Source organism: Scomber scombrus, chromosome 5, assembly GCF_963691925.1.
Source record: "Scomber scombrus chromosome 5, fScoSco1.1, whole genome shotgun sequence".
Classification (NCBI taxonomy): domain Eukaryota; kingdom Metazoa; phylum Chordata; class Actinopteri; order Scombriformes; family Scombridae; genus Scomber; species Scomber scombrus.
In genome coordinates, this window is record NC_084974.1 from 16,378,230 (window position 1) to 16,519,255 (window position 141,026).

Here is a 141,026-nt window from a genome sequence, read left to right on the forward strand (position 1 = left end):
CCCAAGTCATCTATAAAGACTTAAGAATTAAACAATTTTAAGAAAATTAAGCTCTTCACCAAATTTTCTTTCCATTGTTTTTCCCTTCATCCTATGAGAGTGTGGGAATACAGACATACTTTTGCCATGGCAACGGCATTGCCAGTCCTAACACCCAATATTTTTGATGCCCAGCAGTGTGACATGAATACACAGAGGAAACACATGCATAGGTGTTCCCATTCCTTATTAACTACCTTTTAGTTTTGAACAAATGTTTTTTCCTCTTCAGTTTTGAAGAGCTCTTCAGAGTAATGTGCAGCAGGCTGAATGGGCCAAAACTAAAACATAACATTGTTTGTGGAAACAGTGGGTGTTGATTAGGACATCTACTTGGTAGTATAGTTAATGGATTTTAATCTGTGATACTCAAAATAACCATAACTCACAATTTAAAGAGATACTATACATATTAAGCTTTTGACAGGACAGACAAATATTCATATCAAAGGACACTTCACAGATAAACATCATTACCACTGGACCATGGCAGAGGACAATCCTGTGTTCACTATTTTATCAGCATTTTAAGTTGTCTGCCAAAAAGCTGCCAGTGTGCATCTAATAGACAATTAATATCAAAATACAAATAGGATCTTTTATTCCCATGTGCCATGGAAGGTGAACTTCATTTCTGCGATTAATTCAGTTTCTTCCTCGAACACCTCTCTTCTGCCAAAGAAGAAAAAATCAAAATACATTAATAGAACAAACATGCAAGCTAATAGTTGGACTGACTGATGAGTAATTAAAAGAAAAATTACCAAAAAAGAAAACATTCGGATAACTTACTACACACCTACTATTTTGTGCATACATTTATACAGTACATACTATATACTTTATGAAGGAATCATGTACCCAAGCATAAATGAAGACAAAGTAGATGACTGCTGTGCAGCTGACAATCCATCCAACCATCAGCAGAACAGAAAAGAGTTTGTGGGACGAAGCAGTTGGCCCCACAACTAGGGACAAAAATAGAAACAGACAAAGTATCGGGATGGTGTGAAAAGATTTATTGAATTTAACTCTTGATCATTTTTTGGCCAATGCCTCTTGGCTAGTGTCTGAGTTTCTTACCTCTCTTGGACATGGCACCTCTCTCCACTCTGATAATCTTGTTGTGATAAGTGCAATGCCAGGCGCTGTGCTGTGAAGAGTTGACGTTGGCATCCGGCAAGGTGGAGTGGAACAAATCTGGTGGACTAGGAATTAAATCCATCCTTAGCTCTCCAGCAGTTGCATCTACAATAACTTTAGCCTGTCCTCTTCACCCAAACGCTTAAATTTGTCTGTCATCTTTTGGAGGTGAGACCATTCCCATTGCATTCTTTTCTCTGTGGACCTCGTCCCATGTGTTAGGCCCTTGGCGCCGCTTTATGTCTGCCTCTGGAGGATGTGCTACAGCTGGGGCTAGCAACTTTGTCTCTGGAGGGTACTGGGTTTTCTCCAGTTAGGTCAATACTATGGGTTAGTATCATAAATAAAACTAGTTTTAGTGAGTAGATTCTGATTGAAAGTACATTTCATGAATGCATGGCTAATAAGTGTTATGTGAATTCACAGTTATGTGAATTTTGATCTGTTTCGAGGAAGGCCTTTTGAAGTAGCTAGGTGCACAAGGAAACCATTTACAAGCTTTAAAGGTATATTTCTACATTTAGGGAAATACACATATTTACTTGCTGACAATAAGATGAGAAGAGCAGTCATTGGTGGCTCATTAGTTCTGCATGAAAAATGGGGCAGTGCATTGATACAGCGGGGGTGCGTCAATACACAGTCACAGAGTCATCCGTCAAAAAAGTCGAACTTGGTTCAAGTTTTGCTGCAACAACACAGTGTCATCTGGCACAGAGCTGTGTCCAATCACATACAGATGTTGCACACGTGGACACAAAGAGACTTCCAGGCGTGCATAAGTTTTAAATAATTTCTTTACTTCTGGGCCAAACAGGAAATATAGAAACACAGGCACATTAGCCTAGCGCTGCTACATACTGCACATTGTCTCTGTTTACTGAATGAGATGTCCCCAAGTGTCTTGCCTGTGCAAGCTTTACTCATTAACCCTGAATTAACCTACTTAAATATTAAATAAACCAAAACAATAAAAGATAATACATGAGAGTGCCCAATGTCCATTGATATGTCCAACTTCACTGCAGCTCCCACAAATACAAGCACACATTTCTGGTGGATGGCTTTACATGAACACAGACTTTCTACTATTTACCTTGAGATCATTGCTCTAAAAAATGTAATTGTTGCTGCTACTACAACTTTCCAGAGAACTAAAATCCTGTTTTGGCATCTGATAAGCCTTTAAACACATCCATCTGTATGTCATGGATCATATTTCATTGTCTCATCTGTATGTAGACTATAAACAAAATATGGATGTAGTGCCTGTGACATGAACCATTGGTTTGTGGCTGCTGTTTTGAAGCCTCGAGTTCAGCAATTTGACCATTGCCATCTCAAATTTGACTGTTGCTGTTGCTATTGTTGATTTTTGGAGTCAGAAGTGACCATATTTGAATGAGAGGTTGGAGCTGACCCTAGCACTAGCTGTTTGATTAGCATGGTTAGCACAGTGCATGGTTAACTGGGATAATACTAATGCTTTTTGTCTATTGTACTCTCAATGGGACCATAATTTACAAAATGAACATCATAGTGTACTGGAGAAGACTTGAAACTAGCAATTAAGACAATAAAGTAATTACAAAAGTGTTGACTGAGGTAATAAATCAAGTAGAAGAGTCAGGTCATTTTCTAATAGACTTCTTTTTGCAACCAGTGGAATCGCCCCTGCTGGCAATTATAGAGAATGCAGGTTTAAGACACTTTCATGAATTGGCTTCACTTTTCAGACAAGGACATATTTGCTTGCATCTGTACCTGTACAAAATGCCACTTGCATTGTTTTAATGCATGGCTGTTTTCAATCTGAATGCAGCCTTAACAGGGTGGGAGAGGTGGAGGTTATTGTGTCTGATTATTTTTTGGCAGGGAGCAGTGACTTCTGGGAGTAGAGTCTTTGAGGGCAATGTATCATTTTTCATTTTCTGTGCAAATTAAACAAACAAGAGGTTATATTTTAATTAGTGAGTATCAGAGGTGCTGAAAGGCTAAGTATGTTACCTCCACACTGAGCCAGTGTATCCAGTCTTAATGCTAAGCTAAGATAACCAGCTGCTAGCTCCAGCTTTATATTAGACACATACAGTATATGAGAGTGATATTGACCTTCTTTAAATGTTAAGAGAGTGCAGACAGGAGAAGGGAGAGGTGAGGAGGTGTCATTACTTGAAACCCTTTAAGAGGCAACAAAGAGTGAGGGGATAAAGGGCAGAGGAAGAGAGAGATCAGGTGGTCTGGAAAGTGGACTACACAGCAAGAATGAAAGGAAAGCAAGAAAGAAAAGAGAGGACATTTGTCTTGTAATTGGATGAACACTTGTCTCTGACAGGGCCTGCTCCTTAAAATGACAGTTCTCCCCTTCTCCATCTAACCCCTCTCATCTTTAATAGGCCACTCTAATCTATTCCTCCTGCTAATTGTACATCTACACAAGCACCCTCACATGTCCACATATAGCCCACCATCAGTATAGTCAGATTTGAGAGACATGAGGTCAAAGCGATTGCATGATTACATATAATTATCAAATCCCTGCTATCACTGAAGAGTGTGTTTGTTGAGGCCCATCAACCATCCAAAATGTACCCAGGTGTTTTGTATGGTCTTACATAATAAGTGCAACAATGAGAGAGAAAAAACAAAAAACATTTGCTTATACCATTACTTACAGCACCCCAGATTAAGATAAGCAAATTACAGTTGCATCATGTGTTTTGAAGCTACTTTCCCTGGAAATCAGAATGAACACACCTGGGTTTTGCCCCATTAACTCCAATTTATCTGCACTGTATTCTCTACCTTCAATAACAAGGTGAGTGTCCCCCCTGCTTAGCTAGAATCTCCCTCTCCTCGCACGTGATTTTTTGTATATCAGATGCTTATTCTTCCTATTCTTTCCTTTGGTGTGGCAAGAAATGACCGCCACCACTGGTGCTCAAAGTAAGTATCCATCCCTGTGACTGAGTTGAGTTATGGGTTTGTATATTATGAACAAATTAATAGAGTACTTAATTTGCAAAACATGTTGGATGGAATGTCACAAATTTTTCTCCACAGCATTTAATAGCTTCCTGTCTCCCACATCACTCATCATCTTTATCTTGTGTATTTACATATTATGTCTTATGTGTTAACTAATCAATGCTGTTTATACTTTATACTTTATAATTGGGATTTCTCTTGTTGAGCTTTTATCTTCCAAATGATGCATATCAATGCTCCGCTCCTCTGCTGGCTTGCTGGGATGATCCGGGGGGTATTTGGAGGAGAACCATGCCAGTTGATGGTAAAGTCTATTCCTGCTAGTGTTTATCAGGCAGGAAATGTAGTCATTGGAGGACTGTTCCCTGTTCATGTGAAGGCACCACAGCCTGAGTTGGAGTTTCGGATGGAGAAGCTTAATGATTCCTGTGAAATGTAAGATTTTGAGGAATAACTTTTTGAATTTTACCTGATTTAAGATGAAGGTTTAATACATTCTTTTATCATACTGTATGTCTTGATTTTTCATGTCTTTCTGTGCTGCTGATGCCTTCCTTTCTCACCTGCTGCAGTTTTAACCAGCGAGCTTATCGCTGGCTTCAGACAATGATCTTTGCAGTGGAAGAAATTAACAATAACCCCAACCTTCTGCCCAATGTCACCCTTGGCTATCTGGCAGCTGACACTTGCCTAGCAGAGAGCACCACTCTGTTAGCAGCCATGGCTATGGTAACTGGACATGAAGTTAATTTAGCAAATTCAGAATGTGGATCTGTGCCGATGGTGCCAGTTATTGTTGGTGATGCAAGCACTTCAGCCTCCATTGTTGTGGCAGACACCCTTGGGGTGTTTGATATACCCATGGTGAGAATAACTGATGTGTTGCAAACATAATGATGAATCATGTACGTGTTAGTTTAGTTGCAAAGTATTTTCTAATACTATCACTGTTCCATATGTTTCATTGCTATTCTTGCTTTGTCATAATTGGTCATAATTTGGCCGCAGTGTTACATTGCTGCTTTACAAAAACTGACAAGTAGAAAACTTTAAATGTGCGATGGATGATTTATGTGTTCACAAGTTCTCTAATGCAAAGTGGCTGGTGACTGCTTTTAAATAGTTAGGATGTGACAAACACAGAGTTGGCTACCTTCTGAGATTACTAAACTGTAACTTACTGTATGTGTTTATTTTTGTACTTCATCCTCACTGTCACTCGCTTTTTAAAAATCCTTTTTCTTCCTCCCTGTCAATCTCTTTTTTAAAAAATCTTATTTTACACAGGTAAGCTACTTGGCCTCCTGTATGTGCTTGAGTGATAACAGCAGGTACCCTAGTTTCTTCCGCACAATGCCCAGTGATGCGGCACAGGCGTGGGCCATGGCTGAGCTGTTGCGCCTGATGGGGTGGACATGGGTGGGGCTGGTGTCTGCGGATGATGATTTTGGTCGATTTGGGATTCAGATGTTAGTGGATGCGCTTAGGGGAACTGAAGTGTGTGTTGCCTACCATGAAGTAATCCCAAAGGTACTGTAATGCCCCCCCCCCCCCCGAACACACACACACACACCATTTCCTCTCTTTCTTGCCATTTTTTGATTATTAAAATGTCTCTTTTTCATTCCAAGGATTATCCAAAGATGACAATGCAAAGGATTGTTAAAAACATCCAAAAATCCACTGCCAGAGCTGTGGTAACATTTCTTATAGGTCAGGATGCAAAGGTAATTAATTTGTTCATGTACTGATATAAGACTATATTCACTCAGGCAGGTTATGATGCCCTCCTATTCTTCTTTATGGCAGGCTTTGTTTGAGGAAGTGGTCCATCAGAACGTAACAGAAAAGCAGTGGATTGCTAATGATGCTTGGGTTACTTATGGTACTGTCTCCGTCCCTCATAATATCCCTTCGTTGGCTGGGACAATAGGATTTGCGCTGCGGAAGGCTGATATCCCAGGCCTGGGAGCCTTTCTGGCTCACATTAAATCCAGGATGAGTTCACCCAACTTTGATCCTTTCATGAAAGAACTCTGGGAAGAATTGTTTGGATGCTCCCCAAGTGCCGACCTGAGAGGGGCATTGTGTTCAGGCTCAGAGGTCATAGGTGAACAAACATGATGAAAAAAGACATACAATCCTTTATATCATTTGAAATATCTTTCACTTCTGGTTTCTTTTTTGTTTTTGTTTCACTGGCAGACACAAATATTTGTCTCTTTTAATTGAATATTTATATATTTATTTTTTCATCTGTTCTCCATGATAAATCACTTATAGGAATTGGAGAGAGTTTGTACACAGATGTGTCCCAGCTAAGAATTACATATAATGTCTACAAGGCTGTATATGCTATTGCTCATGCCATAAATGATATGCTGGCCTGTGAACCTGGAAAAGGTTTCTTCCTTAAAGGCCAGTGTCCAGATGTCCAGAGGCTTCAGCCTTTACAAGTAAATTGAATTCAGCTGTTTTTAGATGCCACAAAGTTATCATTTTCAGAAGTGACATGAACAAAACCTTTTCTCTCGCAGATAGCCCACTACCTGAGAGAGGTGAACTTCACCACACCTTTAGAGGAATGGATAAACTTTGATGAGAACGGCGACCCGCCTGCTTCTTACGATATCATCAACTGGCATGTGACTGCAGAGCGGACAATAGAGTTTGTCACTGTTGGCCATTTTGTGTCCTCTCAAGGGTCAAATGGCCAGTTTCACATTGACATGGACAGAGTGGTATGGGGAGGAGGAAGCAGACAAGAGGTATGTTCTTTTGCTGCTTTTTATTTTTTTAATTTTTTTTCTAGTTTCCATCCCTTTTGAGTGTTTCTACCTCTGAATTCTTAATAATGATGGAATATTACAATAATAGCACCATATTTTACAGGTGCCTGTGTCTGTGTGTAGCAGTCCTTGTCCTCTTGGTACAAGGACAGCTGTGCAGAAAGGAAGACCTGTTTGCTGCTTTGACTGCCTGCCTTGTGCCGAGGGAAAAATTAGTAACCAGACAGGTACTTTGGAGATATCATTTACTTGTTTGAGCAAATATGTATTAGTCAGTTGAAACAGCTACTGTATCTAAGCGCTTAAAAACAGTACCATTTAAGTTAGCATTTCTTGACATTCAATAAGAAGCTGAAAATTGTTATTATACCTTAAACCCTCTTATATTAATCATATTAGGATTAAGGTAGAATGCGAATCCAACAAGTAACTTTATGGGGTAAAACTAGAACAGACATAGAGCCCAAAATATTGCTGCTCAGTCAAGAGCATGCAATGCATAACAGAAAAAAAAAGATTAAAACACCATGAACATCAATCAGTCAATAGGTAAGTGTTTTTAAATCTTAAGGAAAAAGCCCCAAGCTAAATTGCAGATTATAAGAAATGTTTGGGTTTGTCATTTGTTTACCAACTAAGGAACAGTTGTTGTCAGTAATGCATAATACATTTGTTCAGGACACAAACAGATCTATTTCTGCTTGAATTAAAAAAAAAAGATATCTAAAATTCCTATGTATTTGCTTTTAAATGACTTTTGTCTTTGTTTAACATGAGATTTCATATATAGTTTTTCACTCCAAATGTATAGCTTTGCTTTTTTGTTTCCTTTTTGGTGTCAACACCTAAATGACATTTTAAAAGGTCAGACTGTGCTAGTGGCAGGTTTGTCCACTTCTTTCTATATTTTATGAGCAATGAGTCATGAAGTTAAAACTTCTGTGATGGGTTTTAACTCTAGTGCACAGTATTTAATATTAGTAAAATAATATAACAACACTTCAAGATTTATCTGTAAAATCTCTCTGAAAATCTCTGTTTTAGGATCACTGGAGTGTATTCAGTGTCCTGAGCGGTTCTGGTCCAACTCAAACCATACAGTCTGCATTCCACAGCAGGTGGATTTCCTTTCTTACACTGACACAATGGGGATTGTTCTCTCCATTACCTCTGCTGTTGGAGCAACACTGACAGCTGCCACATTTGCAACTTTCTTTTACTACCGACACACACCTTTGGTAATGTGTAGTACCATCTCAGATGATGCCAAGTCACAAGTCAGAGAATATTACTTTGTAGTTTTATCCTACAGAGTGAGAAAAAAAAGTAATGTTATGAAATCATCTTCTGTTTAAAGGTGAGAGCCAACAACTCAGAGGTGATCTTTATGCTCCTGCTGTCACTCAAGTTGTGCTTTCTATGTGCCCTGGCTTTCATTGGACAGCCAGTGGTTTGGTCGTGTCTGCTAAGACATACGCTGTTTGGAATCAGCTTTGTGCTGTGAATCTCCTGCCTGCTGAGCCGCACTTTGGTGGTCTTGGTGGCCTTCCGTTCCACACTGCCAGGGGAAAACCTGATACGTTATGTTGGCCCTGTTCAGCAGAGGTTAGGCATCTCCATCTGCACCCTAGTACAGGTGATTCTGAGTTTACATTCATGTCATAATGTTATTATTTTCTGTACGGATGCATGCACGCCATGTTATCCTGACTTTACCCCTTTTATATAAGAACAGAGTCTGTTATAAGATAGAAAGTCAGTATCTTGTTTAAGGTCCTGCAGGTTCAGAACTATTTAAATTGAATCTGTTCATGATTTGGATTTCTTTGCCATTTTCTGATCCAATCTTATTTTATCAGGTGCTGATCTGTGTGCTGTGGCTGACCTTTGCTCCTCCCCAGCCTGCAGAAAGAGACATCATGGACAACTGGGGACCCAAGATCGTTCTTGAATGTGCTAATGGCTCTGTTGTGGGCTTCTCACTTGTTCTGGGCTACATTGGCCTGCTGGCCTTTGTCTGCCTCCTCCTGGCCTTCCTAGCGAGGAAACTTCCTGATAACTTTAATGAAGCCAAACTGATCACCTTCAGCATGCTGATCTTCTGTAATGTCTGGGTGGCCTTTGTACCTGCCTATATTAGTTCTCCTGGGAAGTACACTGTCGCAGTGGAGATTTTTGCCATCCTTGCCTCAAGTTATGGACTTTTGTTGTGCATATTTGCTCCAAAGTGTTTCATTATCCTCCTGAGGCCTGAGAAAAACACAAAAAAACACATAATGACCAGATAGTGTCAGATACCAAAACATTCTCATCAGTATGGCATAAAAAACTTCATATGAAAATAAAAAAATTGGTTTTATTCATTGTTTTGGGTGATTTGTATTGACTTGAGAACTATGTACCATGAAGCATACAACCAAAAATTAATTAGTAAATTAATCTTTTAACAAACATACAGTCACAAACTAAATAAAAAACAGGATAAACATTATCATTATTATTATTATTATTATTATTATTATTATTATTATTATTATTATTATTATTATTATTATTATTATTATTATTATTATTATTATTATTATTATTATTATTAATGTTGTTATGTAACTAATTAATCACTTACTCTGGCCACAACCCACATGGGATGTTTTTTGCTGGGGTTTTCTTTCCCTGTAATGCAGACGTTCTGATGTAATGTAAAGTTGATATACTATTGTCTGCAAAAACTGAATAAAAAGATTTGTAGAAAAAAAGAAATAATAATATTAGTATATAAATATATATATTAAAAATTGCCCAACTTGTTCTATACTTTACATACACAATCTAATCTATGAACGGTTGCCGTTGAATTTACTGTGGCGAAATTTCTGCATATGCATGTCTGCATTAATTTAAATAAATATGTAATCATATTATAAGCTTATGAGTTAGTCTGGTGTCACCCCAACAGCCCATTATAAACATTCACTCATGAATCAGTGAATGTGTGAGTGTTTGTGTTGCACATTGTGCTCTCGCACATATTATTTATTCAGCGTGAGAAACTGCATTGCTGTCTCTCTGTTGCATTCAGTCATCACATTTCTTATCTGTCCTCCCATTAACACCCAAACATGGATCTGGCATCTAATTAGATTAACATAGTGACTCATGCCTAAAAAACCCATCATCACTACTGCTACTTCAATTTCAGGGGATTTTTTTGAGAACTTCTAATAAGTTGCTGTCCTATTTAATGTAGTCAACCACATGGACCTCAGTGAATGGTGCTATTATGGCAGAGACTATTACGTTCATGCTGTGGTTATTTATGGTGCCCATCACCACTGTGGCACTGGCTCTCACTACATAATAGGTGAAAGAAAGTTGGAGAAAAAACTACCAGAAAATAATTGTTTTCAAGAAGGAAAAATGACAGACAACCAGGATTATAGTGAAAGAGAGATTTAAGGTCACAATATAAATCTGAGCAAGACATGTCATTATTTCAACTCTGTACCTTCACATAATGATTACAAAAAGTCACAGATATACTGCACACCTACCTCTTCTAAAAACCTTTATATCATGCTACATCAGATCCTCTAATACTGTTACTTAGTGCATTTAGAAAAGGAGGAGAAAGTATCAGAAATTCAGTATCTCAAAAATAAGATAAAAATATAATGTGATAGCACAGCAGCTGCAATAAATGGCTCTTGATATTCAACTGTTTCCTTCCTGATGCAGGTGTTGACTCAACTCAATGATAGTGTATTTTACCCAGTGTTGGTAAGTACTGAGTTGTGTGCCCAGTTCACTTGTATTTTACATATATTATCATAATTGTTGAGTCCTTCCCCTTACATAATTCTCAAGGATCTGTGACAGATGCATCCACAGTTCAGAGGCTTTATTCACTCTCTATTTTCCTCTGCTGTAGTTTCCTTGTTTCCTTGAAAACTCAACAAAAAACAAATAGTGCTTGCCAGACTGAAACTAACAAATGCTGCTAATTGGTATTCAATTACTCAGTTGCAAACACCTTAAAATAAGGCAGGAGGAAAGACTAATTTAGTAGTCAAGCTGAGGTCACAAGTGTATGGTCAACAGCACTGACTGAAAGGCATTTAGCTGTATAACAGGCTATCAAGTTGAAGCAACCCCTTTGTCATTGTCAAAACATTAAAGGCTTCACTAAACTGATATTTGTAGGTATTTCTGTTATTTGAAATTTGTAATGCAAGACAGAGGACAAAGACGAGATAAAAATGCAAAGGACAAGAACAGAGAAATTTGGAATTAAATTGATCAGTGCAATGCCAATAAAATCCTGCTGTCCATCTGTCCACCCACCACCTTTCCCTTCTGCCTGTCTCTGATAAACCTCTCAGACCCGACGCCTCTCTATCTTCCAATTTACTCCTCCACCTTGGGAAAAACAACAGATCAATCAGTGCTGCTTAATCAATGTTAGCTCAAGAGCAGCTGTGGAAAGCCAGAAAAATGTCTGACATTTTAGTTTGTTATTGTACGGAACAGCCAGGCGTGATGTTTATATGTAAAGGCCTCTGGAGTATGAGGATTTAATTAACCAATGACAGCTGGGATTTCCACAGAGTATACCTCAGAGACCCTGGGCCTCATCACTCTATCTCAGGTCAAATCAGCATGGACGCTGCTGCCAAATCCCTTTCAGATCTAGCACTGAACTGTCCTTCAAATTTCCAATGACGACTGTCAAGGGAGTCTCATGTTGCTTGAAAAGAAAAACAAAACAAAAGCAGTTTGGTTTTTGGCTATATAACCATCATTTGTCTTGAATTGAGGGGTGAAAGGGATCACATTCTGGATGATGATGTGCTGTTTTTGCACTGTTTCTATGGTTGACACTACTAACCAAATGAATAATATAAATTGAAGTAGATTTCTAACTACAGCATAAGATAAAACATTACAGTAGTGTAAGAGTGGAACAGGGTATCCAGTTTATGATATGACATTATATTATATGATTGTGTATAATAGTATGGTTGTATTTGCTCTGATGGGATATGATGAATGACAGGCATTACAGGAACAGCACACTGCTACCACCTGGTGGTAAAATGTATAGTAACTCTTCATAATCATAGTAAAAAAGCCTGACACCCTTGTTTCCCCTGTTTACAATATGTTTACATAATTATACATTTTATGTGAAGTGTGATCACATGAAATTTATTCATTTGAGAAAAGTTGATAAGAAAATAATACATATTTTGAAGGGGTGCATACAATATGCTTGTATTAAAGATAATTTCCTAAAATTGGTCAGTGACAGCTTTGGACAGTAAATGTTTCTTTGTGTTCTTTTCAGGCCTTAGCAGAATTATGTAACACTTTGGGGCAAATATACAGCCCAGCAGTCCATAACTGGAGGCCAGTATAGCAAACACCTCAGTGACTGTGGAGTACTTTCCTGGAGAGCTGATGTAGGCAGGGATAAAAGCTACCCACACTGCACAGAAAATGAGCATGCTGAAGGTGATGAGCCTGGCCTCGTTGAAATTATCTGGGAGTTTCCTTGCCAGGAAGGCCAAGAGGAGGCAGAGGCAGGCCAGCAGACCAATGTAGCCCAGGACCAGAGCAAATGCTATGCGGGAACCTTCATCACACAAGAGAATTACGATGGCGCTCTCACGCGGCATCAATTGGCGTGGAGTGGGAGGAGCAACAACCAGCCACACTATGCAGATGATTATCTGTGTAAGGGAGATATATTTCATTTTTAAAAAAGTTGAAATAATGTTCATTTAACTGCTTAAAGTACACAAGGAGTCCGTTATCCTCACCTGGACCAGTGTGCAAAAAGTAATGATTGTTTTTTGTTGCACAGGTCCAAACCATCTCATTACATTACTGCCTGGAAGTTTAGCCTTGAAGGCCATTAACACCACTATTGTTTTCCCCAAAATACACGAGATACAGAGTACAAAAGTGATTCCAAATGCTGTGTGGCGCAGCATGCAGGACCACTCAGAGGGCTGACTTATGAAGGTCAGAGAACACAGGAAACACAAAGTCAAAGAGAAGAGCAGCAGGAAGCTTAGCTCAGAGTTGTTGGCTCTCACGATAGGGGTGGTTCTGTGATAAGAGAATATGAAGACCACAACACACGTGCAGAAAGAGCCGATGAGGGATATAGCCATCAGGGTGATTCCCATGGTGTCGCTAAATGAGAGGAACTCAACCTGTTTGGGGACACAGGCTGTCCTCTCAGCATTGGACCAGAACTCTGGTAAGCAGCGAAAACAGTCTATGGCATCTAGAGAAAAAACAGCAAGGTTATAGCTGCTACTCTGAAACTTGGGTCAGATTTAAAAACATATTGTAGTATAAAAAGACAGTCTTTTCTCACCAGTCTGATTGCTAATCTCTCCAGCTGTACAGACCACACAATCATGGCAGCAGATAGGGAAGTTAGGTCTGATTGCCTTCCGGGTGCCTGGGGGACAAATACTGCTGCATACTGACAAGGGGACCTAAGCAACAAAGGAAACACACACTACACTGGTCACAACACAGTAACATCATGAACATATTAATGCATTCAATGAAGTACACATTATTGTTTTTTTTTTAGATCCCTACATTTGTCCTGTTGCCATTCCAAACAATATTCTGTTCCTGGATCTGGAGCTTTTGCTTTCCAACTGTGGTCTCATCAAACTTGCCAATAGTGACAAACTCAATTTCTCCATTTGGTCTCAGCTGCCAGTTAATGAGGTCATACATTGCTGCAGGGTCGCCATTCTCGTCAAACTTGATTTCATCACCAAACGAGTTCAAGTATTTCACCTGTTTTATATAATGAAGCAGCTAAGGAAAGGAAGCATAGGTAATCTTAGATTACTGAAATTAATAAAATCATGAAAACTTCAGTCAATCTAGACTGAATTATTGGAGAAAATGTTGAACAATACCTGCCATGGCTGTATATTGTCTGCATCTGGACAGGCCTGCAGAGGAAATGGACCTTTCCCTTTCTCACAGCTTCTCATAGCCTTGAGTGCATATACAATGGCATACACAGCCTTATAAACATTGTAGGAAATCCTTAGCTGTGACACATCTGAAAAGATATTTTCCACACTCCCCAGCTCTTCTGCTCCAGTGCATGGAGGTTTTCCCCCAACACTGTGTTCCTGATGTTGAGCCTGCACATCCACGCTGCACTGAAAAACCTCCTCCCAGAATGGTATCAAGAAGGGATCTTCAAGGGTATCTGGGCTTGCCGGATGCAGGCGAAGCAGAAAGTCTTGCAGTGCAGGTATGTGCGCTCGCCGAATGGCAAATCCCATAGACCCCTGGAGGATGCGGTGGTACTTTTTGGGGGTTGAGAGGACAGGAGCTGTGATCCAAGCCTCACTGGCCAGCCACTGTATCCCAGTGAGCCCGACTCTGAAATTAAGAGACATGCAAGTGGGATTTTTGCAATGAAAATGGCATCAGAATTTCTAATTCAGTAAACTAGTAAAATGTTAACAAACCCAAAGTTGAACCTGAGTTTTATCTTATTATAAATATTACAGTGGTGTGGAAGATTACAGTACAAACAAAAGTGTCATGCCTGAGTGCTTCATCAAACAATGCAGCTGTGTCTTGTTCCACAGCAAACACCAGAATAACCCGAGCCCCAGAGGAGTGGATCATGGAAACAATAGATGAAATTGCAGTCTGTGCTCGGTTCTTAGGGATGATTTCATGGAAGGCAATGCAAGCACCGAACTTTATTACCTAAAAGGACAATAAGGAATATACATGACAATTCATTGTATGTTCACAGTATATTCAAAAAGTTAAACAATGAAACATACAAAAATTTAAATTATAAGTAAATTATGTAAGTCTGTCACCCACCTCATCAGCAAAGATGTTTGCCCCGCCACGGCCATATGCATCATCCCCTGCAATCACACCCACCCAAGTCCAGCCAAAATGCTTGACAAGTTGTACAAGTGCATCTACCTAGAAATGGACAAGCAAAAGAGAGAGCGAGAGAGAGAGAGAGAGAGTGAGAGAGAGAGAGAGAGAGAGAGAGAGAGAGAGAGAGAGAGAGAGAGAGAGAGAGAGAGAGAGAGAGAGAGAGAGAGAGAGAGAGAGAGAGAGAGAGAGAGCAAACAGACTTTATATTGTTTCAGAAATGGCAATTTAGACTTTATGTTTTTGTGTTTACAGATGGCATTATAAGCGAATTGAGTCTCCAGTGCCTCTAACCTGGAAGAAGTCACTGGGCATGGTCCTTAAGAATGCAGGGTACTCATTTTTGTCGCTGAGACAGGCACAGCTAGAAAAATAACTAACCTAGAAGAAGGAAAGCACATGTTATTCTATTTTTTAAACATTGTTTTCTTTTCTTTTTTCTTTTGCATTCTTGACAGCATAGAGAGAGACAGGGAGCATGGGGAGAGAGAGGGTTATTACAGGCAACAACTTGAATTGGGGCTTTAACCATATACTAGTCCCAGTATTTATACCGTATACTGCCCAAGTTAGTCTACATTCAAACCTGATTAATACTCAGACACTGAGGGTCAAGAAGCAACAATCGCATATCCTATAAACACAAGACTTTTAACACACAGTTAAAAAAAAAAGATATGCTAAAATATGCAGTTGTTTAGTGGGTATGAAGGTCTCACCTGTGGCACATGGAAGACTCCCAGAAAACGAGCAACTACCAGAGACTGAGTAGAGCCTCCATCCCCTATCACTACTGGTACAGTGCCACGGCAGCTGCCTTTTCCTTGCATATCCCCTTCAGCCACTGAACCGTTCACACTTCCCATTAACTCCATAGCAGCTTTCAGGGCCTGATGGGGAGTACTGCATGAATCATAGATCTTATAGCCCAGTGTGATGTTGGGAAGTAGGCTGCCATCTCTGTTGATCTCCTCAATAGCAAATATCATGGTCTGCATCCAGCGGAATGTCCGAAAGTTAAATCTGACAGAAGAGAGAAGATTTCTTGAGGCAAAGACTGAAGCACTTTTAATTCTCAACAAAATCTCATGTTTAAAAACATTTCACACGTTGTGGTTTACAAAACATAGAAGGAAAAAAATATAGTATATTTGAACCATGTCTGCCATTAAACTGCCGAATACACAAGTTTGCATGCACAGCTGATTGAGATCTATCTTAAAAGATTACCTGGTGCACTGTGTAGGTGTAGGTGTGGAGGTGAAGGACAGACTGGGCTCCACCACTGTGTCATGAAGGGAGAAGAGCCCCCCCAAGATGATGTCTCCATTTTTCTCCAACACAGGCAGGGAAACCAAACCCCGGATTACTTCACATTGTTGGGTCTGGTCTTGGTGGGATTTGTGGGTGAAAATACCCCACCATACAACACTCAAAAGAAAAAGCTTTGTCCTTTGCCATGAAAGACTGGGCTCTACTGATTTCATCCAAAACTGGCACATCCTTTCTATAAGCTAAGTCACTATACACACTTGATAACAAATGTATGTCTTTAGCAGTTCAAGTAATTAATGTTTGGATAATCCATACAAACAATAAATAATAAGCACCATGCAAGCTGACAAAGCAGTAAACAATTTGCCAGAGTCAGTAAAAAACAAGAGCTAGTCCAAAGAAAATAATATGAGCCCATTGAGACAAATACATCTAAAATCAGTTAAGGTAATTTATCTGCAGCTTAAACTGATGGCTAAAAAAAAGCATCTCATCATTAAAGCTAAGGCCCTCTTTTCAAGCCAAGTTCATCAAACACTTTCCAGAGTGTTGCATCTTCATTGCGTTTAACTGCACAGACAAGTTATCCTGTCTTAAGTGTCAAGTGAGAGATGCTACCCTGAAGCCTATATATGCTACCTGCCTCATGTCACAACTGTAAAATTGAACTCATTTCCCCCGAGCCTCTGATCAATGGAAAAAGAGCCCCCAGTTTCATACCAAGTAACAACAATAACAAGGAACTGGAATGAGCATTTGATCATAATGGAGAAAGACGTGAGCAGTGTCATGTCACAATGTCATGCTTGACTAGGCCTAACTTATCCTTCAGTGATTTGAAGAAACACACACACACAAACAAACAAGCTTGAAACACACATTGAACTACTGAGTGAGGCGAGAGGAAATCTGGAAGGAAACCATATGGAAACATTTTAATATTGTTCATGTGATAAAAAGAGAGAAGGTCAAAATGTGTAATACTGTATTGCTTTAAATATGCATTAATGTGTGTTAAGTATTTGTTCTCCAAATCAAGGTAGCCTCACCAGAATCAAAAAAATGTGTCTTAAACCCTCTCCTTTAAGCGTTTTTTTTTCTTTTTTTGTTCTTTTTTAAAACTAATTATCTCTTGTTTTTCTTTCTTTTTTTCATCTGGAGTAAGAATTCCTTTTTTTGGAGGGGGGAGGGGGGGAAGGGGGGTTAAACAGGTTTAATATATTGAAATTAATGACTCATTAGGGTGTTGTGCATGTCATTATCAGGACCATGCCTGCAGGCTACAAAACAGACCACCACCAGAGTGTGAAGCAAAGAGAATTTCACATGCTGCATGTTGTGCTGCCTCAGGTCATATAGGTTTGCTTATTCACTTAATATGTCCCTGTGTGACGCTCAGAAGAAGAAGAAGGACATAGGTGTCCTAATACAGAATGCTCAGGCATATGCGATTCCAGATAATTGAAGCCCCTGAGTGTTAGCTGTTCCACTTTATTTTACTGAGCGCTAGAATCTGCAGATGAACCAAATGGCAAAAGACATAAACACAGACAGAAAGAAGAGAAACAGGCAGGCAGGCAGGCAGGCAGACATACAGACAGATAGACAGACAGACAGACAGACAGACAGACAGACAGACAGACAGACAGACAGACAGACAGACAGACAGACAGACAGACAGACAGACAGACAGACAGACAGACAGACAGACAGACAGACAGACAGAATGATGATAATAATATATACTAACAGACAGACCTAAACAGTTGTGAGAAAGTCAACAGGAGAGATGATGAGTATGTTGAGTTAAAGCATATGTTAATTAGCTATGCAGTCATGCAGACAGACAGCAAGACAGACAAATGCCTGTGAATGAACAGAAAATGAATGGAACAAAAAATACAGACTGACAGACAGACAGAGCTGAAAAGAAGAAGAGAATGAGCAATGGGGATAAGTACAGACTAAGAGAGGGGAAGAAGTATAAAACATCACTAACTTTAATCACTTTTGTGTAATGAAGTATTTAGGGGTTCATTTTTGGAAGAAGTCATTGTCAGTTTGCTCAAATTTGATGTCCACAGTTCTCCTCTGTTTCAGTGTTTTTGAGAAAGTGTACACACACACACACACACACACACACACACACACACACACACACACACACACACACACACACACACACACACACACACACACACACACACACACACAGACACAATTTATATTAGAGCCAGCCGCTAACTGCTCAAATTACATCTTAAACTCTAGATCCAAAAGTGGGAGGAGAGGAATGGAGTGGAGAAGAGAGGAGAGGAGAGGAGAGGAGAGGAGAGGAGAGGAGAGGAGAGGAGAGGAGAGGAGAGGAGAGGAGAGGAGAGGAGAGGAGAGGAGGAAATAAGAAATAGGGGGTTAGGAGGAGGGGAGAGGAGGCAGGAGAGGAGAGTAAAGATATCCAAATATGAGTTAGGCTATATTGAGATGTCTTAATAAAGTTTTAATTTCACAGCGGTGACAAACAATGCTGGGGCTTAGGACAAACACTATTGTTACATGCTGATCCACAGGGTGCTCAATTTACTATTAACATTAACTGTGGTGGCTGTGAAAAGGAAAGTCGAAGATGGAGGGGAAGGGGTTTCTGTGGTCTTGTCATGGGCCAAATTCATAAACTAAAATATCAAATTTAAAAAAAATAAATGGCAGGTGCTTGAGCACCACCTGGGGGTCTATCTGTGAGCAGCAGAAAGGTAAAGGGAAGCCAGAGAACTGCAGAGAACTGTGATCACAGACACAAAAAGTCTAGTTTGGGAAGAGTTTGAGGAGACTGTGGAGAAGTAGGCCTCTTCTGTGGCACATGGGGGTCAGTTCATGATTTTCATGAATAGCATCTCTAAAAACAGCCGAATTGCATACCCCATATAACAGCCTCGGAGTAAGTAAATGCCCCAAGTGAAGGAGTTCAAGTACACTGTGGTCCTGTTCACAAGAAAGAGTAAGATAAAGCATAAGATCTACAGACGGATTGATGCTGTGCCAGCAGAAATTTCAATCTACATTTAAATCTTCACCTATGGTCATGGTCTTTTGGAGGATGACCAAGATTATAAGATCATACCACAAGCTATCAAAATTAGTTTCCTTTACAGGGTGACTATGATAGGTTAAGGATCTCAGACCTAGCAGTAAAATGCATCTGAATTGGATGCTACCTGGATGGCTCCTTGTGGAAGTATTCCAGGCACGTCCAACCAGAGAACATGGGGCAGGCTCAGAACATGATGGATGAATCACATCTGGCCTAAGAATACCATGGGATTATAGTTTTAATGGAGTTCACAATGGTTTAAGATAAAAGTTGCATTATTGGTGTACAGTCATATGATGGATTTGGGCAGACCCCTACTGAAAAATAAATGGGCTGTAAGATATGGTATAAGGGAACTAGCTGGGGTCAACTATCCTGCTCAATCAGTTCAATGTAGTCTTTTTGCACAACTTTCATTACACAGAACCCTGATGCTTAAGGTGAAAGCAATTTTCTCATACTATGTTGGCACTGGTGAGAGACCTGTGTTCAGTCATTCTTTCATCCTGAAACTCTTCCTGTAAGGAGTGAGGGGCCAAAAGCAGGTTCTGCACTGATCAGTCCCCAAATAGGAGTTTCCCATGTTCTCTCATGGGAACTCATAAGCTCTCATAGGTGAGTGAATTGTTTATCCTTCAAAGGGACCAAACAGGACTTAGGAAAAGTATTTTCTACAAAACATTTGTTCTTTTTTTCTAAGACACATCCCACTCCCTGCCCAACCTTTACATTGAATATATGAAGCCATAAGAGTATGATTGGTTTTATGGGTCTGTTGTACTTTAATAGATATCTCTGTGTTGGCATCTCAGACTTCATCTTGCCTTTTTGTTTATTTGCTACCTGAAGTTATGTATCTCTCTGTATGTGGGTCTATGGTGGTGGCAGAACAGAGTAGAAGCTGCGATAGTGTCACCCTCCTCCTGTCTTTGGTTCTGCCAAAATAATAAGCCAACTGAACAGAGTGCCAGACACATGTATTAGAGAGAGAGGTGATGTATCTTACAGAGCACTGCAGTATGATCAGTCTTCTCCATCTGCTTCCTTATTAACATGATTGGTGGAAAGTGGCAGGTGATGACTATTCCAGGATTGATATATTTTCCAAGTGTGTGACAGACCATATTTGATTGTTCTCCATTATGACGCCCTCAGAACAATCTTTTAATAGCATCATATTTTCTCCTACAAAATTACCTTAACAATTGTGTCTTGGGACTTTACGTCAAACCCCTATCTCTACATGTTTTCTGTCTATAGTGTCACTATAAAATAAACAATTAAATTCAAAAAATCCCCAAATAAATGTATAAATTGCCTTTATATACACTCAAGTCATTCTTCATCAGACCACTGAAGGAGGGCTGCACAGTGCAAGGGAGGGGGCTGTCAGGACAGGATTTCAGAGAGGATATTCAAATTAAAAATTAATAGTTGAAGCTTCAATGTATTTTACTCTCCTCTGTTGACTATAGCTCTTCCCGACCCTTACATCCTTTACGATAGTGATTTCTTTTGTTAATGAGTGACACATGCTGAAAATGGCATGCATGTCCTAATGTCATTTAATGCTGGCTGTTATACGTAATACGTAATAAGTGCCATGTTATAACACGAAGTCTCATTATAATGTGATAACATGAAATGTATCACATTATAATGTGATAACTTATTATGTTATAACATGAAACTCATATTTGAATGAGGAAAAGGTGTGCGGAGAATGGATAGGAATATGGTTCATTTACAATATTTGATTAGGTGTACATCACAGGGACTGTTAAATCTTTTGGCCTACACCATTTAACCTTAATAACTTGTGTTGTTTAGGGTTATTATTTATTTAGTTCAACACAGAGGAATCGAGTGAAATTTGGAGAAAGTGAGGAGTAACAAGGACAACTCTGTCCTTGTGATAATCTAGACAAGCAGCAGTTCATAAAACCGAATCGCACAAGTGAACATTTATGGCCAAAACCATCACTCAAAGGGGCCTATTTCACATTTATTTAGAAAATAGGTATCTTTTAGATTATGACTGTTTGCACATAGGCCTAATTTTATTAAAACGTTAGGTACAGACAAAAAGGACAAATAAACTTAATTAAATGTTAAGAAGTCCCATGTGTGTGTTGGGTGGTGACTTGTTTGTGAACTTGTATATCAGGAAAACAACCTATGAGCCATGTTGTTTTAATTTCAGTCATGAGTCATGAATAACAATATGCACTGGAGCGTAACACACACCTGGGAAGCACTTAAACTTGTTATTGTGTATATTCTGGAAGTAGGATGGCGTCATGGCATCATCCTAAACCTGCCAATTTACCTTTTACCCAGGGGGCTGGTGGGGGGAACAAGGGGCCAGCTGGGCAAGCAAAGACAAGTAAGTGTTTCCGACAAGACTGATGACATCTGGGCCTGAGGCTGTGAAATGAGAGCTCAGGTGTTGGGTTGGAAATTAATTAATTTTGAGGTTTAATAGAAGGTCAAAACAAAAAACAAGCTAATTAGCCAGCTGAATAATTATCAAGTAGTAGCATGCAAAATAAAATTGATATTGTAGAGAATAAAATAAAATCATAAGGTTAATTGTGACAATCAGTCTGACATGTGCCTGTTAAACACACACACTTCAATAAAATGTACAGTAGACTGAGTGCAATACATGGTTCTGGTCTTTACAGGAAAGGGTTTCTTATTTAAATCCTTATTAATATTTACATATATGATTCTTAATGCAATCAAATGGTGCTTATTGCAAACACAGGGTTCCTCAGAGACATTTAAAAAATGTCTTTCATTATTTAGCCAAAAACCTCACTCTTTTCTATCCTAATTTCTAAGAATAATAATAATAATTAAGGTAATGAACAAATTTAAATGTTATGAATTTAGAATTTGTGATTGTCATAATTGTCAGGATGACACAAACTAAGCATGTTTGTATCAAAAAGTGAATTACATAAATTACAGTTCATTGGCTGAGCAAAGTTTAAACATCATATTTTACGACTCCCCTGATGCTTTATTATAACTTTAATATTTATGTTTCCTCTGGCATATGAAGTTTCAACTTTGTTTAAACTGTAACTCTATCCACTGATTGATAACATTAGTCAGATTTATATCTGCACATCTGGCTGATCATGTTAGGATCTGGATGTTACTCCATTCAAACTTTGACTAATCTGGCTGTGTGTCATATAGCATTGTCCTACTATACACCCGGTCATCAGAGTTTGGATATACAGTCTGAAAAGATTTTATTTTTCCTCTATATGTCACCTTTATATGTTGTTACAGTCTTGTATCCTTCAAAGAGATGAATCAGCCTCGTTAGACCTTTGCAAAAGCATCTCCAAATCATGAAAAGCCAGATTGACATTTTGCAAGGGACATTCAGGTGTGTAATTATCACACAGCAAGGTACTGGACAAAATGAAAATACTTATTACAAAAGATAACTTTACTGAAGTCCTGGTCTTTGGCCAACAGAAGTACACAAAACTTGTGTGATTTTCCTTCTTCGGGGAGTCTATTGTGGTACTCTTCACTTCAAATGATCTTTCGATTTCTGAAGGTTATGTAATTCTTAAAATGTTTAATGCGATTTTAAAACTGTCCACAGAGCTGAACCTAAATCATGGCAGAGGTCATGATGGGTTAGCATCTAGGTCAAAGTTTCACAGTATATTGGCACTTCAAAATGGTAATCTAATGGGTTTTTGTCAGATTTTAGAAAAGATTCAGGTCATAAGGGCATATAAAAGTGTTGCTTAAAGATTTTCTCTGTTCTGAATAAAAAAATAACATTATGATTTTTTTTCTCTCTAATGGTTTTAACAGAGAACATAAGAATAAGAATAAGAATAGTCTTTATTGTCATTGTACATGTGCAACACAATTGAAACCATAAGTAAAAAAGAAAGAAAGAAGGTGCTTGTAAAGAATAAAATAAATGAGTAATTAGTACTAAAACTAATTAAGTACTAAACTAACTGTAACACACACACACACACACACACACACACACACACACACACACACACACACACACACACACACACACACACACACTGATAAGACATTCCATTCACTGCCATCAGTATTGCACACTTCCCCTAAATATTACAAATTAGCTGTTGCAGTTAAAACAGGATCAGGTTTTATGAGCATTTAGAGCAGTTATTGCTCTAGGATAAAAAATATTTTTTAACCTGCTTTTCCGTGTTTTAAGTGTCCTGTAACGTCAGTTCAAACAGAGTGGGACCTAGGGTGGGATGGGTCTTTGAGGATCACATTATCCCAAATATACCTTGTATTCACTGGTAGCCATTAAAACTCCAAAATGATTTTAGGATTATTAATTACAGTTAATTACAGAATAATTACGGTAATGTTATGTTTATTTCCAATTCCAATCTATATGATAACATATTAACACTTTATGAACTTGTGTGCATCCTTAGCTCTGGTTTGGACTTTGTGGCTGTTCTAGTTTATCTACGTTTTCCCATTTCAGACATTCTTATGTCTTTTTTGTCTCTTTTTTGATATAATGCCTGTTTGTTTTATTGCCTTGATTTATTCTTTTGAGTATTGTGTCTTAAATTTTAAAACACAATATATTACATTGCATACATCCATTAGTTGCAGTTATTACCATTGTTATCACAGTTATCATCGTCATCATCATCATTATTATTACAGTTTTTCAGGTGTTGCACAATTTTGCCAGGAGATGGCATCATAGTCCGTTGTATAGCTGTTCATAGTTTTCACACGAAAGGCTGGTAAATTTGTGAGGACTGTTGTAATCTATCACACAGTCATAATGTGAGGACTTATGTTTCTTTTAAGGACAAAACCCACACATGATAAATCATTGGATTTTAGGGTTAAGATATAGCCTTTGGCTAAAGTAAGGGTCATGGTTTAAGTTAGGAATATATTTTAAAAATCCACACAATTATAGTAATACAAATGTGTGCATTTCTAACATAAAATGTCCCATATTTTGTCTGGGTGGTAACTAAATGCAATAAACGTAGTTTTGTGTACCAGCCCAAAACACATCTGTTTCCATACAGTAATTGTATTTTAGATTAAGTTACAACTGTTACATTTGTTATATTTCAGACATTCGTACGCTTTAAACTTTGTGACAGTTTGATGAAGGCCTTTTCTTGTTGTAACATGACAATTACCCTGTGCACAGAATAAGGGTCCTTTAAGTTTAGTCCTATTTTGGTATAGAACAATTTGACTGGCCTGCACAGAGTCCTGAGCTCAACCCCATACATTAGCTTTGCCTTATCACCCAATTTCAGTGCCCAACCTCAATAATGGTTTTGTGGCTGAGTGGGAGCAAATCCCTACAGCCAAGTTTCAAAATCTTATGAAGGGCCTTCCCAGAAGAGCGGGGTTATTATAGTAGTAAATAAATGTCCATGGATTTGGAATGAGATGCCCAGGTAACATTATAATTCAGGCAATGTTCTAAAAATGGACAGATCATCACAAATATGCCAATAGCCTGTGACATGGAAACTAAGATAGAACGTAGGGAGAACATGCAAACACCATACCGAAAGGCTACAAGTGTTGGTCCTTTCTTCGTTTGTGATCATAGATTATTTTTGTTGTAAGGTGACTGTACTAACCTTTGAACCAATATGCTGACCAATGTGATAAACTGTTATGTTTGTATTATAAGTAATAAGAATTAATTAATACATTACTAATAATTACCAGAAAACCTGGTTTGCGGAGTTTTTGTGTTTAAATGTATAATTAAATCTATAATAAAATTTGAGAATTTGTGTGGAACTGTATGGGTCCAGAAAATATCTTATTAGTATAGTCACCTATTCTGATAACTTGGGTTAAATTATACTACTTGCATAGTCTATGTACAAAAAGGCCTAATTTACTCAATGTCTTCAAGCTCCTCACATTAAGATTTTATTGTCCTTCCCACATTATAAACAAAAGCATATGAACTGACTTTTATGTTTTATTTCCTTCTTTATTGAAGTTTGCTGAGTTCAAAAGGCAAAATCACGGTCAAATAAAAGTTACACAGCTTGACAAAGGCCTCAGGGTACCCAGTAGAGACCTTGCGGACATCATGATGCAACAGCCCTGAAGGGAGGTTCCTGAAGTAAGCAGAGAGGAGAGGTGTGGAGGCAGACGAGAGACACTGTGAACTCTAGGGGGAGTTTCTTAGCTTGTTAGCGTGGTTGTGAGTATGAAGAGCCTAAGGCGTAAGTCATGGTCAGGCCTGAGGCATCTGCACTTCATCACAAGTGTTCCTACAAAATCAGCTCCCAGATGGCAGACCCTCTGGAGAGCTCTAAAGTGTTTCATAAAGTGACAAGCATCTCTACAAACAGACAAACAACAATTCCTTTTTAATTACATAGGGCCTAAGAGGCACATCAGCTGACTATTAAACACCCCTTTGCCTGGAAAATAACAATAACACCAAATTAAATATCACATGGCTCGGTGCCTTGCTAAATCAGGTGTGCTGATTGTTTGTTTTGATCAGTTGTCATAAGTGTAACTTTAATTCCCTCATCCAGATGCAAAGATACCTACAGTCACGTGACACTAATAGTAAAATAATGGAATATTATTTAACATATAAGAATATCAAAATAATTTAAAACAAAATTGTGGATGGGAATGATCATCTTATTTTACAAACACAGCCTTTATAATTTAAACAGTAACATTTTAATAGCTAGTACAATTAATCTTTGGAAAATAACTTTTAAAAAGTAAAGAGCAGAATGAAAGGAAGAAACTAAAGAAAAATCAGCCCTTTTAGTATTAAAATGGCTAATCACTATTATCAGTTACAACAATAAATATTGCACATATCTACTTATTACATCAAAAGTGTAATGGAATCTGAATAGTTACAGACTTGTAAACCAGTTTCTTATTGTATATTTAACAAATTGCAAATCATTTTTAGGTTGATTCTTCCTCTCAGGTGAGGAAGTCTATGGTAATCCACATATATAGTGTGTGTTCAGTTAACACAGTTAGTTTCATGACTGAACTCTGGTATACGTTTACAGTAGATCTTAGTATGTCTAGTAGGCAAACTTTTTAGGAAATGTTATTTGAATAGTTTTGGAGGGGGGGTGTTAATCATTAATTTAAAAAAACGAACAAACATACAATATACTTTAAAAAAAAATGACGGAGAAGGAGAAGTTAAATGTCAAGTCTGAACTGAGTTTCTGGCTCAAAGTATAAGAAAGTTTCCACATGTTGCAACCTAAAAAGGATGCAGGGCCCAACTGGCTGGGGTTTGACTTAACAGTCTATACATGACCTGAAATTACTTTTGATGTCTAACACTGCATAAAAAGTAAGTGAGTTTAATTTTCTGTGAACAAAAATAATATGAATTTGTGAAATACACAGTTTTTATGAGCACAAGCATCAATCATTTATTCTATGTTATTGTACAAAAGTAAGTACACCTGACATTATGCAAAAACTTACAACATACACAATAATTAAATGGCACGACCCAAGCGAGACTGTCCTGTCTCACTGATTGGTTAGTGAGAGGTCATTGAGTGCTGCCGTCATCTAAGATTATAAAATGTGGCATTTAAGACTGCTTTAACCTGACCCTCAGTCCTATTAAGATCAGTATAAAATGTCTCATGTGATTACGGGTCTGTTTATCGTGGGGCTCCTGTGGGCATTTGGAGCAGCGGAAGAGGAAGCTCCTGTCTGTCAGATACTGGGCAGACCAGAGTTTCCTCTGTTGTCTAAAGAGGGAGATGTCACAATTGGGGGAGCGTTTTCCATTCACAGCAAAATCACTCAACCCTCTCTTTCCTTTACAGATGAGCCAACACATCTCACATGTTCCAGGTAATTTGTTCAATGCATGCCAACACTCTTGTGATTTCTTGTCATTTTCTGTCAGAGTAAATACAAGTTTGTATGTTGCTCCTCTTTTTCAGTGTCAACCTCAGGGAGTTTCGATTTGCCCAGACCATGATCTTTGCTATTGAAGAGATCAACAAAAGTGATTTTCTTCTTCCAAATGTTTCTATCGGATATCGTATTTATGACAACTGTGGCTCAACATTATCCTCAATGCGTGCAGTGATGGCACTGATAAATGGTGGTGAGGAGACTGTGAGGAAGAGCTGCTCTGGTCAATCAGCTGTTCATGCCATTATCGGGGAGTCTGAATCCTCTTCAACTATTGTGCTGTCACGCACTACTGGACCATTCAACATACCAGTGGTAAGAGGGATATGAGTTTGTATAAATATGTTTATTATATGCAAACTCTCCTTATTCTGTCTCTCTTTCTCAGATTAGTCATTCAGCAACATGTGAGTGTTTGAGTAGCAGAAAGGAGCATCCATCTTTCTTTCGAACCATTGCCAGCGACCTTTACCAAAGTCAAGCCCTTGCCCAACTGGTGAAGCACTTTGGCTGGACCTGGGTGGGGGCAGTCAACAGTGACAGTGACTATGGCAACAGTGGCATGGCTATTTTTCTTGCTGCAGCCCAGGAGGAAGGAGTGTGTGTGGAGTATACAGAGAAATTCCACAGAGCAGAGCCTGAAAAATTGATGAAAGTGGTAGAAGTGATCCGTAAGAGCTCAGCCCGGGTCATTGTTGGTTTTCTGGCTCATGTGGAGATGAACAATCTTCTAGAGCAGCTGAGTCTGCACAACATCACAGGCCGGCAGTTCATTGGTGTGGAGGCCTGGATCACTGCTGACAGCCTTGTGACTCCCACTAGCTTTAGTGTGCTTGGAGGTTCTCTGGGATTTGCTGTGCAAAAGGCCAATATCAGCGGCCTTGATGATTTTTTAATCAAACATTTCTGGGAGAAAGGGTTTAAGTGCAAGGAGGCAAACAGGGGAATTGTGACATACACAGCAGCTTGCAAAAAAAATCAGGATATAATTAAGTTTAAAGATTATGTTGATGATGTACAAGAGCTGAGATACTCCACTAACATATACAAAGCCATCTATGCTGTGGCCCATTCTCTTCACAGCATCTTTAAGTGTTCAGACCTGGGGTGTGACAAACATGTCAAAGTTACACCCTTGCAGGTAAATTGAGCTTTAAATTGTTTATTTCTTAGTTATACAAGGAAATACAGTATACTGACATATCTTCACTGACTTTTAGGTAGTAATGTCTCTAAAGAAGGTAAATTTTACCATTAAGAATGGAGACCAAGTGTGGTTTGACAGCACTGGAGCAGCGGTGGCCCGGTATGAGGTAGTGAATTGGCAGCGTGGATCAGACAGCTCAGTTCAGTTTAAACCTGTCGGCTACTATGATGCCTCCCTACCTCCTGGACAGAAGTTTGTCCTCAAGACTGAAGAGATAATGTGGCCTGGAGGAAACACAGAGGCAAATATTACGAGTTACATTAAAAGATGAATTTACTTTGGCAACATTTAATCTTAAATGAATGTTTAAATGAATGAACATCTGTCTCTCTTTTTTATTCAAAGTTACCTGTATCAGTGTGCACGGAGAGCTGTCTTCCAGGAACTCATAAAGTTCTACAGAAAGGAAAGCCTGTCTGCTGCTACGACTGTAAAACATGTGCAGAGGGAGAAATCAGCAACACCACAGGTATCATAGACCTGAAATACAGCAAAGTGCATACAATGTTTTCTTTCCAAACTTTGGGCATAATGTTAAAGTTTGCTATTGTACAGACTCTTATTTGTGTTTTTATGGTGTAACTGATTAATTCACAATAAAAGTAACAATATTTCTGTTACAGATTCTAATGACTGCACAAAATGTCCGGAAGAGTATTGGTCCAATCAAAACAGAGATTCATGCATACAGAAAAATGTTGAGTTTCTTTCGTTTACTGAGATTATGGGCAAAATACTTGTGTTTTTCACTTTGTTAGGGGTAGTTCTTACTTTACTTGTGGCCCTTATATTCTTTATCAATGACGACACTCCCTTAGTGAAAGCCAACAACTCTGAACTGAGCTTCCTGTTGCTCTTCTCATTGACTCTGTGTTTCCTGTGTTCTCTAACCTTCATAGGCCGGCCTACTGTATGGTCCTGCATGCTGCGTCACACAGCATTTGGGATCACATTTGTTCTCTGTATTTCATGTATTCTTGGGAAAACAATAGTAGTGTTAATGGCCTTTAAAGCTACACTTCCAAGTAGTAGTGTGATGAAATGGTTTGGGCCAGCACAGCAGAGACTCAGTGTTCTGGCTTTCACTCTTATACAGGTTTTAATTTGCATACTTTGGTTAACAATCAATCCTCCCTTTCCTTTTAAAAACATGAATCACTATAAGGAAAAGATTATTCTCGAATGTGCCTTGGGATCACCCATAGGTTTCTGGGCTGTGTTAGGCTACATAGGACTCTTAGCTATCTTGTGTTTTGTGCTTGCTTTTTTGGCTCGGAAGTTACCGGATCATTTTAATGAAGCTAAATTTATCACCCTCAGCATGCTGATATTTTGTGCAGTCTGGATCACCTTTATCCCAGCTTATGTCAGCTCTCCTGGAAAGTTTACTGTGGCAGTGGAGATATTTGCTATTCTGTCATCCAGTTATGGGATACTTTTCTGTATTTTTGTACCAAAATGTTTTATTATTGTACTTAAACCCGAATTGAACACAAAGAAATATCTGATGAGGAAAACATGATTAAAGAAGATCTTTCACTTTTTTTCTTTTACTTTACACCAATATTGTGTCAAAGTGAAAATTGTGCTTTTTGTTGTGGTACTTGAGTTCTAATCCTCGCAGGAACTACATTGTTTATATTAATAAAAGAAAGACTTCTTGATTTTATGTCTGTTAAAAGTTTAATTTCCACATTTCAGTAGTTAGACACAAAAGCACAGCACATTGTTGTCACACAAGCATAAAATGCACACATGTGGGGCAAAGTGCTCTGTCATCATAATTATATATTTGAAAAGAGCTTAACTAACATTAACCTTTCCCACACAAATTGTTCTGTTGTCAGAACTAACCCTAACCCTAACCCCCAAGCTTTTCTAAGAAAGTAATGAATAGATCTTTTAACTTTTGAGCCAAACAGGAACGCTTTGGTCATACTCACACAGTTAAAAATGACCCCTATGTATTTCACCCATAGCAGCTACACTGGAGCAGATTAGAAGTTTTCAAGGCCTCGCTCAATTAGCAAATCTCAGATTGATGTTGTCTAGCTTTGCTTTACTTGGCTCAATTTTACTAATAATTTACTTGACAGTCCCAACTGTGTTTTAGGCAACATCCGGTGTAACCTCAGATCTACTAGGCTCAGCCATGCCTTTATATCGGCCTATTGTTAGCATGTTCATAGTAGCATGCTTACATGGTAACAGGCAAATTAGCAATCATTGTGTCCTAACATGGTGGTGTTTAGCATAACATTTAACATGTTCACCAACAGTTTGACATTTGATATACAGTATATTGTAATTGGAATTCATTAAAATCCTTCCCCAATTATTGAGTATGGTTTTTGGCTTCTTTTTTTTTTTTACAACATATTTGAAAAAAAAAAAAAATCTTCCGCCTTACAGACAGCAACACAAATATTGCTAAGCAAGTAATGTTATGTATGTGTATATATTTCCCTTTATTGCATCTTCCTACTGTTTTATTTACAACTTACAGTAACAAAGACATACTGGTGTGAAAAAATAGTAAATATCATCTTACATGAGGAACAACATGGTAATCTGACGTCATCACACTGTGATTTGATAAGAGGATTTCAATCATCATCATCTGCAGTTTTATAAAGCTCTGCTCAAAGGAGGCACACGTTTTGGTCAGTGGTAGGAGAACTCATCACAGAGTACAGTTTTGTATGTACCTGTTTGCACCAGATGTGTAATTGTGTCGATGTAATGTTACTGTTTGTGCTTTTCATGGGAGCTGTTGGAGCAGAGGAAGACACTGGGCACTGTAAGATGCTAGGGAGCCCAGAGTTTCCTCTGTTATCTAAGGAGGGAGACATCACTATTGGAGCAGTTTTCTCCATCCATAAACAAGTCTCAAACCCTCCGCTTTTCTTCACAGATGCTCCAGAACGTATCATATGCTCCAGGTACAGTTTGTTGTTGTTTTGTCTTACCTATGTTGGTTTTCTTAACTTAAAAAAGTCACTTAAACTGTGAAAATCTTACTTTTTTACCAGGATGAATTTCAAAGAATTTCATTTTGCTCAAACAATGATTTTTGCCATTGAAGAGATCAACAATAGCAAATCTTTGCTGCCTAATGTCTCAATTGGCTATAAGGTGTTTGACAGCTGTAGTTCAACACTGCCTTCAACACGTGCAGTGATGGGTGTAATAAATGGAGAAGGGAAGACCTGCTCCAGCCGGTCATCTGTTCATGCTATTATTGGTGCCTCAGAGTCCTCATTAACCATTGTGATGTTACAAATTTCAGGGGTTTTCCAAATACCAATGGTAAATATGTGCTCCTACTTGACTCTTCTCACCATGTCCTTTTTTATCAAATCACATTTTATTTGGACATTCAGAGCTGAAATCTAACTTAGACTACATTTTGGTAATATTGTGGTGGATTTTAGGGCTATGTCAGGTTTAAGGTAGCCAAGGTTCATACAGATGCAGCAGCAGATTGAGTCAAAAGTCAGATGTTGTATCATACAACATTTATTCATCACATTATGTAATACTTGATGGCCAGTCTTGGAACACTACAGTGTTATTAATGTGTTTTCCCCTCTTATTCGTTTCTATTAGATCAGCCACTTTGCCACTTGTGCTTGTCTTAGTAACAGAAATGAGTACCCCTCCTTCTTCAGAACCATTCCCAGTGACTACTACCAGAGTAGAGCCTTAGCAAAACTGGTAAAGCACTTTGGCTGGACCTGGATTGGGGCAGTTAGAAGTGACAATGACTATGGTAACAGTGGCATGGCAACATTTATCACAGCTGCTCAGCAGCAGGGGATCTGTATTGAGTACTCAGAGGTCATCTCAAGGACTGATGCGAGTGAGTACATTGCCAGGATTGTCAGAGTGATCCGTAGTGGCAGTGCTCGGGTTATAGTTGCCTTCATCTCCCAGGGTGAAATGGACATTCTACTTGAGGAGGCTCTGAACCAGAACTTGACTGGGCTGCAGTGGGTGGGCAGTGAGTCCTGGATCACAGGAGGATATATGGATGTCAAGAGGTACTCTAGCATCCTCACAGGGTCTCTTGGCTTCACTATCAGAAAGGGAAAGATCCCAGGCCTGAGAGATTTTCTTCTTCAGGTTAACCCAAGTCAAAATCCTCAGAATAGCCTGCTGAAAGAGTTCTGGGAAGCCACGTTTGGCTGCAGTTTTCAATCCAGTATGCATGGTCAACCACAGTGCTCTGGCTCTGAGAAACTAGAGAATATTAATAATCCTTACACTGATGTGTCAGAGCTAAGAATATCTTACAATGTGTATAAGGCTGTGTATACTGTGGCTCATGCCATGCATAACATGTTAAAATGCACACAAAGGGTTGAAAATGTGAACCAATCCTGTATATGGAGAGAAAATTTAGAGCCAAAACAGGTCAGATGTCATCTTCATAAGTAATGTAATTAATATGACTTCTTAAACAACCCCATGTAATTTAAGTTATTCACCACTATTCTCTTTTGGCAGGTTGTGAAATACCTACAAAGGGTGGATTTCACCCTTCCATCAGGAGAAAGCATATACTTTGATGAGAATGGAGACCCTGTAGCAACTTATGAGCTGGTGAACTGGCAGAAAAACCAGGCAGGAAACATTGTGTTTGTGGCTGTTGGGAGCTATGATGCTTCACTACCAAACAGAAAGCAGTTTACCACAAATGAAATAAACATAACATGGGCTGCTGAATCCCCAACGGTATCAGACCTGTTAAAATACTCATTTCTAGAATATTTAAATACTAGAGGTTGATTCGTGTTTTTCTTTTGTTCTGAGTAGATTCAGACACAGATGTGTACATTGCTTAAACTTCAATTGGCTGACAACAACACTATCATGAACATAAATTTAAAAAAATCTCTTAGTTTTAATTTCAAATTACTTGCTGTACATAATATCAATAATTTTATAGTGATAATTATTCCACAAACCATATTCAGCATTACAAATCGGCAAGTCAATATTGTTTATGAAATCATATGAAACTTGACAAGATTTCAAATTAGATCTTCAAAATGAAAAGTGGTTTAATGATCAAGCCCTCTCACACTTTCTATGACATTATATTGTATAAGACGCACCCCACTTTTAAATGAAAAAATATTGCGTTAAAGTTACAACTTATACACCGGTTTTTACGGTACTATGATGATGGAAAATGTTATCAATTGAAGTAAGATTTGGATTGGAGGAGAAACAGACTGTGAGTACTGATGAGCTGTGATTTTGTTACAGAGGCCTCGGTCTGTGTGCAGTGACAGCTGTCTGCCAGGTTTCCGCCAGGCTGTGATTAAAGGCAAACCCATCTGCTGTTTCTCCTGCATCCCCTGTGCTGCTGGGGAGATTAGCAACTCCAACAGTGAGAATAAGGCTTTTTTTTAAAATACAGTCATTCATTATACATTGCTACAGAATCAGTGTTTTCTAGTATTACATATATAAGTCATTAAATACATTTGGTGTTTATTTTAATATAAACTTTGTGTTTCATGTTTTGATTCAGATTCTGCAGAGTGTTTGCGATGCTCGCTGGAGTACTGGTCAAATAACGATAATAGTCAGTGTGTTCCAAAGGTGATTGAGTTCCTATCTTATGGTGAAACCATGGGGGCCCTCCTCGCTGCTTTCTCATTGTTTGGAGCAAGTTTAACATTGGTGGTGTCATGTGTCTTCTTTTGGTTTCGTCACACACCCCTTGTCAAAGCCAGTAACTCCGAGCTGAGCTTCCTGCTGCTCTTTTCCTTGTCTCTGTGTTTCCTGTGTTCTCTGACTTTCATAGGCCGACCCACTGAGTGGTCCTGTATGCTGCGCCACACTGCATTCGGCATCACCTTTGCCTTGTGCATGTCTTGTATCTTGGCCAAAACCATAGCAGTGGTGATCGCCTTTAAGGCCAAAAGGCCAGCAAATACAGTCCCTCAGTGTTCTGCTCCACTTCAGAGAACGAGTGTTCTCAGCTGTACTTTACTTCAGGTGTTTGTTTGCGTGCTGTGGTTAACTCTTGCCCCACCATTCCCTTATAAAAATACTGCTCATGCTACAGAAAAGATTATTCTTGAGTGTGATTTAGGTTCACCTTTAGGTTTCTGGGCTGTGCTGGGGTATGTAGGACTCCTGGCTGTGCTATGCTTCATTCTTGCTTTTCTGGCTCGTAAGCTGCCTGATAATTTCAATGAAGCCAAATTTATCACATTTAGCTTGCTGATATTCTGTGCAGTCTGGGTCACATTTATCCCAGCTTATGTTAGCTCTCCTGGGAAGTTCACTGTAGCTGTAGAGATATTTGCTATTCTGGCTTCTAGCTTTGGCTTACTTTTCTGTATATTTGCTCCAAAATGTTATATTTTACTATTGAAACCAGAGAGAAATACTAAAAAACATATGATGGGGAGAAACAATTAAAAAGCACTATAAATCAGTAAGCTTTAGAAAAGTGACACTAGAATGTATGCACTGTAATTGTTATTAAACAGTACGTAGGTTCTAATAAATGCATTGAAGAGTTTTTGGGGGTTTTTTCTGGCCACTTTAAATGTGTAATTGATATATAGCATTGTGGTTTTTTTTTACCAGTAACCCCTACTACTGCTAGTGTACTGAGAGTATGACCTTATGAGCATTAATTTCCTGAGCAGTTTTGCAAATTTAATGCATTTAATATGCATTTTCCTTAAAAGCCCATCTATTAATCTGAATGGAAATGTTCTCAGCTGTACCAAATTACATGTTTTGCATCCCTAAAAGAGCACTTAACTAATACATTGTATTACATTTACAAACAATTTGCAAACAAACCCAAAGGCACTGATTGAAAATCAGCATGTGTCTCTTTGAGATATGTTTTAATTTTCCTTTAGAATGCTTTCTTAGTTACATATTTGATGTGGAAAATAAAGTTTAATTTGTTGTTTAATGTGAGAACGTTGCATCATTTAAGCAATGGAAACACTTTTTGTGAGGAAAATAGATGCATTTTGGTCTTCATTAGGCTTGAAATCAAAAGTCGTTAGCAATGGGTTATGCTTTAAAAAAAAAAAAGATGACGTAGAAATGTAGCAGGCTCTATAATAGGCCCATCAATCTGTCAGTCACACCACAAGTGTTGTCATTGGTTTAGAAAAGCTCAATATTCATTTCACCCTCTGGCTTTTTGATAGTTAAAAGAAAAACCCTATAAAATGAACAGAGTAGAGGGGTTTTGTCTTTGAGTAGTAGGTGTTGAGGTGAGCAACTATGCTTCTGATAGCAGATCTGCTCATTCTTTCCCTCCTAGCTATCAGAGAAGTAAAGCCTGTGTGTCAAACATATGGGACAACAGAACTGTCTCAGTTTTCTAAGGCAGGAGACATCAACATTGGAGGCATTTTCTCCTTCCATCAGAACCCAGTCAGTGTCAACCCAGCTCTCCAAGTCAACCCAGGAACAATCCAGTGTGAAGGGTAAGAGAAGGATGAGAAAAAACAACAACCTGTAATTTTAAAAAAAAGAGTGTTACTTTGTCCATGTTTTGGATGTAAACGTCATTTGTTTGTTTCAAATTTTTTATCTTTTGCAAAATTTAGGCTGGACCCAGGAGAACTTCAGTACGCTTACACTATGATGTTCGCCATAGAGGAGATCAACAACAGCTCGGAGTTACTGCCAGGTGTGACATTGGGCTATAGGATCCTTGACTCCTGCCCCAGTATCCCTCTGTCCATCAGAGCATCGTTAAACCTGATGAATGGGTATGAGAGTGGGAAAGGCAGCTGTGACAAGCTCTCCACTGTGCATGCTGTCATAGGGGAAACTACATCCACCTCGACAATAGGTATTGCGCGCACCATGGGACCCTTTCATATACCTGTGGTGAGTGAGCATTCTCTGAGCACACATTAACTGTCAATGTAATTTGCTTTGTTAGATGAGAACTAATGTAATATGTGCAAACTATTCTTTACCTTTATGAGTTTCTTTACATTGCTTTACATAGAGACACTGAAGACGTCTGTCCTTACTGTATTTTCCTCTTATATTTGTTTCAGATCAGTCATTCTGCGACATGTGCGTGTCTCAGCAATAGAAGAGACTATCCTTCCTTCTTCAGAACTATTCCTAGTGACATTTACCAGAGCAAAGCCCTGGCAAAGCTGGTAAAACACTTTGGCTGGACATGGGTCGGAGCTATCAGAACCAATAGTGACTATGGGAATGGCGGTATGGCCACTTTCCTGGATGCAGCTCAAAAGGAAGGTGTCTGTGTTGAGTATTCGGTAGCGATTTACAGAACTGATCCGAGGAAGTGGTTCTTAGAAGTGGTGGACATTATAAAGAAATCCACCTCTAAGGTAATTGTGGCATTTGCTGATGGCACAGATCTTGACATTCTCATCAAAGAGCTTCATGCTCAGAACGTGACAGGCCTGCAGTGGGTAGGCAGTGAGGGATGGATCACTTATCGCTATATTGCCTCTCCTGTAAACTATGCTGTAGTCCAGGGAGCAGTGGGCTTTGCAGCACTCAATGCTCACATCCCTGGCTTGCAGGAGTTCCTGGCTAACAGCAGGCCATCCACCACACAAGGGAATCAGGGACTTGTGGGGTTGTGGGAGACAGTGTTCAGCTGCACCCTGACTCCCCACGCCCAGGCTTCAGTTGCAGCCTGCACTGGGAAGGAGTCTCTGTGGGACACAAACTTACGCTTCACAGATGTTTCAGATTCCAGTCTGCTGAATAATGTTTACAAGGCCACATATGCTTTAGCTCATTCTCTGCACATGCTATTTACCTGCCATAATGGACAAGGGCCTTTTGAGAACAATTCTTGTGCAGATAGAGAAAATGTAAAACCATGGCAGGTAAACATAAGTGCATGATGTTTTTCAAAAATCAGAAATCTATGTTAATCGTGATCAAGTTAAGTAAGAACATCACTGTTTCCCTGCAGGTGTTGCATTACCTAAACCAGGTCAATTTCACCACTAAGATTGGTGAAAATGTGTTCTTTGACGAGTTGGGTGACCCTGTGGCACGTTATGCGCTGGTTAACTGGCAGATGGATGAGACAGGTTACATACTCTTTGAAACCATTGGTTACTATGATGCGTCTCGACCTGAGGGTCAGCAATTTGAGATGAAAGCAGGTGTGAAAGCCATCTGGGCAGACGAGAGTCCAAAAGTAAGTCAATGTAGACATTTTCAGCAAGCAATTTAATAAGCTGTTAGTGATTGAACATTTTTAATTCTTAATTCAATGTTTAAGTAAAGATTTCAAAAAGTAATTAATCCGTTTCTTAAGGCATCACTATGAGTACTATTATGCATGTGTCTGAACATTATGATTAATTAATTTATCACCGTGATGCAGGTGCCAAGGTCTGTTTGCAGTGAGAGCTGTTTGCCGGGGACCCGTCGGGCTTTTGTTAAGGGCAAGCCTATCTGCTGTTTTGATTGCATCACCTGTGCTGAAGGGGAGTTCAGCAACAGTACAAGTGAGACAGCAGGATTCCTTGCCTTTACTCTCGCACTCACCGTGTTTCTGTTGGGCAAAATCACTGCCAGCACTTTACTGGTATATCTGAAAATGTGCGTTCTGTACAGCCTAAACATATTCATTCTTTCAGATGCAGTGAAATGTGACAAATGCCCTCCAGAGTACAAGACCAACGAAGAGAGGAATAACTGTGACTTGAAAGCTATTGAGTTCCTCACCTTCAGAGAACTGATGGGTATACTGTTGGTCACCTTTTCTGTTTTTGGGGCATGCCTGGCAATGACTGTAGCCCTGATATTTTTCCATTACCGACAAACTCCAATTGTCAGAGCCAACAATTCTGAGTTGAGCTTCCTGCTGCTCTTCTCCTTGACTCTGTGTTTCCTGTGTTCTCTTACCTTTATGGGCAGGCCCTCTGTGTGGTCCTGCATGCTGCGTCATACAGCATTCGGGATCACCTTTGTGCTCTGTATATCATGTGTTCTTGGAAAAACTATAGTAGTGTTAATGGCCTTTAAAGCTACACTTCCAAGTAGTAGTGTGATGAAATGGTTTGGGCCTACACAGCAGAGACTCAGTGTTCTGGCTTTCACTCTTATACAGGTTTTGATTTGCATACTTTGGTTAACAATCAATCCTCCCTTTCCTTTTAAAAACATGAATCACTATAAGGAAAAGATTATTCTTGAATGTGCCTTGGGATCACCCATAGGTTTCTGGGCTGTGTTAGGCTACATAGGACTCTTAGCTATGTTATGTTTTGTTCTGGCTTTTTTGGCCCGAAAGTTGCCTGATAATTTTAATGAAGCTAAATTCATCACTTTCAGCATGTTGATATTTTGTGCAGTCTGGATCACGTTTATCCCAGCTTATGTCAGCTCTCCTGGGAAGTTCACTGTAGCTGTGGAGATATTTGCTATTCTGGCTTCGAGTTATGGAATGCTTTTTTGTATTTTTTTGCCAAAGTGCTATATAATTTTGTTGAAACCTGAGAACAACACAAAGAAACATTTGATGGGCAAAGTGAATCAGAGAGCCCTTTGAATAAGTTGTTTAATCACAGTAATAGATTTTGTATTTATTCACATTCTATTACTTTAATTAGTTTACACTTCAATACTTATAAATGTGCACTTTCTTTTTTTAAGAAAACGTTTTTTGAGCTCATGCTGTAACTACACTAAATTATATGTGAGGCTACATATCAATGACCTGAAAATGTACAAAATAAACATGAGCACAAACAAAAATTGTACCTGTGCTTTCTATAATAAAATGGTTATTTAATATTTAAGATTATATATCTTTGTATTTACACAATGTATTAATAAAACTGAAATAAAAAAAATCAAACATTACATAAGATGTGCACTATTTTTTGTGTTGTTTTAAAAAGAAGTTTATTAACTCCTCAGTACTTTCATAGTTCATTACAAAATGATACATATATATTTGCCTATAAGGGCTGATGATATTACTAAATTAGAGGCCTGCTTGGCTGCTGTGAAAAACCTCCTGCTTCTAAATTCAGATAAAACTTAGATGCTGGTCGTTGGCCCTCACAGACAACAGTTTGATCAAGAAATAGTAACGCTCTACAACTGTGATTTCACAAAGAGTGGCAACCAAGAATCTTGGTGTTACGTTTGATCTGAGCTTCTCCTTTGATAAGCACATTAAATAAATCACCAGTCTTCCTTGTCCATGGCTGACACAGACTCTAATACATGCATTTGTTTCATCCAAACTTGATTACTGTAATGTTCTGCTTTCAGGTCTGCCATGTACTAGTAATAAATGTCTTCAGGTGGTTCAAAATGGTGCAGTTAGAGTATTATACTAAAACAAGAAAATCTGACCATATTAAACCAATTCCAGTCTCCCTTCCTTGGCTTCTTATCCATGTTAGATCATACTTTAAGGTTCTTCTGCTGACATATTAAAATACTAAATGAGCATGCCCCATCATATCTGTCTGATCTCATTAAACCTTTTATTCCAACTCGTGCTTTCCACTCTCAAAATGCAGGCATCCTGTGTGTCCCAAATTTAAAAAGAAGTCAGCAGGTGGCCTCTGTGCTGACATCAGACAATCCAAGTCTGTTGAGTTTCTGATTTGTGATACGGGGCTGTACAAATAAATGTAGCTTTACTTGATGACTTTTGTGGAAAACAACAGTACTGTTGTATTCTTGTGTGGTGTAAGAATAACGAGTCTCACTCGGTTTTAGTCTTGCATGAAAAAGTAGCTGCCGTTTACCTCGCTGTGTCATTCACTCTGACAACACAAACACACACACACGTAAAACTCCATAACCCTGACGTAAAACGTCGTAAACCAGAATAGTGTTTTACTCATACATAACAAGTACGCCACACTACACAGTGTCAGTAAGTCATGCCAGTTGGGCCTCTGTGTATGATTCAGCTATAGTATGAACTACATTGAGACTTTAAAACTTGAATCTCTGGTTATGATAAATACATCATAACCAGAAACTGGAAGTACATAGCTGAGTTTTAGTTTCTGCCTTCCACCATCATAGAAGGGTTTATGATATAGGTGTAAATTAGCTCCACCTCACTAATGAGCACCTCAAATCAGCCAGTAGCATTTCAAATACATTATAGTTTTGGGGGGATTTTATCAAAGCTTTTACCATTTTATCAACACATCTGATGATTTAAAAGCTACTCAACCTGGGTTTAAAAAAAAAAAGTCAACATCTATTAGATAAACTGAGCCCAAGAGATCCATCTCGCACAAGGCTCATTAGAAATAGAACATAGATGAGTAGTGTTAGAATAAAAAGAAAGAATTGTGTGTGGGATTTGTGTTATAAAATATTTAAATTGTTCTGTAGGGCATAGACAAATAAGGAGGGAGAGGTCTTTGTCTCTTTGTTAACAGAAGGTTATGCAAAGCAAATTAATCTTTCCCCTTTATTTAACGTGAAAAGATGAGCACGGGCAAACTTTTTATGCAACAGTTTCTCTCTTTGTGAATAGTTAGTGGATGTGCTGGATGAGCATTGAGGGTTTTTATCAGTTCCAACTGCAATTATCATCTGCATCTCACTTGTTCTGAGCCCCACTGGGCAGCTGTTTTCATAAAAATGTTTAAAAATTAAATTAAAACAACTATACCAAGCACTTAATGTGACAATTTTAGCAAATAGTGGATGAACATAGTCGAGCATTTAGCATCTGAACAGCCATATATTGCCCAGTGGAGTAAGTCGAGACAAACACAGAGGCAAAAGGAGACTAAAGTTTGGACTTAAATTCATCAGGTGGACACAAACACAACTCCAAATGCCTGCTAATGTTGCTATTTTTGGTACCAACAACAGCATCATTGTTTTGACAGTTCCGTGTGCTTCCCCCGGGTAGCCAATGCAGGTTTAAAAAACATGATTTATATCCCATTTACCCTGTTATTTTTTAAGGAAATGATATTCATTGTGAATCCAAGTATACGTTACATTGCAAAAATGGTATGGAAAAAATGAATTGTTTTGTACAAAAATGAACATTTTTTCTGACTAAGTAAAACATTCAAAATAGCCTATGACCCAAACAACTTTTTCTATTCATACAGTACCTCCCTCCACATACCCCAACTTGTAGGTCCATGGAGATTAAAGTTGGACATTTTTTTTAATTTTTTTTATATGCCGCTCTAAAATGTATAAATACCAGTGCAAGCCTTTCATTTACATTTAATGCCACCCAGTGGTTTACAGAATGACTTTCATGCAGAGGTGTCCAGAGCAGTGTTGGGCACTTTTACAGTTGTTGTTGGTGGTGTCTTTCTCTCAGGCAGAGGAGTTGGTCTGTAGGCACAGAGGAGATCCTGAGAATCCCCAGCTGTCTAAGGATGGAGACATTATGTTGGGGGGGATCTTTTCTTTCCACAGCAGCTGGAAAAACAGACAGGATATCTACATGCACAAACCAAAGCCACTGCAGTGTACCAGGTAAATAATGCCATAGAAATGTATTTGGTATAAGTACACGGTCGCCCATAAAGTTGAAATAAAATATGTTTTACCTCTTTCCATGAAATATTTGTGAAAAAGTGTATATATTCTCCAAATGTAATTGATCAATCTCATTGCACCTGGTCAAAGGTGATTACTGATGTGTATAAATAGAAAATAAAAAGAGGAATGTGTCTGAAAACAACTTTATTCCAACTTTATGGGCGACCGTGTAGATTTAAAATATCTCAGAGGATACAAAAACAACATGGTTATCAACTGATATTCTTGCATATCCTAAGCTGTTGTTTGTATTCAATGGTATCTATTTAAAACCTTCCGTGTACAGTTTGAATTTCAGAGCATTCCAGTTCACCCAGGCTATGCTATTTGCTATAGAAGAGATTAACAACAACATAGACATTTTGCCTGGCATATCTCTGGGCTATAAAATCTATGATACCTGTGGCTCCATTGCTAGAGGGGTGAGAGTTGCATTGGCCTTGGCTAATGGTAACGAAGATGCATTTGCACTCTCAGAGGCACCATGTACCAGATCAGCCCAAGTTCAGGCCATTATGGGAGAGACATCTTCATCTTCTTGCATGGCTATAGCCCCTGTCATTGGACCCTTTCATATCCCACTGGTGGGTAGGTTAAGAATAAACCGAAATGTATATTCTTGATGCACATAAAAAAATGTTTTAAAATACATTTACTGCAGTGTGTAAATATTTCATATTTTTATCTTGGTACTTGAAAGAATACATTTTTTCTTTCCTCTAGATAAGTCATTTTGCCACCTGTGCTTGTCTTAGTGATAAAGTCAAGTACCCATCTTTCCTAAGAACAATACCCAGTGATTACTACCAGAGCAGAGCTCTGGCCCAGTTGGTCAAGCATTTTGGTTGGACTTGGGTAGGAGCAATTAGAACAAATGATGATTATGGCAATAATGGCATGGCCACTTTCACAGAAACAGCCCAGCAGCTGGGTATCTGTCTGGAGTACTCTGTATCCTTCTTTAGAACTGATCCACCAGACAAAATACAAAAGATAATTAACATCATCAAGATTTCCACTTCTACGGTGATTGTCACTTTTCTCTCTCACATGAATATGGATGTGCTGATACATGAATTGTCTTACCATAACTTGACTGGGTACCAGTGGGTTGGCAGCGAGAGCTGGATCTTTGATTCACAAACTGCAGCTATGGATAGAGATCATATTCTCGATGGTGCCATAGGCGTGTCCATCCCCAAAGCACAAGTCAGTGGCATGAGAGAGTTCATGGTGGATGTGAAGCCACTCAATACATCTAATAATCAAATGTTTACAGAGTTCTGGGAGACATTATTTAGCTGTAAGTTCAAGCAGACAAAGTCAGCAACAGGGAATCAGAGAAAATGTACTGGAGATGAAGATCTGACTGAAGTGCACAATAGCTTCACTGATATGTCACTCATGCCTATCTTTAACAATGTCTATAAAGGAGTGTATGCTGTGGCTCATGCACTTCATAATATTCTTGGCTGTAATAAAACATGTCACACCAATGTGCAGCTAGATCCATTCATGGTAAGTACAGCATCAAACACTGAAATTAGTATTTTTACATTGAATCACAACATGAAGAAACTATTAAATATGTTAATGCATCTCTTTAGATTTTACAACACATAAAAAAGATTCGATTCAAAACTAAGGAAGGAGATGAGGTTTACTTCAATGAGAATGGAGACCCAGTGGCAAAGTATGAAATTATAAACTGGCAGCCAACAGAAAACGGCACTGTGGACTTTGTGACAATTGGTGTTTATGATGCATCTTTACCTGCAGACAAACAGCTGAATATGCTAAATAAGTCTTTAATTTGGGCAGGGAACTCATACTACGTGAGCATCCATGTGATTGTTTTAACACTGTATAATGTTTGGTTTAGCATTAATATTTTTGGCTTTTAAACACAACATTGCTTTTTGTTCATGCAGGTGCCTTTCTCACTTTGCAGTGAGGAGTGTCCCCCAGGAACACAAAAAGTTCTCCAAAAAGGAAAGCCTGTCTGCTGCTATGACTGTATAAGTTGTGGAGAGGGAGAATTCAGCAACAGTACAGGTACTCTAGTAATATACATAAAGCAAATCGTTTAATAAATTTATGTTGGCCATGAAACAGATGATTATTTCTTTTTTTTCTCTGCCTTTTTTTGTGATGAGATGCCAATTATAAAAAAAATGGCATTCTTTTCCATTTTGTTTTCAAAAATCCATTTTAACACATTCATTGTTAAGCAGTTTTTAAATTGACATTGAAATTTAAAAACTGTGTGATGATGATGAAAGGGTCATATTACCCACCAGCCTTTTAAAATAATTATGACTGAAACTGTAATTGATGAAAGAGAAGAGTTTGTGCTACTCAGGGTATTGATGATACAATGAAAAAAACACACAATTTACATTTTATGTCATGAATGTATAATACAAAAGTACAAACATTAAATTTTTCTGTTAAATTATCTATATCAATATTTTAAGGACTGGAAGATTATTATAGTATTATTATTTTAGGTGGGCTGCTACATCATGTATCTGTATAATGTATATGTATGTATATGTCATGTATATGTCATAAGTACATTTATCCATTATTTGTTAATGTCTTGTATGAACAGAGGAGATGCAATATAGAAACATACAAAAAAAGACCACAAGTCTAACACTTTCTTCAAAATTCATTTTCAGATTCAGCAACCTGTGATAGCTGTCACCCTGAATACTGGTCAAATGAGTTTAGAGATGGCTGTGTAAAAAAGTACATAGAGTTTCTATCATATGAAGAAATTATGGGAGCGCTGCTCACAGCAGCATCCTTATTTGGAACATGTATGACTGCTGCTGTGGCGTTCATTTTCTTCACATACAGGAAAACTCCAATTGTAAGAGCCAACAACTCTGAGCTGAGCTTCCTGCTGCTCTTCTCCTTGACTCTGTGTTTCCTGTGTTCTCTGACCTTCATAGGTCAGCCGTCTGAGTGGTCGTGCATGCTGCGTCACACAGCGTTTGGCATCACCTTTGTGCTCTGCATCTCTTGTGTTCTGGGGAAAACTATTGTGGTGTTAATGGCCTTCAGGGCTACACTCCCTGGCAGTAATGTGATGAAATGGTTTGGGCCTACACAGCAGAGACTCAGTGTTCTGGCTTTCACTCTCATACAGGTTGCCATATGCATCCTCTGGTTAGCAATTTCTCCTCCTTTTCCTTTTAGGAATTTTAAAGAATTTAAAGATAAAATCATCTTAGAGTGTGCTCTGGGATCAGCGATAGGCTTTTGGGCTGTGCTTGGCTACATAGGATTTCTGGCTATGTTATGTTTCATTCTTGCTTTTCTGGCAAGGAAACTACCTGATAACTTTAACGAAGCCAAATTTATTACTTTTAGCATGCTGATATTTTGTGCAGTCTGGGTCACCTTCATCCCAGCTTATGTCAGCTCTCCTGGGAAATTCAGTGTTGCTGTGGAGATATTTGCTATACTGGCCTCCAGTTTTGGATTGCTCATATGTATATTTATTCCAAAATGTTATATCATTTTACTGAAACCAGAGAAGAACACAAAAAAGAATATGATGGGTAAGGGTGCACCAAAAGCATTATGAAAACTGAATATTACATAATAAAATACACATAATTATAGTGTTGCTGTTTGTTTGTTTTTTAAACATAATTCATTATCCAGACAGTCAAGTAAACCTCTGTTTTATTGTATTGCAGTAGAGTAGACTAGTCTGCTGTATATGATCACATAATTTGTGACATATCATATGGAAATATCATTATGCAATGTAATTAAATAAATTGCACATAATGTTAAATAAAGTTGGGAAACCTTTTTTCATATTTCTGGTTTCTTATTTAGTGCACTTTGTAGAATTATTATTAAATAACCTCTGGTCTCTCAAGGCTTTAGCTTAACAATTACAACCTTCCCCTTGTTGTTGATGGTTTTTAAAGACCTGCCATGTGCTGTAGAATGGTTGGGCCTGGCCCGCAGAGCAGCATTCTTCAGACTGCTCATACTCTGCTAATGGGGAAGGGACCACAACTAAAAGGCTCAGCAAACTGCCTTGAACAGGACAGATATAGAGTGACATTATACAGCTTCCCTGTACATGCACTGTAAGGAACATTCTTTGACTCAACACTGGCACACTATAAAAGTAAAGTGTATACCTAGTGCCGGTCCTGGCCAGGGACCCTAAGCAAAATTCTGCTAAGGGGGCTTGACCCATGAGCCAGCAGCCATGTAAACCATTTATTTCATTTGCCACACAATCACACCTGAGACACCAGTGTTCCCGCTACAATCCTCCCTCTTTTAAAACAGCACCATCTGTAAGAATAAGTAGACCTATACACAACAGAATGAAGTATAAACAATATTTATTGAATATAAGAAATCTAAACAAATATTCAAATAAGAAATCTGATAACATATAACATATTCAAATAATAAATATTACATTAACAAATGTAATAAATATAGTATTCAAATGAATATGTTGTTTACTACATATAAAATAAAGTATATAATATAAAATAAAATGTATACCATAGCTTGGCTGAATATTCTGTTCTCATATATTGTGAGAGATGTGCATCCATATTGCCTAACTATTAACTAATTAACATTTTAAAATCAATATTTAACCAATAGTCATTGCTGAAATACATTGCTTGCAATATCCTCCTTTAGTCCAACGTTGTAACTAACATAAGTTAACCTCGACTGAGAATAGATCATTATTTTTCTGCACTTCATATCAAATAAGCCTATTCTCCGGATCACAGATGTTGCTTGATGCAGCCTGAGTTTTACTTCTATACAAGGTGCAAGTGTGCTGGTGGATGCGCACAAATGCACCTTTCTTTCCAAGCTGCAATTCAGGAACAAACAGAGTTGTTTGTTCGCGTTCATCAAATAAATACAGTGTATCCCCAAGCAGTTTTGGTTTTTTTGCTCTCCTCACATTTTTACAGAGATTTTTCAAGTCTCTCTTTTTATTTTTTATACTATGAAAACGAAATTGTTCAGTTTCCAACATCAATGGGACAGAAAAAGAGGGCATATGTGTATCCGTGGATGAATAAGTGGCAACTCAGCCTACTTGGACAGGGATTGAGAACACAAATACCTGCTTGTTGTTCCCGCAATTCACTCTTGTGTTGTTTTCTTTTCCTTTTTTCGTGGCCTGAGGGATAGCTGCACTTCATCTTGCCTACTGTTATCAGTAAATATGAGCCCACTTTGTAACTCAGGTGCGGACTTGGCATTGGGTGGGGCCTTTTCGGATGTGCGGGGCCCTATGCAGCCCGCGTAGTCTGTGTATAGGCAGGACCGGCTCTGTGTATACCTTACTAGAAATGACATGGCAAGTTTACTAGATTTTAATCATCATCAATTTTGAGTTTACTATCAGTGGTTAACTGTTGTGACAATAAAAGTGGCACTAGTTCACAGAAATGCTATTATTCAATTTAATTTACTCAGAGAGAGTTGTTACTTACCACAATGATGTTAACACCTCCCCATGGATGTAAATTGCCATTTTAAAAGATGCAGTAGAATAATTGCCCTTCCCTTTACATTTCAATATATTCAGAAGGTGTTTGTTTGTTTGAGGCAAGTTTCTGAAACCTAAACTTCAAACACTGACTTAGGTTGTCAACAGCAATTAACGTAAGTGTTATCATGCTACCTGCTGTTAAAAACAAATGCTGTACTTTAAATTGAAGAATTAACATTGCAGTTCCAATTTTGCAAGGCATTACACACTTCCTGCATTACGCCTTTCAGAGGAACACCACATGGTGAAAGTTCCACCATCAGTGCAGGAGAATCTGCATTATTAGGGGTCCCCTCAGAATCTGTTGAAGGGGACACCACTGGGTTGGGTGGCCTCCTAAAAAGTGGTATTCAAAGATACATCCCTGATGGGGTGGGGAGGGGCAACTGTGAGATCAAAGTGATAAGTTCAGAGGAAAACTAGCAAATCAACTTCTTCAAACTCCAGGCAGTGCTCTTTGTTCTCCAATAATAAGTTACTCACTGCACCACAGTTGCCTGTAACAACAGGCTGGGTGGAGCTCCATCCACAGTCCTGTTAAATATGGCAAAGAATCTGTTATTGTGGGCCTCGGAACACCTCCTGACTCTGAGTGTGCTTTACATTCTGGGCCCAGACAATAGGGGCTCTGACGTCATGTCAAGAGGAGGCCCACTGGCAGACAAGTGGGTGCTGCACCTCCAATGAGGGGCAGCAATTATGGAGCTGGTTCAGGAGAGTGGAAGTGGACCTTTACCGTCTGCCCCCTCTGGTTCTCCCATCCCTGGGGGTGGACACGTTTGCACACATGCCATAGCCAAGCCTTTTTTCCTCTTCATGTAAAAGACAGAAGAAAGTCCACATACTGTAGCACTAGTTGCTGTGATGTTTCAGTATTTACAGACCAAACTGCGACTGACAGCAGCAGATATTGAAGTGTGATTTGCAAAAGCACACAAATATACAGTTTTTATTGCACTGAGACACACAGTATAAGCACATATCTGAAGCATAAAAGATTTGCTTAGGCCTACTTTTTTTTCTCCACTGGATGGAACAGAGGATGATGTTCTATTTGATCCTTACTGACCATCAGAGGCGGTGCTTCAAGCACTGAATGTCTCCATCTTGCGCATGCACAGGTCAAGTGATAATACCCACAAAGTCACTTGTGACCCCTGATGACCCAGGTTAACCTATATCTTCCAGTGACATCAGAGAATCTATTCCTTTTCATCTTCTCGCTTCGCAGGTAGACTGCATGTCACAGAGCTCTAGCTAAACTAAGCGTGAACTTCACTGCTGTTTCGTCACCGGTAGCCTTGTGACAACTTGTCAGAGCTGCGAGCTGCGAGCCCTCCAAGGGCTGCAACGAAATAAGACGAGAGGTTTGTCATGGTTTGTCGTGGATCATCATTGTTTGGTCTCTACAGCTGGTTGAGTACCAGGCATAGTTATGAGTTTCCTTCGAGCATTTCTTATTATGTTAACGGTTGGTGAAGGCATTGTACTCGCTCCCTCTCCTGACATTTGTACTGCTATTATTTACGGGCATTAGCGGTTAGCGTTGTGTCCGCTTGACCTATATTGTCTGGGTAATCCGTACACCGTTGGTTGTACCCATTTTTCGTTGTAGTTTCATGTGTTGGTAAAGCCAATGTACTCGCTACCTCTCCCGACATTTGTACTGCTATTATTTCCATGCATCAGCGGTTAACATTGTGCCCGTATTACACTGCTCGATAAAAGACAGTATGGTGTGGGAAGAGTTCACTTTTATTGCTCACCGGCAGGACTGGCAAACATATAAAACAATAAACTGTTGATACAGCACCAGGTGCACGTCTCAATACCTGAGCTCTCTCTCACCACCCAGAAAATTTCTTCTTCTGCTCTTAATTAGCTGGCAGTACTTTTAGACAGTCAGTTTTACTCTGCCCCCTGCTGTAGGGTATAATTACACATACACATGTCTTTAAACCAAGCAGTAGTCCCCCGTATTTTTAAATCTTCCACCATTGTACCAGTCCCAAAAAAACCAAACCCATCCACGCTGAATGACTTCAGGCCAGTGGCACTCACGCCAGTCGCCATGAAGTGTCTAGAAAAACTGGTTCTCACACACATCAATCACACAGTTCCGAGCACGACCGACCCCCTCCAGTTCGCCTACCGCCCCAACCGCTCAGTGGACGACGCAGTGGCCTTTGCTCTACATCACATCCTGCAACATCTGGACAGCAGAGGAACATACGTCAGAGCGCTGTTCCTGGATTACAGTTCTGCTTTTAATACCGTCCGCCCGGGCAGGCTGACTGAGAAGCTGACAGACCTCGGCGTCCTGACTCCCACCTGTAACTGGATCTTGGATTTCCTGACTGAGAGACCACAGGTGGTGAGGATGGGAAGGAGGGTGTCTGCAGAGCTCACCGTCAGCACAGGATCACCACAAGGCTGCTGTCTCAGTCCTAAACTCTTCACCCTGTACACACACGACTGTGTCTCTACCCAGGACAACACCATCATCATTAAGTATGCGGATGATACCACCATCCTGGGCCTTATCAAGGGGGGTGACGAGTCGGGCTACAGGAGTCTGGTGAATGACATTCTTGTCTATGGTGAGGTGAACGACCTATCCCAAAAGAAATAATAATGGACTTTAGAAAAAAACCACCCCCCCCTGCAGCCCCTCATCATCAAGGGGACTGAGGTGGAGAGGGCTGATAGTTACAGATACCTGGGACTACAGGTAACATCTGATCTGAGCTGGACTTTGAACACTGCTGCCACAGTGAAAAAAGCCCAGCAGAGACTGTACTTCCTCAGGCTGCTCAGAAAAGCTGGTCTGCACTGTCGCCCTCTCACCCAGGTCTACAAAGGACTGATAGAGATCATCCTCACCACAGGTATCACTGTCTGGTATGGGAATACCACACAGACAGAGAGGAAGGCTCTACAGAGAGTCATAAAGACTGAAGAGAGGATCACCAGAACTCCCCTCCATGGACACAATCTACGCACAGCGCCGTCAAAAAAGAGCAGAGAGAATCACCAGAGACACACTACATCCAGCTCACTCCCTGCTCAAACACAAACAATGCACATACAACCTCAGACAGAGACGACCGGACAGCATAATAATAATAATAATAATAATAATACATTTTATTTTTAAGGCGCCTTTCAGGGCACTCAAGGTCGCCTTACAATACAGATAAAAAACAATTAAAAGAGCCAAAAGGGACACATGTAAGTGCAATAAAAACAAAAAACAAAAAAAACAAATACAATCAGAAAACTGCAGGATGGATGACAAATTAAAGTGAGTATGAAAGTTTGAAAAGGTGGGTTTTTAGACGGGATTTGAAAATGGATAGAGAGGTAATGTTCCTGATGTCGGGGGGAAGGGAGTTCCAGAGGCGGGGGGCAGAGCGGCTGAAGGCTCTGGACCCCATGGTGGACAGACGGGCAGAGGGAACAGCGAGGCTGATGGAGGAGGCTGATCTGAGTGCCCGGGAGGGAGTGTTGATGTGGAGGAGGTCAGAGAGGTATGGGGGGGCGAGGTTGTGGATGGCCTTGAAAGTGTGAAGCAGGATTTTGAAGTCTATGCGAAATTTGACAGGAAGCCAGTGAAGTTGTTGAAGAACAGGAGTGATATGATTGATGGATGGAGTTCTGGAGACAATACGAGCAGCTGAGTTCTGGACCAGTTGGAGCTTACGGAGGGACTTGTGGGGGAGACCGAAGAGGAGGGAGTTGCAATAGTCTAGGCGGGATGTAACTAGAGTGTGGACCAGGATGGCAGCGCTGTTGGAAGTGAGGGACGGACGGAGGCGGTTGATATTGCGAAGATGGAAGTAGGCTGACTGGGTAACCTTATTAATGTGAGTCTGGAATGACAAAGAGCTGTCAAGGACGACACCCAGGCTCTTAACCTGAGTGGAGGGGGAAACAGAGGAGTTGTCAATGGGGATGGTGAAACTGGGAGTGTTAGTGAGAGAGGATTTTGAACCAACTAGGAGGACCTCAGTTTTATCGCTGTTGAGTTTGAGAAAGTTTGAAGAGAACCAGGATTTGATTTCCTGTAAACAGACACAGAGGGAGGGGGACGGGAAGGTGGAGGTGGGTTTAGAGGAGAGGTAGAGCTGGGTGTCGTCCGCGTAACAATGGAAATGGATGTTATATTTTCGGAAAATATGACCAAGAGGAAGGAGATAGATGATAAATAGGATGGGACCGAGGACAGAGCCTTGAGGAACACCAGAGGAGAGGGGAGAAGGTTGGGATGTGAATGAATCATCACAAACACAACACGTTTCTTTAACAGCTTCTTCCCTGCCACAGTAAGACTCTCGGCCAAAACAAGATGAACTACCTCACATCACATTATATCATACCATATTTAATTTATTATATTTATTTATAGTGTCTTCCTAACTTTTCCCTTACACAGGGTTTTTATGCACTTTTTTTAGTATGTGTATGTGTTTTATGAATGTGTCGTTCTTGTGTCTTTTTAAATTTTTGTCTTGACTCTGAACAAACTGCACAAAAATTCCTATGTGTGCAAACACAAATGGCTAAATAAAGTTATTGAATCTTGAATGCTTAAACAAAATAACTGCATATTACTGAAAACAATCTACAAAATGTTAACAGCTGATACTATAAAATAAAATATATTTTCAGGTGCTACAGGTGCTTCAGAAACCGCTACTGTGCATCTGAGGGAATGGCTTTCAGAAGATCCATGCATGAACTGCAGCTTCATGCCCTGGGCAGTGAGGGCTGTCAGACTGGCTGAGGTGGAACAACTGCTGGGCCATGTCCCGTCACCAGAACAGTTGATCCCAGCCCAGTGATTGACTCCAGCTCAGTCTAGCCAACCTAAACGTCGGGCTGCTGAGACTGAGGGCACCTCCTCCGGGAAGAAGGTCAAGGAGTCTAAACTGGCCTCCAAGGTGGACCAGTTGACTGAGGACTCCTCTTCCTAGAAATGGTAAATGTAAATGGCCTGTACTTATATAGCGCCTTTCTAGTCTTTTCGACCACTCAAAGCGCTTTACAATACATTTCTTTCACCCCATTCACACACTGATGGCAGGAGCTACCACGCAGGGTGCCAACCTGCACATCAGGGGAAGCTAATCATTCATACACATTCATACACCGTTGGCACAGCAACGGGAGCAATTTGGGGTTAAGTGTCTTGCCCAAGGACACATCGACATGTGGACTGGAGGAGCCGGGAATCGAACCGCCAATCTTCCAATTGGTGGACGACCGCTCTACCTCCTGAGCCACAGCCTAGCCCTCCAGTCTGGGACTGGTGCAGGGGAGGTGGATGCTTCTGCTCCACCTGCGGCCATGTTGCATCCGGAAGATGATGCGCTCTCTGTGGCGGTATCAGCCACTGAGTTTTCTGAATATAGGGCAGATGTGGTCTCCCAGGATGTTGCCTCCCGCACCTCTGAGGTAAGCTCCCGTTCCTCTGCCCGCAGTTGTGGTGCTGGTTCCGAGGATAGCTTTATGGGGGCCATCATTCGTATGGCCCTGGCCCGTTTGCAGTTGGACGTTCCGCAAGCTCAGCCGACTCCTGCCAGTGCTTTTGTCAGCCGTGGTCCAGCCCCTGCCACCTTGACTGTGCCTCCATCGGATGAATACTTGAGATAGTTGAATGCATGATGGAGGGATACTAGAGCCCTCTCTCATGCAACATCCAATGGCCGGACCCTGGCAGCTATGCAGGATGCAGCCAAGTTTGGCTTGGGCCGCAAGCCAGTGGTTGAGCCGACTATAGCTGCTTTCATTGTCTCGCCTTGATGAGGCTCAGAGGCCGAATGCGAGGTGTTCTCGCCCCCAGTGTCGGGTTACCGATGATCTGCTCTCTAAGGCCTATGACGCAGTGGCATGTATGGGACGCATAGGCAATTCTTTGTCACATCTAATGCTTGCTCTTTCAGCATCCCTGCAGGAGGGTACGCTGGATGCTTACATCCACAATTTTGGGGATGTGTCTTTTTAGGCTTTTGCTCTGATGTCCAGAGAACTGGTCCAGACTCGCCGCCAGGTGTGGCTTGCACATTCGCCTCTCACTGAGCAATGCCGGAGAACCCTCCGCAGTGTCCCAGTGGAACCTGGTGAGCTGTTTGGGTCGGCTGCTCTAGAGGCACTTGAGCGCATGGTCCAAGCCAGACAGACTTGACAGCAGCTCTCTGGGATTCACAGGAGTGTGCCTCCTCCCAGGAGTCTTCAGCTACCCCCCAGCGCCACTCTCATCCACAGAGTTTCCCCAGTGGCTACCTTAGGCGCTGAGGTCCTGGAGCTGGTCGTCGGCTGTTTTTCCAGCAGCAGCTCAGCTAGTGGGCTGATTCCACCACAGACCCTTGGGTGATTTCCACCTTAACCCAAGTGTACAACCGTAAGTTCCGCCGGCCCCCAGCCTTTGGCCGGGTCAGGATGACCATCATATGTGCAAAAGCCCATGCCCTCCACCAGGAGTTGTCCGCCCTCCTGGAAAAGGGTGCCATCGAGCCAGTAGATCCCCTGTCACCACCCAGGGGGTTGTATTTGACTTACTTTCTTGTCATAAAGAAAGATGGTGGACTCCGACCTATCCTCGACTTGAGGGGACTCAACAGGTTCCTGAAGGTCTTGAGGTTCTACATGCTCAGCACTGCAGAAGTTCTGCGTACTGTTGCCAGAGGGGAGTAGTTTACGTCAATAGACCTGAAGGATGACTACTTCCATGTACTCAAAGCATCACTCCGCAGACAATTTCTGCGGTTTTCCTTCCAAGGCCATCATTTTCAGTTCAGGGTGCTCCCAAGCATTGCCTCTTCTGGTTCTCCTTGATAGGGAGACCAGTCCACTGGGCCAGGATGCTCTCGCCCACAATTGGCCAGAGGGTCTTCTATATGCCTTTCCGCCGATCCTTCTGATTCTTCCAATACTGCAGAGGGTCCTCCAGCAGGTCTGTCACTCAGAATCGTTGTGGTTTCGCGAGAAGATTCTGCAGGAACAGATCCTCTGATGTCACCGGAAGATATAGGTTAACCGGGGTCATCAGGGGTCACAGGTGACTTTTTTGGTATAAACACTCGACCTGCGCATGCGCGAGATGGAGACATTCAGTGCTTGAAGCACCGCCTCTGGAAGTCATCCAGAATTCACTGTAGTTACATACGTAACCTTTGCTTTATTTGACTCTGGGACTAACACAGAGTCCAAGGATAGTGTGCTTGGGTACAATTTTGCAGAAAGCAACAGCTCTGATAAGGAGTTTCTGGGATTGGAGTAAACATATAGCTACACACTTTATCAATTATGTAAAGTTAATGTGTTCTTTGAAGGTTTAATTGAAAGTAATAGCCTTGCCTCAACTGTTACCTGTAATTAGCCCTCTGTCACTGCCTGAATTTGCACCATGCATGAGCGTGGGGGGACAAACTATTTTGCAGTACTGTTTATATTGCAGCGAAGGACTCAATCAAAAGCAAGAGTGTCTTTATTTCTAAAGTAGAAAATATTCACCTCCACAGTTGTGATGTGATGTGCCCATTTAAGGTCACCAATAGACGGCACTGCAACATTGTAATTCTTGTGTGTTACGCAGTGTCTTGCAGAAGAAGACTAGCTGAGAGCTAAGCTACACAGCAGCAAGTAAAAACGTGCTAGTGTACTGTTCATGAAGACCTGTATTAAGTAAATGGTTAAAGACCGTGTAAAGTGAATTCAGAAATTTTCTTCTAAACACATTAAATTGGTCATAAATGTATTTCTAAAAAATGTGTAAATAGCATTTCAACCATTTTGATTTGAATTGTGGAGCTAGGCTTCACAAACTGATATCTGTGTAACGCGCCGGTGATTGGCATAAACCCGCCCCTGCTGCTGTAGCGGTATAAATACATTCAGTGCACACTACTACTACAGTCTACAGTCTGTGGTATGTCAAACTCAGAACACATATGTTTTCTTACTTTACGCTGACTTTAAGTGAAGCCGCATGTTTTTGTGTACTTCATGATAACAGTCCATCGGTATGTTTCCTCAGCAGCTAAATAAACTAGCTGCTACTATCATACTGTGTACAACAATGAACAGAGTTTTCATCTTCTCTGGATGCTTTCACAGCTCGTTTCTTACTGACTCTACAGCATCACCTAGTGGCAGAATGCAAATAAAGACTTTTTATTTGTTTTAATGATCATAATTGCTTCAAAGTATATTTTTATGGAAATGTTGATGCTTAAAAGTTGTGTCCAAGATTTTTGTCCGCACTGTCATTACAAAAACGTTAAAAATGTGTATTTTTATAAGCATTAAAATTAAGATGACTACTTAAGACAACTATGTTGTGAAATGAAAAAAGAAATCAAACAAAAACATGTTGTCAACTTCATAAGACGTCGCCTCTGTCAGATATTTCATTTTATGGAGTTAATATCTGTGCTGATGGAGTTGACATAACCCAAATGGCTAAACACACAACCTGGGGGGCCGAGAGTCTGTGTGCCAACTGCAAGGCTCAGCACACCCACCCATGTTTTATATTATACTACAATGACTTTTTGCATGCATGAGGGAGTAAATCCTGAGCTGCAAAAAGGGCTAGGCCTATTCAAGAAAAAATGTTTCTATTGTTGACCCGTCACAGTATTTTATCCAAGACTTTAGCATTCCAAAATGTTTGACAGTTAAGCAACTAGCGGGAGAAAACAGTGTAGTATTTAGCAGCTGAACGGACAGATATTTCCCTCTGGAGTTAGTCAAGAAACAGTATAAATTCAAATATCAAATTGCATTGCAGAATAACATTGTAAACGGGAAATGTTTTGTACAACACAACTAATATATTTGTCTGATAACATATGTAAAGATATGCAAAATAGCCCATAGCCCAAAACACTTTTTCCATTAGTGTACCTCCCTCCACGTGCTCCACCTTATATGTCCATGGAGATAAAACATGGACAGGTCTATTTTTTTTAAATTTTTATGCCTCTCTAAAATGTATAAATACCAGTGCAAGCTTTCGAATTACATTGAGGTACATTTAATGCCACCCAGTGGTTTACAGAATGACTTTCATGCAGGCGTGGCCAGAGAAGGGCTGGGCACTTTTACAATTGTTGTTGGTGGTGTCTTTCTCTCAGGCTGAGGTGTCGGTCTGTAAGCACAGAGGAGACCCTGAGAATCCCCAGATTTCTAAGGATGGAGACATTATGTTGGGGGGGATCTTTTCTTTCCACAGTAGCTGGAAAGACAGAAAGGATACCTACATGCACAAACCACAGCCACTGCAGTGTACCAGGTAAATAATGCCATAGAAATGTGTTTGGTATAAATAGTTTTAAAATATCTGAGTGGATACAAAAACAAGATGGTTATCAACTGATATTTTCTGCTTTATTAATACTGTCAAATGCTTTCATCTCCTAAGCTGTGTTTTATCTTTCGTGCACACAAGTGTTACAATAAATAAACCTTCTGTGTAAAGTTTGAATTTCAGAGGGTTCCAGTTCGCCCAGGCTATGCTATTTGCTATTGAAGAGATTAACAACAAAACAGACCTTTTGCCTGGCATATCTCTGGGCTATAAGCTCTATGACACCTGTGGCTCCATTGCTAGAGGAGTAAGAGTTGCACTGGCCTTGGCTAATGATAATGAAGATGAATCTTCACTGTCAGAGGCACCATGTACCAGACCAGCCCAAGTTTTGGCCATTATGGGAGAGACATCTTCATCTCCTTGCATGGCTATAGCTACTGTCATTGGACCCTTTCATATCCCACTGGTGGGTAGGACTGTACAACATGTATATTCTACACATAGAACATGTTTTCAAGTAACTGTACAACTGTGTGTAAATATTTTATATTTTTATCTTTGAGTTTTACATAATTTTTTTTCTTCCTCTAGATAAGTCATTTTGCCACCTGTGCTTGTCTCAGTAATAAAGTCAAGTACCCATCTTTCCTAAGAACAATACCAAGTGATTACTACCAGAGCAGAGCTCTGGCCCAGTTGGTCAAGCATTTTGGTTGGACTTGGGTAGGAGCAATTAGAACAAATGATGATTATGGCAATAATGGCATGGCCACTTTCACAGAAACAGCCCAGCATCTGGGTATCTGTCTGGAGTACTCTGTATCCTTCTTTAGAACTGATCCACCAGACAAAATACAAAAGATAATTAACATTATCAAGACTTCCACCTCTAAGGTGATTGTTGCTTTTCTCTCTCACATGGATATGGATGTGCTGATACATAAATTGTCTTACCATAACTTGACTGGGTACCAGTGGGTTGGCAGCGAGAGCTGGATCTTTGATTCACAAACTGCAGCTATGGATAGGCATCACATTCTCGATGGTGCCATAGGCTTGTCCATCCCCAAAGCACAAGTCAGTGGCATGAGAGAGTTCATGGCGGATGTGAAGCCACTCAATACATCTAATAATCAAATGTTTGAAGAATTTTGGGAGACATTATTTAGCTGTAAGTTCAAGCAGACAAAGTCAGCAACAGGGAATCAGAGAAAATGTACTGGAGATGAAGATCTGACTGGAGTGCACAACAGCTTCACTGATATGTCACTCATGCCTATCTTTAACAATGTCTATAAAGGAGTGTATGCTGTGGCTCATGCACTTCATAATATTCTTGGCTGTAATAAGACATGTCACACCAATGTGCAGCTAGATCCATTCATGGTAAGTACAGCATCAAACACTGAAATTAGTATTTTTTACATTGAATCACAACATGAAGAAACTATGAAATACATTAATGCATCTCTTTAGATTTTACAACACATAAAAAGGATTCGATTTAAAACTAAGGAAGGAGATGAGGTTTACTTCAATGAGAATGGAGACCCAGTGGCAAAGTATGAAATTATAAACTGGCAGCCAACAGAAAACGGCATTGTTGACTTTGTGACAGTTGGTCTTCATGATTCATCTTTACCTGCAGACAAACAGCTGAATATGCTAAATAAGTCTTTAATTTGGGCAAAGAACTCACACCAGGTGAGCAGCCATGTGATTGCCTTAACATTGTATAATAATAATAATAATACATTTTATTTAAGGCGCCTTTCAGGGCACTCAAGGTCACCTTACAATATACATAAACAACAAATCCATTTGGTCTGTTGTTGTGGCTGCTGCTTGTTGTTTCATACTTTAATATTTGTATAATGTTTGGTTTAGCATGAATAGTTGTGGCTTTTAAACACAGCATTGCTTTTTTTTTCTCATGCAGGTGCCTTTGTCAGTTTGCAGTGAGATGTGTCCCCCAGGAACACGAAAAGTTCTCCAGAAAGGAAAGCCTGTCTGCTGCTATGACTGTTTAAGGTGTGCAGAGGGAGAATTTAGCAACAGTACAGGTACTCTAGTAAAATAAATGAAGTGGATTGTTTAAGAAATCAATGTTGGTCATGAAACAATTTGTTTTTCCTTTTTTTATGTGAACACATGCCAATTATAAGAAATGTCATCCTTCTGTCTTCCGTTTTCAAAATATTGAGGAGTAATGTGGTCAATATGTTGTACTTTTTAAATTATGTCAAAACAACATAAATGCATCAAACATGAAATATAGACAGAGTCTTGAAAACAAGAATCAAAGTTAAAGCCCCTGTGTGTGGATTAGTTTTTTGTGTAATTAAAATATTATAATGGCATGTAATTTTGGTTGTAACAAACTGTTATAATACAAGTTTTTGTTTAAACTGTAAGTCATGATATTGTTTGTGTGCAAATATTTTCAAATCCTATGCAAAGAAAAATTAAATATACGTGCTAACTGAACAATCTAAAGAATGATCTACTTGTACTTATTTGATTATAATGAAATCAATTTGAACAAATTCATAATGAAGCACTTTTAAAAATTAATATTGCAATGATGCCATTTAAGAAATCAATATAATGATAATGAAAGGGTCATGTTGCCCACATTAGTTTCAATTTCACCTGCCGGGCTGTTAAGATAATTATGACTCAAATGGTAATAGATGAAAGTAAGGGAGTTTGTGTTGCTAAAAGTATTAATAATATGAAGGAAAAAAAACATGGTATACAGTTTATGTTAGGAAAGTAAGATTCCTCTGGAAGATTCATTATTATGCCATATTACTGTCATAAGTGAATTTATCTGTTAATGTAACATCTGTCTTGTATGAACAGAGTAGATGCAAAATAGAGACAGGAAAAATAGACTGCGAGTGTAACACCTGCTTCTATATTGATTTTCAGATTCTATCACCTGTGTGCGCTGTCACCCTGAATACTGGTCAAATGAGAGAAGAGATGCCTGTGTAAAGAAGGACGCAGAGTTTCTATCATATGAAGAGATTATGGGAGCGCTGCTCACAGCAGCATCCTTATTTGGAACATTTATGACTGCTGCTGTGGCGTTCATTTTCTTCACATACAGGAAAACTCCAATTGTAAGAGCCAACAACTCTGAGCTGAGCTTCCTGCTGCTCTTCTCCTTGACTCTGTGTTTCCTGTGTTCTCTGACCTTCATAGGTCAGCCGTCTGAGTGGTCGTGCATGCTGCGTCACACAGCGTTTGGCATCACCTTTGTGCTCTGCATCTCTTGTGTCCTGGGGAAAACTATTGTGGTGTTAATGGCCTTCAGGGCTACACTCCCTGGCAGTAATGTGATGAAATGGTTTGGGCCTACACAGCAGAGACTCAGTGTTCTGGCTTTCACTCTCATACAGGTTGTCATATGCATCCTCTGGTTAGCAATTTCTCCTCCTTTCCCTTTTAAAAATTTTAAAGAATTTAAAGATAAAATCATCTTAGAGTGTGCTCTGGGTTCAGCTGTGGGTTTTTGGGCTGTGCTTGGCTACATAGGACTTCTGGCTATGTTATGTTTCATTCTTGCTTTTCTGGCACGGAAACTACCTGATAACTTTAACGAAGCCAAATTTATTACTTTTAGCATGCTGATATTTTGTGCAGTCTGGATCACCTTCATCCCAGCTTATGTCAGCTCTCCTGGGAAATTCAGTGTTGCTGTGGAGATATTTGCTATACTGGCCTCCAGTTTTGGATTACTAATTTGTATATTTATTCCCAAATGTTATATAATTTTACTGAAACCAGAGAAGAATACAAAAAAGAATATGATGGGTAAGGGTGCACCAAAAGCATTATGAAAACTGAATATTACATAATAAATTACACATAAATCTAATGTTGCTATCATTTTTTTAAAAACACTTCATGATCCAGACAGTTTAGTAGACCTCTGTTTTTATTGTTCTGCAGTTATACAACACGAAAGAAGTATAGTACAGTAGTATGCTTTATATAATTACAACATTTGTGACATATCATATGAATAAAACAGCATTATACAGCGTAATTACATAAAACATAATTTCACATGATCACAAAATAGAATTGGAAAACCTTTTCTCAACTTTCCTGAAGTCTCATTAAGTGTATTTATACAATTATTATTAATGTAAAAAATCTATGTCCTGACAAACAAAACATTTTTGGCCAAATTTGTTTAGTTTCTCTCGAGGCTCTAGCTCAACCGTTACAATTTCCCACTCGTTGTTGTTGATTTCTAAAGCCCTGCCACGAGTTGCAGAGCTGGTTGGCCTGGCCTGCAATGCAGCATTGTTCACGCTGCTCACATTTGTTCTACTAATGGGGAATGGAGAGTCTGCCTGCCAACTACAAGGTTCAATGGCAACTTTATTCTATCTCACAAAGTGTATGCCCTCTACAAGAGTAAATAGATTATATTCTACTCCAATCACACACAAGCCATCACTTACTACAATTTGGTCCAAATAGGACAAGCTTACCAATTACATGTCTCTCACACAGTATAGGCAGCACCTTGCTGCAGCTGTCATCCTTTTCACTTTAGCAACGGCAAAATCAGCTCACTGATCTTACTTCTCCCCAGATAGAGTCACAGCTCTGCTCAAAGCTTGTTTCTGCCTGTTGTGACCCGGTCTCATTGCTGCCGCTGATGGGCATCTCTTCTGCTTTTGAGTGCCTTGGACAGGACCACTTAAATAGTGGCATGATGCAGCAACCCCCTGCATGCACTGCCAGGGACTTTCCTTTTCACAACGCCTGCAATAATGGGACCATTTTCAACTATGTGTTCTCTCACTTGGCTGCACCAAGAGAGAACCAAAGCTTGAGATTGATCTCATCAGCGAGGATGAGTACCCTGCTACATCCAGTCCTCTGCTGCCAAAACCATCAGAGGTTTTGGCTCAGACAATCTGTAGAAGTTGGCCCAACGGGGGCAGTGTGCTAATCCAGCCTCTGAATAACAGATGAAATGAATCCAGGAAGTCCTTTCTCTGTAGGATGGCGATTCCCAACCACAAATGACACAAGCCCACTATGGCAAGTGACATCTCCCACCTTGTAGCAGTAGCAACACCCAGATTCAGATTTTTGATCTAGTCAATGGCCATAAACCTGGGGAAATCATGGCCAGCTGAAGTTGTCAGAGAATTTCCGAAGGTTGGCATTGTTGCAGAATCAGAAGAATGGTTGTCAGTATTGTCCATTAGGGAAGCTGCTCAGGTTTGGCTCCTTAGGGGGACAGGCTGATACAGGAATGACAGTTTGCACAAGTGGTGCAGATCATCCAAGCAGTGAAAGCAGGATACACCATTTTTTACCAAAAGTGGTTGGGATTCTAACACTGGTGTGAGGAAAGGGATTAAACCCCCTGTGCAGTGGAGAGGGTTCTCTACTTCCCACAGTATCTTGTGGAAAAGGGGCTTCTCATGCCATCATTAAAGTGTTTGCAGCAGCAATTTCCTCCTGTCATGGGGGCTTTGGCTAATGTCCTATTGTCACTCAACCCCTCATGAAGTGTTTCATACAGGGGGTTAGGAGACAATACCTGATGATGTGTGTCTCCGCCACCCATTTGGCAACTACTGTTGGTGATCAAGGCACCAGTATGGAATTCCTATGAGCCTTTGGAACATTACTCTCTGAAAGTGTTGCCATTCAAGACAACTTTGCTGTTTGCATTGACCTCAGTTAAGAGAGTGAGTGAATTGTGTGCCCTGTTGGATCACCCCAGCTGTCTGCTGCTCTGTGGTGGCCACAGCAGTGTTACTCTCAGACCAAGCCCCTCCTTTGTTCCCAGGAACATAAGAAGTTAATTTGGGTCCAGACCTATTCAGCTAGAGGCATTTTGTTCTCCAACCCATAGGGATGTCAGGGAGGAAAATTGCATTTATTGTGCCCGGTACATATGTTGGCACATTATGTCCAATGCATGGCCCCTTTTCGGCAGACTAAACAGCTGTTTTTGCTAAAGCCCCATCCAAAAAGTGCCTAGCCAGTTAGCTTTGTGAGTGAATCTCCCAAGCCTGCAGGTAGGCGTGTGAGTGTCGAGGATAGCAGCGTCTTGGTCTATGTCTTGTCTGTTCATAAGGTTCTATCTCTAGGATATGATGGGCTCATGTTAAAGGTCTGTGCACGCAGGAGCAGCTCAGGACTTGTGAAAAGTGTGGCGTGAGTGTCAGCTATGGTTCACCTGAGCCCCCGTCCCACGCAATTTACCTCCACATTCTCTCGTGATCAAAAATGACCCAGAAAATGAGGTGTCCGTTTTATGACCTGTGACCCCTGCGAGGTTAGCCCATAGTTTCACCCGTTCATGTTCAAGTTAACTGTGCTGGGCTGGGTCCCCTACTGTTCTTCTAAAGCAGCTGGGATTATGAAGTAGTAGGAGTTGATTAACCTATAGCCAGTCAGGCTGAGTCAGGCAGTCTGATGGCATAACTAGGGTTATAATAACTTAACCTTTTTAATTGGAGGCCTTTTTACACCCTGCACAGGGCAGCATTATGTAATTAACAAATTTAAGATAGTTCCAGAAGTACAAAAGTGCAACACATATGCATTGCTCATAATTTAGTTTTACATACATTATTTACATACACTATTATATACATTGCCTAATAATAATGTTGGTCTGTGTCTGCTTGGTACTTAAATAAGCTAATCTCTGGTAATGGCAACATCTTTAAATTTACGGTCCATTATGCTGACCCCAAGCAGCCAATGCATGGTAATATGCCTGTTCATATTACATTTATCTGACTTTTTTTTAAGGAAATGAATACAGTATAAATTCAAATATCAAATTGCAATGCAAAATGACATCATAAAAAGGAAATGTTTTGTACAACATAACTGAACATCCTTGTCTGATAACATATAAAGTAATGATATTCAAAATAGACTATGGCCCCAAACCCTTTTTCTATTCATGTACCTCCTTCCACATGCCCCACCTTAAAGGTCCATGGAGATGAAACATGGACAGGTCTATTTTTTTTTTAATGCTTCCCTAAAATGTATAAATACCAGTGCAAGCTTTTGAATTACATTGATTCACCCAGTGGTTTACAGAATGACTTCTACACAGAGATGGCCAGAGCAAGGTTGGGCACTTTTACAGCTGTTTTTGGTGGCGTCTTTCTCTCAGGCTGAGGAGCAACTATGCAGGCACAGAGGAGATCCTGAGAACTCCCAGCTGTCTAAGGATGGAGATATTATGTTGGGGGGGATCTTTTCTTTCCACAGCAAATGGAAAGACAGACAGGATACCTACATGCACAAACCACAGCCACTGCAGTGCACTAGGTAAATAATGCGATAGAAATGTGTTTAGCCTAGGTAGATTTAAAATATTTAAAATAAGAGGGTACTAAATCAAAAAACAGTTATCAACCCATATTCTGTGCTGTATTAATACTGTCAAATGCCTTTATCTAGTAAGCCGTTGTTTTTATTTCATGCACACACTTACTTTATTTACATCTATTTCTGAACATCTGTGTACAGTTTGAATTTCAGAGGGTTCCAGTTCACCCAGGCTATGCTATTTGCTATAGAAGAGGTTAACAATAACACAGACCTTTTGCCTGGCATATCTCTGGGCTATAAGATCTATGATGCCTGTGGCTCCATTGCTCGAGGGGTGAGAGTTGCACTGGCCTTGGCTAATGGTAACGAAGATTCATCTTCACTCTCAGAGGCACCATGTAGCAGACCAGCCCAAGTTCAGGCCATTATGGGAGAGACATCTTCATCTCCTTGCATGGCTATAGCCACTGTCATTGGACCCTTTCATATCCCACTGGTGGGTAGGACTGGAAAAAACTGAAATTTATATTCTACATATAGAAAAATGTTTTAAAATAACGGTACTGCTGTATGTATAAATACATTTTTATCTTTGAATTTTACACAATAATTTATTTCTTTCCTCTAGATAAGTCATTTTGCCACCTGTGCTTGTCTCAGTAATAAAGTCAAGTACCCATCTTTCTTAAGAACAATACCCAGTGATTACTACCAGAGCAGAGCTCTGGCCCAGTTGGTCAAGCATTTTGGTTGGACTTGGGTAGGAGCAATTAGAACAAATGATGATTATGGCAATAATGGCATGGCCACTTTCACAGAAACAGCCCAGCAGCTGGGTATCTGTTTGGAGTACTCTGTATCCTTCTTTAGAACTGATCCACCAGACAAAATACAAAAGATAATTAACATTATCAAGACTTCCACCTCTAAGGTGATTGTTGCTTTTCTCTCTCACATGGATATGGATGTGCTGATACATGAATTGTCTTACCATAACTTGACTGGGTACCAGTGGGTTGGCACAGAGGGCTGGATATTTGATTCACAAACTGCAGCTATGGATAGGCATCACATTCTCGATGGTGCCATAGGCTTGTCCATCCCCAAAGCACAAGTCAGTGGCATGAGAGAGTTCATGGTGGATGTGAAGCCACTCAATACATCTAGTAATCAAATGTTTACAGAGTTCTGGGAGACATTATTTAGCTGTAAGTTCAAACAGCCAAAACCAACAACAGGGAATCAGAGAAAATGTACTGGAGTTGAAGATCTGACTGAAGTGCACAACAGCTTCACTGATATGTCACTCATGCCTATCTTTAACAATGTCTATAAAGGAGTGTATGCTGTGGCTCATGCACTTCATAATATTCTTGGCTGTAATAAAACATGTCACACCAATGTGCAGCTAGATCCATTCACGGTAAGTACAGCATCAAAAACTGAAATTAGTATTTTTACATTGAATCACAACATGAAGAAACTATGAAATACATTAATGCATCTCTTTAGATTTTACAACACATAAAAAGGATTCGATTTAAAACTAAGGAAGGAGATGAGGTTTGCTTCAATGAGAATGGAGACCCAGTGGCAAAGTATGAAATTATAAACTGGCAGCCAAAAGAAAACGACATTGTGGACTTTGTGACAGTTGGTCTTCATGATGCATCTTTACCTGCAGACAAACAGCTGAATATGCTAAATGAGTCTTTAATTTGGGCAGGGAACTCACACCAGGTGAGCAGCCATGTGATTGCTGTGGTAATACATAATGTCTGGTTTAGCATTAATATTTGTGTCTTTTAAACACAACATTGCTTTTTGTTCATGCAGGTGCCTTTGTCAGTTTGCAGTGAGATGTGTCCCCCAGGAACACGTAAAGTTCTCCAGAAAGGAAAGCCTGTCTGCTGCTATGACTGTTTAAGGTGTGCAGAGGGAGAATTTAGCAACAGTACAGGTACTCTAGTAATATAAATATAAAGCCGATTGTTTTAGAAATTGATGTTAGCCATAAATCAAATATTTTTTCTTTTTCATGTTCATATGCCAAATTTAAGAAATGGCATCCTTTTGTATTCAGTTTTCAGAAGGAGGAGGAGTTAAGTATTTATTATGTTGTCTTTTAATTACCAATATGTTAAACCAACATGAATGCATAAAACATATACAAAATATAACACTTAGTATATCAACTAGATATATTAGGCACAGTCTTAGAAATCAAATCGACCTTAAGGCCCCTGTGTGCAGAATTATGTGATTTTTGTGTTTTTTTGTGGTGCTCAAAGCTTGATTATATGAAAAAACATTGGATACATTATGTATATAGAAAGAAAGAATACAAGAAAACAAATTAAAGTCTTTATTATGCCATGTAGCTGTCATAAGTGCATTTATTGTAGTAGTGTAGTAGTGTAGTGTCTGTCTTCTATGAACAGAGTAAATGAAATCTAGAAATATAAACAAATAGACTGCGAGTGTAACACCTGCTTCTATATTGATTTTCAGATTCTATCACCTGTGTGCGCTGTCACCCTGAATACTGGTCAAATGAGAGAAGAGATGCCTGTGTAAAGAAGGACGCAGAGTTTCTATCATATGAAGAGATTATGGGAGCGCTGCTCACAGCAGCATCCTTATTTGGAACATGTATGACTGCTGCTGTGGCGTTCATTTTCTTCAGATACAGGAAAACTCCAATTGTAAGAGCCAACAACTCTGAGCTGAGCTTCCTGCTGCTCTTCTCCTTGACTCTGTGTTTCCTGTGTTCTCTGACCTTCATAGGTCAGCCGTCTGAGTGGTCGTGCATGCTGCGTCACACAGCGTTTGGCATCACCTTTGTGCTCTGCATCTCTTGTGTCCTGGGGAAAACTATTGTGGTGTTAATGGCCTTCAGTGCTACACTCCCTGGCAGTAATGTGATGAAATGGTTTGGGCCTACACAGCAGAGACTCAGTGTTCTGGCTTTCACTCTCATACAGGTTGTCATATGCATCCTCTGGTTAGCAATTTCTCCACCTTTCCCTTTTAAAAATTTTAAAGAATTTAAAGATAAAATCATCTTAGAGTGTGCTCTGGGTTCAGCTGTGGGCTTTTGGGCTGTGCTTGGCTACATAGGACTTCTGGCTATGTTATGTTTCATTCTTGCTTTTCTGGCACGGAAACTACCTGATAACTTTAACGAAGCCAAATTTATTACTTTTAGCATGCTGATATTTTGTGCAGTCTGGATCACCTTCATCCCAGCTTATGTCAGCTCTCCTGGGAAATTCAGTGTTGCTGTGGAGATATTTGCTATACTGGCCTCCAGTTTTGGATTACTAATTTGTATATTTATTCCAAAATGTTATATAATTTTACTGAAACCAGAGAAGAATACAAAAAAGAATATGATGGGTAAGGGTGCACCAAAATCATTCTGATAAATTAATGTAAAATAAAGATATACACATGATTCTAGTGTTTAGTGCGATCATTTTTTAAATAATTTGTTATGCAGACAGTTTAGTAAACCTGTTTTGATGAACTGTTGATGTTAATAACTCTTAATATAGCAGCATACACATATTTCTAGTGTTGTGATTACTATTACATAATAATTTGTTATCTAGGCAATTGGACCTTTATCTTTATTTGACCTCTTTAGAACAGTGCTACAGAAGTAGAGTACAGGAGAGTTATCTGTCGTGCTCATTTCATGTATGACATAGCACATGGAAATAACAGCTTTATGCAAAATAATTAAATACAATAGAAAAAAAAAACATGATGAAGAAATAGAGAGGGAAAGCATTTTTTAATTTTTCCTCTCTGATTTTTTATTTCGTGCACTTTGTAAAAGTAGAATTTTTGTAAAATTATAATTAAACAATAAAATCTACATTTTGACGAACAAAAATGTCTTTGGCACAACTTGTTTGGTTTCTTCTGGTCTCCTGAGGTTTTAGCTCAACCATGACAACTTCAGTGTTGTTGTTAATGGTGTATAAAGCCCTGCCATCAGCCACAGAGCTGGTTGGCCTGCCCTGCAGAGCAGAGATACAGTATGTCATTGTTCAGGCTGCTCCTCTTTGTTCTACTAACGGGAAAGGGAGAGTTCGTGTGCCAACTGCAAGGCTCAGCAGACCCACCTGAACTGGCCCAGCATGGCGACCTTGTTATCGGAGGCATTTTTTCATTCCGCACAGGACAGGATTATGTAATTAACACATTTCAGACAATCCCACAAGCACGAAAGTGCAAGAAGTATGTTTTCTCATAATTTAGTCTTACTATACTCAATCTATTTTTTGATAATATTCATACATTGTTTGGATTTGACACATAACATGAATGAAGATATATGATTTTGTATCTTTCACCATCCCAGCTTCAATTTTAGAGAATTCAAATTTGCTCAAGCAATGATATTTGCTATAGATGAGATCAACAAGAATCCTGACATGCTACCTAATGTCAAACTTGGCTACACGATTTATGATAAGTGTGGAACAATGGACATACTGAGAGCTGCACTGGCACTGGCAAGTGGACTAAAAAGAAAAATGAGTGATGAGAATTGCACTGAAAATGAGACAGTGCAAGCTATCTTGGGACATTCAGGATCAAGACCAAGTATTGCATTTGCACCAGTTGTTGGAAGTTTTCACATACCTGTGGTAAGTCAATACAAAAAATAAACAAAAAAGGGGGGTGTAAAATGTGAGAAATCTCTTCAGTTTGTGCTATAATCTGAAAAAGTATAACTACCTCATGATGCTGGCTGGAGAGTGTGCAAGACTGTTTTCATGTGTTTATTTCCTGTATTACAGATCAGCCATTTTGCCACCTGTGCTTGTCTGAGCAGCAGGAAAGATTACCCAACATTTTTCAGAACTATTCCGAGTGACTACTACCAGAGCAGAGCCTTGGCAAAGCTAGTCAAGTATTTTGGTTGGACTTGGATAGGAGCTATAGCTGTGCATAACAAATATGGCCTCAACGGCATAACTGCATTTATCCAAGCCACACAAGAATATGGAGTGTGCGTTGAGTATTCTGAGGCATTTTCGTCGTCAGATCCACCTGATAGTCTGCAGAGAATTATAGATATAATTAAGCATGCCACTTCTAAAGTGATTATGGCTTTTATGTCTCACCGAGAAATTAAGTTGCTGGCAGATGAGTTGTACAGACAGAACATTACAGGACTGCACTGGGTTGGCAGTGATGCCTGGATCACAGATCATTCTCTGACAGACAGTGAGGGACACAGCATCCTGGTGGGATCGTTAGGCTTTGCTGTCAGAAGAGCTCAGATCCCTGGGTTAGAGGAGCATCTGAGGCAGCTTCATCCCTCTCAGTTCCCTGACAGTCAGTTTGTTAAAGATTTCTGGGAAGACACATTTGATTGCTCTTTGAACCAAATCGCAAACACACAAAGAAAACCATGCAGTGGCTTTGAGAGCTTGCAAAATGTTGAATCACAATTCACTGATGTGTCTGAACTGAGATTCACTAATAATGTCTACAAGTCAGTATACTCAGTGGGCCATGCTCTTGACAACCTGATCAAATGTGAAGAGGGTAAAGGGCCCTTTTCCAATGGGAGCTGTGCTGATATCAAAAATATTCAGCCAAGGCAGGTGAGGAACTATCATTTTAGTGTGACAGTTGACTGATATCTGCATCTACCATTTAGTTGATGTTTTATCTTTTCCCTAGATCCTGCAATATCTCAGCACTGTGAATTTCACCACCCAGGAAGGGGAAAGAGTTTATTTTGACAGCAATGGAGACTCACCAGCAAGATATGAACTAGTAAATTTACAAATGACAAGCAAAGGAACCATGGAAGGGGTGGCAGTTGGCATCTATGATGCTTCTCTTCCAGAGAGCCATCAGTTTATCATGAATAACATCCCAGTTGTCTGGGGTAATGGGTTGACTAAGGTAAAGCAGAAACTGAGGTTTCATCTTCTCAACTGTGATTTCACTAATTTAATGACAACAGTGCTATAAATCTGAATATGGATGTTCAGACCTGCATGTATGTATTTAACTGTACATACGGTATGAATTGCATGTGTGTGGCAGGTGCCTGAGTCAGTCTGCAGTAACAGCTGTCGCCCAGGAACTCGAAAGGTCCTCTCGAAAGGAAGGCCGATATGCTGTTACAATTGCATACTGTGTCCAGGAGGTGAGATCAGTAATTTCACAGGTAAGTAAACAGATGCTGTTTGACATGCAATATCTTATATATAATGACAAAAGTGAAAATAAAAACTAAAAATACGAAATGCCTTTTTCTAAGTGTTGACATCTTATTACATAACATTGATTTTAACGCCACAATTCTCTGTGTTGTTCAACATTTTGCAGATTCAATACACTGTATGAAATGCCCACCGAGTACTGGTCCAACAAGCACAGAGATGCCTGCATCCCTAAAGAAATAGAATTTTTGACATATGAAGGAATCTTGGGAACTCTGTTGGCCATATTCTCTTTGCTGGGAGTTTTTCTGACTATGATCACAACATTAGTATTTTACTGCCACAGAGAAACCCCACTAGTACGAGCCAACAACTCTGAGCTGAGCTTCCTGCTGCTCTTCTCCATGACTCTGTGTTTTCCTGTGTTCTCTGACCTTCATGGGTCGGCCCTCTAAGTGGTCGTGCATGCTGCGTCACACAGCTTTCGGCATCACCTTTGTGCTCTGCATCTCTTGCGTTCTGGGGAAAACTATCGTGGTGTTAATGGCCTTCAGGGCTACACTCCCTGGCAGTAATATGATGAAATGGTTTGGGCCTACACAGCAGAGACTCAGTGTTCTGGTGTTCACTCTCATACAGGTTTTAATTTGCATACTTTGGCTAACAATCAACCCTCCCTTTCCTTACAAGAATGTGTTGCTCCTCGAAGATAGAATCATCTTAGAATGTCACCTTGGCTCAGCGTTAGGTTTCTGGGCTGTGCTGGGATATATAGGACTACTGGCTATTTTATGTTTTGTGATTGCTTTTTTGGCACGAAAGTTGCCAGATAATTTCAATGAGGCAAAATGTATCACCTTTAGCATGTTGATATTCTGTGCTGTCTGGATCACCTTTATCCCAGCTTATGTCAGCAGTCCTGGGAAGTTCAGTGTTGCTGTAGAGATATTTGCTATTCTGGCTTCAAGTTATGGACTTCTCTTCTGCATTTTTATGCCAAAATGTTACATAATTATGTTAAGGCCTGAGCAGAATACCAAAAAACACATAATGGGAAAGACATCTAAGATATAGGCTATTAACTGTCCAAATCACAAAGTTTTTTGTTTCTATTTTGCAGCAGGGTTTCTTTTATAACCAAAATGCAATCTGTGCTCCTACCTTTTATAGCATAGTATTCCTTGGTGCATATTAATTTGTTTCAGTGAATAAATCTTTAAATGTATTCAGTGATTATGTATTTTTTTTAATTCACAGCAACAACAACAACAGTTGTAGTAGGGTTGTTCATATTTACAGCTCCTGTCCCTTCAATAAATGTTTCCTCATCCCATGAGGAAACATGGGTGCATGAAATGAGCTCCCAACATTTTGAAATCACCAGCACCAACAGCAACACATTAAAAAGAGATGTATTTTATTCCCTATTTATGAATGAACTCCGACTGTAGGAGAGACATGAACATGCATGTCTCTCAACTTAGAAATCATAGGCAGAAATAAAACTGTAACTGGTTTACAATAGTATAAGGGTCCTTTGAATGACAACATTTCTCTGCGGCTCCAGTCGTACCTTAGCCACCTGGCGACGATAGTTTGTTTGATAGATATGATTTTACCCCCAAAAAAATTATTAAGAAGGAAGACGTGTGTAAACAAAGCACACAACATGAGGTTATTTCATGTTTAAATGTCTATCACCTTTGGACAAAAATTATGCACTTTCAAAAAGGGCTCAAATAGTATGTGATTTAAATCATTGCATGTTCTCCCTTTAATCACTCAAGTCTGTCTCAATGAATAGATTGACAAATGTTCAAGTCTGCCAGAAAATGATAGTCAATAGTCGATTTAATAGTTTATCTGAAGATAATTGAAGGGTTTCAGTCACCTGAGTTAGTCACATGAAGTGGATGTCTTCCACAGATCTTTTTAGTATAACAAATTCCCTAATCATGTCTTGACAGAAGGAGAGTAACAGAAATAGGCACTAAAAAGAAAGAGGCACTAAAAACTATTAAGTTTGAATGACATAGACCTAATTTGACTTATTTAGCTCACTGAAGTATATTTTTTGCTTTAAATAAAAGTTTAAATACATTTTTGCAAAGAAGGGGGGCTGTGGATTTTTCCCAAATCACTTACATTGTAAGCACATTATGACAGAGGATCTCTTAATGGCAAATATAAATAGGAGGAATTATTACAGCAAAACTTGTCACATGTTATATGTATATATATATATATATATATATATATATATATATATATATATATAGAGAGAGAGAGAGAGAGAGAGAGAGAGAGAGAGAGAGAGAGAGAGTGAGTGACTCATATAGGTGAGTGAGAGAAAGAGAGAGAGAGAGAGAGAGAGAGAGAGAGAGAGAGAGAGAGAGGAGAGAGAGGGAGAGAGGGAGAGAGAGAGAGAGAGAGAGAGAGAGAGAGAGAGAGAGAGAGAGAGAGAGAGAGAGAGAGGAGAGAGAGAGAGAGAGAGAGAGAGAGAGAGAGAAAGAGAGGTACATAATCTCCAGATGAGGCCAGGGTAAAGAAAGCAGAAAATGTATCTGCAGTTTATAGGGTACAGAACATGTTTGGGGTAAATATTTATGAAGAATGTGCAAAAACTGTGCAACTAACAAAATGTATAATAACACTAGTACAATTTGGCTTTGGTAAAGGTTCAATAAAGCATGAGGCCCGTACCGTAGCCCCAGTATTCCCCTGACACTTACAGAAACACATTTGCACTGACACTGATTATCTCAAGTGTAAATATACAATGATGCAATACAGTAGAAATAAAGGTTACCTGTACACATACACAAAAACAACACTGCAGAAAAACAGTGAAAGATAAGTGAGTCCCCATCTGTTGTGAGCATGACTTTATTACCCAGTGGCTTGACTCCAGTGGGAAAGCTGCTGCGTGGCTCCAAAACAAGGACACAAGAGATTAAACATTGCAACAGATTGCTTCATCCTTTTACACAACAACATGGACAACAGGTGGCATGTTGCCTCAAGCAGAAAAGATATACTGCATATTAATTAACAGCTTTGTCACAACATGTAAAGGTTATATTTGAAATTAATTAAGAGCTTGTTTTGATCTTCCTTCCTTGTTTTGTTTTTAGCTCTAACCTCAGGTGTACTGTACCATGCCATTGTTGTTTTGTCTGTTTTGTCTGTTATAAATTAAATATATGTATCTTAAATCTTTTAGGACACTGTACTACTACTACTAACAATAATAACAATAATAATAATAATAATAATAATAATAATAATAATAATAATAATAATAATAATAATAATAATAATAATAATAAGTAGAAGAAGAAGAATAATATGCACAATAATAATAATAATAATAATAATAAGTAGAAGAAGAATAATAATATGCACAATATGTATAATAATAATAATAATAATAATAATAATAATAATAATAATAATAATAATAATAATAATAATAATAATAATAATAGTAATAAAACTTTAAAAAATGTTAAGGATGTAATAATGTATAATATGAAGGTAGATTCTGATCATGTTTCTAATAGGGCACTTCATCTTTAGAGAGCCCTGAGAGACTGTGAATCCAGCTGCTGTTTGTTAAGGACAAAACACTCCAGGCTGCAATATCATGATTATGATGACGTCTGATTACTCGTGAAAGATCTCTGAAAAGACTGCAAATTCAACAAATTATGTAACATTATTAGAAAGTGTGTAATCTGTCTAAATTGGCACCAAAATACTTAAAATATTAGACAATCATAGAATACAGTTGATGTACTCAAATATAATAAAAAAATAATAATTTCAGTTTTTTATGTGAACATGTGAAAAATGTCCATATACAATATTCAGAAAACGTTCTGAATGCGTACATACATCAAGAATTGCATAGAAATTTGTTCTTGACCAGACACTTGTTCTTAACTTGGCCTAACTGTCTGCCAGAATTGAGACTGCAGTAACAGATGGATAAATAAATAAATGTGTCAGAAAATATAAGGCCCTTGTCAAAGGGAAAAAATACTGATTTCAGCTAAATGGATTTAAATGAAATAGCTAGCAACTTTTGAACAACTGTTGTGTTGCATGATGTGCATATTCTTTAGTTCAAAGAGACATGGGATTGCCATAAAACAGATTACAAAATGAATACAAATTATTTGTTTATGAATACAAAAAAGAAAAATGAGTTAACACATCTCCATTGTATACAGTCTTATGTGTCAGCAGTGAAATTAATTCACATATAAAGATGATCTCTCTAATACAGAAAGAAATCTCTGTCTGTCTGTATTTCTGTATGTATGTCCTAAATGTATCTCTCGAACTGTTAAACCAATCAACTCCACACTCGGCAGGCGTATAGCTGGGTACCCAGGAGGGAGAAGTCTTGCATTTGGTTCAAATTGGAGACCCAATACATTTTAAATTAAACTTTTGAACCAGTTAAAATAAACTTTGAATAAATCAACAATGACCAGGCAGCTTCTCTCTGTGCAAGGGTAGGGCGGAGCTTCAGGGTCCTGCCAACTGACTCCTGCATGTCGGGGAAACATTAAACATGAAAAGTGCTCTAATAGAGAAAAGAAGACAGTGAAAACAGAACACATCAACAATGTCTAATCATGTCTAGACAGAAAGCGTAGTGTTAGCAGCAGATTAGCAGCAACATTAGAGTGACTACACAGTAACTTACATAGTTTAGTGTAGGTCACCTGCATATGGGAAGCACCCACAGCCCAATACACAATGATGGTCGTTACACACGTAACATGAAGGAAATACGTTCCATTAGCAGTTCAAAACCAGTTTTTGCTCATATGCTCTGAGACCGTTGCAATTGTGATGCACCATTACATAGAAAGCACAAGTCTTTGGAGCAAGCACACCGTCTCCAATCCGAACTGAAGGCACAGAAAATGAGAATGGTCTAAAAGCCCAATATGATTTTATCCACTTTGTTTTAGGATCCACATTATCTTATTTTTAAATAATCCGATGTGTATATTAAAATGTTTGTTTCTTTCATGTTGTTGGTGTATACAGTCATTCACACTTCACATCAACTGTATCAATTTTTCTATGCATGGAGGTAGCTGCTGGAGGCCAAGCAAGAGGTCCATTGCAAAGGAAGACAAGGTTTGAACGGGCACTGCACTAGTTAAAAAAAGGTGGCTTTGCTGTGACAATACTTTTGGTAAATTTCACCTATTTTATTTTAACTGATCTAATAATCCTTGATGTGTGTGAAATATTCACGTCATGGCAAAGTTTTGTAATGCCAGCACAGTTGATGATTATTTGATTTCTGCTGGTGCGTGCAGACAATGACATCATGGGGACAGAACTAAATGGATGAGATTCACAGAATAACTGACTTAAAAGACCTGAAGAAATTGCCTTGATGTGACTATTAACAACTCCAAAGAAGCTGTTTAGTATCAGATTTTTGGTTTCAATATTGTGTTGTTCTGTTTGTGACCCCTGATATTTTTTAAGCCATACAATCGACATTGTCCATGGGGTCAGATGTAATTCCCCAAATAAGGAATAATAAAAATGAAAAATATATTTATGTTAAGACTGTGTGTATGGCACAGTCTTCGATTACTGCTCACACCACACTCCATTTTGTCTTACTCCCTGAGGGACCTTCCTCATTTGCCTTAGACCCAGAAGCAGCAGGTCCATGGCAGGGCCGGATTCAGTGATCTGGGGGCCACAGGCAAACTCACAACTACCTGAGATGACCAATGATGGAGACTTCATCTTCGGTGACATCTTCACATCTCAATGTGTAACAACTAAAATGTTGTTTTTTTATTCCTGGCATCGATGTAAGTAAATTCAAATGTGGCGTTTCATACTATAATTCATACTATAAAGTAAATATTAGTCTTCACAGGCGAAAACTGGGACTTTTAAAACAATGGCAACCACATTCCTGATTGGGTCAATACAGTCACAATGTGTCCTTTCTGCCACCTTGACCACCTGATACTCATGTTTCTCTCAGTAACAGTTCCACTTCGGTGACGGTCTTAATAATATTAATTAATAATTATGTATAAATTAATATAAGTTTATGTATTTAAGATTGTGTTAACTACAAATGCTGAGTTGAGATATGTATAGTATAGTGGTAATTATACATGTGATCATTTGCCACATGATGTGATCATTAACCGATATTTGTTTTTTGTTTGTTTGTTTGTTTGTTTGTTTGTTTGTTTGTTTGTTTGTATGTTCTAGATCTCCTCAAAAGAGCATTGCCTTACAGAGGGTTTCCATACAGGGGAAGATAAAAAAAGACTGTACTGTCTTTCCTGTTGCAACTTTGAACTGTGTGCTCCTAAATGGCTGTTTGACCCTGTTACAAAGAGTCAAAGAGGCTGAAAATGCAGGGAAGCAAAACAGACATGTCTGCAAATGTAAAATTCAGCAGTTGTTGGTATATTCACTGTTTGAGGTCAAGTGTCCACAATCCATAGTCAAGGTAAGCAGCAGAGTAAGAGTCTTCTTCACCATATTGCATGCAGAAGTTCAAATTTGAATGTTCATCTTCGGTGACATCTTCACATCTCAATGTGTAACAACTAAAATGTTGTTTTTTTATTCCTGGCATCGATGTAAGTAAATTCAAATGTGCCAGTGGCGTTTATTTTGCTATTGAAATTCATACTATAAAGTAAATATTAGTCTTCACAGGCGAAAACTGGGACTTTTAAAACAATGGCAACCACATTCCTGATTGGGTCAATACAGTCACAATGTGTCCTTTCTGCCACCTTGACCACCTGATACTCATGTTTCTCTCAGTAACAGTTCCACTTCGGTGACGGTCTTAATTTTTGCAATTGCTGTTCTTCCTAAGTAGTATCTTTCTGCAATGAAGCAACCAATAATAGAGTAGACAATCTGCTTCTTGTTTCCACTGACACATCTATGCCCAGTGATCTATGCCCAGCGTATGTAAATGGTCATGTGTGCAGCATTATTTATAGAATATCAATTTCACAACAATACAGGGGGAGAGTGACTTTTTACCAAAGTGGAGATTCACCTGCAATCAATTTGCATTAACATGTTATTAATGTGTTGACTTTGACAGCCCTATTAATTATATTATTGATAATGACAAAAGTAATTGTGACTTGTCATAGTAGGAAAAGCACAGGTATTACGAAAACATTAACAATGGCTCTGAACTATGCAAGTGCCCCAGTAAGCCATGTCATTGTGTTAATACGAGGACCCTGAAACTGACGCAGCAACATGGAATTCTGCCATGACTAAGTTTATAATTTATAACTGTGCTTTTCCAACTGTGACATATTAAGCACACCTAGTACTTGCTGATTTTTGTAAAAAAGCTGTAAAAAGGTAAAGACTAATAGAAATGCTCTTATTAGACACTCAATAATTGATTGTTGTTGGGAAACAGGGCCCAGGTGTATTCCTGTCACATTTATTCTTCATGCCTGACATCCTAAAAAAAATATATATATATATATATATATGTTCATGTACCTTAGAGGATGACCCACAAAGTTGCCTCCTACACCTGAGTAGCAGATAGAAAGCTATAAAACTCTACCTTGCAAGAATCCTGACTGTGCCAAAGGCGAGGCTCTGAGATGACAACAGTCACATTTGTCCTCTTAATACTGTTCACTTGGATAGTGTCTTCCGGCACATGGCTCAGCCTGGACCAGGGTACTGATATCAGTCAGTATGGGTATGATGAAGAGACAATGGGCTTCGACTCAAATGCATCACATAAAAGGGCTGTTGTTCATGACAAAACAATACTGACATTTGAGAGGTGAGTAAATTGTTTGTGAATTACAGTGTTGTTTGTTTTCTTAATTTCTTCCACTTGTTTCTTGCTCAGTAACTTGCTTTTATTTTTTTGTCAAGGACGTACAGTAGATACCCCAGTGGTGTTTTTCCACAGAATCATCAGCAATTAGCTTGTAATTTAATGATTTCCTCGGCGGGGAAACAGCAGAATTATGGGGGTCTAAACACCATACTTAGAGACAACACAAAAGACAATTAGACAATCTCTAGAGGAATTTTTATGCAAAGTAATAGCCTCACAGTGGGGAAATCATGCTTTTTACATTTCAAGATGTTGCCAGTCCCGCTTATATATTATGTATAAATTAATATAAGTTTATGTATTTAAGATTGTGTTAACTACAAATGCTGAGTTGAGATATGTATAGTATAGTGGTAATTATACATGTGATCATTTGCCACATGATGTGATCATTAACCGATATTTGTTTTTTGTTTGTTTGTTTGTTTGTTTGTTTGTTTGTTTGTATGTTCTAGATCTCCTCAAAAGAGCATTGCCTTACAGAGGGTTTCCATACAGGGGAAGATAAAAAAAGACTGTACTGTCTTTCCTGTTGCAACTTTGAACTGTGTGCTCCTAAATGGCTGTTTGACCCTGTTACAAAGAGTCAAAGAGGCTGAAAATGCAGGGAAGCAAAACAGACATGTCTGCAAATGTAAAATTCAGCAGTTGTTGGTATATTCACTGTTTGAGGTCAAGTGTCCACAATCCATAGTCAAGGTAAGCAGCAGAGTAAGAGTCTTCTTCACCATATTGCATGCAGAAGTTCAAATTTGAATGTACACGGTCGCCCATAAAGTTGGAATAATTTTGTTTTCAGACACATTCCTCTTTTTATTTTCTATTCATACACATCAGTAATCACCTTTGACCAGGTGCTATGAGATTGATCAATACAATTTTGAGAATATATACACGTTATCTATCAAGAATAAATCACATTTTCACAATAATTTCATGGAAAGAGGTAAAAAAATATTTTATTCCAACTTTATGGGCGACCAAGTACTTTAAGATACTGCATTAAAAAATGATTTCCATACTGACATCTATTTATACTAAATTTATTATGATATCGAATAATTGTCTCTATATTTCCTCCATGCAGATGAAGGCTTATGATCACAGGACACATTTAAATTGCAGAAGTATCTGGCCTTCATTTGTTCTTCTGACGTCCATGGCAGACTACTTCAACATCATCGCCCTTGTTCTAGTAGATCGGTGGAAAACCGTGGATTGTATATGCATCTCTGAGGCATGCAACCCAAAGGTCAAAATTGAGCAGATGTTCTTGCATGGAGCACTTGGTCTCACATTTTCAGAAACCCTTATCTTCATCTCACCCGAGAACAAAGTGAGTCTTATGTCCCCAGAAAAATTAAATGGGGGTCACATCTGGATCTCAATGTATGGATGTTTGCATGTATACCTGTTTACTGTCTGCCTCAGTCTCTGAAGATTAATGTTTTCACGTTATCAGTATTACTAAAACAAAACAAACAAACAAACAAACAACAACAACAACAAAAAACAATGAACATATATTTAATCCATAGCAGGTATTTATTTGCCTGGATAACATAAAAAAAAAAAATATATATATATATATATATATATATATATATACAATTTGGTATAACTAGTATTCTTTTACCTCCAGAAATGGATACTGTGAGACGGAATTTTACTTTACTTTCTTTCATTTACACCATTGATAGATGAAATAACTAGAATGTCTGTCCAGTGAATCATGCATCATGCCCATTGATACACATTTTTAAATATAATATGACCTTATTGCAGTTACCACAGCAAAATATATAAAAGTCTGATGGCTGACAAATTTATATAATCTGACAGTATATGTTGTCATATTTCCCTCCTGTATTTGCTCATATAATGTGTGTAATTTGCATGCATTAAGTCATTTTTATATCTTGTTCACTGCAGATTCTGTCAAATTATGCAACACATTCTCTAAAAGGATCATTTCTAACACAAGCAGGTAACATTACAATTAAAACAATCCCATATATTCATCATTACAGTAAGAGCATTCCTAAAGTTCCTTAAATAATGGCATAATTATCTACAATTTTTGTTCGTTTTTTTTAATTGAATGTGTATATAGAGTGGGTGGAGAGGCCGTGGGCAGACACCAGCAGATGGATTGGAAGATGTTTTGTGGCAGCTGTGTTACTGGTTGGAATCTACATGACAAGGATGAAAATATCACCAAACAGAGTCAATCCTCCTCATGGCAATAATTCCACTGTGATGATGCTTTTCACCATGACTCTGTATTGTTTTTCACCATCAGTTACCATCTATCAGCCCTCAGAGTGGGCGCAAGTAGCTGTCGGGATTTCCGTTGTCGTCTGCCTCTCTATGGGGAGAACTGTGCATGTGTTAATTACCTTCAGGGCAGCTCATACTGTAATGAAATTGTTTTGTCCCACACAGCAGCAGTTTAGGGTTCTGCCTGTTACTGGGGTGTTTCTATGGATGATTTTCAGCCCTCCTTTTCCAAATAAGAATATCAAACTGTGGTTTGACGACATGCTTCTGGATGGTACTGTGGGATTAACACTACGGTGTTGGACTGTGTTAGGACAGATAGAGCTACTGGCCACTTTGTACTGTGTGTTTGTCTCACTCCCCAGTTTGCTACAATCCATCATGACTAAATTAAATTTCTTGACCATCCTCTTACACGTGCAATGGGTAACATGTCTGCAGAATTCAAGGGTACCAATAAAGTATGTACTGATTATTAAGATCAACAGGTTAATTTAAATTGTTTCTTTTCAATCATTATTTTGTATGTATATTTGAACATGAAACAAAGAGTCAGAACAATAGAGTAAAAATGTAATCCATAAATGTCATTTACCCCCCTTTTTCCTTTCCCTTTTAATATTAAATATTCTCACCATCTAAGCATGCAGATTTGACAACCCTGTTTCTTAAACAAGAGCAATTTTGATTGATTAAAATTGCAAAGTTTGCATGCCAAAATGAATCAATGAATAAATAAATAAATAAATAAAAGAGAAATTCAGGTGGTCATGTATGAATGAAGTCTACCAGTTCCTTTAACATCCTCAACAGCTGAGGTGATTGTGGAGATTTTTTAAAACATTATTTAATTTTTAATTTTTACATGAAAAGCACACATTAAAGTGATTGAAGATCAGGACATTGAATGAATGAAGAACAAAATGACTTCAGCATAAGTTTTTTTAGTTTTTTTTCATGGAGATGTCTTCTGCGTTTATTCCTTAAAATCATCTTGTAGCCAATGTGGCAGAAACATAATGCAATAATTGGCATACTGTGAATGATGAAAAATGTGTTTTAATGATTTTATTATTTATGTAAAAAATAAATATGTCAGGGCAAAGTAGAGAAATAAATCACTACTAAGCTTGCTCTGTGCTGAGAATAAAGTCTTTGCCGTACAAGAGCAGTTGGAAATAAAATAAGATAAAATTTAAAAATGATATTGCACTATTGTTAAAAATGACGTTAGCTGTAGAACATTCTGCTCTGTTGAAAAGCTGGATTTAATTTTGTCTCCATTAATTTACTAATTAATTCTATATTTTCTAAAAGGTGCATGTTTGTCAACTACTGAGTAAAAAGATTTACAAAGATGGTTATGAGTTGATTTAATGTCTGGGTTTTTGGCAGTTTCATGAATATTAGTTTTCAAAAGATCATTCAAGGGGACCTGCTCATTAAAATGTTTAAAAATCTGTCTAATTGCCATACAGGGACATGTTTTTCATCCTACTACTTCTAATACAAGCTACTGGCCAGTGATCATTAAAACCAAGCTGAGTCTGTGATTTTTTCTTTTTTGTTTATTAAAATTAAGACAATCAGTGATGACTTAGAGGGGTCCTTAAAGTCTAGCCTGGTAGGGTCCGTAATTATTTGTGAAAGTTTAATATTGCCACTTATCTCTTTTAAATAATCAGAGGCAGAGCTCAACCAGTTTAAGTTAAAATCACCTAATATAATCAACTCAGAATGTATGTATGAAACTAAAAGATCAGCCATTTTGTCAGAAGCATAGACTGGTGCAGAAAGAGGTCTGTATACTCCAACCACAATAAAATAATTGTTTTTCGCAAAACACACCTTAAGAACTAAGATCATGTCAGCGGCGAAGTGAGGTCTTGAAATCCACTGGGAATTTTTTCACCGGCCCCGGCCCCGGCGTTATGTCTCAACTGATTTCCAATTTAACCGTTTTCCTTACCGAACAGCTCCAGCTGTGTTGCGCTTCCGTCAGCAGATTCGTCACAAATTCACAAATATACACAGCATATTACTGGAGATTTTTAAGTCGCAGTTATATATATTGCTCACTTTCAGATAACTATTCGCTGCAGTAGATGTGAACTGCGACTTGAAAATTGCATTCATTGGATGAGCCCTTTTCTCCCTTTCCCAGCAGGCCGTGCTCCATTCCACATTTTAAGAACAAACAAAGAAAATAACATGTTGCAGTTATAATAGATAATATCATAGTAGAATACTGAAATAGGAGTTGATTTAAGTTGCAAAATTGGAAGTGATAAGAAAGAACCGGGCCACAAGAGTGATCATGACTGAAAAATGCACAGCAAGAAAGCGTTATAAATACATCATGGATTACACCAAAAAGACATATAAGCTGTGTAGCTTTCTCAGTATCTTTTGGCATTGGTGTCACCCGCGTACATTGCATGACTGAATATTGATCAGCTCTTGACAGTAGAGGGAGGGCTGCACACTTGCTTACGTCTGCCGGTCTGCAGAGTATTCATGACCTCACTCCCGGCCTACCGGGAATTGTCCCGTCTCTTCCGATGGCCACCGCGCCTTTGGATCATGTTTCTACTGTGACAGCATGAATATCAGTAGGCCTACAAGTACAATTAGTTATTGTATAAATGGCCCAGCCATTGATGATTGATAATGTTTGCTGATAACCGGGTGAAGTGGCCACTCTCTACACAAAAGAGATTTCAGCAAAATAAAATATTAAGAAGAAAGAAAAACATATAGAGCTCACATATAAACTAACATCTAGGTCATCAAAAATGTCCAGCTTAACATCGCATAGAGAACTTGTCTTTTAACATATTCAACCTGGTCCTAATTAGAAAGTATGGCTATGACATCTGCTATTAAAACTGCTGAAGATAACATAGAGACAGGGCCCTCTCACTATATAATAGTCAACAGCTACATTATTTTAAAATCTGTATAGAGATCCTGAATTACCATTCTTTTCTGAGTGACTAAGAAACATTTAATGTACAGTGCTGCATTTTCAATACCTTGCTACCATAAAAGTACTTTTATTGATTCTCAGACAAAAGGTAAATCAGACCTTCTTCTTTCATCATGTAGATCATGCAGTATCCGTTACTTGCAGTGATGCATGAATTCGAGAATTGGCAGCGTGCACATATTGGCTGATGACTTTTCTGTTTTTGCACCATAGCTATAAAAATCAGCTCCCAGGTCAGAGTTGCTTGAGTGAAGGGGAGGGTGCCTCGTGATGGGTTGGATCACTATCATCCTACTCACTCTGCTGACAAGGACAAAGTCAGAAAACCAAACATGCAAAGTGATTGGGCAGACAGGGTTCATGGAATTTTCTAAAGAAGGGGATCTTATTATAGGGGGAGTTTTCTCTATGACTAGTACACGTAAACTGAAAGATAATGACTACCAGGCACTTCCATATACATACTGCAAAAAGTAAGTGAATATGATTGAAATATGTACAATTTTATGTTGTTTTACATGTTTTTATGTGTTGCAAAATGATCAGCTGTAATACCTTGTTTATTAGTGTTGTGTCAACACTTAACACTGTGTTTGCAGATTGAATGACAGGGAATTGAAGTTTGCCAGGACATTGATTTTCACTGTAGAGGAAATCAACAGAGACACTAAGCTCCTTCCAGGAGTGACTGTGGGATACAGGCTCTACAATGGCTGTGGGAGTGAAAATCTGATACGAGCAGCTGTAGAAGCTGTAAATGGAGAGGATTCAAAGGGCTGCAAGAATCAAATCCAGGCTCTCTTAGGCCATTCATCCTCTGGAGTGAGTGAAGACATAAACAGCATACTAAGCCCACTATCCATTCCACAGGTGAGGTTGGGGAATAAATGGAAAATAATTGCAAACTCTTCAAATTTCATTTTTTCAATTGTTTATTTATATTTGCAAACTCTGACAATATATATTATGCCTCATTAGGATTAATGTGTTTGATAAATGTTTTTTTTTTTTTTCTTTGAAGGTAAGCTACCTTTCAACCTGTGCTTGTTTGAGCAACAAGAAACTTTACCCCACCTTCTTCAGAACTGTGCCAAGTGACCGCTTTCAAATCATAGGTCTGGTACAGCTTATGAAATATTTTGACTGGCGATGGGTGGGGATTATTTATTCAATGGCCATGTACTCAGAGGAAGGTACAGACTTATTTGTAGAAGATGGAATTAAAGAGGGAATATGTGTTGAATACAGATTACCTTACACAAAGACATCTGAAGGGAAGATTAATACTATTGTAAGGACAGTAAGAGAATCCTCTTCAAAGGTAGTTCTGTTGTTCATGTCCTTGTCTTTCACAAAATCATTTTTGTCAAAAATGGAGAATTATAACATAACTGGAAAGCAGTGGATTGGCACTGAGTCTTGGATCACACAACAAGACCTGGCTTCTGTTGAGAGAAAGAGCATTTTACAGGGAGCCATGGGCTTTGCCCTGCCCCAGGCATCCATTCCAGGTCTTGGTGAATTCTTACTCAACTTTAAACCATCTGATGAACCCCAGAGTGCAATAATTAAATCTTTCTGGGAGAAGTTTTTTGACTGCAGCTTCTCCCCATCAAACACCTCTACTATGTGTACTGGCACAGAAGATCTAAAAACAGTCTCCAGTGACTACACGGATGTGACAATTTTCAGGGCTGAGAATAATGTGTACAAAGCTGTATACTTGGTGGCATATGCCCTTCATGCACTATTGCAATGTAAAGATGGCTCAAATCCCACCACGGGAAAGCCCTGTGTGAGCAAGAATGAAGTTCAGCCTAAGCTAGTGAGTTCTGGTGTATTAATTCAGACTATTCTTTGTGTTTAATGCAAAACATACAGTACCAGTCAAACGTTTGGACACACTTTTCCATTCTTCCATATCTCCATAAATGTTAGGAATTCATTTAGGCTAAAATTGTAATAGACAATTCTATTACTTGCTTGTTTTGTTTATTTTTGTTAAAATGTGCCATCTGTGTCTTTATAGGTGTTGGAACACATTAAATATGTGAATTTCACAACCCAGAATGGAGCCAAAGTGTCCTTTGATGAAAATGGAGACTCAGTTGCCCAGTATGACTTAGTTAACTGGCAGATGAAAGAAGATGGCTCTGTTGAGATTGTAAATATCGGTCAATATGATACCTCTTTTCCAGAGGGAAAAAAATTCCAACTTAAAGATGATACCAAAATAGTTTGGGGGGGAAACAGCAATGAGGTAAATTTAATTACATTTTGGTTATTTCACAGCTAAATGAAAAGCTTTACATAAACATACATACATAAAGAGTTTAGTAAATATTGCATTGTCAGTTACAAGCAAAACATTTAGTTGTATTAGTTTTTACATGCTATGTTTTGCTTAATCAGATGCCAAGGTCTGTCTGCAGAGAACCATGCCCACCAGGGACTCGCAAGGCCATAAACAAGCGTAAACCTATATGCTGCTTCGACTGCTTTGAGTGCCCAGAGGGAACAATTAGTAATCAAACAAGTGAGTAAGGATTTCATGATGTCATTAATTCATCTGACCTTTTGTAAAGATAACTAAAAATACTCTTTTCTTTGTTAGAAGTATACATTTTTGTATTGTGATTGTATGTCTGTTTGATTTCACGTATTTTACAGATTCTCCAGACTGTTTGATATGTCCACCTGAATTTTGGCCAAATGAAAAGAGAGATCGGTGTCTTCCAAAACCTACTGAGTACCTTTCCTACAAAGAGATCATGGGGGCACTTTTGACTGGATTTGGCTGCATTGGTGTATTTTTATCTCTTTTAACATCAATAATATTTTTGATTCATAAAGAAACTCCAATTGTAAAAGCCAACAACTCCGAGTTGAGCTTCTTGCTGCTGTTATCATTAAAACTGTGTTTCTTGTGTTCTCTGACCTTCATAGGCCAACCCACTCAGTGGTCCTGCATGCTGCGCCACACAGCATTTGGGATCACTTTTGTTCTTTGTATCTCCTGTGTTCTTGGGAAAACTATTGTAGTGTTAATGGCCTTTAGAGCTACACTTCCTGGCAATAATGTTATGAAATGGTTTGGGCCTCTTCAGCAGAGGATCAGTGTTTTGATTTTCACTCTCATTCAGGTTCTGATTTGTATAATTTGGTTAAGTACAAACCCTCCATTCCCAAAGATGAATATGAAGTACTATAAAGAAAAGATCATCTTAGAGTGTGCTCTGGGTTCAGCTGTTGGATTCTGGGCTGTGTTGGGTTATATCGGCCTTCTTGCTGTCTTGTGTTTTGTACTTGCTTTTCTTGCTAGGAAGCTGCCAGACAACTTTAATGAAGCTAAACTCATCACCTTTAGCATGCTGATATTCTGTGCTGTCTGGATCACTTTTATCCCAGCTTATGTCAGCTCTCCTGGAAAGTTCACTGTAGCTGTAGAGATATTTGCCATTCTGTCCTCCAGTTTTGGTTTGCTGATATGCATATTTGTTCCAAAGTGCTATATTATTATCTTCAGGCCAGAACGAAACTCAAAAAAACATCTGATGGGGAAAATACCACAAAGAACTCTTTAATATGTAATTCAAGGATGACAAATCAAATCATTCATTGCGTAGTCTGAGAGAAGCTTTAGAGCTAATTGTTTCTAGGATGTGCTTAATAAAGCAAATTAACCAACAGAAGCCTTTTTTTCCATTTACTATTTTTATTGCAAGATTGTGATATTCAGTTTGCACAAAAATATTCAACACATACCTTTAATTGTTTCTGTTTCTTAAGTATATGATAAGCTAAGAAATATTATATTGACTACCATCAAAGTGTCCATTGGTAGTTATTATTAAAAGAATGATATAATAAAAAAAGTGAAAATATAAGAAACAAGGAGTGCACAAAGACACAACATTTCTACAAACAACTACACTTGAAATCTAAATAAAATGAACATTGTTTATATGTGTTTACCTGTGGATAGTCCAGATATTGATACCAGTATCAAAGACAATCTATAAATAACATAAACAATATAACTTTTTAAATAGCAACAGAACACAGAAGGGTTATGCCAGATGTTGTATGTTGTATAATTTTATACCCGCACATATTTGAGCAGCTTAACTGTGTTCATAGTACATTTACTTGTACCAAGTAAAATGACACCCCAGTTATTCCAACTCTGTGCCCCAAACGCCTATTTTTGCACTATATACCTTAGGTTCAGTGGGGTGAATTCAGGTAAGCTGGGACACTGGATAAGGTGTGACACCAAAGGTCCTGTGTTCTGATTTTCTCTTCGAAAAAAATGTAGTCAACAGAACTTTTATTATAGGTTCAGCATGAATGGCGTGACTGAAATCACATGACTTTATAGGAGAGATATCACAGAGAGGGGCATCCTGATATTCGGTCATCTCTGCGTACCACATTGCCGAGAGGCAGTTCAGCGTTATCAGGTTGGTTAACACTCTCTCTTGTCTCAGCAATCTCTAGCAACAGAGAAATTAGATGAAGAGAAGGAAAGGCTTAGAGCAGCCTCCTTGGCCGTGATGCATGTGTAAATGTGTCCAGCCTCAAGGGTGGATCATCCTATGGCATCAGAACTAGAGTGACAGTGGGAGTTGTTTTGACGGGAAAACAATTCAACTTATGCTGCTCTGAACCGGTTCCAAATCTGCTGCATCATCTCGAAGTGCAGCCTGCTGTAGGTGCAGGTCCCACCCATCTGCTCGAGGAATGTTTCTAATCATGAGGCTGGCAACCCTGTTCTCCATTGCTGGAATGTGGAGAGCCCTCAGAGATAGTAGGTGTTCTGAGGTCTCCACCCCCTGGTCTGGGGCTGGGGGTGCTCTTTTCCCACTTGATGGTGAAGCCTAACTGGATTAGGTGCAGCAGCAAACTGGCTGTATGGAAAATGCCCCATTCTCAGGACCTGGCCATGACAATGAGATTGTCCTTTAAAGAAGACCTTTGGGAGGGCCCCATAGCCGTGGTCTCATGCCACATATCCTCAACGTCCCTGGTTCGAGTCCAGCAAGGGACCTTTGTTGCATGTCATACCCATCTCTCTCCCCTCGTTTCCTGTTGGCCTCTATGCCACTAACTGTCTAATAATAATTAAGGCAAAAAAAATGCCCAAAAAATAATTAAACAAAAAAAGAAGAAGAACCTCATACCCTGGTAGCACAGTGGTTGTACCACTATGCACTGTCTGCATACTTGTTGAATGTGTGGGGAGCTGAGAAGTAGCTAAACAGTTGTCTGTTGTACTCGTAGGTTATCCCCTGATCTGCAAAACGCAGGAATTTCCTGTGTTTTTGTGCCATATTGATTTTAAAATAAATATCTTTCATGTCACCACATTGTGCCTAACATAGTGCTCATGGATGCAGGGTCAGAGTTAGAGTCCATGTGATCACCCTCCGGCATGCTTTCCTTTGTTTCACGGGTTAGAAGACAAAGACAGCCTTGAGGTCACGCTTCTGTGTTAACAAGTAGGAGTAAGATTTATTGAAAACTAGGGATGCACCGAAATGAAAATTCTTGGCCGAAACCTAAAACCGAAAATGAGGAAACCAAGGCCGAAAACCGAAACACCGAAAGAAATTATTATGCCAATTATTAGTACCATTGCATTTATGGCTATGACTGTGTACTAACCTCACTAAAATCAAGGCATTGCAATTCAAAGAATAAATCAATTACAAAAGTATGAAAATATTTATTAAGCACTGACATTACAACAATGCACAATATAAAATTAAATTAAGTTAAAAATAACACTTAGTGTTACACTTGGTGTCGGTCCGGGGGGGTGGAGGGGCGATCGGTGTCGGTCTAATAAGCAGTGTGTTTGTGTGACTATAAAAGCAGCGCGTGTGAGAGCAAAGCATCCGTATAGCTCTCACATGCGCTGCTTTTATAGTCACACAAACACACACACACCTTCTCCTGTGCTGTGCGCTTCTCCGTCTCTAAGCGGGTCCTCCTCATCCATCACGGCCCGGATCATTTCTCGTGCGCGCCGCTTTAATCCCACATCCAAGTAATGATCTTTATAACGCGGATCAAGTACAGTCACAATGAAGTGCAGAGAATCCAAATAGATCTCAGTGAAACGTGTGATCACAGACTCTAAGAGTGTACTTCACTTTAGTGCTGCAATTAAAGGAATAACGTCTGCTACAGATGCATCAGAGGAGCTGATCTCTTTAGTTAGCTGTTTCGCCCGTGTTGTTTCGGTGATAAAAGTATTTCGGCCGAAAACCGAAAATGCGCTTTTGGGCCATTTTCGGCCGAAAATTTTCGGTGGCCGAATTTTCGGTGCATCCCTATTGAAAACCCAAACCAACGCAAGAACTGAGTACAAAACACACGGCGAAATAGTCTGCAAACTGCGGTAAAGTTAGAGAGAAAGTCGAGTTAGCTTAGTCCCTCGTTCAACTCAATTGTCCACAAGCAACGGACGTTAACTGGAAGGATTAAGCTGGATATGAGTTACAGATTGTTGGCTGTGACTTAGCCTACTACTACTTCTCACTACTGACTGACGTGACTGACGTTTTACCCCATTAACGCTGGCTAACCAGTACTGTTAATCTCCTCGCAAAAACGGGAGATAAAGCTCTAACTTCACATGCTGTGGGGGTTCAAACAAGCTTATTTTATGTTTGCTAATTAACTAAAAACATTACACCAGAATCGTTTTATGTTGTTTTTTGACTGAGAAATGAACTCAGACTATTTTGATTTGTTTATGAACTGAAAAATGAATTCTGAATACCATCAAAGTGGAAATGCTTTTGTTATTTGGAAGTTGAAAGTATTTTGTTTTTTGTGTTAATACATTTCTGAGAAATTGAAAAACAAAGTGGTGATATTTTGGTTTGTCCAATTTATTTATTTTCAGGTTGTATGAACCAGTGTGTTTACACTTAGGCATACATCCTATTTGTTGGCTGTTTTCCTTTGTGTGACTATAATAATAATTTTGTCAGGTAACTCCCGGCTGGCCAACCAAAACAAAAAAATAAATAAATGTAAAATAGTTGCACATTAAAGCCATCTCAATGCCTTGTCCATTCATAAGGCTCTATCTCTTGGATATGACAGGCTCCTTTTCAAGGGCCATACTTGCAGGAGCAACTCTGGACTTATGAAAAAGGTGGTTTGAATGTCAGCTATGCTACACCTGGCAGACTACATGCACATTTCAGTGGACGACTGCATGTGTGTGATCGAAGGAGAGTAATACTCATAGAGTCTTGATGGAACAAGGGTTACAACATTGCAACTGTTGATGCTATTGCATGTAAGCTATAAAAATCAGCTCCCAGGTCAGAGTTGCTTGAGTGAAGGGGAGGGTGCCTCGTGATGGGTTGGATCACTATCATCTTACTCACTCTGCTGACAAGGACAAAGTCAGAAAACCAAACATGCAAAGTGATTGGGCAGACAGGGTTCATGGAATTTTCTAAAGAAGGGGATCTTATTATAGGGGGAGTTTTCTCTATGACTAGTACACGTAAACTGAAGGATAATGACTACCAGGCACTTCCATATACATACTGCAAAAAGTAAGTGAATATGATTGAAATATGTACAATTTTATGTTGTTTTACATGTTTTTATGTGTTGCAAAATGATCAGCTGTAATACCTTGTTACTAATAATATTTTCAACACTCTGTTTGCAGTTGGAATGACAGGGAATTGAAGTTTGCCAGGACATTGATTTTCACTGTAGAGGAAATCAACAGAGACACTAAGCTCCTTCCAGGAGTGACTTTGGGATACAGGCTCTACAATGGCTGTGGGAGTGAAAATCTGATACGAGCAGCTGTAGAAGCTATAAATGGAGAGGACTCGAAGGGCTGCAATGGTCACATCCAGGCTCTCTTAGGCCATTCATCCTCTGGAGTGAGTGAACATATAAACAGCATACTAAGCCCATTATCCATTCCACAGGTGAGGTTGGGGAATAAATGGAAAATAATTGCAAACTCTTCAAATGTCATTTTTTCAATTGTTTATTTATATTTGCAAACTCTGACAATATATATTATGCCTTATTAGGATTAATGTGTTTGATAAATGTTTGTTTTTTTTTCTTTGAAGGTAAGCTACCTTTCAACTTGTGCTTGTTTGAGTGACAAGAAACTTTACCCCACCTTCTTCAGAACTGTGCCAAGTGACCGCTTTCAAGTCATAGGTCTGGTACAGCTTATGAAATATTTTGACTGGCGATGGGTGGGGATTATTTATTCAATGGCCATGTACTCAGAGGAAGGTACAGACTTATTTGTAGAAGATGGAATTAAAGAGGGAATATGTGTTGAATACAGATTACCTTACACAAAGACATCTGAAGGGAAGATTAATACTATTGTAAGGACAGTAAGAGAATCCTCTTCAAAGGTAGTTCTGTTGTTCATGTCCTTGTCTTTCACAAAATCATTTTTGTCAAAAATGGAGAATTATAACATAACTGGAAAGCAGTGGATTGGCACTGAGTCTTGGATCACACAACAAGACCTGGCTTCTGTTGAGAGAAAGAGCATTTTACAGGGAGCCATGGGCTTTGCCCTGCCCCAGGCATCCATTCCAGGTCTTGGTGAATTCTTACTCAACTTTAAACCATCTGATGAACCCCAGAGTGCAATAATTAAATCTTTCTGGGAGAAGTTTTTTGACTGCAGCTTCTCCCCATCAAACACCTCTACTATGTGTACTGGCACAGAAGATCTAAAAACAGTCTCCAGTGACTACACGGATGTGACAATTTTCAGGGCTGAGAATAATGTGTACAAAGCTGTATACTTGGTGGCATATGCCCTTCATGCACTATTGCAATGTAAAGATGGCTCAAATCCCACCACGGGAAAGCCCTGTGTGAGCAAGAATGAAGTTCAGCCTAAGCTAGTGAGTTCTGGTGTATTAATTCAGACTATTCTTTGTGTTTAATGCAAAACATACAGTACCAGTCAAACGTTTGGACACACTTTTCCATTCTTCCATATCTCCATAAATGTTAGGAATTAATTTAGGCCCATAATTGTAATAGAAAATTCTATTACTTGCTTGTTTTGTTCTGTGTCTTTATAGGTGTTGGAACACATTAAATATTTGAATTTCACAACCCAAAATGGAGCCAAAGTGTCCTTTGATGAAAATGGAGACTCAGTTGCCCAGTATGACTTAGTTAACTGGCAGATGAAAGAAGATGGCTCTGTTGAGATTATAAATATTGGTCAATATGATACCTCTTTTCCAGAGGGAAAAAAATTCAAACTTAAAGATGATACCAAAATAGTTTGGGGGGGAAACAGCAACAAGGTACATTTAATTACATTTTGGTTCTTTCACAGCTAAATGAAAAGCTTTACTTAAAAAGAGTTTAGTAAATATTGCATTTTCAGTGATAAGCAAAACAATTAGTTGTATTAGTTTTAACATGCTATGTTTTGCTTAATCAGATGCCAAGGTCTGTCTGCAGAGAACCATGCCCACCAGGGACTCGCAAGGCCATAAACAAGCGTAAACCTATATGCTGCTTCGACTGTTTTGAGTGCCCAGAGGGAACAATTAATAATCAAACAAGTGAGTAAGGATTTCATAATTTCATTAATTCATCTTACTTTTTGTAAAGATAACTAAAAATACTCTTTTCTTTGTTAAAAGTATACATTTTTGTATTGTGATTGTATGTCTGTTTGATTTCACATATTTTACAGATTCTCCAGACTGTTTGATATGTCCACCTGAATTTTGGCCAAATGAAAAGAGAGATCGGTGTCTTCCAAAACCTACTGAGTACCTTTCCTACAAAGAGATCATGGGGGCACTTTTGACTGGATTTGGCTGCATTGGTGTATTTTTATCTCTCCTGACATCAATAATATTTTTGACTCATAAAGATACTCCAATTGTAAAAGCCAACAATTCCGAGTTGAGCTTCTTGCTACTGTTATCATTAAAACTGTGTTTCTTGTGTTCTCTGACCTTCATAGGCCGGCCCACTCAGTGGTCCTGCATGCTGCGCCACACAGCATTTGGGATCACTTTTGTTCTTTGTATCTCCTGTGTTCTTGGGAAAACTATTGTAGTGTTAATGGCCTTTAGAGCTACACTTCCTGGCAATAATGTTATGAAATGGTTTGGGCCTCTTCAGCAGAGGATCAGTGTTCTGATTTTTACTCTCATTCAGGTTCTGATTTGTATAATTTGGTTAAGTACAAACCCTCCATTCCCAAAGATGAATATGAAGTACTATAAAGAAAAGATCATCTTAGAGTGTGCTCTGGGTTCAGCTGTTGGCTTCTGGGCTGTGTTGGGTTATATCGGCCTTCTTGCTGTCTTATGTTTTGTACTTGCTTTTCTTGCTAGGAAGCTGCCAGACAGCTTTAATGAAGCTAAACTCATCACCTTTAGCATGCTGATATTCTGTGCTGTGTGGATCACTTTTATCCCAGCTTATGTCAGCTCTCCTGGAAAGTTCACTGTAGCTGTAGAGATATTTGCCATTCTGTCCTCTAGTTTTGGTTTGCTGATATGCATATTTGTTCCAAAGTGCTATATTATTATCTTCATGCCAGAACGAAACTCAAAAAAACATCTGATGGGGAAAATGCCACAAAGAACTATTTAATACTGATGTATTTCAAGGGTGTCAAGTTAAATAATTTATTTAATCGTCTGATGGATGCTTTTGAGGTTGTTGCTTCTGTGATGTCCAAAATAAAGAAAATCCACTAACACAAGCCTTTTCCATTTATTTGTGTTAATGCAAAACAATGAGATTTATTTTGCAAAGAAATTTGTAGGAGAAGTTACCTAGAAACCTTTCCCTCATACCATTAAAGTGTTTGCATTTACTATTTACAGAATCTCTGCCACAGATTAGCAAGCAAAAACAGGAGTTCTACACTAATTCACTAACCGAGACCACGCCCTATCAGATGTGAGCTTAAAGATTTATTATGTGGAAGGAGAAAGCTGAGGGAAGAGGGTTGAAGGGTTCGGGGATGAGGGGTGAGGGTCGAAAAAGTGGGAAGGAAGGGATGAGAATCGAAGGGACGTGGGGGTTAGGGTCGAGGGGTCGAAGGGTTGGGAGTGAGAAGTGAGGGTTGAGGGGTCGGGGTAGGGGATGAGGGGTAAAGGGAGGGGTAGGAAGGGATGTAGCATGAAGGAAAAGGTTGATGCCAGGTGCCAGGTAGATGGGAGGAGGCACAGGATGTAGTACCAATCTTCTAGGTGGATGTGGGGAGGGAACCAGTGTGGGATGAGACTTTTGGTGGGGGAGCTGTCTCGTCATCTGGTCCGTGTTGATGACCCCCAAAATGCCTTCCAGAGGACAGGAGCATGTGTGCTTGGGATGGGAATGTACAAAAAACATTACCTCCGAATAGCAATTGATGCCATCGGGGGTGCAGCCCTGGTGGCCACTGGAGGGGGACAGCAAAAGTAGGAGCCTGAGGAGAAAAAAGGATGCGGGGATGAAGAGATGCATGTGCACAGGACGATAGTGAATGATGTGGGTGGCTGCGGCTCTGGGTTAGTGAAAGCTGGCCTAGGGTGTGAAATGCCCTGGCTCTCTGGGGGAGCAGCTGTAGATGGCTCCGTATGTATGGCCCTGTGCCATACGATGATGTCAATGGCGTTGCAGACTCTGGAAGTGGCTGGGGATTGCGGAGGGAGAGTCTGGTGTTTTGCTGAGGGTTCATGTAAAGTTTGAAGTGTGCTGATTTTCTGTCCGAGTGGTGAAAAGGGATTTGCAACCGGTTGAGTTCTTGCTTCAAGCGGGCAAAAGTTCAGTCAGATACTTTTGGAATTGGGTTACGGTCAGGGAGTTGCTGGCTTCTGTTGTCAGAAGAAGAGAGACGTGAGACCCGGGAAACTTGGATTGCTGGGCGCAGCCGAGTTTGCCGAAGTGACTGGACTTCTAGTGGTGACTTCCGGACTGCGAGAGTCGGCTGGAGGTTGGTGAATAAGTCATCGTCCGAAGCGTTAAGAAGGATCTCTTGATCCATGATGATCGAAGTCAGTGTATTCTGTCAGAGATCGTGTCCGAAATTAGACGAAGGGGGAAAGAGCGGGTAGGGTGTGACTTAAGTACTGTTTCTGTTCCTGAACCTAGTTTTAAAATTTCTGTGTACTTTGGAAAATACTAACTCAATTTAGCTAACTAAAGCCCAAATTCCACCGGGTCCATCAGCGGTGCGGAATGGCTGCGCTGCGGTCACTGGAGCTGATTGCTGCACTCTAATCAATGAGAGTGTTTCCACCGGGCACGTCTTAGCAGCGTCCCAGCAGCGTCTCTCAGCGCCACAGTGCTATCAATCCGCAGCATTTCTATTTTTGACGGAGTCGTTTCTAAATCACGACAAGCTCAACAGAGCCGATTGCACCAGGCAGGAAGTCAGACACAATTGGCATAATAAAACTTCAGTTTTTCAAAATAAAACAACTCGTGCAGCCTCCCGATCGTATTTCAGCAACAAACACGAATAAAACAGACAGATAAAGACACCAACTAGCTACGTAGCCTACTGACACATAGTATAAGTGTAACTGGGTCGGTGTGCGTTATGTTCTGTTAAGCTGTTAAAATGAGTCCAAAAGACAGCAAAACGTTATTTCTTAGGCTCTTTTATCTCTGCAACACACCTCTCTCAGTCAGGATAAATGCAGACTGACGAGAGACGGAAAATGAAGCAGTATGTCTGCTAATGATCAGCAGAGGGCGTTAGAATACAACCTAATACAATACTCCCAATACCAAGAACAGAAAAATGGGGGATTTTTGGTGAAATGAGTACATATTACAACAAAATACATAATATAAGAAACAAAAATTACAAAGATGATATTCCATCTGTTACATTCACCCCCCCTTAATTTCACCAAAATCATCTTACACCTGAGTTTAACAGCTAGGATGCACAAAGACATACACATTTGTCGCTCTGGACCAGTCAACACAGAGATCTCAGCTCATAGTCCAGTTTAAAAAACTATCCGTAAAAACAGATCAAAAGATTTAAGGAGATTGATCAGGCCTCCAACCCTTTAGGAACATTAAGGTGCAGCCTACACCTCATTATACCTGGTCCCCCAGTTCTTATAGCTGACAGTGTCACAACCAAGTACACATCCAAAACACATAATAAAACTGTTCCAAAACCTTCTACGCTACAGACAAAGCCTTCTGAGGCTTTACCAGACCCCATGTAATGTTTTTCTATGAGTCTGTTGACTGACTTAACCACTCTCCCCACTCTAGTAACCACCCTGTCTCGCACTGTAACTTGGTCAGAGTCGTGTCTGGGTAAGTTCGGTCTGTGACCAGAGGGATGAGGTATGTCAGGAGCAACGACAGGAACAGTCTGCGTCTCTTCAGAGTCAGCAGAATGACAGGCCTGAGTAGGGGCTGTATCGGTCTGTGTCTCTTCAGAGCCAACAGGAGCAGTGGTTTCAGTGGGGACATTATCAGTCTGTGTCTCTTCAGAGTCAATAGGAGCAGTGGTTTCATTGGGGACTGCAACTCTCTGTGAGTCAGGTAAGTCAGGGGCAACATGTACATTGTCCATCCTGTCGCCTGTGTCACAGTGGGTGCTAGTGTTGTTCATGAGTTGTGACACAAGCTCCTCTACTACAGTGTCCCTGACAGTGTGGCCTGTGTCGGACAAGACCCACCAAGATGTCCGTGCCTGAGAGGACTCTTCCCCCAGGCTACTAAGGCCATCTGTCTCACCACAGACACTCAGTCACCAGCATCAGACGGACTGACCAAGGATTGACCCTCCAGCGTATCCTGGACAGGAAGGAAACTCACATCCAACAGTAGGTTCCTGTGCACGACTTTGCATTGACCAGAGACATTACTGATCCTGTAGATATGAGTCCTTGGGTTCCTCTCAACAACAGTATAAACTGCAGGTTCACACTTGTCAGCCAGTTTTTTTTGCCCCGTCAACCCTTGTTGGCGAGCAGCACCCGAGCACCAACCTGTAGAGAGACGCCCTTGACTCTCTTATTGTACTGACAGGCCTGATGTTCCTGCTCTTTGGTGGTGTGCTGCTGGGCGATTCTGGCAGCTTCAGACAGGTATGACAGAAGAGTCTTGGAGTAACTGCTGAAGTCTGCCACAATGGGGTCATGCAGAACAGACTTGAACACAATGTCCCCCGGAAGCCTTGGGACACGGCCAAACATCAGATGGAAGGGTGCAAAGCCAGTAGTCTCATGGACAGTCGCATTGTATGCAAAGGTCAAAGTCTGGATTTGTTGTGGCCAGTCTTGCTTGGCTCTAAGGGGGAGGGCCCGTAACATATTGCCAAGGGTGCGGTTAAACCGCTCTGTGCCACAATTGCCCATGGGGTGATAGGCGGTGGTATGAGACTTGGCAACACCAGACAGCCACAGCAGCTCAGACACCAATTCACTGGTCAGTATACAACCCGCTCACCCCTGGTCAGTATATGGGTGAGCGGGTTGTTGGCCGTCCACACTGTGAAGTCATGCCCTTTCAATCAGTGACTGAACTTCTCAGTGACGCTCCACTTCAGGGCCATGAACTCAAGGCGATGGGCAGGATATTTCTGCTGTGACTTACTAAGGGCTTTGCTAGCAAAGGCAATGGGTCTGGCCTTGGTCGGCTTTCCTCCACAGCCAACCAGCACAATACGCTCAGCTGACTTAGGTTCTCCCACAATAACTCCAGCTTCTCTGCATGAGAGGCACAGATTCTCTTTCCTGCAATGCATAAGTGTGGAATGGCTGGCATCACCACAGACCTGACAATTTCTCCTGTGAAAAGGCCCTGGAGCGAACTGTCGTGCTGGGGTCGGTGCAGGGGTTGCAGTCTGCACATTCTGATGGGCCATCATGCGATCCAAGAGGCTGACAAGAGCATGCATGACATTCATGTCAACTGCTGGAGTGGAGGTCAGGGCAGATTGGCAGTGAACTGGATCAAGATTGGGCTGTACAGCTGGGAGAGATGGTGTTGGCCGTGTGGGCTGGGAGTTGAACACTGGCGCTGTGCAGGGAAACACTGGTGGCTGGGAAAGCTCTGGGGTCAAGACAGCTGCTGATGCTGTAATAAATTGGGCTGCTATGGGTGAAAGATGAGAGGCCAGGGCTGAAACTGGTGCTGTGCCGAATGTAGCTGCAGTTGGGGCCAGTGAAGTAAACCCTGAGGCAGAAGAGTGCTGTGAAGTGGGACTGGCTAGCACTGGTTGTGAAGTCTCCACTTCAAGTGACATGTCTGACTGAGTGTGGCTGACTGCATGTCTCTGTGAGGCATGAGGACCTGCCTGAGTGCGTGTCCTGAGTTCACGTTGAAAGCTGTTAATGCGTTCTTGCACTTCAGCAGTTGTCCACTCTTCAGCCTCCTGAATGAAGCAGTATGTCTGCTAATGGTCAGCAGAGGGTGCTAGAATACAACCTAATACAATACTCACAATACCAAGAACAGAAAATGGGGGATTTTTGGTGAAATGAGTACATATTACAACAAAATACATAACATAAGAACATAAGAAACAAAAATGACAAAGATGATATTCCATCTGTTACATTAGCAAAATCTAAGAAAATGACTAAATCAACTAAATTTGAGCAAGTTAACAAAATAGGGCAGTTGAGTTATGCTGCTACTACAGTAATTACGGTAGCCTAAAGGCACTCGTTTGGATTTGATTGGGCTGCCGTAATTACTATATTAACAGTGCAACTTCATTTTAAAAGGCAGATATCTCTCCCAGAGCTCTGGATGGAGCAAAACCGTGGCGCAGCCGTTCCGCACCGCTGATGGACCCGGTAGAAATCCTGGGTTAGGCTGCTGAAGCATCATATTGACATTAGTTGAACATCAAAATTAAAAAAAAAAAAATGAGAAGAAAAAAAACCTAAACCTATGCTTTAATTATTATTCATGCAGTATTTTCCTCTTGAACTGCTGTACGCTGTTATGTATGAGTAAAACACTATTCTGTTTTACGACGTTTTACGTCAGGGTTATGCTTACATGCGTGTGTGTTTGCGTTGTCAGAGTGAATGGCACAGCGAAGTAAACGGCAGCTACTTTTTCATTCAAGTGAGACTCGTTATTCTTACACCACACAAGAATACAACATTTGGCGACATGGTTTTCCTTACCTCCACCGGCGCCGTTTTTGTCTGTCCCCGGCGACCCGCCGGTACCGTGGGCCGGATGGCTGGAGGATTTCAGCATCTACCTCGAGGCCATGGCCTTGGAAGACATCCCGGACAAGAGGAAGGTGGCGATGCTCCGTCATTGTCTCGGTACGGAGGGTCAGAGGATATTCAGAGCCCTCGGCTGCACAGAGACCTACGTGGAAGCTGTCGCTCTCCTCATGGACCACTTTGTCGGTAAACAGCGGGTGATCCTCCGGCGGTACAGACTACGGAAGCGGCTTCAATGGCCCGGTGAGTCCATCCTGAGTTATGTCACGGACCTGCGGGACCTGGCGCGTGCATGTGACTATGGTGTGCTTCAGGATGGAATCATACGTGACCAGCTTATTGAGGGCATATTATGTGAAAAAATCAGGGAAAAACTGCTTTCGGAGCCAGATGACTTGACACTGGATGATGCCCTGACCAAAGCCACGCAGGTGGAATCTGCGCTACAGTGCTCCACCGCGTTGATTGACAGCCCTCGCCACACCCCCATCCACATGGGCTCTATACACAACAGCTCCAACCTATTGAAAGTCAAGAGGATCAAAAGGTGTTTTCCAGTGCAGCTATACCGCAGGCAGGGAAACAGCCGTAACTCTGTGACTTGCAGTAACTGTGGATCCAGCTCACATAAGACACGGGCTCCAAACTGCCCAGCCCGAGGACTGATATGCAGGAACTGTTTGAAAGCCAATCATTTTGACAAAGTTTGTAGGTCTGCTCCTGCTTCCCACTCATCACAGCCCAGACCCTTGTCATCTTACAATGACCGTGCAGAGATCAGAACTGTCTCTATCAACCATGTTACTTTTAAGACATGCACAGTGCAGCTCGGAAATGTGACCCTTCCCTTGCTGGTCGACACAGGGGTGGCTGCGTCCCTCCTCAATCGCAACACTTACTGCAGGTTTTTTGCACGCATGCCCTCCACCCCTCTGCTCGGATACGACAGCTCGAGGATTGGGATCGTGGGTGTCCTCCGGGTACAGGTGCGATATGGATCCAAGCGCATCCACACGTTTCCGTTTCACATTGCGAAGCGGGGTGCCAATCTCCTGGGTTTTGACCTGTTTACATCCTTAGGGTTCTCATTGCATGACAACAGCGGCTCACCCATTCACCACGTCACCTCCACCTGGGGGCAGAAATGGCCAGCTGTGTTTGATGGACTGGGCTGCCTCACGGCTTTTACACACAGACCTCTCGTGAACACTGCCCCTGGTCATACAGCCCCTGTGCCGGATTCCCCTCGCGTTGAGGGATGAGGTCACAAAGGAGCTGAAGATGCTGTTGGAGGCAGGCATTATCGAACCAGTCGACACCGCCCCCTGGATTTCAAACCTTGTACTAGCAAAGAAAAGAACAGAGGAGCTAAGACCCTGTGTGGATCTACGGCGTGTCAACAAGGACATTATTCCAGATCAGGATCCCCTACCTACCTTGGAGGAGCTGACCACTCTCTTCTACGGCTCCACAGTGTTCACGAAGCTCGACCTGCGGCAGGGCTATCTTCAGGTGCCCCTTCACCCAGCCAGCAGGTACCTGACAGCTTTCGTCACACATGCCGGGGTGTTCCGGTACACCCGGATGCCATTTGGGCTTAACTCCGCCCCCAGCTGTTTCCAAAAGATTATGGCCACAATCTTTGCTGGTATCCCAGGGGTCACTGTGTACTTGGATGACATTGTGGTCCATACCCCAGACATGCAAACTCACGATGAGCGGCTCAACAGGGTGTTTGTGGCCCTCCAGAAGAACAATCTGACCCTGAACGGCGAGAAATGTTCCTTTGCTGCTGCCACCATTGACTTTATGGTGTTTCGCCTGTCAGCTAAGGGCATCACACACCCTTAGCCCCAAACGTCGATGCCATACATCGTCTGCCCGAGCCCACCTCAGCTTCCCAGGTAGCCTCGTTTCTAGGCATGACGGCGTACTACCTCCGGTTTCTGCCCCATTATTCTCAGACCACCGCTCCCCTTCGCCACCTCTTCAAAAAGGAGGAGCCGTGGAATTGGACTGCAGCTTGCTCAGAGGCGTTCAGCCCTCTAAAGGCTCAGCTCACCACACCCCCCATCTTGGCCCATTTTGACACGTCCAGCCCCACCCTTGTCACCTGTGATGCCTCAGCTGGAGCGGTGGGGGCTGTCCTCTCGCAGACACAGAACGTTGTTGAGCGGCCGGTCGCCTCCAGGGCCCTGAACCCCACTGAGCAGAGGTATTCAGTCGGTGAACGTGAAGCACTAGCTTGTGTCTGGGCGTACGAGAGGTGGCACCTTTATCTGTATGTCCACCAGTTCAACCTCTGTACGGACCACCAGGCCCTCCCTACTCTGCTGTTTTCCTCAGGCAGCAGCCACAGGCCCCTCCGTTTGCACAGGTGGGGGGAGCGGCTCAGGCAGTATGACTACCAGCTCAAGTTCACTCCAGGTAGTGACAACGTGATTGCAGACCTCTCTCGGTCGATCGACACCCCTACTCCAACCCTTTCTCCTGCCGCTGTCGAGGAAGAACCCGAGATCATCCAGCTGTTACATGGGCCCCTGCAAACAGTGGGGTCATTGGAGGAGCTACGGCGGGAATCAGAACAGGACACACCGCTGTCTACTCTGCGCACCTACATACGGACTGGATGGCCTCTACGGGTGCCTGAGGATCTTGCTCCATTTGCTAGGGTGCGACACAAACTCTCATGCTGGGGTGACATCTGTGTCTCCAGGGCCCTCTGCCCTGTGGTCCCAAGTAGCCTACGTGCGCGTGTCATGGCAATGGCACAGCAACATCGAGACCATGGACAAAGACTGTGAGCCATGCCTCCTCAGTGGAAAATGTGGGCCACCGCCTGCGATGCCACCCATGGGAGCATCTACAGCTGGACATCTGTGGTGAAATCCACGGCCGAGGGGTCCCGCACCACCAACGGTTCCTAGTGGTGGCATATGACCTTCACTCAAAATGGCCCGAAGTGACCCCAACAGGTACAGTCACAACCCAGGTCATCATCGATATTTTGGACGGCCTGTTTGCACGATGGGGCTTGCCCCTCACTATCACCACAGATAATGGACCCCAGTTTGTGGCAGTGCAATTCTCAGACTTTCTCAGCGGGAAAGGGATTAAGCACATCCGCACAACATACTTCCACCCCCAGGCCAACGGGGGAGTCGAACGTTTCAACCAAAGCCTGAAAAATGGAATCCGAGCACATCTGTTCCAGGGATGCACATTTCAGGCTGCGCTCAATCAAACACTCTTGCACTACAGAGCGAGCCAGCATGCAACAAAGGCTTCTCCGGCATCCCTCATGTTGGGACGTGAGATGGACTTGCCACTGGGCAGACTCAGGCCCCGAGATGCAGTGGCACCTGAAAGCAGCAGTGAGGGAAAAGCAGCGGGAGATGAAGCAACGTTTTCATAAGAAACAAAGAGTCAAGAGCACCGCTATCCAGGTGTTGGACTGGGTTTGGGCCCGTAGGCCCCAGCGATGCAACAAGATGGCATCTTTCTGGTCTCAGCCTCTTCAGGTGACACATCAGCTACGGCCGGCCACCTTTATGCTGAGAGACGGCTCCCGCTGGCACGCCAGCCGACTGCGCAAATTACCTGTTCCTTCGGGGCCAGCCCCGCCCACGCCTACACTGCTACCAGCTGCTAGTGTGGCGGACGTGACAGTTTTGAGACCCCCGAGACCCATATTGCCAAGGGCCGTTAGGCCACCCAGGTATCCGCTGCAGCCACTAGCCGCGCAGCCCCTGCCTGTCATCCCTGTTCCTCAGCCTCCTCCTGAACGGCCACCAGGCATGCACCCTCAGCCTCCACAGGGTCCAGTCATAAGGCCTCACCCCATGGTGGCGGAGGGCAGGCCACAGCGGGACCGTGTCCGCCCTCCAAGCTTCAATGACTTTGTTACTACGTTTCATACATAAGCTACTGTTACCCGGCTATGTTGGGTTTTGAAAGGGGGGGGGGAAATGTTATGTATGAGTAAAACACTATTCTATTTTATGACGTTTTACGTCAGGGTTATGGAGTTTTACGTGTGTGTGTGTTTGTGTTGTCAGAGTGAGTGGCACAGCGAAGTAAACGGCAGCTACTTTTTCAAGACTGAAACAGAGTGAGACTCGTTATTCTTACACCACACAAGAATACAACATACACCTCTAAGTTTTATTGGCCCTACTTTATTGAATCCTCCTTTTTTTATTTTTTCATCTTTTGCATCTTGGTTCAATCTCTCTTGTGCTACAAATTTGATTCACCTTAGAGATCAATGTACTCAATTTTGGCCCAGTACTTGGGGGGATTTGTGAAGTGTCCGTGAATTGGCCAAACTTTTCATTTTGAAGGCAAAAATTCAGTTTTGATTTCATAATGTGTGTGTACGTGCATACTCGTGTACTAAGTGTGTGTGTCATGGATATAGCAATCACATTTACCAATGTAAGACTGCTGTGCCCTGTGGGAAATTAATGAACATTTTATGAAAGGGGCACATCCACCTGCATCCAACACATATTTTATAAGAGCGGTGCCCTTGTCTCTCTTAAAAAATGCAGAGCAAACATGCATGAGCTGGAGAGATCCATGCTCTTATATGTGTCTTTCCTCTACTTGAACACAACTTTTGGCTGTGAACTCCTTGGCAGGTTTGATATGCCAAGTTTGTTCAAGCAGGGAGACATAATGATTGGGGGGATTTTCCCAATTTTCAACAAAGACATAAGCAGTACTTCTACATTTGAGAGACACCCACCTGGAGTGAAGTGTGCAGGGTAAGTTTAAACAGATTGGACTTTTTAATGCTTCATGCTTAATCCTCCTCTAATATTATCTTCTGAAATTGACCTACTTACATGTATATGTCAATTTATTACCTATTTCAAAACCTTTTTAGATTTGACCTACGAGCATTTCGATGGACACAAGTGATGATATTTACGATTGAAGAAATCAACAAAGATCCAACTCTCCTTCCAAACATATCACTTGGCTACAGGATACTCAACTCTTGTTCATCTCCCACAAATACTTTGCGTGCTGCACTAAGTGTGGCTAGTAGACGAGAGGAGATAGAATCAACTTCCACTTGTCCTCCAGCAATATCTGCCCTCATAGCTGAGGCCGGATCTTCTCAGTCTTTAGCTGTGGCTGGAATCCTGGGACCATTTCAAATGCCAGTAGTAAGGGATTAAATTAGATATTTTACTGAATTGTTTTTCTGTGATATTTGATGATTTTCAAGTGCTTGGTGTGTGACATTTCTTAATACCTCTATTGGTGTTTTTTCTTACAGGTAAGCTACTTCTCAACATGTGCCTGTCTGAGTAACAGAGCTAAATATCCTACATTTTTTAGAACAATCCCCAGTGACTATTTCCAGGCAAAAGCTCTGGCTGCACTGGTCAAACATTTTGGATGGGAGTGGATTGGAGCCATACAATCAGACAATGATTATGGGCGGAATGGGATTCTGGCTTTTAATGAAGAGGTTAAAAAGCTTAGTGTTTGTGTTGCGTTTGTTGGGACAATTGGACGGACATACACTATGGATAAAATTCTGAATGTTGTGGAAATGATTAAGGAGTCAACTGTCAAAGTAATCCTTGCTTTTGTTACTAAGACTGACTTTTATCCTTTGATGAAGGAGATTGTGAAACAGAACATTACAGGAATTCAGTGGATTGCCAGTGAGGCCTGGATAACAGCTCCTCTACTCTCCACTCCAGAAATGTACAAAGCTTTGGGAGGAGCCCTTGGATTTGTGGTGAGGAAGATGGCTATTCCAAACCTAAAACCATTCCTTACAGGCATTAGCCCTTACATTGATCCAGCTGCACCATTTGTGAGGGATTTCTGGGAGATTATGGTGGGCTGTAGACCTGCTTTGCCTGGGGAACACGCAGGCACAGAGGCAACAAATGTAATATGCACAGGCAATGAGACATTAACAAATTCCAAGGATGTTTTCTTCAATGTCACACAGCTCAGAGTGTGTTATAATGTGTATAAAGCAGCATATGCAATTGCACATGCTCTTCACCAGCTAATATTTTGCCAACCAGCTGGAGAAAAAACAGTGGGGCCATGTTTGAACATATCAGAAATTCATCCAAAAGAGGTGGGAAATACTGCAAGTAATTGTTAGCAACATATAAGTGTAAATAAAGAGTTTATTTTCCTGAATAGAAATACTAAAAAATGTCTAACAGTTAATATATTATTATTATTATTATTATTATTATTATTATTCTCTTTTTCTCAGGTCACTGATCAGATTCAAAGGGTGGATTTTAGGAATCAGTTTGGGGATAATGTATTATTTGATGAGAATGGTGACCCTCCTGCTTCTTATGAAATTATTAACTGGCAGCTGAGAGATGGGCAGGTGCAACATGTGGCATTGGGTCATTTTGACTCTGCTGCTAATGGTGATTATGAGCTCAGTATCCAGGAGAAAAAGATAGTGTGGCGAACAGGCAAAATGGTAATCAGGAAGACTTTTTCCATGAACCAAGCTTATATTTTTATCAACTATTTGTCTTGTTGAAACATTAATGTAAATGTGACATTTTTCGGGCTGCACCATGAATTACACTGTATAAGGTGTTATTTCTTTATTTCTCAGGTTCCAAAATCAGTTTGCTCTAATGTTTGTCCTATTGGAACAAGGAAAGCCCAAATAAAGGGAAAACCCACCTGCTGTTTTGACTGCATCCCATGTGCTGATGGAACTGTAGCCAATTCAACAGGTAGACAGAATGTGTGCCATACTAAACCAAAAATGCACAATCCAGTGTCATCACATGCATTTAATTTGTGTAATATGTTTATTTCCATAATACAAATATCAGTGTTAGTTTAAATAGATCCAGTGTTGATTTTTAATTGCATTTGAAGATATATATTTCCTGCAAATGTGACATCCAGATGCAGAACTCATACTTTCAGTTCATGTTCAACAGGTGCAGCAGATTGCATACCCTGTCCACAGGAATACCGGTCCAATGACAGGAAAGATGAGTGCATTCCTAAAACTATTGAGTTTCTGACATATTCTGAGCCGATGGGAATAGCTCTCACATTTGTGTCACTGCTAGGAGCCACTCTGTCACTGGCCACGATGGCTGTGTTTATCCGCTGCAGAGATACCCCTGTGATAAAGGCCAGCAACTCTGAGCTGAGCTATTTTTTGTTGTTTTCTCTTTTTTTGTGTTTTCTCTGTCCTCTCACTTTTATCGGCAGACCCACAGTCTGGACTTGCATGCTGCGCCACACAGCTTTTGGAGTAACATTTGCACTTTGTATTTCCTGCGTCTTGGGAAAAACTATTGTTGTTGTAACAGCTTTTAAAGCCTCGTTTCCTGGCAGCAAAGTTGCAGGAAAGTTTGGTCCTGCTCAGCAACGGATCATAGTTTGTTCATGCACTTTGATTCAGATACTAATTTGTGTGTTGTGGCTAAAGTTAAACTCACCTTTTCCAGACATGGTTTTCAGATACAGCAATAAGAAAATAGTTTTAGAATGCAACACTGGCTCTGAGGCTGCTTTCTATGCAGTACTGGGGTACATAGGGGTTCTTGCAATAATATGTTTGGTCCTGGCATTTCTAGCGAGAAAGTTGCCTGATAACTTTAATGAAGCCAAATTTATCACTTTCAGCATGCTAATATTCTGTGCAGTCTGGATCACCTTTATCCCAGCATATGTCAGTTCTCCTGGAAAGTTCACTGTAGCTGTGGAGATATTTGCAATTTTGTCTTCAGCATGTGGTTTATTAATTTGCATTTTTGCCCCTAAATGTTACATAATATTAATAAAGCCAGAGAAAAACACCAAGAAGCATGTCATGGGAAAAACTAAAAACAAAGGACTGTGAATTATTAGTTTAACAGATGATGCCACTATCCCTGCTAACTTTTATGTAATGCATTGTGGTATATGAGTAGTGAGCAAGATGATGTAACATTTCTGACATTCATTTTTTAATGTACTATTTATAAAATATGGCATTAATAAGGCAATAGATTAACTGTAGGCAAAAGCCAGGATTACACATAATTACTTCATATGTATTCACTTTTAGTACATAATTTACCCATAAATGATGAATGATTATTTTGGATCGCATGTTTAAATGTAATAGTTTTGTTTTTGTGTGTTTGTTTTTATAACAAAACTATGTCAAAGAGAGTTGTGTTTTTTTATGATATGTGCATAAAAATTGTATTCCCAACATGTAACAGTGCTTTTATCTGAGGGGGGGGGGGGGGGCACTGTCAGTAATTATATGTGTATATATACATATAATTGTCAGAGACTAAATAACAATCTTTATTTACATTTGAGCTTAGTAAATATTGCATTGTGAGTGACATACAATATGTTTGTCTCATTAGTTTTTAGTTTTTAAAAATTATAAGTGGATGAAGACAACTTTACATGCACTACAAATATATATAAAATTATTATTTTTTGGATAGTCTAGAGATTTAATATCTGTATCAGAATTAATATATAAATAATATCATTCAATATCATATATAGCTTTGTAAACAGCAAGAAAGCGTATGAGGGTAATGCCAGATGTTGTCTATTATATAATCATATACTCACAGTCATATACTCTATTTTTCAGTATAGCATACAGTTATAACTTGGCCACAGCCACTCACAGAAGGCAATTATCACCACACATTATAGACATGTATGAATCAAGTTTGTATTTTACAGTTTTTTAATATTACATAAAACATGATGTCAGCTTTAATAATTTCCATAAATGTAGATAAAGTGCTGCCCAGCAGATGTCACTGTGTTAACTACATCACTGCTTGAGAAATGATGAACCAGATAAAGTGGTCCCGCATTAAAAAGTAAGCTAAATGTTACTGCTGACCATAAACAAATGCTGGTTGTTTTTGTGTTGTCTTTTTTATTTTTGTCTTTTTACTAACAACTGCTTTAGTAGGATTTGATCAAGATACTCTAACTTTCCATATAAGTAAGACATACAATATGTGTATGTTTAAAACAACTGACAACCACTCACACATGAATGCCATGTTTATAATAATAATAATTATAATTAAAGCTGCAAGCAGCGATGACCGGGCCCAAGCTCCCCTACCCCGCCACGAATGAGCGAGACTATCCGCGACGCATCTTCTAAGTCAAATAGAAAAACAAACAGCGGCAAAATCGCTAATTCGATTCAAAATGGCCGACTTCCTGTTAGAGTGAGGGTATGGGTCCAAGAGACTTTTTTGTGCGTCTTTAGACGCAACATATGTGTACCGAATTTCGTTTGTCTTTGTCAATCTGGAGGGAGGGGCTCAATTTCCTTAATCTTCTACGGGGTGCAGTACCCCGATTTGGCCAGCAGTTCCTGTTAAATGGCGAAACGGCAAAATTCCTCACATCGCCACGAAGCAACCAAATCCCTAATCAGACAGTTTTTGATAACTTTTCATCTCCAATGTCTCAAGATGTTTCTGAGTGAATTTGAAGTTGGTCAGATTAAATCTCTAGGAGGAGTTTGTTCAAATACGAGGCGTGGAAATCGCCAAAATCACACATATTTTTCAAAATGGCCGACTTCCTGTTGGAGTGAGGGTATGGGTCCAAGAGACTTTTTTGTGCGTCTTTACATGATACATATGAGTACCGAATTTCGTTTATCTATGTCAATCTGAGTTGAGGGGCTCAATTTTTTTTAGATTTTTTAGGGTGCGCTATTGTATCCAGTAGGTGGCGCTATGGAGCTAACACAGTATTGATGCATAGACGTGTTCAGGGCGGGACCTTCTACGTGCATGATTAATTTGGTGTAGATCGGACGATGTCTGTAGGAGTTATAAGGACTTCCTGCTTTTTGGCAAAGGATCGAATGGCGAAGGAAATTGTCGGCACCTCCACGCCCAAACCGAATCCCTAATCAGAAAGTTTTTGATAACTTTTCATCTCCAATGTCTCAACATGTGTCTGAGTGAATTTGAAGTCAGTCGGATAAAATCCCTAGGACAAGTTCGTTAAAATACGAGGCGTGGAAAACGCCAAAATCGCACATATTTTTCAAAATGGCCGACTTCCTGTTGGAGTGACGTCATGGGCCCCCCATAGACTTTTTTGTGCATCTGGACATGATACATATATATACCAAATTTCGTTCATGTACATCAGTCTGTCACATTTTTATATTCGTTAGGGGGCGCTATTGAGCCATTTTGCGACGGACATTTTGGTGAACCATAAAATATCACATTTTTCGCCGGGTCTGATGTGCGTGCACATTTTTGTGAGTTTTGGGACACGCTTAGGCTGTCAAAAAGGCGTTTGTTTTATTTAATAATCTCTACGATTACAATAGGGCCTTCGCACTGTAGTGCTTGGGCCCTAATAATGCATTTTATTTAAAGGTGCCTTTCAAAGCACTCAAGGACACCTTACAAAACACTCATAAAACAACAACAACAACAGTACATCGAACAACATAAATCAGCTAACATTAATGTGGAAATAAATGCAGTTTTTGTAAAGATAAATATGAATGTGACTACATAGTGCAATAGTACAATAAATAAACAAGAATGTGATTTCATAGTTAGTGTGAGACAGAGTATGCCACTCAGAGTAAGTGCATTTTCAGGCGGGATTTAAAGGTGGAGACAGAGTCAGAAGTGCCAATGTCTGGTGGGAGAGAGTTCCAAAGGCGGGGGGCAGATCGGCTGAGAGCTCTTGACCCCATGGTAGTTAAGTTGGCAGATGAGACAAAGAGCTGGATGGCAGAAGATGATCAGAGAGTGCAGGACGGTGTGTAGATGTGAAAAAGTTCAGAGAGATATGATGGTACCAGGTTGTGAAGGATCTTGAAAGTGAGGAGCAGAATCCTAAAGTCAATGCGGGATTTGATAGGAAGCCAATGTACATCCTGCAGGGCAGGAGTGATGTGATCAATAGAGAGAGTTCTGGTGATGATACGAGTGGCTGCATTCTGGACCGGTTGGAGTTTATGAAGAGATTTCCGAGGAAGACCAAACAGAAGAGAGTTACAATAGTCCAGACAGGATGTAATCAGGGTGTTTACAAGGATAGCGGTGCAGGTTGGTATAAGTGTGGGACGGAGACGATTGATGTTGAGTAGATGGAAGTATGCAGACTGACTAACATTATTGATGTGTGCTTCGAAGGATAATGTGCTGTCCAGAATGACACCCAGGCTAATTACCTGAGGGGATGGAGGAATTGTTGACGGTGATGGAGAAAGTGTTAGGTGTTGCTAAGGTGGATCTAGTACCAATGAGGAGGACGTCAGTTTTGTCGCTGTTGAGTCTGAGAAAGTTGAGTGAGAACCATGATTTAATTACCAGTAAGCAGTCGGATAGAGCTGTGTGTGGCAGAGTGGAAGTGGGCTTAGTGGAAAGATAGAGCTGGGTATCGTCTGCATAACAGTGGAATTGAATATGACTTTTCCTAAGAATGTAAGCAAGAGGCAGAAGATAAATAATGAACAGGAGGGGGGCAAGGACAGAGCCCTGGGGAACACCCCTGGAGAGATATGATCTGAACCAAGCCATAGGGATGTCAGTGATTCCAATGGACGCTAGCCTGTCCAAGAGGATGTCATGAAAGACAGTGTCAAAGCGCTCAGGTTGAGGAAAACCAGTATGGAGAGTAGCCCAGAGTAAGATGCCAGTTTCATGCCAGTTCATTGGTGATTTTCACTAGAGCTGTCTCTGTGGTGCGGAGGTGATGGAAACCAGGCTGAAATTGTTCATAGAGATTGTTGTCAGACAGATGGGTATGGACCTGAGCTGCAACAGTTCTTTCTAGTATTTGGAGAGAAATGGCAGGTTTGGATAGGACGAAAGTTGTTCAAGTCATTTGGATCTGCACCAGGTTTCTTGAGTGTTGGAGTTTTTGCAGCAATTTTGAGTGATGATGGAACAACACCAGAAGTCAGTGAGGAATGAATGATGTCAGTTATTAAAGAGGATAAGGCAGGTAGGCAGATTTTTACCAGGTGGGTAGGTAGGGGGTCTAACTGGCAGGTAGATGATTTGGATTTATGGATGAGACCAGTAATTTCGGAGACAGTTGGCAGTTTGAAGCTGGCGAGCGGAGAGCTGAAGGAAAATGCAGGGAAAGAGTGCAGAGAGCATGCAGACTTATTTGAATATCAGTGTCTGATGGATATTTTAAATTTTGGCATTGAAGAAGGTCATGAAGGTATCACACTGTGAAACTATGAGTAAGTGAGGTGGTAGAGCAACGGGTGGTTTCAGAATATTGTTGATAGTTGAGAATAGGGCTCTGGAGCTCCCATCAGCTGTCCTGATTAAGTCTGAGTAGTAAGTGGTCTTGGCTGAAGAAAGAGCATCCTTGTATTGAAGTATGTGATTATGATAAATTTCTTTGTGAACTGCTAGGCTGGTAGAGAGTATCATCCCAAGTCATTTATTATTACTGTAGTATTTACCCGCTTGCACTGCTGTACCACACTAACCTTTCTTGCCATTGCTTTATTTGACATCCTCCAAAAAATGTGGCTGTTCTATCACATTTTGCATTTTGGTTCAAATGTATTTCCTGAAGAACACATTTTATTCAGACCAATGCAACTGTCCAAACAGTTTTTGCTCATTAGCTTTCTGGCTTTTGTCAAGTATGTTATGTGTCCCATGTGTGGCATGGCAAGATTTGACATATTTTAGGAGCTTCAGAAAAAATGTATTTGATTCTATATTGTATAGTGCACACAACTCTATATGTGTGCACTGAATGAAGTAATCCTCTTACCAATGTAAGATTGCTGTGCCCTGTGGGAAATAAATCAACCATTCATGAGGGGAGCACTTTTCCCTGCATCTGACACAGTTGTTATAACAGCAGTGTCCATGTCTCGCTGAAAAAAATGCAGAGCAAACATGCATGAGTTGAAGAGATCTGTTCTCTTATATTTGTTTATCTGCTTGAACACAGCTTCTGGCTGTGAACTCCTTGGCAGATTTGATATGCCACATTTGTTCAAGCAGGGAGACATAATGATTGGGGGGATTTTCCCAGTTTTCAGCAAAGACATAAGCAGCATTTCTACATTTGAGAGACACCCACTTGGAGTGAAGTGTGCAGGGTAAGTTTAACCATCAGATTTTTTCATACATCCTCCTCTAATATTATCTTCCCTCATATGTGCATGTATATCTGTTATTTTATAACTATTTCAAAACCTTTTTAGATTTGACCTACGAGCATTTCGATGGACACAAGTGATGATATTTACAATTGAAGAAATTAACAAAGATCCTACTCTCCTTCCAAACACATCACTTGGCTACACGATTGTTAACTCTTGTTCATCTCCCACAAATACTTTGCGTGCTGCACTAAGTGTGGCTAGTAGACCAGAGGAGATAGAATCAACTTCCCCTTGTCCTCCAGCAATATCTGCCCTCATAGCTGAGGCCGGATCTTCTCAGTCTTTAGCTGTGGCTGGAACCCTTGGACCTTTTCAACTGCCAGTAGTAAGGGATTAAATAAGATGTTTTACTGAATTGTTTTTCCTGTGATATTTGATGATTTTCAAGTGCTTGGTGTGTGACATTTCTTATTACCTCTATTGGTGTTTTTTCTTACAGATAAGCTACTTCTCAACATGTGCCTGTCTGAGTAACAGAGCTAAATATCCTACATTTTTTAGAACAATCCCCAGTGACTATTTCCAGGCAAAAGCTCTGGCTGCACTGGTCAAACATTTTGGATGGGAGTGGATTGGAGCCATACAGTCAGACAGTGATTATGGGCGGAATGGGATTATGGCTTTTACTGAAGAGGTTAAAAAGCTTGGTGTTTGTGTTGCATTTGTTGGGACAATTGGACGGACATACACTATGGATAAAATTCTGAATGTTGTGGAAATGATTAAGGAGTCAACTGTCAAAGTAATCCTTGCTTTTGTTCCTGAGACTGAATTTTATCTTTTGATGAAAGAAGTTGTGAAACAGAACATTACAGGAATTCAGTGGATTGGCAGTGAGGCCTGGATAACAGCTACTCAACCCTCCACTCCAGAAATCTACAAAGCTGTTGGAGGAGCCCTTGGATTCGTGGTCAAGAAGATGGCTATTCCAAACCTAAAACCATTCCTTACAGGCATTAGCCCTTACACTGATCCAGCTGCACCATTTGTGAGGGATTTCTGGGAGATTATGATGGGTTGTAGACCTGCTTTGCCTGGGGAACACACAGGCACAGAGGCAACAAATGTAATATGCACAGGCAATGAAACATTAACAAATTCCAAGGATGTTTTCTTCAATGTCACACAGCTCAGAGTTTCTTATAATGTGTATAAAGCAGTTTATGCAATTGCACATGCTCTTCACCAGTTGGTATTTTGCCAACCAGCTGGAGAAAAAACAGTGGGCCCATGTTTGAACATATCAGAAATTAATCCCAAAAAGGTGGGAAATACTGCAAATAATTGTTAGCAACATATGTAAATAAACAGTTTATTTTCCTGAATAGAAATACTATATGAACAAAAACATAAAAAAATGTGTAACAGATGGTGTTTTCCTTTTCTCAGGTCACTGATCAGATTCAAAGGGTAAATTTTAGGAATCAGTTTGGGGATAATGTATTCTTTGATGAGAATGGTGACCCTCCTGCTTCTTATGAAATTATTAACTGGCAGCTGAGAGATGGGCAGGTGCAACATGTGGCATTGGGTCATTTTGACTCTGCTGCTAACGGTGATTATGAGCTCAGTATCCAGGAGGAAGAGATAGTGTGGATAACAGGCAAAATGGTAATCAAGAAGACTTTTTCCATGAACCAAACTTATTATTTTTCAGTTATTTGTCCTGTTGAAACACAAGTCTCAGTATGACACTTTTTTGGCTGCACTATAATTACATGGTATGTGTTTGTTTTGCTGTGTTTTGTTTCTCAGATTCCGACATCGGTGTGCTCTAATGTTTGTCCAGTAGGAACCAGGAAAGCTGAAATTAAGGGAAAACCCACCTGCTGTTTTGACTGCATCCCATGTGCTGATGGAACTATAGCCAATTCAACAGGTACAGACATGTATCAGCAGAATGTGTGCCATACTAAACCAAGCATTCATAACCCAAGTGTAATTACATGTATTTCGACTCTCTGGAAATTTGGCTTGAAATAGTGAAATACATATATAATAGAAGAGTTGAGTGTCTCATTAATCATCAGCAAAAACGGGTTAGGGTTAGTGAAAAAGAACATTCATTACTATTAAAACGTTCTTTTTTTTTTTTTAAAGACCAAGTTAAATCCTAACAAATGGTCTATGGTCAAAGTGTAAAACCTTTTGTGCCAATTTGTTTCAGGGATAGTTAGCGGATTATTTGCTGATAAAGTATACTGAAGTAGTATATCACGTGACATGGTCAAGCTACTTAATAAAGAAATAAAAAAGATAAAATGTTAAAATAAAAAGTTATAAATAATGTTGTATGAACCATACTTTCCTCTTATATCTTGGGATGTTTTATATTTTAATTCTAATGAAGAATATTCTAATGTCAACTTTTCTAATTACCTAAAAATTGTAATTTGAAATTGTCTATCAAAGTTTTGACAGCAATTTGGGTGCAAAGCTTATCTCCACCTGGTTACCGCAGTTACACTCAAATCCAGCACACCTGCAGAATCACTCTGGGGATTAAGTGTTCTTTGATGAGAATGGCAGCAGCAGCGGTCCCATGAATAAGGGAAAATTCACTGTCCCATATCGCTATTTTTCAAGCTACAAATAATATAGCCTATATTCTACTTGACTCAAACTGCTAACTCATAGTCCTTTAGAATAAGATTTAGATCTCAAATTTAAATTAATGACTGTTTCCCATTACTCAACATCAGACATACCCTGAACATAAAGTTAGGAAATAGCAGGTTAGCGACCTGGGCATGGACCCCTGGCCAATCATACTACTTGAATGCTATGTAGAGCATGTTTTGCTCAGAAAAGCAGTGGGATCCATTATAACACATAAACAACAAAGAAAGTTGCTAAAAGAAAGAAAGAGCTGAGACTGCTTGAGCAGAACTAGAGTACATATGTACAGCAGGTAATTAACCACAGCAAGCAACGTTTTGGGAATTAGTAGCGTCAATTTTGTAATAAATGTCAGAGCATAACCACATCCAATTCAAACCGAATATCAGGATCATTTACAAAAACTTAAATGACAATACTTTGAATATAGATCTTAACTAATCACTAACACTTTTTAGATGCTTAATATTATATACATAAGACCCTAGTTTACATAGTTAGAAGGCTATTGTGGATTTGGGTCTCCAGCGGCTTTAATGTTTGCATGTCTATGTTTAAAATATTAATTTCACTTTAACTAGATTCATTGTTAAATGTATTGCTTTTAAAAGTATAACTTTCCTTCAAATGTAAGATCCAGATGCAGAACTCATACTTTCAGTTAATGTTCAACAGGTACAGCAGATTGCATACCCTGTCCACAGGAATACCGGTCCAATGACAGGAAAGATGAGTGCATTCCTAAAACTATTGAGTTCCTGAAATATTATGAGCCGATGGGAATGGCTCTCACAGTTGTGTCCCTGCTAGGAGCCACTCTGTCACTGGCCACGATGACCATCTTTATCTGCTGCAGAGATACCCCTGTGATAAAGGCCAGCAACGCTGAGCTAAGCTGTTTTTTGTTGTTTTCTCTTTCTTTGTGTTTTCTCTGTCCCCTCACTTTTATCGGCAGACCCACAGTCTGGACTTGCATGCTGCGCCACACAGCTTTTGGAGTGACATTTGCACTTTGTATTTCATGCGTCTTGGGAAAAACGATTGTTGTCGTAACAGCTTTTAAAGCCTCGTTTCCTGGCAGCAAAGTTGCAGGAAAGTTTGGTCCTGCTCAGCAACGGATCATAGTTTGTTCATGCACTTTGATTCAGATACTAATTTGTGTGTTGTGGCTAAAGTTAAACCCGCCTTTCCCAGTCATGGTTTTCAGGTACAGCAATAAGAAGATAGTTTTAGAATGCAACACTGGCTCTGAGGCTGCTTTCTATGCAGTACTGGGGTACATAGGGGTTCTTGCAATAATATGTTTGGTCCTGGCATTTCTAGCGAGAGAGTTGCCTGATAACTTTAATGAAGCCAAATTTATCACTTTCAGCATGCTGATATTCTGTGCAGTCTGGATCACCTTTATCCCAGCATATGTCAGCTCTCCTGGAAAGTTCACTGCAGCTGTGGAGATATTTGCAATTTTGTCTTCAGCATATGGTTTATTAATTTGCATTTTTGCACCTAAATGTTACATAATATTAATAAAGCCAGAGAAAAACACTAAGAAGCATGTCATGGGAAAAAATAAGAACAAAGGACTGTGAATTATAAATTTAGCAGATGATGCCACTATCCCTGCTAACTTTTATATAATGTATGTGGTATGTGAGTAGTGAGCAAGATGATGTAACATTTCTGACATTTATTTATTAATGGTCTATATATAAAATATGGCACTTAAAAGGCAAGATTTACTTCAAGCAATAGTCATGGTTGGCCAAATTACTTCATATTTATTGGCTTTTAGTACATAATTTACCCATAAATGATGAATGATTACTTCGGATTGCATATTTCATTGTAAAAAAATTGTTTTTGTTTGTTTTTCTAACAAAACCATGTCAAAGAGAGGTGTGTTTTTTATGTTGTGTGCATAAAAATGTTGTATTGGGGGGATGTCAAAATATTTAATTAAATATATATATATACATTTAATTGTCAGAGATCTGGCTTGATTATTGATAAACATCATCACATTACCGGGCTTCAATTCATATAACGTAATTTCATCTAATTTTTGTCTTTCACCATTAAATAACAACCTTTATTTACATTTGAGCTTAGTAAATATTGCATTGAGTGATATATAATATGTTTGTCTCATGATTTAGTTTTTGAAAAATATAAGTGGACAAATACAATTTTACATGGTACTGCACTACAAAGATATGTAATGAAAAACTTTTGGATAGTCTAGATATTTAATATCTGTATCAGTAAATAGCACAATTCACATATAGCTTTGTAAACAGCAAGGACACATAAGGGTGATGGCATATGTTGTCTATTCTATAATCATATAATGCTCACAGTCAAATGCTGTATTGTTCAGTTTAGCTTACAGTTATAACTCGGCCACAGTCACTCGCAGAAGATAATTAGCACCACACATTTGTAGACATGTATACATCAAGTTTCAATGCAATACAATATTTTTTTTTTTTTATGTGACATTAAACATGATGTCAGTTTTCATCATTTCCATAAATGTTGATCAAGTGCTGCCCAGCAGTTGTCACTGTGTTAACTACATCACTGCTTGAGAAATGATGAACCAGATACAGTGGTCCCGCATTGAAAAGTAAGCTAAATGTTACTGCTGACCATTCAGAAATGCTGGTCAGATGTTTTTTTGTTTTGTTTTTTGTTTGTTTGTTTTTGTTTTGTTTTGTTTTTTTGTTCACTTTTTGATCACTGACAACTGCTTTAGAGCTGATGTATTAGTTACAGGTTCATTTTTCAACAGTCTAACAGTGATTAATAAAAGCCATGTACTTTATCAGTCATTTCATCACTGACCAATCTAAATTGTTCATATTTTATGCATAAAGCCCTACAGTACAGGGAATGCAAAGTGTTAACAGCCGGCATAGAGGTCAGGACAGGAAGGAAATGGAGGGCGGACAAGACAGTGGAAGTCGCAGAATCACGCCTTAGACAAAAGGCACTGGTGAGCACCTTGGCGTCTGGTAGAGAAGGCTTGGGTTACTACCCAAAGACCCAAGTTAGCAAGACCCAGGGCAAGGAGAGACACCATCTACTCCAGGAAGAGGTTTGAGCTGGTGTGGAGGAAGAGCGAGTGAGCAGAGCGGTAGGACTTCGGCAGCAGGGAGCCTGGACTAAGTGGGAAAGTGCGCTGCAGCGCAGGATCACCTGGTCAAACATCATCCAGGCAGATTTCCATCGGGTCCGGTTCCTGGTGCAAGCAGTCTACAATGCCCTGCCAAGCCCAGCAAACCTCCACGTTTGGGGGAAGAGTGAGACACCTTCTTGCCTTCTCTGCTCTGGAAGAAGCTCCTTGGAACATCTCCTCAGCAGCTGCCGAAAGGCCCTGGCAGATGGCCGCTATCGTTGGCGCAATGACCAGGTGCTTAAGGCAGTTGCCGAAAGTGTAGCCTCAGCCATCAGCACCAGCAAGCACCATCAAGCTCCGAAGAGGGCAATCCCCTTCGTGAAGGCTGGAGAGAAGCCCAGCGCTCGGCCACAGACAACAACAGGCCTCCTCCACACAGCCTCTGACTGGCAGCTGCAGGTCGACCTGGGAAAGCAGCTGAAGTTCCCAGCCCACATTGCAGCAACATCGCTCCGGCCGGACATGATCATTACCTCTGAAGCTTCAAGACACCTGATCAAGCTGGAACTTACAGTGCCCTGGGAAGAGCGCATAGAGGAAGCTAATGAGAGGAAATGCGCCAAGTACCAGGAACTAGTGGAGGAGTGCAGGGGCAGAGGCTGGAGAACATTCTACGAGCCCATAGAGGTCGGCTGCAGAGGCTTTGCAGGACGTTCACTCTGCAAAGTCCTCTCTCGATTGGGCGTGACAGGAGCAGCCAAAAAGAGGGCCATTAAATCCGCAAGCGAAGCCGCAGAGAAAGCTACAAGGTGGCTTTGGATAAAGAGGGCTGATCCGTGGGTCGCTGCTGGGACGCAGGTTGGGGCTTGATCAACCCCGGCCGGGTCACCTGGGCGAGGGATATGTTGTGAGACCTGAAACACATGTTGACACCAGGTTACAACACTGATGATGCGTCCCAGCACATCCAGGTGATGTTTCTTGTAAACTAAAGTTCTGGCTCAGCCAGTGACTCCTAGGAATAGACTAGGTGACAACCAAGAACAGTTTGGCGACTACTGGAGAGATAGCTGACAGCTCGGAAAGACGGCACCCGGGACAGTCTGGGTTAGTACCCCAGCCTGTGTCTTTTTCGTGAGAAAGAACCCCAAAAAGCTATGGAAAGCCCTAAAGAGTTATACTCCCAGGAGATCCCGAGAGGGGGGGAGGATGAGATCTCCAATCGGACGAACCAAAGGTTCGTAACGACTCAAGCAAACGGTTTGACTACGAGCATAGCATGCATTTGCATCATCATCCAAGTAACAGCTAAAGGAGACGTTGACAGTCGACTTAACATGATGACCACCATCATAGTCAGCTCCATCATAGTCAGCTATGCCTCAGAGAGATTTGGACAGATGGAAAAGGGAAGTACCAAGACCACCTTGTACACCATGAAATACACCAACTGCGTCAAGAGCTCCGAACCCTCAAGAAGCAGTACTAGAAATCTACTGACGAGGAGAAGCAGGCATTGGCAGAACTGAAAAACATCCTGCGGAAGAAGTTGATGACCCTTCGCAGAGCAGAGTGGCACAGGAGGCGGGGAAAAGAGAGGGCCAGAAAGCGAGCAGCGTTCATTGCCAACCCCTTTGGCTTTACGAAGCGACAGCTTGGGGACAAGCGCAGCGGCCGTCTTGAGTGCTCTACAGAGGAAGTGAATCGCTTCCTCCAGGACTCCTTAAGCGACCCAATGAGGGAACAAGATCTGGACGCCAACAGATCCGTCATCAACCCCGCCCCCCCAACGACAAAGTTCAATCTGAGGGAGTTGAGCCTGAAGGAGGTGGAGGAGGTCATTAAGGCAGCTCGATCATCATCTACTCCAGGACCCAGCGGTGTACCCTACCTCGTCTACAAGCGCTGCCCAGAGCTTCTCCGGCACCTATGGAAGACCTTAAAGGTGATCTGGAGAAGAGGGAGAGTTGTTGACCAGTGGAGGTGTGCAGAGGGAGTGTGGATCCCCAAAGAGGAGAACTCGAGAAACATCGACCAGTTCCGGACAATCTCACTGTTGAGTGTAGAAGGGAAGGTGTTTTTTAGAATCGTCTCCTGAAGACTGACCAAGTATCTCCTCAAGAACAACTACATCGACCCCTCTGTCCAGAAGGGCGGGGTTCCTGGAGTCCCCGGCTGCTTGGAGCACACTGGTGTAGTTACGCAGCTCATCAGAGAGGCTTGTGAAAATAGAGGAGACCTTGCAGTGTTGTGGTTGGACCTGGCCAACGCCTACGGGTCTATACCTCACAAGCTGGTCGAGCTCGCATTAGACCACCACCATGTTCCCAGTAAGATTAAGGACCTGATCCTGGATTACTACAATCATTTCAGGCTGAGGGTCACTTCTGGGTCCAAAACATCAGACTGGCATCGTTTGGGGAAAGGAATAATAACAGGCTGTACCATCTCTGTTGTTCTTTTCGCCCTTGCCACGAACATGGTGGTCAAGTCAGCCGAGGTGGAATGCAGAGGGCCCCTGACCAAGTCTGGTGTTCGACAGCCCCCGATAAGAGCATACATGGACGACCTCACCATCACGACAACATCGGTCCCAGGGAGCAGGTGGATCCTACAAGGATTTTAGAAACTCATCATCTGGGCAAGGATGAGTTTTAAGCCCTCTAAGTCAAGGTCCATGGTGTTGAAAAAGGGTATCCTTTTTCAACACCATGGATGTTTCTTGTAAACTTACACTGGCATTAGCACTCTACCTAGATGGTTTTCATAAAAGGCTAACCAAAGTTTCCTCTGGGGAATACTGTGATGCAAAGACCCCCTTACTCTTATCAACCAGCTATCTTAAAAATCTCAACTGGCACAATCCCTACTATCAGGCCTCTCATTGCTTTTTAAAATAGATTTAAATATTGTTGTTATTGTGTTTTTATGTCATTATTGCCATTATTGCATACTAAATAATTTAACATTAGTTTTACATACAACGAAGAGACCAGTGTACAGCATTTACATATCACATAAACACAAGAGTCTGTATCAGGGTTACAATATTTTAAAAGTAGGCCTAAGCAGCATTTAGTAGGATTTGATCAATGTACTCTAGCTTTCCATATGACTAAGACATACAATATGTATATGTCTAAAACAACTGACAACCACTTAAACAGGAATGTCATGTTTATCATCCCAAGTAATTTATTATGCAATATTGACCTGCTTGCACTGCTGTACCTCACTAACCATTTTTTGCCATTGCTTTATTTGACATCCTCCAAAAATGTGACACCTTTGGCATATTATGTGTGTATATTATTTGTATTATTATTTGTATATTATGTGTGTCCACTGAATTTAGCAATCATCCTACCAATGTAAAATGGATGTGCCCTGTGGGAAATAAATCAACCAGTTATGAAGGGAGTACTTTTCCCTGCATCTGACAAAGTTGTTATAAAAGCAGTGTCCATGTCTCGCTGAAAAACATGCAGAGCAAACATGCATGAGTTGAAGAGATCTGTTCTCTTATATTTGTTTATCTGCTTGAACACAGCTACTGGCTGTGAACGCCTCAGCAGGTTTGATATGCCAAGTTTGTTCAAGCAGGGAGACATAATGATTGGGGGGATTTTCCCAATTTTCAACAAGGAGATAAGCAGCACTTCTACATTTGATAGGGACCCACCAGGAGTTAAGTGCATAGGGTAAGTTTAAACAGATGTGACTTTTTCATGCTTTATATTCCCTCTTCTCATACTATCTTAAAAACTTAACCTCATATGTACATGTACAGTAGCATCTTTCTTATTATACAACCTATTGCAAAACCTTTTTAGATTTGACCTACGAGCGTTTCGATGGACACAAGTGATGATATTTGCAATTGAAGAAATCAACAAAGATTCTACTCTCCTTCCAAACATATCACTTGGCTACAGGATCCTCAACTCTTGTGCATCTCCAACAAATACTTTGCGTGCTGCACTAACTCTGGCTAGTAGACTAGAGGAGACAGAGTCAACTTCCTCTTGTCCTCCAGCAATATCTGCCCTCATAGCTGAATCCGGATCTTCTCAGTCTTTAGCTGTGGCTGGAACCCTTGGACCATTTCATCTGCCAGTTGTGAGAGATTATTTAGCTGTTTTATTGCATTGTTTGATGATTTGATGCTTTTTAAGTGCTTGGTGTGTATGTGTGTAAAGCCTCTATTGGTGTTTTTTCTTACAGGTAAGCTACTTCTCAACATGTGCCTGTCTGAGTAACAGAGCTAAATATCCTACATTTTTTAGAACAATCCCCAGTGACTATTTCCAGGCAAAAGCTCTGGCTGCACTGGTCAAACATTTTGGATGGGAGTGGATTGGAGCCATACAATCAGACAATGATTATGGGCGGAATGGGATTCTGGCTTTTACTGAAGAGGTTAAAAAGCTTGGTGTTTGTGTTGCATTTGTTGGGACAATTCTACGGACATACACTATGGATAAAATACTACATGTTGTGGAAATGATTAAGCAGTCAACTGTTGAAGTAATCCTTGCTTTTGTTCCTGAGGGTGACCTTTATCCTTTGATGAAAGAGGTTGTGAAACAGAACATTACAGGAATTCAGTGGATAGGCAGTGAGGCCTGGATAACAGCTACTCGACCCTCCACTCCAGAAATCTACAAAGCCTATGGAGGAGCCCTTGGATTTGTGGTGAAGAAGATGGCTATTCCAAACCTAAAACCATTCCTTACAGGCGTTAGCCCTTACACTGATCCAGCAGCAGCATTTGTGAGGGATTTCTGGGAGATTATGGTGGGCTGTAGACCTGCTTTGCCTGGGGAACACACAGGCACCGAGGCAACAAATGTAATATGCACAGGAAATGAGACATTAACAAATTCCAAGGATGTTTTCTTCAATGTCACACAGCTCAGAGTTTCTTATAATGTGTATAAAGCAGTTTATGCAATTGCACATGCTCTTCACCAGCTAGTATTTTGCCAACCAGCTGGAGAAAAAACAGTGACCCCATGTTTGAACATAACAGATATTCAGCTAAATGAGGTGAGAAATACTGCAAGTAATAATTAGCAACATATAAGTGTGAATAAACTGTTTATTTTCCTTAATAGAAATACATAAAAATGTCTAACAGTTAATCTATTATTTTCCTTTTCTCAGGTCACTGATCAGATACAAAGGGTGAATTTTAGGAATATGTTTGGGGATAATGTATTCTTTGATGAGAATGGTGACCCTCCTGCTTCTTATGAAATTATTAACTGGCAGCTGAGAGATGGGCAGGTGCAACATGTGGCATTGGGTCATTTTGACTCTGCTGCTAATGGTGATTATGAGCTCAGTATCCAGGAGAAAAAGATAGTGTGGCGAACAGGCAAAATGGTAATCAGGAAGACTTTTTCCATGAACCAAGCTTATATTTGTATTAACTGTTTGTCTTGTAGAAACATTAATGTCAATATGACATTTTTCAGGTCACATTATAATTGCACTGAATAAGGTGTTATTTCTTTATTTCTCAGGTTCCAAAATCAGTTTGCTCTAATGTTTGTCCTATTGGAACCAGAAAAGCCCAAATAAAGGGAAAACCCACCTGCTGTTTTGACTGCATCCCATGTGCTGATGGAACTGTAGCCAATTCAACAGGTAGACAGAATGTGTGCCATATTAAACCAAAAATGCACAATCCAGTGTTATCACATGCATTTAATTTGTGTAATATGTTTATTTCCATAATACAAATATCAGTGTTAGTTTAAATAGATTCGGTGTTGATTTTTAATTGATTGCATTTGAAGATATATATTTCCTGCAAATGTGACATCCAGATGCAGAACTCATACTTTCAGTTAATGTTCAACAGGTGCAGCAGATTGCATACCCTGTCCACAGGAATACTGGTCCAATGACAGGAAAGATGAGTGCATTCCTAAAACTATTGAGTTTCTGACATATTCTGAGCCGATGGGAATAGCTCTCACATTTGTGTCACTGCTAGGAGCCACTCTGTCACTGGCCACGATGACCATCTTTATCTGCTGCAGAGATACCCCTGTGATAAAGGCCAGCAACGCTGAGCTGAGCTGTTTTTTGTTGTTTTCTCTTTTTTTGTGTTTTCTCTGTCCCCTCACTTTTATCGGCAGACCCACAGTCTGGACTTGCATGCTGCGCCACACAGCTTTTGGAGTGACATTTGCACTTTGTATTTCATGCGTCTTGGGAAAAACGATTGTTGTCGTAACAGCTTTTAAAGCCTCGTTTCCTGGCAGCAAAGTTGCAGGAAAGTTTGGTCCTGCTCAGCAACGGATCATAGTTTGTTCATGCACTTTGATTCAGATACTAATTTGTGTGTTGTGGCTAAAGTTAAACTCACCTTTCCCAGACATGGTTTTCAGATACAGCAATAAGAAAATAGTTTTAGAATGCAACACTGGCTCTGAGGCTGCTTTCTATGCAGCACTTGGGTACATAGGGATTCTTTCAATAATATGTTTGGTCCTGGCATTTCTAGCGAGAAAGTTGCCTGATAACTTTAATGAAGCCAAATTTATCACTTTCAGCATGCTGATATTCTGTGCAGTCTGGATCACCTTTATCCCAGCATATGTCAGTTCTCCTGGAAAGTTCACTGTAGCTGTGGAAATATTTGCAATTTTGTCTTCAGCATATGGTTTATTAATTTGCATTTTTGCACCTAAATGTTACATAATATTAATAAAGCCAGAGAAAAACACCAAGAAGCATGTCATGGGAAAAATCTAAACAAAGGACTATCATCTCTTAATTGATGCTACTGTTCCTGCTTACTTTTATGTAATGCACTGTAATAGAGTATTTGAGTGGAGCAAGATGTAACATTTGATTCAACACAAATGTACAGGTACAAACCATGGATGTACAAAATGACTTGATATTAATACATTTTCAGTCAGTGTATAATTTTCTTGTAAATGATGAAAGATAATTTTGGATAGCATATTGCTGAATCTTTGTGATTTTATTTAAATAAATCATGAACTTTTTCATTTTTCAAAGCAGTTGTGTTGTGTTTTCTATAATGCATGCAGTAAAATTTTATTCCTGTCTTATAGTATAGATTTTTGGGGACACAATGTAATGAATTAAATGTATTGATTATGAGCAAATATATAACTAAAATAATAAAAATTAAAGCTGCAAGCAGTGATGACTAGGCCCTTGCTTCCCTGGCGAAATACTTCGATAAGTTTTCATTTCCAATGTCTTAAGATGACACTGAGTAAATTTGAAGTTGGTCAGATTAAATCTTTAAATCACAGCAAATGGCGATAAAATCAAAAAGTCAAATACAAATGGCTGACTTCATGTTGTTAGGTTAGGTTGGCTCTTTGGTTGGTCCCAAATAGCCGGCTGTGGTTGGTGAGTTGAGCCGTTCGTGAGAGGGCTGGGGTGCAGCCTGACGATGGTCGCCCCTCTCCTATCTCGCACTGAGATCCTAGTGCTAGTTCACTAGCAGAAGACCTGATTCTGGGTCAGGGTTTCATATGTAGCAGAGCAGGTCTCTCGCTGCAATCTATTGAAAGTCAGCCCTTGATCTTAGATTTTGTTGACCAAGGGCACAGGCCCCTCAGACCCATGCCAAACCCTTTGGCATCAAGCGATTTTGGTCTCAATTTAGACTAGGGTTGCCAACTCCCTGAAAAAAAAATAAGGGACACCTAGTTGGCAGGGCTGGCCGACCCAATTGCGTTCACCACTTGGTGAAATTTTTTTGCCTTTTTTTTGTGTGTGAAACGATTTTTGAATTATTTGACTCAAACCTGAATTTAATTCGATGCATGTTTTTGAGTGATACGAATACGTGGAAAACAAATTATTATTCAACAATTTATTTTTTAGTGCAAAATAACAAATCTTTTTAATTGAAATCTGTGCTGCTTAACTTAACAGAATAAAATAAATCTTTCTTTAACAGAACTTAACTGAGCTTAACTGAAAACAGTATAAAATAACAGAAAACAATTGAAAGCAGAACATTCCTGTTATAGTGCACGTTTAGTGCAATAAGAAAAGTGCAAACAGAAAGTCTGTGGAAAAGTTGTGAACATAAACACTTTGTGCCTCAAAGGCCATGACTGTACAATTGTAGTAAATAAGGGAAAACAAATATTGAACTCATGAACTCAAAAGCTCAATGCTACATCATGTGGAGACAGCCTATTTTTTCCATTTGTATTTCTTTTGAGCTTTTGCTGCAGTAAGGGGTTGTTTGTCTTTCAGTGCTACAGAGTAAAACTCTGAGCAAGACAATTCATGATTTAGACTGACAAGTACCTCCACCAATGAGAAGAGCTGGATTCTGCATTGTCATTCTCGTGTGTGAGTGTGCTGTCAGCTCATTGGTGACAGAGCAGGAGAGGGCTGGCTATAATACACATATACATGATAGTGTACCAGCCCACATGACAGAGTACCAAGGGCGAAAAATACATGATAGTGTACCAGGACCACGAAACACAAGCTGAATTTTTTAAAAATGTTTTTGGCCTGCAGTGGGGGATGCCAAACCGTTTGGCATGTAGCGATTTTGGTCTCACTTTGGGTGGAAACTCCAAGCTACCATCTGAACAATTTCAGAAACCCAGTTTTCAGAAACAAAAGGCCTTTGCCGTGCAAAGTGCTCAGGCTCTAATTAAAAAGCTATGTCATTGTCTTTGTGTGTTTATTATCATCATTTAGTGTAACAAATAAACAAATACACTTTTGAAATTAAATAATACAGACATACGGATAACACAGTGCTCTATGCTGATAGTTTAAAGGGATATTCTGTTAAGGACTGTAAACTCAAATGACTCAATGTTATGTGTGTTTACAGAATTTTCCAATTAAAATGTTTTATACTATTTAGCAGCAACTATGGATGTATTATAAGAGCTGGATACCAGACAAAAGATGGCACCGATTCAGCCTAATAAGATTTGCTCAGCAGCTTTGCCCAAAAAAAGAAGTTCCTAGCTTTCAGGTTTGCCTCTGCACTTTGGTTTGCTCACAAGTTTTTTTAAACTTTTCTCAATGTTTTACTTTTCTCAGCTTGAGGAAAGTTTTACAAATACAAAGCCTCTGTGGATAAAAAATACAATATAAAGAATCATAATTGACTCTATTTGCAGTTCAAGGTGTCTTGTCAATAGTTTTAGATACACCTCTTCTACAATGGTGGTCTATGGGGAAAATGCTCCTTGGGATGTAGGGCGATTTTTCGCTGCACTGTGACCACTGGGAAAAACTGGCTGCACAACTGAGCGGCAGCACCCTATTTAATTCCTGTAATACATCCATGGCAGCAACATACAGTCAATATTTGCATCATTATAGAACAGTTTGTATGGTGGCCCTGAGAGCTTAACACACTATATCTTAAGAAAACACATCCAAATAGACAAAACATTTTCATCGATTTGACAACACATGCACAGCATTTAGAAAACGTGCTGCAGACTCAGACACAAAACAATACAGACAACACTTTACAGAAACAAGCTGCAAGCACAAACAGAAAAGTGATGAACAAGTGTGGACATGCTTGTTGTTGTTACACTTTATGACTCATAATGTTATTGAAGTCAGATATCTGTCAGTGATGTAAAAGGGAGCGTGTATATGGTCCCACAGCCCTATGGTCCAACAGCCCTATGTTACCCCAGTTAAATAACAAAATAAAGAATTTCACATGTCTTTCAAGCATTTTCATACATGAAAAACTGCAACAAGTTATGTGCATTAGGGAATGGCCATACCCATGCTGTGGGAACATAGGACTGAGGAAACATAGGGCTTAAGTTTGATGGAAGGAAAACTTCTTGAAAATGGGGGAACATAGGGCTGTGGGAATATAGGGCTGTGGGAACATAGGGCCTAATATGGATTGGAGGAAAAATTCTTAGGAATGGGGGAACATAGGGCTGTGGGAACATAGGGCTGGCCCCATGTAAAATTAGCTTAAATGTAGGTGTTTTGTCCTAATAATTAGGCCTTATAATTGGGCCACAGAAAGTTTGTGAAATAAAAACATGCTTTACCCAGTACAATGGCAACATTATTTCCAGTGTGAATCTTAAATAGTTTATGTATTAAAGATATTTTCTTCCAAATAGGTTTCTTATGCATGTAAATTCTATATAAACCTATAATGTCCTGTCATTTTCATCTGTGCATCAAGTTTTTCTTAGAGTTTTTTTCCGGTTTCAGAATTATGATGTAGCACTTTGGAGCAAAAATGCAAAGAAGGAGACCAAAGCTTGAAGCTAAAATAGCAAAGATGTGGACAGCCACTGTGTATTTCCCGGCTGTGCTTACATAAACTGGGATAAAAGTAATCCACACTGCAAAGAATATCAGCATACTGAAGGTAATGAACTTCGCTTCATTGAAATTATCAGGCAACTTCCGAGCCAAAAAAGCCATTAAAAAGCACATGCAAGCCAGGATGCCAATGTACCCAAGAACGCACCAGAAGCCAACCTCTGAGCCAGTATTACACTCGATGATGATAGTTGCACCGTGGTAACCAGTGTTATTGTGGGCATGAGGCGGACTGGTCATCAGCCAGGTAAGACAGATTATTACCTGAGCAATGGGGAACACAGAAAGATGTTAATTCTAATCAGCACAGTTGAAAAGATTATATACTTATATATTGCTGATCTTCGTAAAACATTTTACCTGGATAGCTGTTCCTATAAGCACACTGGCTCTCTGCTGGTTTGGTCCAAACCATTTCATGACGTTACTTCCTGGCAGTGTGGACCTAAATGCCATTAGGACCACCACTGTCTTGGCCAGAAGGCATGAAATGCAAAGGGCAAAACTGATCCCAAATGCTGGGTACCTTATGCGGCAAAGCCAGTCTGAGGGCTCTCCAATGAACAACAGGCCAACAAGGAAACAGATAGCAAGAAACACCAAGAAAAGGAAACTCAATTCCATGTTGTTTGCCCGAACCAATGGCGTGTCTTTGTACATGAAGAATATGGAGAGGATGGAGAGGGACATACACGCTCCAAGGACAGATACCACACACAGAACAGTACCCATTAACTCATGGTAAGACAGGAACTCAATTGTCTTTGGGATACAGAAATCTCTGGCTTTATTGGGCCATCTGTCCTCTGAGCAACGTGAGCATTCTAAAGAATCTGGTGAAGCAAAGAGAAAAGGACATTTTAATCTAGAGAATCTACCTTTAGATTCATATGTGTCGATCTATATTAAAATAATTTAGGGGGATGGGTTAGAACAATGATGGAGCTCACACACCAGTCTCATAACTAATTTCTCCCTCAGCACAGGGGACACAGTCAAAACAGCAGGTGGGTTCCCCCTTCCTCCTGGCTATGCGGAAACCTGGAGGACAACTGTCACTGCAAACAGACCGGGAAGCCTGAGAGGCAGAGTTCAGCCACTCAGAAAGACACTGATTCCAATCAATATGACTATACACTTCTGTCTCTGCAGCCTATAGTTCAGACACAGACTAAAATGATGATAATTATGCAAATTAAAAAAGGAGAAACTAAGTATGATCTATGCTTTATCTGTAAAGTAGAAGCAAAAGTAAAGATAATTAAGTGGACTGCTCATTATTGTATGAACAAATTATTAGATTATTACAAGTGAATATTTTTCATTGCCAGATAATAACCAAAGCACTCAGATTAGCCTACCTTTCATACAATCCCCAAAAACACAATATCATAAAAAGTTAATATATTTATTTTTCATATTTATAATTACTGTACTTTTGACATATTTTTGGTAGAAAGTTTAATGAAATTAAAAGATTTATTTATGTTTTTTTTGTTTTTTTTAACCTACAAATGTGATACAATTAGCATTAATACATAATACCATAATGATAATAATTTGTGATCATCTCTGCTATAACCCATTCACCAATGTTGGTATAAACATGGTTATTGAAATTAAAAGCAAATTGTTATCAGTATATTGGGCTATTGATGTGGTAAATGTTTACAACATTCATATGAAATTTACGACAGTCAGCTTGAGAAGGTTATATTTTCTTTGAACTATTTCAGAAGTAGCTACATGTTTAAAAATACATTATATTGCACAGTAATAAGAACAAATTGGCTGTTGTGTTGATCAAGAGTACATACAACAGTCTAAGGGGTGAACATGGCCTCAAGCCCGTTTGCAGAGAACACACCTGCTTTCCAACAGGCCACTGAATTATAGAGTCATTTATGACTAGGCTGTATCCATCAGGCAATGAGGCATCATAGAAGCCTACTTTAACCAAATGCAGTGAGCCATCAGTCATCCTCTGCCAGTTCAGGAGATCATAGTAAGCAATGGGGTCACCATTCTGATCAAAGTTGACTTTTTCTCCTAGTGCAGAAAAATTAGCACGCCTCATGTAGTGGAGGAGCTGAGAGAGGAAGGAAAACATGTTATCTAAACAAACTATGTGCATTTGACTTCTTTCTCAGCATTTTAAAAAAATATACTAAACCTAGAATATCTCTCACCTGCCAAGGTTTAAAATTCTTCGGGTCTGCACAGGTGCCATTAAGGAAAGGCCCCTGTCCCACTATGCAGTCACTCATATCTTGCAATGCATGGGCAACCAGGTGCACTGCCTTGTAGACATTATAAGACACCCGAAGTTGTGTCACATCAGAATAAGGAGAGTAAACATCCTTTAAATCCTCCGTCCCTATACATGGCATTTTGTTTAGGTAGTTGTCGACCATATGAGAGTGGTTGTTCACAGATCCATTCAGTCGACAGTCAAACAACTCTTCCCAAAATTCGGCCAGGTAAGCTGACTCATGTATGTATGATGGTCTGAGACTAACAAGATGTTGCTTCAACCCTGGAATTACTTCTGCCCTCCGAATGGCAAATCCTAATGTTCCCTTCAGGAGATCTCCAAAATGTTCCCACAGTGATTTGGCAGTGGCCCAGGCCTCACTGGCAATCCACTGCAGGTCGGTTATGTTTCGGTGTCTGATTTCTCTCAGAATGATCTGCAGCTCTGATTCACTAGAAAAGTTAATGATGACCTTGGAGGATGCCATCTACAGTATACAGTGAAAATGTAATTATTGTTAATATTTAATAATAACAACTGACATAATAAGGCAATCAAGTTCATGCAAGCCCTTCTGTGAAGTTAAGAAACAATGTCAGTGAGGTGTTAAATAAACTGAATGATCCTTTTTAAGGACAGGGTTCATAGTGCTGTTTTAAAAACCAAAATGTGGCACTTTATGTCAAAAACAGAAAAATAATTAAAGGTTATATTTACTGCAGGGGTTTATGTTATTTTGTCTACCCCTTGTATGCAAGGGAAATTCATCCTGACCCACAATACCTGAATGTTATCCATAAGCTCATCTACAGCCTGCTGACTCAAGGCTACGGGGTAGAGGTGTGTGTAGGCAGCACACACACCATAGTGCACTGACTCCTGAAGGAAGAGCTGGATGGCAAAGCGAGCATACTCAGATTCAGCTCCAATGACTCCCACCCAGGTCCAGCCTAAATAGCTCACCAGGCGGGCCAGGGCTCTGATCTGGAAGGCATCACTAGGCATGGTGCGCATGAATGTGGGGAACTCTTTTTGGTTACTCAGACAGCTGCAGGATGCAAAATAGCTCACCTGGTATTACAGCAAACAATAGTTAACCTTCTGCACAGTGTTCAGTTCACTCAAAAGGCTGTATCAAATTTCTCCAAACAATACCACTGTCTTTAAAAGCATTATGTGGTGTCGAATCTCACTTGAATTAGAACAGCAGTTTGCAGTCTGGTGATTTAACTATCCAGCTGTTTACCCTATGAGTATAATAAATGGAGTATTTACAAATACAACACCATATACTTAAAAGTATACTTTAACAAACATTAGCAAAATATATGGCAAAATGGCATGTGATTGTACATGGCAGAAGCCTGATTTTATATGGCAAAACACATACTCTAACTATTATCAAAGCAAAAGTTCAGACAATCTCACCAGGGGGATGTGGAAAGAACCTAGATTTCTTAGCAGAGCCATAGACACCCCAGAGCCGGCATCTCCTATAATTACCGGGGACACAGCCTTGTGAACAGCACCACAGCCCGAATTAGAGTCAGAGTCAATCTCCAGACCTTTGTCCCTGTCCAAACTCTTGGCTCTGGGGCCTCTCCCTGGCTGACCATTTACTAGCAGTAAAGATGCTTTCAGAGACGCAGGTATGTTGTCATAGCTGTCACGAATGTGGAAACCCAGCTTTAGATATGGCAGGAGGTCATTGCGCTGGTTGATCTCTTTGATTGCAAAGGTCATGGTCTGCATCCAACGCATGGCACGGGAACTGAAACTGTAGTGAAAAGCAGTTAATTACACAGCAGCACAGATATACACATTAAAATAAAATGGATGTGGCCACCATGGCCCCAATTTTAAAATGCATTTTAATATTCACTCACTACTTATATATACTTGATGTTGGTTTTGTTTTGTATGCTGGAAGAGAAGAAACAGGACTGTAATGCAGAGGGAATAAGCCCCCAATAACTACATCTCCATCTTCGTACAGGTTATTTGTCTCCTCTTCCCCCATGAAAACACAGTTATCCAGAGCAGCAGCTGAGCCACATTTTTCCCCAAAGAGGGAAAGCAACATTAGAAGTTTGGCAGCCAGCAAAACCATGATTGGCCTAGGGTTTTAAGAGGAGCTCCAGCTCAGTTTTGTTAAATATTTCAAATGTTAAATATGAGCTTTCCTTTTCTGGTCACATACAAAGGATTATGGTATTTCAGGACACAGCTGATTTATATACTGCTGTGAACGTACATAAATCTGAGGGGACTGCCCAGATGTGTTATGACATGATTAAACGTAACACCTCATGTTCCTGAGGTAGCATGAACATACAGTAAATGGAAATTTAGATTAGTCTTGGTTTATTAGTCTTTGTAGCCATTTATGAAATAAACTACTGTAATCTTAGTCTTTGGGGTGAAGACATATGCCACCTAGTGAAATGGTGTGGCTGACTGTCACGTTTTCACATTTTTTTGATTTTTTTTTTTTCAACAGCGAAGGTCAATGGCACAGGAGAATATATTATAATAATATTTAAGGCTTTAGATCATTTATTATTGGTTGGCTCGTTCACAGTAACAACAACATAGAACATCCTTAAAAAGCCTTATACTTAAATGACATAGCAGTTTTCTTTTTGTTTTTTGTTTTTTGGAGTTTCCCTTTGCTTGTTAGGTATTAGTGAACCTCAGTAGGGGAAGGCCTGCATTAGCCGTCTTGCCAACTGTACCACATGGGTTATCTTTAAGACTCTTTAAGTAGATCAGATTAATGGTTCTCAAGATATGCAAAGGACACATACATATATACATACATACATACATACATACATACATACATACATACATACATACATACATACATACATACATACATACATACATACATACATACATACATACAAGGCAAGGCAAGGCAGTTTTATTTATATAGCGCATTTCATACACAGTGGCAACTCAATGTGCTTTACATAAAACAAACATTCAACAGAAAATTTAAAAAAACAAACATGGAATTTGAGAAATAAAAATACAACCCAATCATAGTACACACGTACATACCCCCCCCCCCCCCCCCCCCCCCACACACACACACTAATAATAAAAACAAAGTACAGAAACATAGAAAGAGAGAGAAATAAAATACTATAATAGAGCATTAAAAATAAGATTGCAGCATAAAATGATTTGCTTTAAAATCATTAAAAGGACATAGAGTGCAAATGAAAGAGCTCAATCATAAGCACAGGAGAAGAGAAGTGTTTTTAACCTGGATTTAAAAATATTCACAGTTGGGGCTGATTTCAGTTCTGCTGGTAGTGTATTCCAGTTGTGTGCAGCATAACAGCTAAAAGCTGCTTCACCATGTTTAGTCTGAACTCTGGGCTCCACTATCTGACCTGAGTCAGTAGATCTCAGAGCTCTACTGGGTTTATATTCTACTAACATGTCATTCATACATACATACATACATACAGAGATTCCTTCCTTTAGTAGAGATATCAATAAGAGTAGACTTAATATTAAGATAGATAATATAAGAAAACTTTGTTGTGCACTACATTACATGAAATGTAAACAGACATCTGAACTACTTTATATACATTTTCAGCAGAGCACTGCCCATGGTGTGTGTGTGTGTGATTGTGTGTGTGATTGTGTGTGTGTGTGTGTGTGTGTGTGTGTGTGTGTGTGTGTGTGTGTGTGTGTGTGTGTGTGTGTGTGTGTGTGTGTGTGTGTGTGTGTGGGTGTGTGTTATAGACCCGTAACAGTTGTATAGGTTCTGGAGTTGTTAATGTTTATTTCCAGTGACCTGAGCCCCCCCCCCCCCGCCGATGCCGATGTCATCGGCCATCACAATGTTTTTCTTTGAACATCGTCGATCATCCAATTCCTGGACATCGTCCAACCTAGCTGTTGTATTTTACCTCATTTGTATATATGGAGAGCAGGACGGGAGATAAAACACACCCCTAGGGATTACCAGTGTTAATACAGACTCGTTGGGGCTTCTCTCTTAGGAACCCCTTGATCCACATGACAAGGCTGCTGCTGACAATCAGGTCACACTGGCGTCCAGGACGGTGAGAGTGGTGTCCTCCACACCTCAGCTGGCTTGGTAGACAAACTGCATGGGGTCCAGAAGCTTAGCTCACTAAACACTCCATGCATTTGCTTAATAGAGGTATGAAGATAATGCGTCTAAAATCATTACGGGACTTAGGTTATGCTGTTTTAGTCACTGTGACAATGGTTGTCATTTTTCTGGCCTGTGGGACAAAACTGGTGTTGAGAAACAGCTGGGTCAGGCATAGTCTTTCAAGACCCTTCCCTTGACCCCATTGGGCTTAGAGGCTTTGATCCTGGAATTGCCCCTGCTGATTTTTTTGTTGTTTTAATGATCGAGTCAATACAGAAGTTGAGATAACAAGTGATGGATGCAGGGTTATTGCAGCAGGCCTGGTAATTGAGGAATAAGTCCTATGCAGTGGCAACAAAGCACCCCCTCAGCTCTCGGGCTGAGTCATTTGTCCAAGCCTGAATGTGTTTAAAAATGGGTTTCTCCCTTTTTAGTTTCTGACAGTACTTTGACAAATGGTTGGCCATGTTATCATCTCTGTCACCGAGTCCAGTCATCTTGTTTTGTAGTGAATGCACACTGGATAGGGAAAACAGTTATCTTTCCCTTTGAGCCAGTTCCATATCCCCCCTCTAGATCTGCGACTGTTCCTCTTTGTTTTGAGAAGGACAGTTTGATGTGTGAAGCATATCATTTCAGAGTATTAAAAAACACTCTCTGTATAATACAACATTAACAGCACTGCACCTCTGTAAACAGTTTGAACTGAATGTTATAACCATTGTGAAAGTGTTATGTTATTCTATTAGACTGCAATAGTTGATGTACCTAGGAATCCAGTAATTCACTTGAGTAAATTAGGCGGGGCTTCTGATGACCAATCCAGAGGCACTCTGTCATTAATATGATGCTATAATATAGTGAGGGTTACAGGTAATACAGTATATAACCTACCTCATTCTCTGCTCTTTCTCTATTTTGGGTGGGGTGTTTAACAATATGGCTCCATTTGCCTTATTTCCCTTGATTTACTCTGTCTGGGTATTCACTTTAACTTATGCCCCAATTTCCAGCTTCACCTCTCCATCCCCATCTGCAGCCAGAGTGTGCACTCTTCAAAATAGCTTTGAGCCAGACTTCATGGCAGAGGGTGACTATATTATTGGGGGGATCTTCCCCCTTCACTACAACCAGGAGATGCCAGACCTCAACTGCACCTACAGACCACCACCAGTGAAGTGCAATGGGTGAGTTTGATTTGTTTTTGAACCAGATGTGATTTTGTCGCAAAAAACATGTTGTGATGTTCTTATGCTTTCAAATGGATTATGCAGCAGGTATTTATATTGATCAGATTTGAGAATGCAGTAATATTTTAGCCTGACAAGGACAGTTCCAGAGAGAAAAGGTGTGTCTGTAATTCCCAAATCGTCTCTGAAAAATTTCCAGAAGGTTTCCTTAAAACAACTAAGAAACCAACCAGAGAAAATAAAAATCAAGAAAGAAAATTATTATTCATTGTTCATATGAAAGCATAATTTCTGAAAGTCATGACAAGTATCCAACATTGGAGATTTTAGTCATCTGTATTGAATTTTTATGTTTGTTTGTATACAAATGTTACATTTTGCAAGTTCAGTTGGATTCTTGTTGGGAACTAATGGACCTGAAAAATAAAGTGTTACCAGACACATATCTTGTTAACATATCTTGCTAAAAAAAAAACACTGTGATGCAGAGAAATGAGCTTTTACCTTTTAATTTGACATTTTCTCCACCTTTGCTGTGTTCAATGTGTGTGTGTGTGTGGTGTATGCATATGTGTGTCTGCTGAGCTACAGCTTTGATCCTAGGGCTTTCCGCTGGGCTCAGACTATGAGGCTGGCAGTGGAGGAGATAAACCATAATATGGAGCTGTTGCCCAATTACACCCTTGGCTACAAAATCTTTGATTCATGTGCCTATCCACTAACTGGCCAGAGGGCTGCTCTGGCTGTGTTGAATGGTTTGAGTGAGGACCACTCTGCCATGTGCAGCGGTGCCTCTCCACTCCTTGCTGTAATTGGGGAATCTGGTTCTGCTCAGTCCATTGTGGTATCAAGAATCCTGCAGCCATTCCGAATCCCAATGGTTAGTTAGGATGATTATGTTCTCCTATGATATCCCAAAAACATATTCTCTGCAAAATATGACCCTTTAATCTGTGCTTTATTAACTTTTTTTTTTAACCCAGATCAGCTATTTTTCATCATGTGCATGTTTGACTGACAGAATAAAATACCCAACATTCTTCAGAGTAATCCCTAATGATGACTATCAGGTAAGGGGTTTGGCTTTAGATTAAAAAGGGTTTCTCAAGTATGTGGTCAGATGTTGTACTATGAAAATCTTGTACCCCTACTCAACTTGTGTGGATGATATATTAGATTGCAAGTGCACATGAAAAAAAAAGCTTTATTAATTTATTTGATGTCAGTTTTTTTTGTTTGTTTTTCAAAATATCTGAATTATTCTTTTTCTCCTGATCCTAGGTGAAGGCCATTGCCCAGCTGCTGGTTCGCTTCAATTGGACTTGGGTGGGTCTGGTGCGAGGGGACCATGAATATGGGCGCTTTGCTGTGCAAGGTTTACTAAGAGAGTTACAGGGAACCAAAGTGTGTGTAGCGTACCAAGAAATGATCCCTCTGCTCTACAATCGCCAGAGGGCTCTGGAGATCATGCAGGTACAAACACACACTGAATTTAAGCTTTATAGATAAATAATGTTTTTATTTCAGCTCAGGAGATCATATAGTAGGCACTAATGACAAATGAAGCCCATGGGGCAAATACCTACAGGATTTTAGCATGACAACAACAATGCTGGGTTAGGGTTAATTAGACTTAGTTTTGAACTACTTTAATTTTGCTTCTTTTTTTGTCTTCCTTGTGAAACTCTTTCCTACATCACCTGTAAAGGTAATGCGTAGCTCTACGGCAAAAGTTGTGGTAGTATTTTCAGCTGAGGGGGAGATGACACCTTTCTTGGGGGACTACATGACTCAGAACATTACTGGAATCCAGTGGGTGGCTAGCGAGGCCTGGGTCACAGCATCTGTCTTTACAGGGAGCGAGTATTACCCCTACCTGGGGGGCACCATTGGGTTTGGCATCAGAAAAGGTCCTATCTCCAGACTTAGTGACTACCTGCAGACAGTAAACCCTCAGATGTATCCCAATAATCCACTGGTGCAGGAGCTGTGGGAGGCTCTGTATGGTTGTAGTCCCTCTTCATCCTCTGGTTCCCAGTTGCCTCCCTGCTCGGGGCAGGAGTATCTGTTGGATCAGCATTCAGCTTACATGAATACATCCAGCCCTAGAGTTGCCTATAATGTCTATAAGGCTGTATATGCAATTGCTCATTCCCTGCACAACCTACTTCTCTGCCAACCAGACCAAGGGCCTTTCCTCAACAACTCATGTGCACAAAGCAACAACATACAACCCTGGCAGGTATTGTCTAGTATTCTTATTGATTCCTGCTCCGTAAATTTTGTTAGAGTATTTTACTTTTTTTTTTTTTTTTCAAGCTCCAACACTACCTCCAGGAAGTGACGTTCAACATTGCTGGGGAGGTGGTGAACTTTGACCTGAAGGGTGACTCCATACCCTATTATGATATCATCAACTGGCAGAGAGGCACAGGCAGTAATATTGAATTTGTCAACGTTGGGTTGTTTGATGGAACCAAGCCTGTCGGAGAGGAGCTGGTGATCCAAGAGGAAAGGATAATGTGGGCAGGTCATCAGAGTGAGGCAAGCTGCTCACACTGTGTTTTTACCTTCATCAGATGCCAACTGGTGAAGTTTTGTAGGTTGAGGTGGAGGTAAGTCAGGTCGACATGACAAGCTGGATCAGGTATGAGTTGCTTCACATTTATATTACAGATGCAAATGCTCATCATATGACCATATATTCCTTATGACTGAATTCTTGTAAATTATGAAACAGCAATGGGTTAATATTCTGCAACCACAGTTGTTCCTATTTTATTGTTTTTACAGGGATTTTATATAAATGTCGTAGAGCTATAACCAAACTTTTTTTAATTTAACAACAGATTGTCACAATAATAATAACTTAATCCAGCCCGGAGTGGGAAAATCTGAGTTCAACTTCTTGCATTTTCTTGCTGGTTGTATTTTCTGACCAAATTGTTAAGAAATGTGGATAGACCACAACTAATCATTATTATTACTGTCAGTTAATCAAAAAAATAGTTTTGTTTACTCTATAAAATAGATAAATTCCTGTCAGAACTTCAAAGGATGGAAAGCTAGGATCTAAAAGCAGGAACTCTTCACATTCATGATAAATGGCTTGAACAATAATGCTTTTTTCCTGTCAGTGGACCTATCATGTACATTACTAATCTATTCAGCACACTTATATGCTTCTTAGGTGCCGGTGTCTGTATGCAGTGTCAGCTGTCTTCCAGGGTCCCGGAAAGCTGTCCGTCGTGGGGAGCCTGTCTGCTGCTTTGACTGTGTACCATGTGACAGTGGCAAAATTAGCAATCAGACAAGTGAGCTTACAACCATGCAATGATAGAAATTATTATCCACTATATTTTATTACAATCAGGTAAATATTAAATTGTATTACATAAATTATTCCTTCCTTTTATTTTCTTACTCTTTAGATTCCATAGAGTGCACATTTTGTCCTGAGGATTTCTGGTCAAACAAAGACAGAACAGCCTGCATCTCAAAGAAAATAGAGTTCTTGGCCTATGATTCCTTGGGTATAGCCCTAACAGTGATCTCCATTGTGGGTGCATGTCTCACTATAGCGGCCATTACAGTCTTCTTTCATCACAGAAACACAGCCATAGTCCGTGTGAATAACTCTGAACTCAGCTTCTTCATCCTGTTCGCACTCACTCTGTGTTTCCTGTGTTCTCTTGTGTTCATCGGAGAGCCAACAGCTTGGTCTTGCATGCTGCGCCACACGGCCTTCAGCATTACATTTTCTCTTTGTATCTCCTGTATACTGGGAAAGACCCTGGTGGTGTGGGCTGCTTTCACTGCCACCAGGCCAGGAGACAACATCATGAAGTGGCTGGGGCACAAACAGCAGAGAGCTATTATCTTTAGCTGCACTCTGGTTCAGGTGATTATTTGTGCTGCCTGGCTCATTGATGCACCCCCTTACCCATCCCGAAATACACAATATGAACGTTCAAAGATCATACTGGAGTGTAGTGTGGGCTCTAGCCTTGCATTTTGGTGCGTTCTGGGATATATTGGTCTGCAGGCCTGTCTTTGCTTTATTCTGGCCTTTTTAGCCCGAAAGCTGCCGGGGAATTTCAATGAAGCCAAGTTTATCACTTTCAGCATGCTGATCTTCTGTGCTGTGTGGCTGGCATTCATCCCTGCTTATATCAGCTCTCCTGGAAATTATGCAGATGCAGTGGAGTCATTTGCCATTCTGGCCTCCAGCTTTGGCTTGTTGTTCTGTCTGTTTGCTCCAAAGTGTTACATTATTTTACTGAAGCCTGAAAAGAATACAAAACAGCATCTGATGGGAAAAGAAAAGAGGTGATAGGCCT

General features: G+C 40.1%; 15 protein-coding genes and 2 pseudogenes across 15 annotated transcripts; 15 read left to right on the top strand and 2 right to left on the bottom strand.

Moving 5' to 3' along the window:
* Positions 1-4,468: 4,468 nt before the first annotated feature.
* On the top strand, positions 4,469-9,247 carry LOC133980162 (extracellular calcium-sensing receptor-like; annotated as a pseudogene).
* Positions 9,248-12,247: 3,000 nt separating this feature from the next.
* On the bottom strand, positions 12,248-15,922 carry LOC133980181 (extracellular calcium-sensing receptor-like). The gene is made up of 9 exons (XM_062418794.1): positions 15,629-15,922; positions 15,204-15,290; positions 14,847-14,954; positions 14,557-14,723; positions 13,910-14,387; positions 13,578-13,805; positions 13,345-13,468; positions 12,779-13,251; positions 12,248-12,688 (listed from the first exon to the last, which is right to left on the bottom strand). Exons 1-9 carry the CDS (start codon positions 15,905-15,907, stop codon positions 12,248-12,250), a joined length of 2,385 nt encoding a protein of 794 aa, XP_062274778.1. The 5' UTR covers positions 15,908-15,922.
* Positions 15,923-25,929: 10,007 nt separating this feature from the next.
* Positions 25,930-29,975, top strand: LOC133980166 (extracellular calcium-sensing receptor-like). Its single transcript, XM_062418772.1, has 7 exons — positions 25,930-26,008; positions 27,018-27,180; positions 27,273-27,561; positions 27,635-28,387; positions 28,467-28,694; positions 28,799-28,922; positions 29,077-29,975. Exons 1-7 carry the CDS (start codon positions 25,960-25,962, stop codon positions 29,973-29,975), a joined length of 2,505 nt encoding a protein of 834 aa, XP_062274756.1. The 5' UTR covers positions 25,930-25,959.
* A 1,199-nt stretch (positions 29,976-31,174) lies between these two features.
* LOC133980169 (extracellular calcium-sensing receptor-like) lies at positions 31,175-34,894 on the top strand. Its single transcript, XM_062418775.1, has 6 exons — positions 31,175-31,395; positions 31,486-31,762; positions 32,063-32,869; positions 32,963-33,190; positions 33,728-33,851; positions 33,996-34,894. Exons 1-6 carry the CDS (start codon positions 31,175-31,177, stop codon positions 34,892-34,894), a joined length of 2,556 nt encoding a protein of 851 aa, XP_062274759.1.
* An 831-nt stretch (positions 34,895-35,725) lies between these two features.
* On the top strand, positions 35,726-39,008 carry LOC133980143 (extracellular calcium-sensing receptor-like). The gene is made up of 6 exons (XM_062418733.1): positions 35,726-35,931; positions 36,055-36,340; positions 36,517-37,329; positions 37,419-37,649; positions 37,839-37,962; positions 38,095-39,008. Exons 1-6 carry the CDS (start codon positions 35,726-35,728, stop codon positions 39,006-39,008), a joined length of 2,574 nt encoding a protein of 857 aa, XP_062274717.1.
* A 2,742-nt stretch (positions 39,009-41,750) lies between these two features.
* LOC133980146 (extracellular calcium-sensing receptor-like) lies at positions 41,751-45,608 on the top strand. Its single transcript, XM_062418737.1, has 6 exons — positions 41,751-41,944; positions 42,297-42,594; positions 42,734-43,528; positions 43,618-43,845; positions 43,942-44,065; positions 44,695-45,608. The coding sequence occupies exons 1-6, from the start codon at positions 41,856-41,858 to the stop codon at positions 45,606-45,608; spliced, it is 2,448 nt and encodes an 815-aa protein (XP_062274721.1). The 5' UTR covers positions 41,751-41,855.
* An 11,072-nt stretch (positions 45,609-56,680) lies between these two features.
* LOC133980122 (extracellular calcium-sensing receptor-like) lies at positions 56,681-60,740 on the top strand. The gene is made up of 6 exons (XM_062418706.1): positions 56,681-56,874; positions 57,061-57,358; positions 57,484-58,278; positions 58,369-58,596; positions 58,832-58,955; positions 59,827-60,740. The coding sequence occupies exons 1-6, from the start codon at positions 56,786-56,788 to the stop codon at positions 60,738-60,740; spliced, it is 2,448 nt and encodes an 815-aa protein (XP_062274690.1). The 5' UTR covers positions 56,681-56,785.
* A 3,296-nt stretch (positions 60,741-64,036) lies between these two features.
* On the top strand, positions 64,037-67,658 carry LOC133980125 (extracellular calcium-sensing receptor-like). Its single transcript, XM_062418708.1, has 6 exons — positions 64,037-64,230; positions 64,432-64,729; positions 64,862-65,656; positions 65,746-65,973; positions 66,070-66,193; positions 66,745-67,658. The coding sequence occupies exons 1-6, from the start codon at positions 64,142-64,144 to the stop codon at positions 67,656-67,658; spliced, it is 2,448 nt and encodes an 815-aa protein (XP_062274692.1). The 5' UTR covers positions 64,037-64,141.
* Positions 67,659-68,612: 954 nt separating this feature from the next.
* Positions 68,613-71,504, top strand: LOC133980148 (extracellular calcium-sensing receptor-like). The gene is given in 7 exon segments (XM_062418742.1): positions 68,613-68,894; positions 69,048-69,860; positions 69,940-70,167; positions 70,312-70,435; positions 70,597-70,620; positions 70,623-70,846; positions 70,848-71,504. Coding segments are annotated over 7 exon segments (2,325 nt in total). The 5' UTR covers positions 68,613-68,639.
* A 7,170-nt stretch (positions 71,505-78,674) lies between these two features.
* LOC133980173 (extracellular calcium-sensing receptor-like) lies at positions 78,675-87,189 on the top strand. Its single transcript, XM_062418784.1, has 7 exons — positions 78,675-78,711; positions 83,904-84,078; positions 84,205-84,475; positions 84,627-85,430; positions 85,635-85,865; positions 86,018-86,141; positions 86,276-87,189. The coding sequence occupies exons 1-7, from the start codon at positions 78,675-78,677 to the stop codon at positions 87,187-87,189; spliced, it is 2,556 nt and encodes an 851-aa protein (XP_062274768.1).
* Positions 87,190-91,123: 3,934 nt separating this feature from the next.
* On the top strand, positions 91,124-94,315 carry LOC133980959 (extracellular calcium-sensing receptor-like). Its single transcript, XM_062419849.1, has 6 exons — positions 91,124-91,188; positions 91,308-91,578; positions 91,729-92,532; positions 92,716-92,946; positions 93,087-93,210; positions 93,345-94,315. The coding sequence occupies exons 1-6, from the start codon at positions 91,124-91,126 to the stop codon at positions 94,256-94,258; spliced, it is 2,409 nt and encodes an 802-aa protein (XP_062275833.1). The 3' UTR covers positions 94,259-94,315.
* A 10,136-nt stretch (positions 94,316-104,451) lies between these two features.
* On the top strand, positions 104,452-107,692 carry LOC133980144 (extracellular calcium-sensing receptor-like). Its single transcript, XM_062418734.1, has 6 exons — positions 104,452-104,588; positions 104,711-104,996; positions 105,110-105,934; positions 106,079-106,300; positions 106,442-106,565; positions 106,779-107,692. Exons 1-6 carry the CDS (start codon positions 104,470-104,472, stop codon positions 107,690-107,692), a joined length of 2,490 nt encoding a protein of 829 aa, XP_062274718.1. The 5' UTR covers positions 104,452-104,469.
* A 5,116-nt stretch (positions 107,693-112,808) lies between these two features.
* LOC133980126 (extracellular calcium-sensing receptor-like) lies at positions 112,809-117,219 on the top strand. The gene is made up of 6 exons (XM_062418709.1): positions 112,809-112,945; positions 113,051-113,336; positions 113,451-114,275; positions 114,401-114,622; positions 114,767-114,890; positions 116,306-117,219. Exons 1-6 carry the CDS (start codon positions 112,827-112,829, stop codon positions 117,217-117,219), a joined length of 2,490 nt encoding a protein of 829 aa, XP_062274693.1. The 5' UTR covers positions 112,809-112,826.
* Positions 117,220-119,905: 2,686 nt separating this feature from the next.
* LOC133980960 (uncharacterized) lies at positions 119,906-121,476 on the top strand (annotated as a pseudogene).
* Positions 121,477-122,345: 869 nt separating this feature from the next.
* LOC133980127 (extracellular calcium-sensing receptor-like) lies at positions 122,346-125,516 on the top strand. Its single transcript, XM_062418711.1, has 6 exons — positions 122,346-122,449; positions 122,582-122,867; positions 122,973-123,797; positions 123,915-124,136; positions 124,277-124,400; positions 124,624-125,516. Exons 1-6 carry the CDS (start codon positions 122,361-122,363, stop codon positions 125,514-125,516), a joined length of 2,439 nt encoding a protein of 812 aa, XP_062274695.1. The 5' UTR covers positions 122,346-122,360.
* A 3,423-nt stretch (positions 125,517-128,939) lies between these two features.
* Positions 128,940-133,381, bottom strand: LOC133980124 (extracellular calcium-sensing receptor-like). Its single transcript, XM_062418707.1, has 8 exons — positions 133,239-133,381; positions 132,781-133,129; positions 132,136-132,423; positions 131,288-131,839; positions 130,966-131,187; positions 130,053-130,176; positions 129,459-129,931; positions 128,940-129,362 (listed from the first exon to the last, which is right to left on the bottom strand). Exons 1-8 carry the CDS (start codon positions 133,370-133,372, stop codon positions 128,940-128,942), a joined length of 2,565 nt encoding a protein of 854 aa, XP_062274691.1. The 5' UTR covers positions 133,373-133,381.
* Positions 133,382-136,561: 3,180 nt separating this feature from the next.
* LOC133979952 (extracellular calcium-sensing receptor-like) lies at positions 136,562-141,019 on the top strand. The gene is made up of 8 exons (XM_062418495.1): positions 136,562-136,683; positions 137,278-137,566; positions 137,670-137,756; positions 137,968-138,159; positions 138,395-138,928; positions 139,006-139,230; positions 139,877-140,000; positions 140,118-141,019. The coding sequence occupies exons 1-8, from the start codon at positions 136,577-136,579 to the stop codon at positions 141,017-141,019; spliced, it is 2,460 nt and encodes an 819-aa protein (XP_062274479.1). The 5' UTR covers positions 136,562-136,576.
* The last annotated feature ends 7 nt before the right edge of the window (positions 141,020-141,026 follow it).

Bases quoted from the DNA above. Each gene is read 5' to 3' on its own strand.
- LOC133980143 (XM_062418733.1), top strand. From the start codon at position 35,726: ATGCTTCTGATAGCAGATCTGCTCATTCTTTCCCTCCTAGCTATCAGA. The intron at 36,341-36,516 runs GTGAGTGAGCAT...TATTTGTTTCAG, and splicing joins GACCCTTTCATATACCTGTG to ATCAGTCATTCTGCGACATG. The intron at 37,330-37,418 runs GTAAACATAAGT...GTTTCCCTGCAG, and splicing joins AAAATGTAAAACCATGGCAG to GTGTTGCATTACCTAAACCA.
- LOC133980126 (XM_062418709.1), top strand. From the start codon at position 112,827: ATGCCACATTTGTTCAAGCAGGGAGACATAATGATTGGGGGGATTTTC. The intron at 113,337-113,450 runs GTAAGGGATTAA...TTTTTCTTACAG, and splicing joins GACCTTTTCAACTGCCAGTA to ATAAGCTACTTCTCAACATG. The intron at 114,891-116,305 runs GTACAGACATGT...AATGTTCAACAG, and splicing joins AACTATAGCCAATTCAACAG to GTACAGCAGATTGCATACCC.
- LOC133980124 (XM_062418707.1), bottom strand. From the start codon at position 133,372: ATGGGGGAAGAGGAGACAAATAACCTGTACGAAGATGGAGATGTAGTT. The intron at 133,130-133,238 runs GTGAGTGAATAT...TTTTCACTACAG, and splicing joins ACATCAAGTATATATAAGTA to TTTCAGTTCCCGTGCCATGC. The intron at 131,840-132,135 runs GTATTGTGGGTC...TGTATACTGTAG, and splicing joins AGCTTATGGATAACATTCAG to ATGGCATCCTCCAAGGTCAT.
- LOC133980173 (XM_062418784.1), top strand. From the start codon at position 78,675: ATGTATAGTATAGTGGTAATTATACATGTGATCATTT. The intron at 84,079-84,204 runs GTAAGTGAATAT...CTGTGTTTGCAG, and splicing joins CCATATACATACTGCAAAAA to ATTGAATGACAGGGAATTGA. The intron at 85,866-86,017 runs GTAAATTTAATT...TTGCTTAATCAG, and splicing joins GGGGGGGAAACAGCAATGAG to ATGCCAAGGTCTGTCTGCAG.
- LOC133980146 (XM_062418737.1), top strand. From the start codon at position 41,856: ATGTTGGGGGGGATCTTTTCTTTCCACAGCAGCTGGAAAAACAGACAG. The intron at 42,595-42,733 runs GTGGGTAGGTTA...TCTTTCCTCTAG, and splicing joins GACCCTTTCATATCCCACTG to ATAAGTCATTTTGCCACCTG. The intron at 43,529-43,617 runs GTAAGTACAGCA...GCATCTCTTTAG, and splicing joins TGCAGCTAGATCCATTCATG to ATTTTACAACACATAAAAAA.
- LOC133980181 (XM_062418794.1), bottom strand. From the start codon at position 15,907: ATGCAGACCATGATATTTGCTATTGAGGAGATCAACAGAGATGGCAGC. The intron at 14,724-14,846 runs GTGGGTGACAGA...TTGTCCTTTTAG, and splicing joins CAAACATCTTTGCTGATGAG to GTAATAAAGTTCGGTGCTTG. The intron at 13,252-13,344 runs GTGAGAAAAGAC...TTTTTTCTCTAG, and splicing joins AGAGATTAGCAATCAGACTG to ATGCCATAGACTGTTTTCGC.
- LOC133980127 (XM_062418711.1), top strand. From the start codon at position 122,361: ATGATTGGGGGGATTTTCCCAATTTTCAACAAGGAGATAAGCAGCACT. The intron at 123,798-123,914 runs GTGAGAAATACT...TCCTTTTCTCAG, and splicing joins CAGATATTCAGCTAAATGAG to GTCACTGATCAGATACAAAG. The intron at 124,137-124,276 runs GTAATCAGGAAG...TTTATTTCTCAG, and splicing joins TGTGGCGAACAGGCAAAATG to GTTCCAAAATCAGTTTGCTC.
- LOC133980125 (XM_062418708.1), top strand. From the start codon at position 64,142: ATGTTGGGGGGGATCTTTTCTTTCCACAGCAAATGGAAAGACAGACAG. The intron at 64,730-64,861 runs GTGGGTAGGACT...TCTTTCCTCTAG, and splicing joins GACCCTTTCATATCCCACTG to ATAAGTCATTTTGCCACCTG. The intron at 65,657-65,745 runs GTAAGTACAGCA...GCATCTCTTTAG, and splicing joins TGCAGCTAGATCCATTCACG to ATTTTACAACACATAAAAAG.
- LOC133980959 (XM_062419849.1), top strand. From the start codon at position 91,124: ATGACTAGTACACGTAAACTGAAGGATAATGACTACCAGGCACTTCCA. The intron at 92,533-92,715 runs GTGAGTTCTGGT...GTGTCTTTATAG, and splicing joins ATGAAGTTCAGCCTAAGCTA to GTGTTGGAACACATTAAATA. The intron at 92,947-93,086 runs GTACATTTAATT...TTGCTTAATCAG, and splicing joins GGGGGGGAAACAGCAACAAG to ATGCCAAGGTCTGTCTGCAG.
- LOC133980144 (XM_062418734.1), top strand. From the start codon at position 104,470: ATGCCAAGTTTGTTCAAGCAGGGAGACATAATGATTGGGGGGATTTTC. The intron at 104,589-104,710 runs GTAAGTTTAAAC...AAACCTTTTTAG, and splicing joins CCTGGAGTGAAGTGTGCAGG to ATTTGACCTACGAGCATTTC. The intron at 106,566-106,778 runs GTAGACAGAATG...CATGTTCAACAG, and splicing joins AACTGTAGCCAATTCAACAG to GTGCAGCAGATTGCATACCC.
- LOC133980122 (XM_062418706.1), top strand. From the start codon at position 56,786: ATGTTGGGGGGGATCTTTTCTTTCCACAGTAGCTGGAAAGACAGAAAG. The intron at 58,279-58,368 runs GTAAGTACAGCA...GCATCTCTTTAG, and splicing joins TGCAGCTAGATCCATTCATG to ATTTTACAACACATAAAAAG. The intron at 58,597-58,831 runs GTGAGCAGCCAT...TTTCTCATGCAG, and splicing joins GGGCAAAGAACTCACACCAG to GTGCCTTTGTCAGTTTGCAG.
- LOC133979952 (XM_062418495.1), top strand. From the start codon at position 136,577: ATGGCAGAGGGTGACTATATTATTGGGGGGATCTTCCCCCTTCACTAC. The intron at 138,160-138,394 runs GTACAAACACAC...TCACCTGTAAAG, and splicing joins GGGCTCTGGAGATCATGCAG to GTAATGCGTAGCTCTACGGC. The intron at 140,001-140,117 runs GTGAGCTTACAA...CTTACTCTTTAG, and splicing joins CAAAATTAGCAATCAGACAA to ATTCCATAGAGTGCACATTT.
- LOC133980166 (XM_062418772.1), top strand. From the start codon at position 25,960: ATGGGAATGATCATCTTATTTTACAAACACAGCCTTTATAATTTAAAC. The intron at 26,009-27,017 runs GTAACATTTTAA...CATTTGGAGCAG, and splicing joins CAGCCTTTATAATTTAAACA to CGGAAGAGGAAGCTCCTGTC. The intron at 28,923-29,076 runs GTATCATAGACC...TTTCTGTTACAG, and splicing joins AGAAATCAGCAACACCACAG to ATTCTAATGACTGCACAAAA.
- LOC133980169 (XM_062418775.1), top strand. From the start codon at position 31,175: ATGTGTAATTGTGTCGATGTAATGTTACTGTTTGTGCTTTTCATGGGA. The intron at 31,763-32,062 runs GTAAATATGTGC...CGTTTCTATTAG, and splicing joins GGGTTTTCCAAATACCAATG to ATCAGCCACTTTGCCACTTG. The intron at 33,852-33,995 runs GTGAGAATAAGG...GTTTTGATTCAG, and splicing joins GGAGATTAGCAACTCCAACA to ATTCTGCAGAGTGTTTGCGA.